At 43.8% G+C, this 141,846-nt stretch overlaps 6 protein-coding genes and 1 long non-coding RNA gene across 15 annotated transcripts; 5 read left to right on the top strand and 2 right to left on the bottom strand.

Annotated features, from left to right (window-relative positions):
- The first annotated feature begins 37,851 nt into the window (after positions 1 to 37,851).
- DUXB (double homeobox B) lies at positions 37,852 to 47,461 on the top strand. Of its 3 annotated transcripts, none has more exons than XM_037516182.2 (5): positions 37,852 to 37,964; positions 40,901 to 41,055; positions 44,015 to 44,120; positions 44,492 to 44,646; positions 45,478 to 47,461. In XM_037516182.2, the coding sequence occupies exons 2-5, from the start codon at positions 40,903 to 40,905 to the stop codon at positions 46,045 to 46,047; spliced, it is 984 nt and encodes a 327-aa protein (XP_037372079.1). In that variant the 5' UTR covers positions 37,852 to 37,964; positions 40,901 to 40,902; the 3' UTR covers positions 46,048 to 47,461. The 3 variants fall into 3 exon arrangements, with proteins under 3 accessions (XP_037372079.1, XP_037372077.1, XP_037372078.1); XM_037516180.2 differs by lacking the exon at positions 37,852 to 37,964 and adding an exon at positions 38,006 to 38,118; XM_037516181.2 differs by lacking the exon at positions 37,852 to 37,964 and adding an exon at positions 38,125 to 38,202 and having other exon boundaries at positions 45,478 to 47,460.
- Positions 47,462 to 52,269: 4,808 nt separating this feature from the next.
- Positions 52,270 to 60,390, bottom strand: TERF2IP (TERF2 interacting protein). The gene is made up of 3 exons (XM_037516179.2): positions 59,575 to 60,390; positions 54,809 to 54,939; positions 52,270 to 53,600 (listed from the first exon to the last, which is right to left on the bottom strand). The coding sequence occupies exons 1-3, from the start codon at positions 60,251 to 60,253 to the stop codon at positions 53,202 to 53,204; spliced, it is 1,209 nt and encodes a 402-aa protein (XP_037372076.1). The 5' UTR covers positions 60,254 to 60,390; the 3' UTR covers positions 52,270 to 53,201.
- A 73-nt stretch (positions 60,391 to 60,463) lies between these two features.
- Positions 60,464 to 74,706, top strand: KARS1 (lysyl-tRNA synthetase 1). Of its 2 annotated transcripts, XM_037516176.2 has the most exons (15): positions 60,543 to 60,581; positions 63,218 to 63,397; positions 64,978 to 65,137; positions 66,043 to 66,208; positions 67,939 to 68,032; positions 68,388 to 68,574; positions 68,661 to 68,786; positions 69,905 to 70,024; positions 71,034 to 71,196; positions 71,305 to 71,478; positions 71,634 to 71,719; positions 72,015 to 72,100; positions 72,980 to 73,106; positions 73,734 to 73,877; positions 74,435 to 74,706. In XM_037516176.2, the coding sequence occupies exons 2-15, from the start codon at positions 63,252 to 63,254 to the stop codon at positions 74,531 to 74,533; spliced, it is 1,878 nt and encodes a 625-aa protein (XP_037372073.1). In that variant the 5' UTR covers positions 60,543 to 60,581; positions 63,218 to 63,251; the 3' UTR covers positions 74,534 to 74,706. The 2 variants fall into 2 exon arrangements, with proteins under 2 accessions (XP_037372074.1, XP_037372073.1); XM_037516177.2 differs by lacking the exon at positions 63,218 to 63,397 and having other exon boundaries at positions 60,464 to 60,581.
- Positions 74,707 to 77,664: 2,958 nt separating this feature from the next.
- ADAT1 (adenosine deaminase tRNA specific 1) lies at positions 77,665 to 97,026 on the top strand. Of its 5 annotated transcripts, none has more exons than XM_037516171.2 (11): positions 77,665 to 77,698; positions 77,829 to 77,906; positions 80,350 to 80,540; positions 81,189 to 81,257; positions 82,370 to 82,424; positions 82,800 to 82,930; positions 85,333 to 85,954; positions 87,093 to 87,238; positions 88,019 to 88,118; positions 93,108 to 93,194; positions 95,169 to 97,025. In XM_037516171.2, exons 1-11 carry the CDS (start codon positions 77,682 to 77,684, stop codon positions 95,299 to 95,301), a joined length of 1,629 nt encoding a protein of 542 aa, XP_037372068.1. In that variant the 5' UTR covers positions 77,665 to 77,681; the 3' UTR covers positions 95,302 to 97,025. The 5 variants fall into 5 exon arrangements, with proteins under 5 accessions (XP_037372068.1, XP_037372070.1, XP_037372069.2 ...); XM_037516172.2 differs by having other exon boundaries at positions 77,683 to 77,698; positions 77,832 to 77,906; XM_037516173.2 differs by lacking the exon at positions 77,829 to 77,906.
- A 4,800-nt stretch (positions 97,027 to 101,826) lies between these two features.
- Positions 101,827 to 110,747, top strand: LOC119249090 (uncharacterized). Its single transcript, XR_005126059.2, has 3 exons — positions 101,827 to 101,911; positions 102,499 to 102,645; positions 110,592 to 110,747. It is a non-coding gene; the product is annotated as an uncharacterized LOC119249090 (long non-coding RNA).
- On the bottom strand, positions 106,233 to 116,834 carry GABARAPL2 (GABA type A receptor associated protein like 2). The gene is made up of 4 exons (XM_037516169.2): positions 116,675 to 116,834; positions 116,293 to 116,348; positions 114,960 to 115,132; positions 106,233 to 106,839 (listed from the first exon to the last, which is right to left on the bottom strand). The coding sequence occupies exons 1-4, from the start codon at positions 116,706 to 116,708 to the stop codon at positions 106,749 to 106,751; spliced, it is 354 nt and encodes a 117-aa protein (XP_037372066.1). The 5' UTR covers positions 116,709 to 116,834; the 3' UTR covers positions 106,233 to 106,748.
- Positions 116,835 to 117,628: 794 nt separating this feature from the next.
- On the top strand, positions 117,629 to 138,993 carry TMEM231 (transmembrane protein 231). Of its 2 annotated transcripts, none has more exons than XM_054697003.1 (7): positions 117,629 to 118,154; positions 121,632 to 121,801; positions 130,106 to 130,234; positions 130,532 to 130,675; positions 133,921 to 134,002; positions 136,188 to 136,293; positions 136,606 to 138,986. In XM_054697003.1, the coding sequence occupies exons 1-7, from the start codon at positions 118,148 to 118,150 to the stop codon at positions 136,784 to 136,786; spliced, it is 819 nt and encodes a 272-aa protein (XP_054552978.1). In that variant the 5' UTR covers positions 117,629 to 118,147; the 3' UTR covers positions 136,787 to 138,986. The 2 variants fall into 2 exon arrangements, with proteins under 2 accessions (XP_054552978.1, XP_037372064.1); XM_037516167.2 differs by lacking the exon at positions 117,629 to 118,154 and adding an exon at positions 121,397 to 121,539 and having other exon boundaries at positions 136,606 to 138,993.
- Positions 138,994 to 141,846: the final 2,853 nt, after the last annotated feature.

The following is a 141,846-nucleotide window of genomic DNA, read 5'->3' as shown; positions in this document are numbered from 1 at the left end:
TTGACCTGATCTCATGGTTGTCTTCATGGTGGTCTCAGGATAACTCTGCCTGTGATACCATCAACACATACAGTTTGCTGATGCAAATGTCTCTTGGCTTCTAATCACAATGTCCCTTTTCTGTTCTTCATAAACTGTCTTCCTTGGCCCTAGACCTTCGTCCTCATACCATTGTGGCATGATCAGCTTTTACTACCCTGTGTGCTTTCAATAATTTGCCTTGCAAACCTGCTCCACCACTGGTGTCCTTCATTCACTGCATTTCCCGCCGCAACAGATACAAAGAAATGATTTAAGAAATAAATATACAGGGAGGGGAGAAAGAGACAAATCTCCCATGCAGCAAAAAAAGAAATAAATACATAAATGTGTACATCTCGATGAGTTTGGCCATATGCATATCCCTGGGATACCATCACAATGACCATGGTATTAAATATATCCATCACCTCCAAAAATGGCTTTGTATTCTTTTGTGAGATTTTGTTTGTTATAAGTATTTTGGGCTAGAACACTTAATACGAGATCAATAATATTTTTGTAAGTACGTTCATAAATAGGTTAGTCTTGCTTTTTCTGACCCTTCTTAATATTTTAAATTGAGCCATACCAGATGGTTTCTGTAGGCACTGTGTTGAATAAAGTCTTGGTGACATTGAGGATGATGTGTCGCCTCGCAGAGTGGCAGCTGTGGGAGCGGTGCAAGACAGAAGAAATATAACTCGAAGTCCAAGTAGTGAGAAAGAGAGCAACATAGAGGGGCTTACATCTCTGAAGATGCAGCGTCCTCCCCTGCAGCCATTCTCGCATTTACTTGGTAGCAGATTCAGGGAAGATGGGCAAGTGTGTGGAGGAATGTGTGGAGGAACATGCGTGGTGGGGATGTGCTCTGAGGATGCATAATAGTCTGGCACAAGCTAGGGGAGAGTGAATAGGGGCTGTTGCTTGGGGGTCTCCATTGTTGCTGCTCATCAAAACATCCTATCTCTAGTCCCTGTTTACATTTGACTTCCTGTCAAGGTGGTCTAGGTGGTTATGCTAACATGGCATAATGTCTGCCTGCTGTTTTCAGCAGATATGCTCATACTAAGACTTTTGTCCTGGTGAGAGGCCCCCTGCCTGACTCTATATTTTAGCTTGACCGGCAGCAACTTTGGAAGCCAAGACTACATCCCAAGAACAAGGGGGGCTGGGGAATCCACAATGATGACCATGAACATGACATCAGGTGCTGTTATGCACGTTCATTCATTCACATTATCAACGATTCTGTGCCAGGTCCTGTCTTGGCACTCAGTGGCAGGAAGATGAACAGGAAAAACAAAGCCCCTGACCTCATGCAGGCTTAAATTTTAGAGAGAGGGGATGAAAGAAAATAAACCTAGCACAAGCAAATAAGTCATTTCAAGTACTGCTAAGTGCTACACTGGAAACAGAGTTGAATAATGAGGTAGGACGTGACAGGCAGGACAATGTACAAAGGTTCACTGAAATGCAGAGGGAGAGTGGGCACTTCTACAAAAACAGTGGAACAGCTCCTGTGTGGAGAATACTGTGAGAACAAGAAATATTCCGGTTGCAGACATAGGAAGGCTGTGTAAGGAATCTAGGTACTCCCACCCCTCAAAAAATATCACATGAAACTCAAAGCAAGTACACTGGGGTCGGCTCTCAAAGGCTTCCTGCTAGATGTGTTAGGTTCCTTTATGCACATGGTGGCTCTATCCTGTTTCACCTTTTCAAGGATACTGACCTAAAGACTGGCCACATTCTGGCATTTTGCAAGAGGGGTTGGGGAGAGCACACTTTCGACTTTGGAAGACAGAACTCAAGAAGTGTGAAGCCTTAAATATTCCACTGAACTGTTAATATCACCATCACACTCAGAAGTCAGAAAAAAGGGAGGCAACTTTCCAATCAACAAATTAACAAGGGCAAAATGTAATCCAGGAGGGAAAAATTCACTGCAAATTAGTCCAGGTATACATTATTTATAACCATACTTGAAAAACCTATTTTAATACTACAAGTGATACTAATTAAGAGATAAACCTTTGGGGCCCCCTGGTAGCACAAGGGGTTAAGACGCAACCTATGAAGCTACCTACAGCCTCTGCAGCACAAGCTCAACTCCCCAGCCAGCCAGGGAGCAACCCACATGGTGCAGTAGACCTCTCCTGACTCACCTGCTGCTCCCCTCAGCAGTGTCAATCTGCCTGTTCTGTTCCCCATTCTGTCTCTGGTGAATCCTCTCCCCCAACCCCATCCCTGCCCACACCTCTGGCCTGCACCCCAGCTCTTGTATGCATAAATAAATACATCTTTTTTAAAAAGAGAGATAAACCTTTGGAGTTAAGGAATATCTTCCAAATAGTCAACACAATTTACAAATTCCTACAAAAAAAGATGCCTGAAAAGTGAGTGAGAAAGTGAGAGACTTCTTGCTACCTCTGAGTGAAGTAAGCATATTCACTTGAAGGACTAGTGACAGGGCAAAGAAATGGAGAGGTGGATTCCAACGCAGTCTTCTCAGCATCTTCCACACCACTGTGCCAAAAAAAGGACAAATACTAAAAATACTTTGTTCCTTTTCTTAGTCCATTTGAGCTGCTATAACAAAATGGCACCCACTAGGCAGTTTAGTTTGTTTTTTTAGTTTTACATAGAAGAACTGGGATGTAGGCCAGAGATACGGGGATGAGCGGATTCACCAGAGACAGAGTAGGGAACAAAACAGGTGGATCTACTGAAATACACTGCTGAGGGGAGCAGCAGGCGAGACAGGAGAGGTCTGCTGCACCATGTGGGTCAGCTACCTGGCCGGGGATCAAACTCAGGATGTCGCAAAGGGACTTCACAGTTGTAGCACTGAGACTTAGTCCCTAGGCCACCAGGGAGGCCCAAAGGCAGTCTAGAAATAACACAAATTTATTCCTCACAGCTCTGACCGCTGGAAGTCTATGACCAGGTGCCAGCAGGACTGGGTTTTGGAGAAGGCAATTTTGCAGGTTGTAGACTGCTGAGTTCTCTCTGCGTCCTCACCTGGTGAAAGGGCTCTCTTTGATAAGGGCACTTATTTCTCCCAAAGTCCAGTGCCTGCTGTCATCACTAGGACATGAAGTTTTCAACACCTGAATTTGAGAACACACTCACTCCCCCCAAAGCATTCCTCATGTATCATTTATTTTTTTAATCTCAGATGTTCCTCGAATTGCATGACTGGCACCTGAATGTGTCTTGTTACCAATATCAGCTAGACATGCCCTTCCTGGAGGCCAGCTCTTCTCTTCCCCTCTTGTTCCTCTCTTGCCTCTGCTCTCCTCTTATCTCACAGGAGGCAGTTTCCTGCCACCCTCATTCACACTGTCCTCTGCAGCCTCCTGTTCACATTCTCTCTCCGATCCATCCCCTTCCTTGTACTCCACCTTCAGGACTCGGGAGATGTCAAGACTCAGGAACTGTCTTTTCGAATGGGATTCCCCTGATGTGCCCTGTTGAGCTCTGCCCCTGCAGTGTAAGACCCCCAGCTTATCTGGCTCTCCTACCAGACCTGCTTTCTAGAAGCCATGGGCCCACTGCATGACTCAAGGCACACAATAGGCTCCCATGAAAGTTAAAGGACTTAGTCATCTATAGAACACTCCCACAGACGGTCAAGTCACAAGTACCTGAAGCTACCAAAACAGAGGTCAACTTAAAGAGATGTGCACTTCCAGCATTTACACTTGAATGTGGCATGTCTTGTGTTCCAGATACTCGCTGCCACCCTTGCTGCCCTGATGCGGTATCTCTGTCTCACACCTTCATGTACCTCTCTTTTTATCAATTCTAAAGTATGTCCAAAAACGCCCTCGGGGCTTCCCTGGTAGTGTAGGGGTTAAGTCTCAAAGCAACGGCCGTCCTGCAGCAAAGCGGCCTGAGTTCGATCCCCAGCCAGGATGCTGACCCACATGGTACAGCAAACCTCTCCCATCTCACCCACTTCTCCCCTCAGCAGTGTGTTTCAGTGGAGCTGCCTGTTCTGCTCCCCACTCTGTCTCTGATGAGTCCTCTCACCCCCCGCACCTCTGACCTACACCCCAGTTCTCCTATGCAAAAAATAAATAAAATATAAATCTCACAATAAAGGAATAATTCTTTAAAAAAAAAAAACCCTAGATTCTGTAGCCCCTTAAGCCCCTCCAATTCTTCCTTTTTTTAGAGCCTTCAAGAAGAAGTAGGTTAGTCTTGCTTTTTCTGACCCAGGAGGTAAAATTCTTCCATGAGAAGACACAGTTTAAGCCAGTCCTGAGAGCATGAGAACCAAATCTGGCATGGCTTCAGGATGTGGGGTAAGGAGAGTGGCATTATCTTACATGGTTGATAATCTCATTAATGTCTGGCTTGAATGAAAGCAGCCGGATTCTCTATCATCTTCTGCATTCTGTGGTCATAATATCACAGTGTGTGGTTTCTGGAAAACTCCATTGTACACTCATGGTAGGATGCAAATCAAAAGGACAAGTATTAGCTAACTGTTCACAAGACAAAAGTGTTGACTGGATGGAGTCCCTGAAAGGATTGTGAGGCCCTTCAGGGGTCCCTAACCACTCTTGGAGGACCCTAATCTGGATGATCAGACACCATGCAGGTATCATGCATGTCCCTAACACTCACCTGGGCTCCTCCCAGTTAAAGGATCTTGTCCTCTGTGAGGTACTGATCTGAGAATAAGATGCACAGTTTCCTTTCTGAGATCATTCTTATCCGTGTTCACATAAATACCAGAACTGTTTAGAACGTAATTGATATTTTGAATGTCTATGCTTTGTTGATTTATAGGAGGTTGAAGTGAAATACATTATCTTTTTGAACTGGACTATAATTATTTATCTTAGTCTTCAGGGACCTCATTATAATTCTTTATCAGCTGACAAGAAGCTCATGATTAGTGTTTGTGAGTTGGGCTCCCCCATCCCCTCTGCAGTCTCTGTGCTGACAGCCATCTAGCCTGGAGGTGTGCAAGGGGACACGTGACCCAGGGTGCACAGAATGCTCCACAGTGGACAAAATCTCTGATTTGCTTCTGCTTTTTTAATTAATAAATAAGATATTAGACCTCCAGGATTCCCTTGGGAGAGCAATCTCAGCCTATATGGCAAATGCAGCAATAGGCCAGGTATCTAGAGGAATTAGTGGATGTTCACCAAGGTTTGCATTGCTTGACCTGAGCAAGAGAACACAAGACTAAATTTGTCCAGTTCCACTTAAATTAGTTCCATGATGACACTAAACAATGACCTGATCAGACCTGACATATAAATACAAAAATTTCAATATTATCCACACTATTTCATTATTGCCTGTTGCCTCACAGAGTGGCGTGGGACAAAGGAAAGACAACTCAAAGTCCAAGTAGGGAGGCCAGGAGCCACCTAAAAAAGTGTAGCCCCAATCAATGGGCAGCCACATTTATCTAGAAACAGGTTTAGAAAAGATGGGCAAGTACTTGGAGGAATGTACATGTGGGGAGGGGGGTACTTTATCAAGGATGCATCATCCTCTGGAGCAAGCTAGGGTACAGTGACCAGGAGCTATTGCTTGGGGGGCTCCCTAGTTCCCACTAATCAAAGCATCCTGTCTGTAGTCCCTATTCTTACCTAACTTTTTGCTAATCTTTACAAGTAAGGTATTCTAGCTAATCTGGCCATAATGTCTGCCTACTATTTTCTGCAGATACTGGTTTCCCAGCATGTTCCTCATACCAAGACTTATGTCTTGGTGAGAGGCCCCCTTGTTGACAACACTTTAGCTTGACCAGCAGGAACTCTGGGCACCAAAATAATAACCCTGATAACAAGGAGGGCCAGGGATCCCAAAATTTGCCAAGGATTACAGTTTTTGTATATTTTCTAATTTACATCATCTGTTTATATAGTGCAACATATGTATAATTTATACATAGCTAGATATAAATCTATTGGATGTTTGCTGAAACAGTGTTTTATTACACGGCTGTTTAGTCAAAATAGTTTGGAGATGCCAGCCTAAAATACCATTTTTTGGTCTTTTTTTTAATTAATCAACTTTTCTTTTTACAGTGTTTGCTTTCTTTTCTCAGGTGTAGTCCCCATAGAATTTCTACCACCAATTCACTCATGCACCATCACCACAGATCCTTGTGTTCTTCCTGCCCTCTTTTTGGTCTTTTTTTTTTTTTTTAATTGAAGTGACAATGGATTCTAACATGTTTCATGTGCTCATCATTGAGAATCAGCATGTGTAAATACTATGTTAATTTCACCATTGGAAATGCAAATACATGCTTGTCGTGCTATTGTCCCTTGTCCTGATTCACACCCCCCCACACACACTTCCTCCTTCTCTCCTGGTAAACACTGGTTGGGCCCAGAGTCCCAAAGTTCGTTCTTATTTTTATTTAATTCATTTGATTAATTTGTTTTCTTTCTATACCACACATGTAAAACTCCATTTTATAATCCTATGTTATTTCAATTTAAAAAAATGTTAAGTGGGCCTCCCCGGTGGCTCAGCGGTTTGAGTGCCATGCTGTGAAGCTGTCCGCGGCCTCTGCGGCGTGGGTTCGATTCCCAGCCTGCAAGGGAGCAACCCACATGGCACAGCAGAACTCTTCTGCCTCGCCTGCTGCTCCCCTCAGCAGTGTATTTCAGTCCGTCTGCCTGTTCTGTTCCCCACTCTGTCTCTGGCGAATCCTCTCACCTTCTCACGCCTTTGGCCTGTACCCCAGCACTGTATAAATAAATAAAAATCTTTAAAAAAAATGTTAAGTAATAATAAAATAAAGCAGCATTTTAAGCATATCAATCCCTAAGTTGGAGACTATTATATAGTGCACTCTTCTTGGGGCAAATTTGGCCCTTCACCATGTGGCCCCAAACCCTCTCTTAGATTTAGTCTCTGCCTCTCTTGTTCTGTTAACTGCATGGCCATTCTCAGCCTCCCCTGATCTGGTTATGATACTTTACACATCTATCGCCTTTTCTGGGACATTTGCACTGTTTGGCACAGATTGTTATTTGCCCCCTTTCGAAAGTGGAAAATGTCTACATATCTTTTGAAACTTGACTGACATTCACCTACTCTGTGAAGCTTGCCAGACTCCCCCAATGGAGCTAGAAAGCCTCCTTATGTGGTTATTGGTGACCCACATGGGCATCTCCTACAAGGACAGGAGTCTGCTGAGGCAGGGGACACAGCTTTTGGTTCTCTGAGCTGGCATAGACACCAGATACAAATGAATGTTAATAAATGCCTTCATAAATATATTTAAATCCACTTAGAGATGGAAAATTGATTGAATAATAACTGAATTATTTCTGCTACTGGGTACTAGGGAGAAAGAAGTATGTCACAAGTCACCTCACCTATAGCGTGTATTATTGGGTACCAAATAGCTTAATAAATTTTACACTGGAGTCAAAATTCTGTGATAACAGGTAGAGGAATAAAGCAGAGCTCAACAAACACAGTGATGTTCCCAAACTAATACCAAATAAATCACTACATGTGTCTCTTAAAAGTACCCATGCTTTGTGCTGCTCTTTTTCTAGAAAGCATCTCAGCTGTAGAACCCTGCCACCTCGTGGTAGGCTGCAAAATAGTCACTCAAAATAATTCTGTTTTCACCATTTCAAAGATATGCAAAAAAAATAAATAAATAAAATCTGTTTAAAAATTAAAAAAAACAAAAATATGCAATAGGAGTTCAGTTTTGAGCTAAATTGGAACAACAGGGAATGAATTTTCCCTTCAAAAAAAAATCCAACAGACAAAATATATCACACAAGACTCTGGACAACAGTCATAAAGGACAGTGGTTCTGTGAAGTAGGAACAAGGCAAAACCTGCAATTTTCCCCAATCTGCTGCCTTGAAAGAGACCCCAGTCATGGTGAGTCCCAGGGCAAGTTAGGGTTAAGTCAGCAACTTCAGGGACACTGCAGGCAGGGACTTCACGACATTTATGGGAGGCCTCTGAGATAAGGGCAGAGAAATTCAGAAGGGGTACCATGAGGGCAGTAAATTTTTTTTTTAAGATTTATTTTATTTGTGCACACAAGAGCTGGGGTACAGACCATAGGTGTGGGGGGGGTGAGAGGATTCACCAGAGACAGAGTGGGGTGCAGAACAGGCAGACTGACTGAAATACACTGTTGAGGGAGAAGCGGGTGAGACAGGAGAGGTCTGCTGCACCATGTGGGTAGCTCCCTGACAGGCCGGGGATCGAACTCGTGCTGCAGAGGCTGCGATTGCTTCATAGTGCGGTGCTTAATCCCTTGCACCACCAGGGAGCCCCTCATAGGGGGCAGTAAATTTTAAGGTGAAAATTTGAGACTAATTGGGACAGTAAATTTTAGGACACCTTGGACAGGGGCAGTAAAAAGAGAAACTCTAGGGTAAGAGCTGGGAAAATGAGCACATCTGCCCAGAGGAGTAGAGCCACCAAGAGGAAGAGCCAATCACAAAATAGGATGATGGGATTTTAGAATAGAGGGGAATGAAAGGTTTAAATACCCTAGACACAGGCCCACAATGGCCTCCTTGCCACTCCCAAGTACAGCACACTTGCTTTCTTCCTTTAAATGAACTTTACTTTCTTAAACAAAGTTTGTTTCTCTCTACTCACTAAAATGTCTGCGAATCCCTTTTTACACCTTCGTGGGACAAGAAACTGCGGGGGTTCAGGGCTAAATTAACAGCGCACACCAGAGTCAGAGTGGGAGACTCCTGGAGACTCCTCATTAATCCCAGGAGACTCCTCATCAGTCATGTATCAATATCTGTTCACCAGTTATAACAAATGCACCACATTAATGCAAGACATTCATTACAGGGACACCTGTTACATACATAGTTGTGTGCTTATGCGAAATCTTCATGCTTATGCAGAAAAAGTTATTCAGTTTTTCTGTAAACCTAGAACTGGTCTACATGGTGTGAGGCGAGGAGGTATGCAGCACCCTGGGGGTGACCTGGGTCAGTTGAGGGGATCTGCAGGTAAGATGTTCCCAGCAGCTCAGGGTAGACTTCTTGATGGAGTCTGTGACCAGTTAGATCCATGTCCCTTTAGTGCCTCTGAGAGTCCACTCTGCTGGCCACCCAGCCTCTTCCCACGCCCGGTCACGCAGCTCAGGATTCTAGATGGGGCATGTAATGAGACCTCATGGCAGCATTCCACAGAGTTGGGGGAGCCAGGTGCTCACATACACACTCATCCTTTTTCCAGTCAGAGAACTCTCTCTTGGCCCTAAGTCGAGCCACCTTGGGAAAGCAGTGATGCAGGTAAACTCAAGCTATTCCACGATGCTTGCTAGAGTGTCCGAACTTGTCACTTTTCCCTCCATCGCTATGCTGGAACTTCTCCCCTGGACACTGGAACTTCAACAAAGTCTCTCTCATCTATGATCGTCCAAGACGGTGCTTTCCAGGGACTCCTGGATGGAGGGGGAAAGGAGCAGAAGCAATCCACAGGTCTCTGCAAGGTTCAGAGTCAGGAAGGCAGTGTGTGTGCCTATAATCCAAGGCTCAGGGCGGGGGCCCCTTGGCACATAGAGCTGGATCCACAGAGGCATTTTTGATCATGGATAGATGCCAAATTTCTGTTGGGGGAGACAAAAACAAGGGACCTCTTCTGCTGCCAGGATGGTGCAGGGAAGGATGCCACTGGCACCTGGTGGCCAGAGAGAAGGGCGCTGCTAAATATCCAACACTGTCTAGAACGGCTCCCACAAGAATTATCCTGCCCAAATAGTTGATAGCGCCACCGATGAGAAACACTGATGAACAGTCTTCAAACCATTTTATTCTGCACACTCCCGAGATTGGAGACCTGCTGGCCCAGGCCCTGGCCCTTACCTTGCCCTTTGTCAGGCTCCAGATGTTTTATTTATTTTTTTTTGGATTTATTTATTTATTTATACAAGCACTGGGTACAGTCAGAAGCGCGGGAGGGTGAGAGAATTCACCAGAGCCAGAGCAGGGAGCAGAGCAGGCAGAAGGACAGAAGTACACTGCTGAGGGGAACAGCGGGCGGCGGCAGGAGAGGTCTGTGCGCCATGTGGGACCCTCACCGGTGGCCGGGGATTGAACCGGCGCTGCAGAGGCTGTGGGCAGCTTCACAGCGTGGCGCTCAACCACTGTGCCACCAGGGAAGGCCCTCCAGATATTTTAGAGAGGCTAAGGGGGCAGCTCCAGAGAAGGGAACTCTGTGGTCTTCCCCTTTCTAGAAATTTAGGAAAAAATGGCCCAGGAATTTTCTCCATCTAGGGGCTTCTCTGGCCCTGCCCCTCCTCCCCATCATCCAGGGGTCCACAGAGTCAGAAAATAGAAGTGAGTTGCCTCCAGGTTGGCCCCACCTATAGAATCACAACTGAGTGAGATGCTCTGTCCCTCTACTACAATACTTTTTATTTGTTCTATTTCAATTTTATTGCTATTAAGTAATTCTATAATGTCTAAATGAGAATCACCTAGAGATTAGACTCCCTAATGTTCTATACCTGCAGATTATTGCAGTATAACTAAATTGCTTCCATTTTATTCAATTTGCAAGAAGCATAATGCCAGGGTTTTTTGTTGTTGTTGTTGCTGTTATTTTTAACCAATCTTCTAATATAACCCAGGAAACTAATAAATACGTTATTTTCACTTTCTTTGAAAATTAGCTTGGTGTTTTTCTCCATCAGGTTTATTACCATTACTTAACGTGATTACACATCTCAGGAGTCCCGATAGGATTAGGACAATTGAGACTGTGGATGATTTTGTTCCCAAAGTGAATGTGACTCCATTTGAACCTGAGGCCATAGCTGCCTTGCCCTCCTCAACCTAAACTCCCAGGGGCATTGACTGTGAGGCAATTTAACCCTGACTCTGAAAGGAATCCTGCAGGGCCTCACTCGTGAAATCCAGCCACTGTTCACCCAGAGCCTGCCCCAGACAAAATTATGAAGGTGACAGTTTTTTTAAGATGCCATCCTGTGTCCTGTGCCACTCTAGCTCCATGGCGAGCGTGGATTTGGAGTTGGAAAGGAAGTCAGGGTCCAGCACTTAATCCCCTCCCCACCCTCTTCCCTGAATGCTCATCTCTACAACCCCAAGGTCAAGGGAAACAGTTAAAAACACTAAATGACACTCGCCCCAAGTTAACCACCATGCTTTTTATTTTTTTTTTTTTTAAGATTTATTTATTTATTCATACAAGCACTGGGTACAGTCAGAAGCGCGGGAGGGTGAGAGAATTCACCAGAGCCAGAGTGGGAAGCAGAACACTCAGACTGACTAAGTACACTGCTGAGGGGAGTAGCGGGCGCGGCAGGAGAGGTCTGTCGCACCATGTGGGACCCTCACCGGCAGCCGGGGATCGAACTGGTGCTGCAGAGGCTGCGGGCAGCCTCGCAGCCCAGCACTCAACCGCTGCGCCACCAGGGGAGGCCCCACCATGCTTTTTAACTCTTGTTATTCTTGAAAATGATTTTGCTTTATCTCTGTATACCCCATAATACATATATATGTGTGTGTGTGTATATACAGAGAGAGAGAGAGAAAGAAAGAGAAAAAGAGAGGGATACATTATGGGCTTGTAGGAGTACAAAATCATTTAATATAACATTGTATAGTTGTCGTTACATATAGAATTTTTGATAATGATAATACATGTATATATCATTCTGCGACTTGCTTTTTTTTTTTTTTTTTTTTAAAAGAAAATACAATGAGGGCCTCCCTGGTGGCGCAAGGGGTTAAGCACTGCACTATGAAGCAATACGCAGCCTCTGCAGTATGAGTTCAATCCCCAGCCAGCCAGGGAGAAACCCATAGGGTGCAGCAGACCCCTCTCCTGACTCGCCCACTGCTTGCTCCCCTCAGCAGTGTATTTCGTCAGTCTGCCTGTTCTGTTCCCCACTCTGTCTCTGGTGAATCCTCTCACCCCTTGCATCTCTGACCTGTACCCCAGCTCTTGTATGCATAAATAATTAAATCTTTTTTTAAATGCAATAATAAAAGCAGTCTTACAGTCCAAAATAAATAAATAAACAAAAGCCCTAAATGACACCATGAGGCCATGTTACTCTAAGCCCTCCAAAACCTCCAAATTGCAGTGAGACTCAAATCCATGCTGCTGTGTGACCCCCAAGGTAGCCCATGTCCTGTCCCAGCATGGATATACCCAAGCCCCCTACACAGCCCTGACCAGCCCACTATCCAGTGGGCATCTCAAGCTCACACATGTCACCTGCCAGGGTGCTGCCTCCTTCATGTCTGCTTAAGATGCCCATTCCTGACCTCTGAAATTTACAGCTGGCATCGCCTCTATTCCTCTTCCCCATTTACTGCCTCACCACAGTGTCATTTCTGAAATCATTCACTTCTGCTTATTCCCGTGTATTTTCTGCCTGTGTTAGAGCTGAGAGGGGAGACAGATTATTTTATTGCCATTCTTTCTCTCTCTCTTTCCAATCTAGCTCATGACAGACACTCACCAAGGATTTGGGGAACTGAGCAAGAAGAGAACAAATTTATCTGGTAGGAAGACCTCCCAAGACCTCAGGCCCACAGGGGAAGGCCACTATGGGCATCCCAGCACAGGGGTCTCCTTGGGGCCCGATCATCGCCACTACTCAGGCTGCAAGGCCTAGAAATTACTCGCCTCTCTCAAGCTTCAGGCCAGAGGCTCTACATTCATGGGACTGACAAAGAGTGCAGGGAAAGCCTGTTCCTGACTCACTCCCGGCCACGGGTGACCTGCGGGGCTCTGCACAGATCGCCCACTGCTCAGTGTGGGGATGTGATAGGATGGTAATTCCTTTTTTTTTTTTAATCGAAGTAACATCAATTTACAAGCTTGTATGTGATTCAGAGGCATAGGATCACAAGAATGGTGATTCTTACATAACACTCTATGACCATAGATTTCAATGTCACTTTTCCATATGCTTCCAGGTCTTTCTATTTGTAGGTGGTATAAGGACAGTATTTTGTAGCTATTAACAAACGCACTAAAGTAACCAGAAATAGAACTTTCTGCTTTCTAAAATGATTCATTTTCTCTTCTGCTTTCACTGCTAGTATTTAAGTCAGGATAGTATTTCAGTTGGTTCTGTTTATCAAGGCTCCATAGACTCCACAGAGGATTTTACAGGAGCAGACTCACACAGCTAGAAAGATTTGGAATGCAAAGTTTCCTCCTGGGTAAGAAGAGCTGATAATACTAATAATGTTTAATGAGATCAATTTTTGATTTAAGAAAAAGGTGTGAAACATTTGGTATGGCCAAGTATCCCTTTCTTCAGAATTCCTCATTACAGTTTTGTATTCATGGTGTCAAAGAGACCCGCCCCTGTGAATTCTGCTACCTTTATCCAGCAGCTTCAGAACAGAGCTCCAGGCACGGATTAGCAGCTCAGAAGGGGAGTTTTACTCCCCAGGCAACCAATTTCACACACTGATAAGAATGTTCTCTGCCCACCTTCCACCACCACCATAACCCTGATCAGCACCTCCCAGAATACCTTTTGAAGGAATGCATTTCAACTGAGTTTAGTACAGAAGAAATGGAGTCTTCCAGGAGCAGTGAACTCAGACTTAACCCTAAGGCTACAAGTTTCCAGTCCTCCTCAAGATAAAGTCCCTGGGATGATCCTTAAAATACAACCTTAATCTTAACTCCGAAAGGTGCCACAAGAGGGATCTGAGGCCACATGTCAAACCAGCACTCTTCCATCAGGCCAGCTCACAATCAGAATGTGACTATAAGCAAGATTTTTCTGAGTGACAATGTTCCAAAGACACACCGGTGGCCAACAGACACATGAAAAGATGCTCATTGTCATTAATCACCAAGGAAATGCAAATCAAATCCACAAGGAGACATCACCTCATACCTCTTAGAAAGGGTACTATCAAAAAGATAACAAGTGTTAGGGAGGAGAACATGGAGAGAAGAACCCTAGTGCACTGCTGGTGGGAATGTAAATTGGTACAGCCACAGTGGAAAACAGTATGGAGGGTCCTCAAAAATTAAAAATAGAACTACCATATGATCCAGCGGTTCCATTTCTCAGATCCATATATAATAAAAATACTAATTCAAAAAGATACATGTACCCCCAGTTTATTTCAGCATTATTTACAATAGCCAAGATATGGAAACAACCTAAGTGTTCCCCATTGCACAAATGGAAAAAGATATGTGTGTATGTGTATATACACATGCATACAATGAAATGCTCCTCAGCTATTTTTTAAAAATGAAACCTTGGGGCCTCCCTGGTGGCGCAAGAGGTTAAGCACCGCGCTACGAAGCAATCCGCAGCCTCTGCAGCACGAGTTCAATCCCCAGCCGGCCAGGGAGCAACCCACGTGGCGCAGCAGACCCCTCCTGTCTTGCCTGCTGCTCCCCTCAGCAGTTTATTTCAGTCAGTCTACCTGTTCTGCTCCCCACTCTGTCTCTGGTGGATCCTCTCACCACTCCACAACTCTGGCCTGTGCCCCAGCTCTTGTATGCATAAATAAATCAATCTTTAAAAAAAAATGAAATCCTGCCATTTGCAGAACACTGGTAAAGCTTGAGGGCATCATGCTAAGTGAAATAAAGACAGAAAACGATAAATACTGTATGATCTCACACGTGGACTCTAAAAAAAAAGTTCATAGATACAGACAACAAACTGGTGGTTGCCAAAGGTGGGGTGGGGGAGGATGAGCTAAATGGGTGAAGGAGGTCAAAAGAAATGTATTTTCAGTTATAGAATAAGTCATGGGGGTGATATATAGGCATGAATAGTCATGCCTACTATTAATAATTCTGTATTACATATTTGAAAAATTGTGAAAAAGTAGATCTTAAAAGTTCTAATCACAAGAAATAAAAAACATTTCTAACTATGTGGGGACAGATGTTAACTAACTTATTGTGATGATCACTTCGCACTATAGAGATGTCAAATCATTCGGTTGCCGACCTGAAATTAATGCAATGTCATATGTCAATTACAGCATTAAAAAATAGTTAGGACTTTTCAGAACACTGATCTCCTTGCCTGTTTCATGTTCTTCACCTTCTGTCTCCATCCCAAATCTGGACTTAGGCCTGGAAAGGGACCTCAGAGGCCAAGCTGCCAGCCCCTTGCCTCTTCTTGAGTTTTCCCCTCCCTCTCCCTCCTCAGCCATGGCCTGGTGTGTAAGGATTGTACAAGATTCTGCCTCCCACCAGGGTTCCCCAATGTTCTGTTAGTATTTGACGGGGTATTTCCAAGACAGGTGGGTGCTGCCTCCATTTAGGTGCCAATCTGCCCCCGACTTCTTATAGGGTCCTTGCTGAGCCCTGCCAGCTAGTGGCTAAGCTTACTGCCTCCCTCTCCATTTCTTCACCCCACTGACAGCCTCATGTCACTCACTCCCTCATTTCATTCCTCTGTGTGTCCTGTGTGTGCTGTCTGCACTTCCCTCTGAATTACACACATGAAGACAAGAGTCTAGCATGTTCGCACTGAGCCCTCTCTCCTGCCTAGCACATGACACTCACTGGTTAAGGGTTTGGGGAATTGAGCAAGAAATGAACCAGTGAATCCAGTGGCAAGACCTGTGACCCCAGACCTGTCTGAAAGTAGAGTAAAGCTATTCAACCTCTGGGTCTCCCCAGTGGCGCAGCAGTTGAGCGCTGGGCTGCGAAGTTGCCTGCAGCCTCTGCAGTGCCAGTTCGATCCCCGGCCACCGGCGAGGGTCCCACATGGCCCGCAGATCTCTCCTGCCGCCCGCTGCTCCCCTCAGCAGTGTACTTCATCAGTCTGCCTGTTCTGATCCCTGCTCTGGCTCTGGTGAATTCTTTCACCCTCCTGTGCTTCTGACTATACCCAGTGCTTGTATAAATTAATTAATTAATTAATTAATTAATTAATTAAAAAAAAAACCTATTCAACCTCCCAGTGCAGGAGTCACACAGCTTGGGGAGCTTCCTAAGGACTTCCCTGGTACTCTACTGCTCCCTGTAGCTTTGTTTTAAAGACTGCTCCATCCCTGCATATGGGAGATGGGCCAGCCCCTTGGACTGCAGGGTTTTAATTCTCTGAAACCCTAGATTATTCAATGCACTTGTGAAATTAAGTGATTCCATGTTATTCTATTTGTAAATAGCGCAAGGACAGTATCTTTCGTCTTATTAATAAGTCCACTCAAATGATCAGAAGCCCAAGAGAGACTTGTCTTTCCCCTGAAATCATTTTGATTTCTTTCTCTCTGTTTCCATGCTGTTATTTAAGTGAAGGCACATGTCTCAAATGGAGAAGTAATAGGATTATAATGTTTAGAATAGTGTTTTGTAAGTGTACATTATGTAAATATGAATTGTATTAGTAATTCATTTCCACATTTTCTGATTTCCTAATAGTGCACAGAGACTATTTTTGTCATTACTAGTTAATCCAGGAACAGAGCTATTTTTTTCTCTTATGATGTAATTTTGAATTTTCTTGCAATTGTTTTCACTACTGTGGCTAAGTAATTATATATTTGCTCCAATTTTGCTCCATTTGAAGCTGATAGGATTATAATTTCTGAGACAATGTTTCATAAATGGATCTCATTTGGAAGCAAAGTTGGTGTGTAACCTGTCTACTATATCAAAACTGTATAAAGACAGTATTTCGGTGATGGCTGTTTATGAAGATCCCATAAACACTGAGAGTTTATGGTAAGCAATTTCAAAATGAGAGATTTGAAATGCAAAGTTTACTTCTGTGTGCCAATAGCTGAATTGACTCTAGTTTTGTTTGTTTGTTTTAAAGATTTATTTATTTATGCCAACAAGAGCTGGGGTGCAGGCCAGAGATGCAGGGAGTAAGAGGATTCACCAGAGACAGAGTGGGGAGCAGAACAGGCAGACTGACTGAAATACACTGCTGAGGGGACCAGCAGGCGAGACAGGAGAGGTCTGCCTTGCCATGTGGGTTTCTCCCTGGCTGGCTGGGAATCGAACCCGCGCTGCAGAGGCCGTGGACAGCTTCACAGGCCGTGGACAGCTTCACAGCAGTATGCTCAACCCGCTGAGCCACTGGGGAGGTCCCCACCCCCTCACTCTTCAATGAATGACAAGATAGGGGAAATGCAGTATTTGGTTACATAAGAGGGAATCTGAAGTCAGATTTAATCCTGATTAAGTATGTAAATTGATCAGATTTAATCTGTAAAGGTGATGTTTTACCGGCCTCAGACTAAAACTCCACACCCAACACTCCTACCAGGGTCAGCCCCAAGCAAAATTAAGATGATGAAAATAATTTTTTGTTGCTGTTGTTGTGCAAATAGTTTATTTTTTTAGTTTATATAATTCTTACATCATTTTTCATTTTTGCACAATGTATGCATTATCATTTTGGTTATATTCCCCATAAAATTACACCCCCCCCCTTATTTTGACCCTAGTCTTTCCTCTCCCCACCCCTCCCCACCATAGTGTGTCTCTGGTTTATAGTTGCTTGTTGATTTTGATTTTTACTTTGTATTAATTAGTCTTTTTCCTGGTCCCTTATTTAGGTTTTCTAGATTCCTGCTATGAGTGAGACCATCCAGTATTTTTTTCTTTCTGACTTATTTCGCTGAGCATGATCCCTTCCAGCTCCATCCATGTTGCTGCAAACTGCATGTGTTTCTCTTTTTTGAATGCTGAGTAATATTCCATGGTGTATATGTACCACATCTTCTTGATCCAGTCATCTAATTTTGGGCTTTTGGGTTGTTTCCATATCTTAGCTATTGTAAACAGTGCTGCTATAAACATAGGGGTGCAGGTGCCCTTTGGAATTGATGTTTCTGTGTCCTTTGGGTAGATACCTAGGAGTGGAATTGCTGGATCATATGGAAGCTCTATGTTTAGTAGGTCCAGAAATCTCCACACAGCTCTCCATAGTGGTTGGACCAGTTTGCACTCCCATCAGCAGTGCAGGAGAGTTCCTTTTTCTCCACAACCTCGCCAACATTTGATGAAAATAATTTTTAGGAGAGCTGATTCACTTCTCTGTTCTGATGTCCCTGGATTCTTGCATTGAGAAACAACTTCACTAAGATGACAAACCAACGCACCACCACACCTCCAGCCCAGACCAACCCCAGGTAGACATCTCTACTCCCTGTCTCTGATTGACAAATCCAGCGACACTGGAGCTGATACCCATAGGCAGTTTATAATTTTCTACTGGACTGAGATTGGTCCCATTAAGCAGCAGCCTGCCACTGCAGGACCTTGGGAAGCCCTAGCTCTCCTGGAATTGTGTTCCTCTCTCCTGCTGCAGGGCTACCAGGAGAATTAGACAAAGTTGTGGGTGTACATCTGTCCTGCAATCCTCATGGCCTTGTGGGCACTCAGGTCCTGGTGACTCACAGGCAGAGACATGAATTTGCACTAGCCAGGCGACAGCAGGCCCCTTCCCAATGACCATGAGATCCTTGAGAATGGTTGCCTATGAATGAGGTAGGGTACAGGAGTCACCCTGTATTCTGTTGCTCATATTAATGGGTCACAGACTAATTCCCATTCTTGTGGGCTGGGCACAGAGCATGCTGTAGGTCATTCCTCTGACCTTGGCCATGGATAAATGAGACTGTTATGGGTTCTACAAGAAAAATTCCCATAGTGTCTCTTACTTGACTACTTTGTTTCTGAAGACAAATTAAATGATTATTATTTGGAGGCAAACAGGAGTCCAGAGAAAACACCCTGCTCCCACAGCAGAAGATTTGTGAGTTTTTAGTTCTATCATTACATTTTACCTGATATTACTGATGGTTTTCTTTGATCACACTGAACATTAAATACTTTGGAGCTTGGCAGGTATGTCCTCAGCTTACCCAAGTATACGGGTTTCCATTGGTTGCTATATTTTCATCCTAACTGATGTTCTAGAACTGTCTCAGCCTGGAGGCTTCCTGACAGCCTGCACAAGATGGACCTGACTTGACCCCAAGATCAGAGCTGACCCCTGAACACATTGCTGAGTATTGATTTACCTTAAGTGTCCCTCTATCTCAAATGTGCCTGAGTGACCTTGTGGAGCAAGACAAGCCCAACACAGGTCAAGGCAAATTTCCTCCCAGCAGAGATCTGGTTCTCAGCCCACTGTGTCACTGGGCACTGTCTCTCCCCACCCCATCTCTATCTTTTAATCTTATTTGCAATTACGTCTTTATAACTACTTTTTATTCCTCTTGATGCAAGAGGAATTTGTGAGTTTATGAATTTTGATTGATGTTGAGTCCAACTTAGAGATGTCTCAGAATTGGATGTGAGGGGTAGGAGAGGGAAAGTCATATAGCAAATATATTCCATGGTGAATTGAAAGCTACTCAGCATGACTTCATGGTTTGTTTTTGTAAACAAAAATGTCTTTTCCCTATAAATTAAATAGTTGCATCAATCAAGGAGTCTTAAAACAAAGTGGAATCTGAGTTTTAGCATCAAAGCTTTCTTTTTAAGGGCCTCCCTGGTGGCGTAGAGGTTAAAGTGTCAGAGTTATCAAGCTATCACCATGAAGCAATCACCAGCAACTGGGCCTGAGTTCGATCCCCAGCCAAGGAACTAATCCATATGGCGCAGGAGACCTCTCCTGTATGGCCTGCTGCTCCCCTCAGCAGTGTATTTCAGTAGATCCACCTGTTCTGCTCCCCACTCTCTCTGGTGAATCATCTCACCCCTCTCACCCCCCACATCTCTGGTTTACACCCCAGATCTTATATGCATAAATAAATAAAATAAATCTTTTTTAAAAATAAAGCATTCTCTTTAGTAACACTTTTGTATTTCCTTAGTGGAGTGAGAGAGATGGGTGAATAAGTAAAACAAAAACAAAATTAGAAGACAGGAGCAGTTAGAATTAAGACCTGCTTATTTGGATAGAAGATTCATTTTTATATTCCTTCCAACTTGTAGAATATTTAGAACACCTAGGCTTCTGAAAGGCAAGTGGTGTTTTTTAGATAAAAATAACAGAATCATATTATCAGGATATATAAGTGTAGAAATGTTTCATAAATAAATAAATATGCATCTATATATTCATATATATAGATATATATAGATATATATACAGTGTATAATATTCTAAGGAATATGAAGAAAGTGCCACACTAGATTTTTTTTCTCAGAGTGGACAATGAAGTGTCTGCTCAGGTAGATGCAAGGTTAGAAGTTAGAAGATATGATATGACATAAAAGTTGGTAAGAGGGGCCTCCCTCGTGGTGCAAGAAGTTAAGATGCAACATATGAGGCTGTCCACAGCCACTGCAGTACGAGTTCGATCCCCGGCCAGGGATCTACCCACATGGTGCAGCAGACCTCTTCTGACTCACCTGCTGCTCCCCTCAGCAATGTATTTCAGTCAATCTGCCTGTTCTGCTCTCTACTCTGTCTCTCACCCCCCACACCTCTGGCCTATACCCCAGTTCTGTATGCATAAATAAATAAATCTTTTTTAAAAAATGTTGGTAAGAAAGGAAATCTGAAGGTGTGAATACTATTATGAAGATTCTGACCACATAAGTCAGGTCTTCTGGTTTTTAGCCTAAAGTAATAGTCACCCCAGGGTCTCACACTGTCTGCCAGGACACTTGTATCTCAACCACTGTGGCTTACCCAATGTATGCATGGAGAACTACTGCTGGGGCATTATGATCATATGCAAATGAAACAGTTCCACAAAGAATCCCAGGTCTGAATAAGAAGAAATACATTTCATATGTACCTATTTTCATCGTATTTACAAATTTATTTTCTTGGGAATTTCACATTTTCTTTTGACTTCATGTCAATATTAGAAATAAAATATAATAGATTTTAAAACTTACATGCATTTCTTCCTACAGCTCCCAGGCAGTGACAGGCCTCAAACTTTAGGACAGCATGATTCAGTGATAGGTTGATTTTTGGTCAAGTCTGGAAATCAAGAGGAAAACATTATGAAAGACATAACTAGGAGGCAAACTATAAATAGGAGACATTCAGCAAGGGAAGTGGAGGGAGAGGGATCAAAACAGGGGCGGGAAGAGCACAAGAAACTCTGGTGATTGTTCACGGGTGACTTGGTGGTGGGACTTTTATGAGGACGACACTTGAGAGGAGAAAGCAAACATTGTACAAAAATATACAATGATGTAAATATATATATATATTTTAAAAAAGAAAAGAAGTATGATGATCTTGGAAAAACAGAAAGACATTAAAGTATCTTAAGTAGAATGGAACGTTAAATGATATAATTACAATTTTAATGATAGAATGATTAATGAAAATCTTAAATTATAATTGCATGCCTTATTAGTAAACACACTGTAAATTCCAATTTTATTAATATATTAGCTAGACTTTGTTACTGATATTAGGTTGTGAAATAATTAATATAATCCTATTTATTAATAATCATGTAATATGATAAAATAGAAATTTCGTTTTTAATAAAAACATTTTATTATTGCCAATATTATGTTAATGATTGATAAAATATTATATTTTCATGATCTTTAGAGTAATGCTTTCCAAATTATTAATACTAATACAGAATCATCTGCAATATCTCTTGGTCAATAAATAGAGTGATGTTTCTTATACTGATGTCATTTTCTGTTTAACTAAAGGAAGTGACTACTTGGAAATGAATGGATACTTTTGACTTATGTTTTTATGTCTTTTTATTTTCAATACCACATTATTCTTTCGATACTTTTGAAATTTCCAATATTTGTTAATATTCTCATTTTAAAAATTGAAGTTATTAAATTTTTTTCAATGTGATTAGAAATAATCACATTATTGGGCCTCCCCTTGCGGCGCAGGGGGTTGAGCGCTGCGCTATGAAGCTGTCCACAATCTCTGCAGTGCTGTTTCAATCCCTGCCAGCTGGCAAGGGTCCCACATGGCGCAGCAGACCTCTCCTGTCTCGCCTGCTGTTCCCCTCAGCAGTGTATTTTGTTAGTCTGCCTGTTCTGTTCCCCGCTCTGTCTCTGGTGAATCCTCTCACCCTCCCACGCATCTGGCCTGTACCCTGGTTCTTGTATAAATAAATAAATAAATCTTTTTAAAAAATCACATTATTGTCAGCTAGACCATTTTAACCTAAAATAAGTGTTCTGTCGATCTCACATACTAGTAAGTGTTAACACTAATGGTTAAATTTCACCTTAGAGGGTAACTATTTTTTTTAAAGATTTATTTATTTATACACACAAGAGCTGGGGTACAGGACAGAGGTGTGGGGGGTGAGAGGATTCACCAGAGATAGCGTGGGGAACAGAACAGGCAGATTGACCAAAGTACACTGCTGAGGGGAGCAGGGGGCGAGTCAGGAGAGGTCTGCTGCACCATGTGGGTTGCTCCCTGGCTGGGGACCGAATTTGTGCTGCAGAAGCTGCAGACTGCTTCATAGTGCTGTTCTTAAACCCTTGTGCCACCAGGGAGGCCCAGAGGGTTACTCTTTAACTTACTCTTTCATAGCAAACAGTCTTGAGATGTTAACTGTCTTTATAAAGTTTCCTGGGTGCATTTAATTATCCAGGTGGTGGAACATTTCATAACCCTTTCTGTACTATCTTCCTCTTTTTCTTTTTTTTTTTAAATAACAGTTTCATTTGCCTGTAATTCAATAATCATAGTATTTATCCTTCTAGGTGTTCCAGTCAGTCCTTCTTCATATATTCAAAGAGTTGTACATTCATTAATTTTTGTAACATATGAAACATATGAAATTCATTTAATTTTATATCATACAGTCTATGGCCTTTTATATCTGGCTTCTTTCACTTAGCATCGTGTTTTCAAGTTTTATCCATGTGGTAGCATGTATTTCATTCCCTATGCCTCAATAATAGCCTCTTGTATAGGCTACTTTTTATGTTTGGATTTGTCAGTGGAAGGAGGTCATGGAACTAATATTCAGTAACTGCCCACATCTCTCCTTATCATTCTTCTCCTGAAGAACTTGGACAGAAAACCCGGGAAATAGAAAGGTGTGCAGAAAAACCCTTAGGACACCCAAAGGAAGGAGCAAGATTTGTTTTAGGAAGATGAAGACCCACTGTAAGCCCATACTCAGAATGTGGGTGGGCCCTCAAGAGAGCTCTTGCCCCGGAGGGCCACTTCCATCTCAACCCACAGGGAGGCACGGATCTCCCTCTCTTATATCCCTGGAACATGGGCGCCCACACATAAAAAGTCAAAAATGGAAGAAAGAATTATTTCAGGCCCGGTCCCCCTCCCTTGAGATAAAGGAGTCTTACTTCTGTTAAGTAGATTACTTCACTTGAATGCAGACCAGATGATTCCAGATTGCTGGGAATTACATTCCTGGGGGAAGTTCTTGTCTTTTTGGAATTAGGTATTAAACTTTGGTCATTGATGTGGGTTTAGTAGAAATGACTAGATCTGGTATCTACTTTCTACATCTTGGATTTCTAAATTCTGGCCATCTCCTAAATTAAATGATACAATATGTGGCCTTTTGTGTCTGGCTTCTTACACTTAGTATAATGTTTTCAAGATCCATCCATGTTATGGCATATATTGATGCATCGTTACTGTTTATAGCTGTATAACGCTCCATCATATGGACATACCACATTTTTTTGAGATACAAGTGGCAGTATAATTATACTGTGTAAGTTTAAGGGATACAACAGATTGATCTGACACATTTATACTGCAAGATGATTACCATTGTTTACCTAACACCTCTGTTTCATCATCCCTATCATTCCTTCTTCTGATAGAAACAATTAAGAATTACTCTCCTAGATTTCTTGACCTACTAAACATAGAGCTTCCATATGATCCAGCAATTCCACTCCTAGGTATTTACCCAAATGACACAGAAACAGTAATTCCAAAGGACACCTGCACCCCTATGTTTATAGCAGCACTACTTACAATAGCTAAGCTATGGAAACAACCCAAATGCCCAAAAATAGATGACTGGATCAAGAAGATGTGGTATATATACACCATGGAATATTACTCAGCAATCAAAAAAGAGAAACACATGCAGTTTGCAGCAACATGGATGGAGCTGGAAGGGATCATGCTCAGCAAAATAAGTCAGAAAGAAAAAGAAAAATACTGGATGGTCTCACTCATAGCAGAAATGTAGAAAACCTAAATAAGGGACCAGGAAAAAGACTAATCGATACAAAGTAATAATCAAAATCAACAAGCAGCTATAAACCAGAGACACACTGGGGTGGGGGGAGGAGGAGGGAGGGGCAGGGAGAGGAGAACTAGAGTCAAAATAAAGCGAAGGGTGCAATTGTATGGGGAATATAACCAAAATGAAAATGCATACTTTGTGCAAAGATGAAAAATGATGTAAGAATTATATAAAATAAAATATTAAAATAAAATAAAATTTACACTTCAAAAAAAAATAAGAATTACTCTCCTAGGGCCTCGCCTGGCAGCGCAGGGGGTTGAGCACAGCACTGTGAAGCTATCCGCAGCCTCTGCAGTGCCTGTTCGATCCTGGCCGACCAGAGAGGGTCCCACATGGCACGGCAGACCTCTCCTGTCTTGCCCGCTGCTCCCCTCAGCAGTGTATTTCCTCAGTCTGCCTGTTCTGTTCCCCGCTCTGTCTCTGGTCAATCCCTCTCACCCTCCCGTGCACATAGCCTGTACCCCGGTTCTTGTGTAAATGAATAAATAAATCTTTAAAAAAAAAAAAAAAAGAATTACTCTCCTAGCAAGGTTAATGTTTATGATACAGTTTTATGGTCTATAATCCGCATTCTGTGAATCAGAATGCCAGGATTTACTTATCTACTAACTGCCAAGTATATACCCTTAAGCAACCCATCGCCCATTCTCCCACTTGCCACCCCCAATTGCTGGTAACCTCCACTCTGCTTTTTCAAGTTCAATTCTTTTAAGGTTCCACAGATAATAAATGTCATACAGAATTTGTCTTTTCTGTTTTATTTCACTAAGCACAATGCCCTCAAGTTCCATCCATGTTACAAAGGGTGAGATTTCCTTCTTTTGTATGACCGAACAATATCACATTGTATTTAGAGACACCACATTTTCTTTTTTAAAGATTTATTTATTTATTTATTTATTTATATAAGCACTGGGTACAGTCAGAAGTGCGGGAGGGTGAGAGAATTCACCAGAGCCAGAGCGGGGAGCAGAGCAGGCAGAAGGACCGAAGTACACTGCTGAGGGGAGCAGCAGGCGGCAGGAGAGGTCTGCGCGCCATGTGGGACCCTCCTCTGGTGGCCGGGGAGCAGCCGGGGATCGAACCGGTGCTGCAGAGGCTGTGGGCAGCTTCGCAACCCAGCGCTCAACCGCTGCGCCACTGGGGAGGCCCGAGACACCACATTTTCTATACCCATTCACTCATTGATGGACACTTGGTTTGCTTCCATGTCTTGGCTATTGTGATGAATGCTGCAGTAGATATGGTGATGCAGATCACTCTTCAAGGTAGTGATTTTATTTCCTTTGGAAATATACCCAGATTTTATTTCCTTTGGATTGCTGGATCATCTGCTGGTTTAATTTTTTGTGTTGTTTTTTTTTTTTTGAGGAAATACCATATAGTTTACTACAGTGATTGTACCATTTACATGCTTACCAATAAACTTGTCATCTCTTTGTGGTAATAGCTGTTTCCCTGATAATTTTTGAGTATCTTTTCGTGTACCTATAGGTCATTTGTATATCTTCTGTGGAAAATACTTATTCAGGTCCTTTGCCCATTTCTTAACAGATTGCAGCTTGGTTTTTTGTTGTTGTTGTTGTTGTTGTTGTTGTTCTTTGCTATTGAGTTCCTTATATATTTTGAATATTAATCCCCTAGCATATATATGGTTTGCAAATATTTTCTCCTAAATCCATAGGTAGCCATTTCATTTTGTTGATTGTTTCTTTTGCTCTGCACAGTTTTTTAGTTTTTCTAAGTAATCCACATGTTATATTGAACAAGACATTCTTGACATTCCTATATTTTAGATATAAAGGAATAAATGCATATTGATAATATGAAGCTATTCAAAAGGTCAGAGGGATGCAATGCATAGAGGGTTCTATGATAAACTGTGAGAGTTAGGGAGGAGGCAGTTTTCCAGATAAATGCTGGTGCCATGACAATGGGTAAGCAAACTGTAGAAACAGTGAGATCAGGAGAAAGGTCATAAGATCTGATGTGGAAAACCAATGAGATTTTACTGTGCAGAGCACAGTATTCTAAGAGTGCAATCTTCCAGGAATCTGGTGGCAAAGAAGTGACTGGTCATGCATGGTCTTCACTGTATTTTTTACATTCTTCTCTGATTATTTTCTCTTTCTCCTCGGCTCTCAGAACCTGTGGGTAGTCATGTTTTAATGTTTTGCAGATACTGCAGTTTATGGGGCCTCCCTGGTGGCACAAGGGGTTAAGTCTCAGCACTATGAAAAAATACGCAGCCACTATAGCACAAGTTCGATCCCCTGCCAGGGAGCTACCCACATGGTGCAGCAGACCTCTCCTGTCTTGCCTACTGCTCCCCTCAGCAGTGTATTTCAATGGATCTGCCTGTTCTGTTCCCCACTCTGTCTCTGGTGAATCCTCTCACATACACACACACACCTATACTTCTGGCCTACACCCAGTTCTTGAATAAATAAATAAACCTTTATACCTCAATAAGGGTGGGAAGAAATTTTGCACATTGTATGATTCCATAATGACAACATTCTTAAAATGAAAAACTTAGAAAAATGGAGAGTTTAGTGGCAGGGAGAAATGTGGGGGGAAGGGCAGGGAAGTGAGTGTGGCTACAAAAGGGCGGGATTTGAGATGCTTGGGTGATGAACACATTATCCTGACTCTATCAGTGTCAATGCCTTGTTTGTGATATTGTACAAGATGCTACCAATGGCTGAAAGTGGGTAGGCAGCATAAAGGATGTCTCTGCACTATTTCTTTTTTTTTTTTATTTTATATATTTTTTACATCATTTTTCATTTTTGCACAATGTATGCATTTTCATCTTGGTTCTAGTCCCCATACAATTCCCATCCCCCCTTGTTTTGATCCTACTCCCTCCTCCCCCTCCCCCCCATAGTGTGTCTTTGGTTTATAGTTGCTTGTTGATTTTGCTGCATGTGAATCTATATCACCCCCTCAGATTGAAGTGTGTGGTGATGAACATGAGATCAGCTGTCCCATTGCCCGGGTTTAACTCTCGGCTCTGAATCGCTCTTCCTCAAAGTTCCTCAGCTCTAAGATGGGCATAAAATATGGTACTAGAGGATTAAAGAAAGAAACTAATCTTTAAAGATGCTCAGTAAATGGAAAATAGGATTTGAATAGGAGGGTTCTGTGAGTCAAAGGGGAATTTTAGGGTGGAGTCACAATTAGGGTGGGGGCCTCTGAACATTTAAATGATTCTGCTCCAAAGCTCTCCATTGTGTCATTTTGGAAGACCCCAGTCTGGCGATTCTACATGGCTTCCACAGGTAAGTGCCTTTGATGGAGAATGAAGCTTTTGAGGTGTTTTTGTGGGGTTTTTTTTGGTTTTTTTGTTTGTTTGTTTTTTGGGGACACTATTTTCTATGAATACCAGACTTTTTCTAGGGTTTCATCACTTGCCTTTTTTTTTTTTTTTTAAGAAATTTAACTTTTTTTTTTAAGATTTATTTATTTATTTGTTTGTTTATTTATTTATTTGTACAAGCACTGGGTACAGTCAGAAGCGCGGGAGGGTGAGAGAATTCACCCGAGCCAGAGCGGGGAGCAGAGCAGGCAGAAGGACCGAAGTACACTGCTGAGGGGAGCAGCGGGCGGCAGGAGAGGTCTGCGCGCCATGTGGGACCCTCCTCCGGTGGCCGGGGAGCAGCCCGGGATCGAACCGGCGCCGCAGAGGCCGCGGGCAGCTTCGCAACCCAGCGCTCAACCGCTGCGCCACCGGGGAGGCCCTCATCACTTGCCTTTTGACAGGAGGGTTGTGGCCAGCCAGTTACACTGGTATTGTTCACCAAGTGCAGAATTGGGCATTGAAGTTTTCCAAAAGGAGTAGGCACTTAAAAATTAAATAAAATCATGGCTGACTTTTATCTTTTAGATGGACATAAAGAAATGCCTACTGATTAGTTACGTAAAAAGATATGAGATTTGGAGGGACGTTAGAATAGACATGGTTAGGATCAACGGAACTGGGCATGCATTGACAATTATAAAAGCTGAGCAACTGATATTTGGTTTCATTTTATAATGCTATTTTGTATATGGATAAAATTTTACATAATACAATTTTAAAAAAGAACTGCAACCCATCTTAAAGGTTTACTACAGGTGTAAATGTCCCAGGTATATTTTCCTGCCTCACAAATAACGACAGTTTGATATACCGTGACTTTGTTCAGAAATCTTGTGTAAAGTTTCACATGTGACAATTAGAATTGCTTGTCTCTTTTTTCTTTGAAAAGTCAGTCTTGGGCCTCCCCTGGTGGCACAGGCGGTTGAGCGCTGTGCTGTGAAGCTGTCCGCAGCCTCCGCAGCACCGGTTCGATTCCTGGCTGGCCTGTGAGGGTCCCACATGGCACGGCAGACCTCTTCTGTCTTACCCACTGCTCCCCTCAGCAGTGTATTTCATCAGTCTGCCTGTTCTGTTCCCCTCTCTGTCTCTGGTGAATCCTCTCACCCTTCCGGGCATCTGGCCTGTACGTGGATTTTTTTTTTTTTTTTTTGCTAATGTTTTTTTTTTTTTAAGATTTATGTTTATTTATTTATTTATACAAGCACTGGGTACAGTCAGAAGCGCGGGAGGGTGAGAGAATTCACCAGAGCCAGAGCGGGGAGCAGAGCAGGCAGAAGGACCGAAGTACACTGCTGAGGGGAGCAGCGGGCGGCAGGAGAGGTCTGCGCGCCATGTGGGACCCTCCTCTGGTGGCCGGGGAGCAGCCGGGGATCGAACCGGCTCTACAGAAGCTGCGGGCAGCTTTGCAACCCGGCGCTCAACCGCTGCACCACTGGGGAGGCCCTATATGAATAAATTAATAAATCTTTAAAAAAAAAAAAGTCAGTCTTGAAGTATGCCGGCTCACACTTAGATTTGTTGTGATTGATTAGTCCTGGATGAGGTGAGAAGGGTTATATTGTATGATCAGCTCATTCTGTCTTGTATTTTTCACATCTTGTTCCACTGAGTGATATTTCCATCATCTAATAGCTGCTCCCATGTTATAGTCGATCAAGGAAGTCATTAGCCCCACCACTGTCAATTGTATTAAATACAAAACCTGCAGCAGAGAGCTCCTGGTGAAAGTAATAATGGCACAGTCATGACTGGATTGTGAGGATTATCAGAAAGTTTCATTTTGTTTCTTCCCCTGTAAACTTTTGTTGTTTTCTCTTTCTCAAAATACCAGCACCATTTTTTTTTAAAGAATGCTCTTTGCCACGTTGATATGTCTTCACACATTGCTGAAAATCAATTGACTGGAAATGTGAGGAATTACTTCTTTTTTTGGATTTTAAATTATATTCCAATGCTTTGTAGTTTTGAAATCAGAAAATATGTTTCACTCAAGGTTTTTTTTTTTTTTTGTCTGTCTCAAGGTTGTTTTAGCTATTCTGGGCCCATTGGGTTTTCAAATCAATTCTAGGACCAGCTTGTTCATTTCTGCAGAGTTTTTTGTTTTGTTTTGTTTTTTTTAAGATTTGTTATTTATATAAGAACTGGGGTACAGGCCAGAGGCACAGGAGGGTGAGAGAATTCACCAGAGACAGCAGGGAGCAGAACAGGCAGACGGACCAAAAATACTGCTGAGGGGAGCAGTGGGCGAGACAGGAAAGGTCTGCTGCCCCAAGTGGGTACACTGCTTTCAATCCGCTGCACCAATGGGGAGGCCCCATTTCTGCAGAGTTTTTAACTGGGACTTTGATAAAGACTACATGGAATTTGGGGATCAAGTTGACCCGAGTATTGTCATCTAAACAAAATTAAGTCTTCTGATTCCTGTACATGGGATAGCTTTCCATTTATTTAGGTGTACTTTAATTTCCTTCAACAGTGTTCTGTCATTTTTTTTTAATAATTTTTTTTTATAGAGGCATGTTTTATTTATTTATTTATTTATTTTATTTGCTTGTTTGTTTTGTTTATACATGCACTGGGTACAGTCAGAAGCGTGGGAGGGTGAAAGAATTCACCAGAGCCAAGCAGGACCGAAGTACACTGCTGAGGGGAGCAGCAGGCGGCAGGAGATGTCTGCATGCCATGTGGGACCCTCCTCCAGTGGTCGGAGAGCAGCCGGGGATCGAACCGGCGCTGCAGAGGCTACGGGCAGCTTCGCAACCCAGCGCTCAACTGCTGCGCCACTGGGGAGGCCCTGTTCTGTCATTTTTTTTAGTGTGAGCTTTGATGTTCTTTCATCTAATTTTTTTCCCAAGTATTTTCTTTTTATGCTATTATAAATGGAATTATTGCTTTAATTTCTCTTCCACATTGTTCATTCCAAGCAAAGAGAGATTTCTGTACTTGATCTTATATCCTGCAACTTTCTGAATTCATTTATTAACTCTCATATGTTTTTAGTGGATTCCTTAGGATTTTCTATACACAAAAGAAGGCATCGGCAGGTAGACAGATTTTCGTTTTTTTCTTTCCCGATCTAAATCTGTTTATTTCATTCTCTTGCTTACGTAAGCCCATACACATTGTCTCTTTGAGTAGAGTTTATCTTCTGTAGTTAACTTCTTTGCTTTATTGATGTTGTCTTACACTAACTAGCCCAGGCCTGGAGCCAGCCATTTACTTAAGAAGATGCTGGTTTTAATTAGTAGGAATTGGCATTTCCATGTAGTTAAGGACCTAGGTGTGGTCATTCCTAGTGAGATTTAATGGCTTCTAGGCCTTTTAAGTAAACAAAGTCAGGAATTTATTTTTTAATAATGAAATTATACTTTTCTCTCCAATTCAGACTTAACCAAACAGGAGTCTTTCTCACCTTTCTATATTTGTGATTTCTTTCTCCAGCAGATACCCTGGTTTCTAATAAGACCAATTTATTTATTCATTAGCTCTAACTTATATGTGCAGAATCATTTCAAAGTTATAAAACACTGTCAATCAAGATATTTTCATGCAATATTTAAAAATAAAAATGTATGCACAAAATCCATGATGAGCAACTATCAAAGTTTTAAGTAAAAGCAGAATGCAGCCCTGAACATGAACAAACCTACCTTGTTCTCCCCACTCTCTAAGCTAGTCACAGTTCCAAGAACATTTCCTTTTCAAAAAGTAGTTTGCCCACTTTGGATTTTTTTTAAATATGGCATTAAAATATTATACTGGATTAGTGAGTGTCTTGACACATCCAAGTTGATTCTGTCACTTATTTCTCCCTAGTCACAACCCTTCCCCCATACCATTCCATTTCACACGAAAGCCATGCCCATCATGGCAGCAAAACTCCATGATTTGGCTTCCAATTATTGTTTAAACTGCTTCCTCCTCCTCTTCAACTCACCCTCACACACACCCCATTCATATTCTCTGCCTTGCTGTTCCTAAAATATTCCAGGCTTGCCCCTGGGCTTCTGCATCCATGTTGGATACAAGGTACTTACTTTGCCCATAAACATTTATTGTTTCAATTCATTCCTTCAGGAAGTATCTATTTGCAGCTACTTTTATATGGTACTCTTTTAGGCTTTCATAAAATATCAGTAAAGGAGAGCCACAAACACCTACGCTCTCAGGAGTTTCCAACCTAATGTGTTTATAAGCAAGAGAAGAAAAGATAGAAGAGTCAGTCATGATCTATAAATAAGTCATCTGATAATTTAGAGCATGGCAGTGTTATGGAAAATGGGAAGAGAATTCTGGGAAGGTATTCCAAGGTATTTAATTAGGGTGGTTAGGGTAGGATAACCTGAGAAGGGTTTTAAGTAAAGCTGAGGAGGGAGTGGTGGGGTCCTTCCCAAGAGCAGGGCGAGGACATAAAGGCCCTGAGGGGGGTGTTGCCTGGGATGTTCAAGGGGAAAACTTATCGCAGGAGGGTGCTGAGAGAGGGTGAAAATAATAGGGAAGTAAAGAGTACAGGCTTTAATAAGGCTATTAAAAATAAAACTTTTTAGGCCTCCCTGGTGGCACAGGGGTTAAAGACAGCGCTATCAAGCTATCACTAGCCACTGTAGCACAAATTCAATCCTCGGCTGGCCAGGGAGCTGACCCACATGGCCAGCAGACCTCTCCTGTCTCTCCCACTGCTCCCCTCAGCAGTGTATTTCAATAGATCTGCCTGTTCTGCTCCCCATTCTCTTTGGTGAAGCCACTCACCTACCACGCAAGTCTGGCCTGTACCCCAGTTCTTGTATGCATAAATAAATCTTAAAAAAAAAAAAAAACTTTTTACTAAAATGCATGCAACCCAAGAAGCAGATATCAATACATATGTTCATTTCAATGATTTCCACAGGCCACCACACTCCTGGGATTAGTATTCAGATAAATGTGTTATCAGCACCCAGAAGCCCACATTATGTTCCCTTTCAGTCTTGAATTTTATTCTCTCATAAGCTACACTGTCTACTAACAGTAGTTTATGTGTTTTACATATTATAATAATTGTAAAATATTTCCCTGTAATTAAAGATAAGTTCTCTGATCCAGATAGTAAATACTTTAGACTTTGTTGGCCATAGGCCAATGCAATGGTAGTTTGAGAGCAATCATAGACAGTACATAAATGACTGGTGTCTCAAAAAACCCATATTTATAAAAACCACTATTGATTAGACATACATGACCTACTGGTGTGGTTTGCCAGTCCCCCCCTTGCATTTGTTATCTTATTGTTGTGAGTGACTACAAGGTCAGTCCACGAATTTATTTTATGAACGGGTATGTCAGTTGTGCTGACAATTGTTTAGAAATCTTTCTTTGGTGTGGTTATTACCAGTACTCTCCAATGTTCTCTTCACTTAATGTTTGACAGGTCACCCAAATAAAGACGATGATAACGACAGAGTAAGAGAGACACAGAAATGCAAAGGAAAAACGAAACACCGACATAAATTTACTCCAGAAGAATCGAATAGGCTGAATGAGATGTTTCAACAAAATCCTTACCCGGATTTTTCAACAAGAGAAAAACTTGCGAAACAATTCAAATGTGAATCATTTGTAATATATGTAAGTTCCAGACCTCATGTATTTCCTAGAAATTAAAGTGCAATAAGTATAGGTACATAGGAGACAGAGGATACTATAGGGAGACATCAAATTCTTATAGTGAGATGGGAGTGATCACTCATATAATGCATCTACACACACACAAACACAATATGAGAAATGTGAAGGATTACATGTGAAGAAATGGGAAGAAAACAGCGTGCTAGCATTTTATCACAGAGAAAAAGTGTTTCATTATATAACTGCATTATACGAGTATTATATGAGGATAGATATATGTTGTGAAAATTAGATTGCAGTCAGGCAAATCTGGATGTCCTTGTAACTGGTCGTAGTGGTGGTGGTTGGGACAACTTGCTGGTTGTAGAAGTGGACAGGACTACATTTTCTAGTGCATTTTGGAAGTAGGACAGACAGTATTTACTGCTATATCAAATGTGATGAAAGACAAGTGAAGGACAAGATAAGTTCAAAGTTTTGACTTTAGTATATGGAAAACTGCTTTTTTATTTTTCCTGTGGTTTATTAGTTCAGCTTAGGGGAAAAATTTTCCCTCATATCTGCCACTCTCAAATCCCTGGAGTTTTAGTATTATCCTCTTTTGTGAGTACTAGAGCAGTTAAGTAAAATAATTAGGGCCATACAACAAATATGTGTCCAAGTAGTGACAAAGAATTGTTCGTTTTACTTGTGGAGTTGGAAAGCTTGTAAGAATTATGTGCATATAAGATATGGAGTCTAGGATATCAGGAAGTACTTCATTAATTCATCCTTGTGGGGGGCAGCTTGAGTGAGTTAACAGTTGTGGGAGCAATGTGTAGTGTTAGGGTAGCTAGAAGACTCTAAGAGAGCCTCTCTTAGAGAACAAGGGTAGAAAGATAAGTAGGTCTCAGATTCTGAAAGACACTGATTTACACATTAACCATAGGTCATATCTTCAGCTGATTAGTTTGTGGGTCTGGAGAAATGATGCACAACCTCTGTAACTACAGGTGCGACCCTGGGAAAGAGCTTTTCTCACACTCCTAACCTACTCTTAGAAACCCCAGCTGCAAAAAAAAAAAAAAAAAAAAGCTTAAGTAAAAACTCCTCCTACAGTATAGAAACGCATTAAAGAAAAGACCTCCATAAGTAGGTTTGATAAAACAATTTTATCTTCTCTTTAGACCTGGTTCCAGAACAAGAGAGCCCGACTTCCATGTCAAGAGAGACAAAGACTATTTATTATGTGGAAACAAGAAAATGGCCAAATAGCAGCCAAGCAGCCTTTAAACCTCCAGGACACCCAGGCTGCATGTTCCAGCACCACCAATGAGCAGGGCTCCTATACCCAGGAGAATCTGGTGGGTGGAGCTGCTCTCTACCCTCTAGAGAGACCTATGCCTGTGGCCCCAGGCAATACAAATGAATCAAGTAGTGCTTTTAGGTGTCATTGTTACACAGAAAGGGGACCTTCTCCTGCCTGTTCTTTTCCCAGCCACAGTTCACCAACCTGCATTTGTGCTACATGGTCCATGCAGTGTTTTGACAGGAATTGGGCAGGGGAAGGAGAAAGCCAGAATACAGGCCCCAGCTCTTTGTTTTGTGCTTGCTGTATGCAGCACGGAGGAGCAACACGCCCAGGAACGCAATGACTGGCTTTATGACTCTTAAGCCGTCTCCCAGCCTCAGCTATATCAAGAACAGATAGAAAAACAGCTCCAGGAGCAGCTGTCAAAGCACCTGACTAATGAAAATCTAAGGCAAGTGCTGCTCTCCTTTCAAGGCAGCAGCAGGGAATTGTTCTCAAGCCAATGGACAGTGACCCAGCTGACCACAGCAGGCACCTTCCGAGACAGCCATGGGGTCATGACCACTGCCAAGGTCTTCAGCAAGGAGACCCAGAGGAACCGAGTGCCCAAACAAATTAACCCCATGGATAAAGGCGTCTGTGTCTTGGTCTTTGGAGAAAAACCTGGAACTTTTATGTTTAAAAGTACTAAAAATGGAGTGCTGTGTTTTTTCCCATTTTTATTTGAGAAATTCTAACAGCTTATTTGTAAAGTAATTCATGTTGTTTATGAAATTTCAGAAATACAATTAGAAGGTAAAAGTTTAGACTTTTAATTCTTGGACTCCAAATTCGTACTCCTGATGTAATCACTGTAAAGAGTTTGATATACCATTTCTGATATGGTGTAATTCTTTGTCTTCGTTTCTTTTATATTTTGATCCAAATTCACCACACTACACGTTAACTTGCATAATCACTCGTGTCCTGTACAACTTTCCAATGCAATGCTGATATTTACTTCATTTAGTAAGTCATTTTCTGAGTCGTAGCCTTTTATAACAAAACAGCAATCTAGTAAGAAAACCGTTCTTAGATCTGTAAGTTATTCTATCATGAACCCCAGGAGGGAGTAAATGGGAACCCCCAAATTATAGCCATTTGGTCAGCTATATAGGTGCCAACTTGAGACTTGCTGTGGATGTCTAAAGTGCACGAACATAAGAGAGCAATCCCAAGGACTGTGCCCTTAATTTGTGAGATCTGCTGCTAACTCCATGTAGATAGTATCAGAATTTACCTGGGTGTAGGAAATTCAGCTAATGTCAGAATTGTTGAAGGGGAGGGGGAACCACACACTTGGTTTCAGAAGCACAGAGAGAGAAAGCAAAGATTTTTTTTTTCCTTATAAACATTTAAGTTGAAAATATTCAGCAGTTCTGCTGCTAAATGTGACCCACAGAGAAACTCTTCCAAGTACTCAAGAGAACCCTCAAATTCAAGTAAGAAATAATGTAAAGGGGCCTCCCCGGTGGCGCAGCGGTTAAGCGCTGGGTTGCGAAGCTGCCCGCGGCCTCTGTGGCGCCGGTTCGATCCCTGGCTGCTCCCCGGCCACCGGAGGAGGGTCCCACATGGCGTGCAGACCTCTCCTGCCGCCCGCTGCTCCCCTCAGCAGTGTACTTCGGTCCTTCTACCTGCTCTGCTCCCCGCTCTGGCTCTGGTGAATTCTCTCACCCTCCCGCGCTTCTGACTGTACCCAGTGCATGTATAAACAAAACAAACAAACAAACCAGCAAACAAATAAATAAAGCATGCCTCTATAAAAAAAAATTAAAAAAAAAAAATTATAAAAAAAAGAAATAATGTAAAAAGTAAGACACAAGGGCAAAGACTGGACTACTTCTTAGGTATTATGGAAGGCTGATACATACTGTAGTCCTATAAAAAGCAAGTAACCTATTAGGGAGTGCCCTTTATTTTATTGTGTTCAGGTTCTTGGTATTTCTTTTTTAAGTTTTCCATTTATTCATCTATTACAGTGATCAAATGAGTTTTCTCCTACAATCTGTTCCATGTGGTGATTTGAATTTCTTATTAGAGAACTTCGTGATTAGAGAAAAATCCCAGTGGAGGTCATGGCATTCTTTTCACATTTTGCTGGGTTACAGCTGCCAGTAGTTTAAGATTTTGAAAAGATTTGTTCATGAGTAAAGGCTGGCATCATTTACTCCTTCCCTAAAAGTTGAGTTGAATTTTGAAATAAAATTCTTCGATATGGTTCAGATGCCTTATGGGAAGTTTGGTAACTACGGGCTTCAGATCTTCAATGACTGCTAGCCAACCAATATGGGGGTGAGCTTTGGGACGCTTAGTTGTTCTAAATACGGGTCTGTTTCCTATACATTTTCAAATTTATTTCCAAAAAATCGTTTCCAACATCCCCTTAACTTTTCCACTCCTCGAGCACACAGAGGACCGTGCTAGTTTTCATTTTTATACTTTTACTTCCTATTTTGGTCTTGATTTGCCCAAGATTCTTATTTGGGTTTTTTTATTAATATTTTATTTTATATAATTCTTACATCATTTTTCATCTTTGCACAATGTATGCATTTTTTTTTTCAGAGACCAATCTGAGTATAACTATAATTAGTACCATGCTAGTTAGCCTAAAACAACAAAATACCTTTTTATACCCTTTCCCTCGTGTTACATTAGACCACTTACAGATTATGTTTCCCAGGCTCTCTTAAACCTAGGAGTGGCTAGATGACTAAGTTCTTTTTTTTTTTTTTTAATTTTATTTTTATATTCCCCCATACAATTGCAACCCCCCCATTCTGACCCCAATCCCTCTCCTCCCGCCCCCAGCCCCCATAGAGTGTCTCTGGTTCATAGTTTTTTGTTGATTTTGGTTTTCACTTTCTTATAGTTATTCATTTTCCTGGCCCCTTATTTAAGTTTTCTAGATTCCTGCTATGAGGGAGACCAGCCGGTATTTTTCTTTTTCTTTCTGGCTTATTTCGCTGAGCATGATCCCTTCCAGCGCCATCCATGTTGCTGCAAACTTACTTGTTCCCCCCAAAGAACCAGGACGGCTGTCACCGAGTCCGGCAGCCCGGAGGCCTCAGCGCTCCTCGAGGGCGGGACTTCCTCTGACAGTGGGAGGTGCCGAGAGTCGGGGTCCCGCTGGCTAGGGGTCCCCCGCCCGTGCAGAGGCGGCGCAGGCACCAGGCCCCCCGCCCGCGGCGGGCCCCGCGGACACGGCCTGCGCGCGCCCCGGGAGGCTCGGCTGCCGCGCTCCGGCGCCCGCGGGCGAGGACCCGGCGGGGGGGCGCGCGGGGGGGGGCAGCGCCCGGGGCTGGCAGCGCGGCCGAGGCGGGCGCGTCTCCCCGAGACCGCCGCCCCCGCCGGAAGTTCCGGGCACCCCAACAGGCGGATTCCGGTTCCGTTGCGCTCAGACCTCCGGCGCCCGGGACCGTGGACCAGCGGAGCGAGGACGAGGCCGAGGGTCCCACAGGCCAGTTCCGGCCCCGCCCGGGGCCGCCGCGGGTCCAGCCGGCCCGGAGCCGCGGGGATCCGCCTCTGCAGTCGGCCGCGGGATCTCGCCCCGGAGGGGGGTTGGGGCTTGGGGGCGAGCGTCCCAGGTCGGGATCCCAGCTCCGGAGAGAAAGGTCGGGTGTTGTTTCTGGCAGGATGGTGGAGTCATTCTTTGGCAGGGGAAGTTGAGACTTGGTTTCCCAGGCGACGAAGGAGGTGTAAGTGCCAGACCCGAGGGCTGCGGGCGTGCGCCTGGCCCCGAACCGTGTCCTTTGAACACTCTCCAGAGTCTGTCGAAACGTCGCGGTGCCCTCACATCGCTCCCCAGCCAGCCTCGGCTGACCGCCCGGGTCCCAGAGAAGTAGGGTGGGGGCAGCCAGGTCGCCGGCTGAACAAAAGAGTTGGACACTTTTCTGCCTGCCAGGTTTTCAAAGCTGACATATTTACCCCCAAAATGCACCGTGGCAAAACAGGAGTTGCCATCATTCTAGGTTTCGGTCAAGTTTTCCAGCGCCAATAGCGCCTCTGCTTGCAAACCCACATACATACTTTTTGTCCTGTTAATGTCATCAATTCAAAAGGAACAATTTGGGAACTGTATCAGCGTTCCTGGAAAGCAGAGGCAGCAGTTAGCATGAGGAACTTGCTTATGTGACAGTGAAGGCTGATTTGGGCAAGTCTGAAATGCATAGTAAGGCTGGACTCGTAACAGGCAGCATTTCCTCTTCTCAGGGAAGCCTCCTCTGGCCTTTTGGCCTTTCAGTTAATTGACTCAGGCCCACCCAGATTATCGAGGGTAATTTCCCATAGTTATACGCAAGTGATAATGAACTTGAACCACGGCTATAAAATACCGTCACAGAAATAGGGAGAGCGGTGTTTTAATAACTAGGGTTTATAGCCTAGCAATATTGACACATAAAACTATTTCTGTCCACACTTTGTCAACCTGGAAACTATACACCTCTCCTGACACCGTAGATAATTCCCAAATATAACGACAAAGTGATATTTCTGCCTACAATAGAAACTTGCGAGCCCTTTCTCCAAAGGCAGATGTAACATCCTTGGGTAATGTGCATCCTTCTCTTTGGAGAACCCTTAAATACAACGATTTAGGTTAACTATTATATATTACATTAGATCATTAAGGGATAACAGGAAAAATATTTTGTCCATATATATATACAAACGTAACAATTCTCAGAGCTAGTATGCTATTTCTGCAAATGGTCACATGTAGTAGCCCGCCTGTTTAACTATTTCCTTCACCAAAATGCCTATTTCCCTTGACCTCAGCAACTACCTCATATGGTGTTGGTTCTTTTGATCAGATCACCAAAGTACACACACACATACATATTGTCTGTTCTCACAGACCCATCTGCAGTGTAACATTTATATCAATCAACAAGAGAATCAACAGTGTTCTGAATCCAGTCAATAAGGAACTAGTGAGATCATATAAATGTATACATGTATCACATGGAATATACAATTGTGGGGGCTGAACAGACAAGAATGGGAATTCCAGGGCAGGCCTTTAGAAGGGCACACTGAAACTCTGGTAGGAATGAAGCTGTCCAGAGGGGTGATTTCTTTTGGAATGTTGAAGCTTTGCTCTTATAACTTTCCAATGATTCTATGAGTCCCACCCAGATTACACAGGATAATCTCTTTAATTTAAATCCAGGTGATACATATTCCAGTCAACTAGAAAAAGCCTTTTATTTACACCTAGATTAATGGTTTTTTGAATAACTATGGAATATGTAAACTAGCCACGATGATGACATCTAAACTCCACTATCGATGATGAGAATAAGTTCAGAAAGGAAAACAGAAAAAGTACAAAGAATAACCATATATTATCTCAAACCAAAATAAGAAACAAGAGTACTAAAATGTTACACAGGACAACACATTTATATATATGTAAACTAGAGAGCACAAATATTGGAAAGCTATAATAGAAATCGGATTTGGAAAGAGATTTGGAAAGATATAATAGGTATTTGGAAAGAGATAATATATAAGTAAAAATAGCTGACTCTATACTTCCTCTGAATCTGACTACTTCAAGTTTCTAAAGGTGTTAAATATTTAAAGAAGGGATTAAGTAAAAGGGTATCTAAGAAATGGGTGGGTCACTGTAGGTGTTAAATCCTGTGTCTTGGGAACTGCTTAGTTGCTCACTCCCTATGGAATCCAAGTATTTCTTCCAAGATATATTCGAACAGCACAGCAAGTGTTAAGTTCCCATCTGCTTTTTACTGTCTTCTTTGATAATGCCATGGTTCATTTTTCCAAGTTAAAATTAGTTACTATTAGAGGGCTAGATTGTTGGAGTAGGAGTTGTTTTGCAGTGGTAAGTTGTTTCAGAGGATTGGTGGATGCTTTGGTGACTGGAATTTCAAATTTAAGATGACACCATGAGTTCCATATGCATGGGTTATTGAAAGTTTTAAAGTTAACACTTTAAAATATATTCCACATGTTTGTTCTGTTTTTACATTTAATCTTGTTAAAATGTTTTCATCACAAAGTATCAGTTTTATTTATACTGTTAATTTTTTCGTGTTTTATTTCCATTAATATTTACCTAGCTCCTATGCTTCCTGTTTTTCTAACATGTAATTTGTGGACTTTCAGTAACTTCCTTTGGTAACTCAGATCGCAGATTCTCTTTTTTCTAATTCTATGTGTGTATAAATGTGTGTATGTGTATATAAATGTTATGTATGTATGTATTCAACCTCTGTCTCCAAATTTAGCACAACTTTAGGTGTATCCCTAAAATAAAAACATCAAACCTACAGGCTTTCAACCTGAAACAAACATGACATATGCTCACTTAAGAATTTTTAATCCAGAAATATATCCTTCATACTCCTCGCCCCATTTTCTCTTCATCAGGCATGCTACAAAAAGAAGCCTGGCAAGGCAGGATTGTTTACAACCAGAGCCAAAAGGATATCCTCCAGAAATGGTTTGAACACAACCCTTACCCTGATAAAGCTTCCAGGCAACAAATGGCCAAGGAAATTGGTATTCCAGAGCCTAAAATTCAGGTATGCATTAGGTTTCTATTTCATTATCTGTAAGTCAAGGTGAAGAGAAGAGCTGGGCTCAGCACTTTGACAATTCTCTTATGTCAGGTATGTTGCTTCCCAAGTATTTTCTGTTTATAATAGTAGAAACAAAATAAGAACTCTCTATATTTTTTTTTACCAATGGTGGAGATAGTGGTTAAATGTATGTACTGATGAAGAAAGAGTAAGGTCCAGCCTTTCCCAACAGATGATAATTAAATCATATTTTGAGATTTAGAGAATATAGAAAATTGGATCACTATAATGATATGATACCCTTACGTATTGATATACTGCACAGTGATTAATATGTAATTATGAGGGGAAATGTACTTAGAAGGGAATGGGGGGAGAAGGAATCATGTATGATTCCCAGTTCTCAGCTTTTTTTTCCGCTTAGTGAAACATCTGGTATGATTCATACCAGAAGTGTATGAAGTAAAATCACGTGTTGTATTATTTTGAATAACTACTAATGGAAATTAAAACTAAGTTGGTTTCAATTAGCAAAGAGATAGCTATAAACAATATAACAACACAAACAGTTTTTCAAAATAAAATTTTGTTGATTTACCATTTATTTACAATACCATATAATCTTCAGGGGTACATGTTCACCTCTACAGGTGCATAAACCTCACCTCACCCAACACTTAAGTTCTAGTGTCTGTTGCACTATCAGGTTGACACCCTCTACCCTTCCTTCCTGACCCCGTTACTCCTCTTGCCTCTGGTAACCATTACATTTTTTCACAGATATGAGTCATTTTGTTGTGATGTGTTATTTCATTTGCTTTTTCTATATTCCACATATAAGAGAAACCATCCAATAATTGTCTTTCACTTTGAGTTATTTCACTTAGCTTAATCACCTTAAGTTTGGGTACATGTTGTCGCAAAAGGCAAGATTTCATCTTTTTTAGTAGCTGAGTATTATTCCTTTGAGTATATGTACCACACTTTCTTTATCCAATCAGCTACTGATGGGCATTTAAGCTGTTTCCATGTCTTAGCTATTGTGAATAATACTGCTGTGAACACACAAGTGCACAAATCTTCAAATTAGTGTTCTCGCATTTTTTGGAAAAATATGTGTGTGAGATATTTCTGGGTCATACCGTAATTCCATTTTTAGGTTTTTAAGGAATCTCCATACCATTTTACATAGACTATACCAGTTTACATTCCTACCACAGTGAACAAGAGTTCATTTTTCACTGTACCCTCACCAACACAGCTTTTTGATAGAGGTCATTCTTACAGATATGAGGTGTACCCCGTTGCAGTTTTGATTTGCATTTCCCTAATAATAAGTGGAGCATTTGTTCAGATGCCTGTTAGCCATTTGTACATCTTCTTTGGAGAAGTTTCTGTTCAAGTCCTTTGCCCATTTACTTATTGTGTTGTTTTGTTGTTAACTTGCATGAGATCTTTATATATATTGGGTATTCAATTTTTGTCCAGTGTATGATGAACAAGTATCTTCTCCAAGTCAGTAGGTTGAAATAGTATTTAATGCAATGAAGATCAATATGAAAATGAGTTCAGATTTTTTATCAAATATAGAGTCTTCAAGAAGCCAGTGGCTTTAAGGTCCTCAGTCTGAGGAGATGCTGGGGAGAAATTTTCCTTTTTTCTTTATGCATTTGTTCTGGATATAGGAGTCAGTGGTCATATAGTTCCAGCAAGAAAGTAAATTCTATGGTAGTGTCTGATAATAAGCTGCAAAGAAGCAGCTATTTGAACTGAAGTGGAGGATGACAAGTCCAGAAAACAATGTAGGATATGTTTGACTCTGTCTAATGTTCATTAATTTATTCATTAGTTTTCACCTGTGCTTAAGACTTCTTACCTGAAAATACTGATTAAAGGATATAACCTTTTAGCACTATGCCTTGGATATAAGAGTAGTTTGTCAAATACTAGTTGTCACTAACATCCTAAAACTTAAGAATTATCAAATTATCAAAATAAAACACTCGAAGTTAGAAATCACAATTCTGAGGAAGCAAGCAGAGTTCTATTGGTTATGTTATTGACATGTTTTACAGCATAGGATACTACACAGTCCCTTGGAGTCTCCCAATCTATAGCTAACTATGGTCTGAAGAAAGAAAATGTGATGCAGTTTCCAGTGAAAACTTAAAAAAAAAAAAAAAAGAGGAAAAAGAAAGAGGAAATGTGGATGCCAGCCTAGCTCTTAATTGTAACTAATTCTAATAATTTAAAAAATTGTTTTCCAAGATCAATTCCATGTGTATTGTATATTACAAAATAGTTTTTTTTTTTAAGATTTATTTTTTATTTATACAATAGCTGGGGTACAGGCCAGAGGCGCTAGAGGGTGAGAGGATTCATCAGAGACAGAGTGGGGAGCAGAACAGGCAGACCAACCGAAAGCACTGCTGAGGGGCACAGCAGGCGCGACAGGTGAGGTCTGCTGTGCCATGTGGGGATCTCCCTGGCCAGCCGGGAATGGAACCCGCGCTGCAGAGGCTGTGGACAGCTCCACAGCGCTGCCCTCAACCCACTGCACCACCGGGGAGGCCCCCGAAACAGTATTTCTTCTGAAAAGATAATGAGAGCAAAAGAAGACATTCAGACACAGAAGATCAGCTTAGAGAGAGGAGGAGGGAGAAAGAGACGAAGAAAGAAATACTCATTTCCTTTGAGAGAACTAAAAGTGCCTCCTAAATTAGGGAAATTTACTTGGGATACCATGAAGATAACCTTATGAGAAATGCTAATTTGAGCTGAGACCAGATTGTGTGTTCTGAATTATATGCTAATGGAAATATCATTCCTAGGAATATATCACCTTTCTCTTATGGATATTATCCCAATGGCAGTTGATAAAATCAGTCTTGTTTAACTGGACTGGTATTTGGAATGACATAGACTGAGTTACAGGACTTTCATGTCTTGTTCTCCCACGTAGATTTGGTTTAAAAACCACAGAACAAAACAGAGACAGTTGGAATCTGAATGTTACTTAGGAAAAGACCAAATCCAGGCACAGGACGAGCCTCAGACTTGGACTCAAGGTAAGAACCCACCAGTCCAGATGCATTTCCTTAGTGGGTTTCTTTGAGAGGGGCTATGATTCTACAATGTTGTGCCCAAATTCTCCACGAAGAATCCTGTGTTTAGGAGCCAGTTACAGCTTGTTCTGGGCACCCTGATGTCAGAAATATAAGCATGGGCACACAGTTGGCTGGGACAGGTAGGTTCTTAGCAAGCAAATCTTTGGACCTTATGGTCCTGCTGCTCTAAACAGGGCAGGGTGCTCTCCTTCTGTCACCAAGGGGAATTAGGAGGGAGTAAGTGAGTTCAGCATTATCTTCACAAGTTTGAATTTCTAGTTCAAATATGAAAAATGTCCTAAAAGCTATCTTTTTGTTCCCGTGTTCTCCAGAATACTTACCAAAAGAAACCAGACAAGACCAGATATTTGTCACAAGATCTCAATCAAACATCCTAATTCAAGCCTTTGAAAGGAACCAATTCCCTGGTATTGCAACCAGAAAAAAGGGGGCTAAACAAACAGGCATTCCAGAATCAAGAATTCAAGTAAGTTCTTTGTCTGTGGACCAAATATGTCTTCTCTGTACTGCCAGTGGTATAGTCAGTTAGAATCACCAGCAGGAAAATAGTTTATACATATTTTGAGAGCACTGTCAGGTTTTCTACAGCTTGGCACTGTTCTCACTTTGGGCCAAACATTTCTTTCTTGTGAGGAGTTACTCTGTGCCACATAGGTTATTTTTCATCATTCCTAGCCTAGAAAAACTGCCTACAAAAATGGGAACCCCCCCCCCCATTTTTGACACCTCCCAAAAATCTAGATATCTAACCAAATGTCCTCCAACTGGGGAAAAAGTTGTTTATATTGAGCTCCTTTTTCTACATAATGGGGATACTGACTTAGTAAATGATAAATGCTTATGACTAGGAACCACATTCATAGGTTTCAACACATAAACCCTCAAAAACACCTATTTGTTTTTATAACACTGGATCAGATTTATACACAAATTTATATGTATTCTTATGCACATACTTGCAATGAGGGGGAAAATATCAACCTAGTAGAGAGCTTGTTTTCCGAATTATTGTTATAATTAGAGGATTCTAGAACATGTCTTTTCAGCCAGTTTTAATTCATCAATAGTTGATTGCTGAGTGTGTTGACCTCTATTTGTGTATTATCCATTTATGTTATCTATATACACATTTATGTACATTACACCAACACAAGAGTATTTAATTTCATACTCATAGCCATCCTTCTAGTAAGGCCTATATTAATAGCTCCTTTGCTTTACACAGCATGAGAACACAGCCAAAGCCATGTCTTATGATGTCCATGTCTCCCTTTTTCTCACATATCTGTGGCTTCAGAACAGAAGATCTCTGTACCCTGGGCAGAGCAGAAGTGAGCCCATGACTTCCTTGGTAGATGACCCAAGTGGGAGACCTGATCTAATAGTTCAGCAGCATGAATTTGACCTTTCCACTCTTAAAGGCAGGTCTCATCATTTTCCTTCCTCCAAATCTTTCAGCCAGAAACAAACATTTCTACCTGCTCATCTCCCATCCCATGTGTCCTTTGTTCCGTGTGTGATCCAAGGACCAAATGTCAGGATGGTGCAGCCCATACAGGCTGCAAAGGGAGGAGACAGCTCTCCTACTCTGACACTTGGGAGTTACGTGCCAATACCACCAACTCTAGGAGGAGACCTCTCAGATACTGAGACTGCCTTCCTATTGCCCCCAAACCAAGAAAAGTGCCAGAATCACAAAGAACAGACTGGCACAAGAGTAGTGCAGGTGAAGGACTGTTCTCAGCCTCATCCTGAGCACAAAAAGCACCAGTCACAGGATCTGGACATATCTTACATTATGCAGTGGTGGGATGAGGGCTGCCAGGCTCTGATTGCAGAATGGGATCCTGGAGAAGGAACACAGTAAGACTGGCGGCCACAGCAATCAATGGAGAACCATCTCATCCAACTGCACCAGCAATATGTAGAAATCCCAAGCCTGTTTAGTCAATTCCTACCACACACAGGTTTTTAGAAAAGATATAACCCACAGAAAGAGGTCCAGCCTGGACCCCAGTTGTGCCTCAGTGAAGAAGACTGTCAGGCTCAGCTCCACATGCTGCAAGCTCACCAAGGCCTGAACTTCAGGAGGTAGAAATATCATTCTCAGAACAAGGTCAAGACCTCCTTTCTTTTGATACAGAATCAGTACAATTTACAGGATAATGAAAATGAAGTCATCCTATTTGGGACAAGAATAATGCAGGTAGAAGGAGAAACCACTTGAAACCCCAAATGGAGGTTTTTACTGTCTTGGAGGCAGTGGTTATTGTCCCTATTCACTTCTCTAAGGGATAGTTTCCAAGCTCCATACTGCCTCCGGAAGCACTTTGGGCACTACCTATCTGCTGAATCCTTCTGAACAAAAGCATTTTACTGGCAAATAAAACCTCCCTATGAGCACCACTTCCTCCAGAGTCTGGAAAATCTACAGACTATAATCACACCCAGATGAGAATAGGTCTATGGTATTCCGGAAAAGCTAAGAAGGCAAACTGAAAGTTAATTTGTCATATAGAAAATGAAAGGATGCTGTATTCCTGATGATGTGAGTTCATGAAAGTGAGCTTTTTCCCTGAGCTCTGAGGGTTTGAATTGGGAACTAGAAACTACCTCAGCATCTATCATAAGGGAATGGTTAAATTAGGATAAATCCACAATTGTGAGAATTCACTGATAATTTTTTCCCTTTTTGTTGATTTTCTTTTGATTTCCTTTTATTACTTTTTTTACTTACATACATTTAATTATAAGGAAAATATAGTGGCAACACCATACAGTCACTAAACATAGTCCCATGTTAATAATTCCACGTTTTTAGGCTTTTCATATATGTATTTACATGTGTATATCTACACACATATATTCACAAAATAAATATTTTTTGTCATTACAAATTATATGTTAATCTAAAATCTGGGATAGCTAGTCTTAGTATTCTCCCTTCTTTGGAAATGGTAACTTTTAAAATAGATTTTAGTGTATTAAGGTGTATATGGTGTATATGGGTCTTCCTAGTACAATAAAAATCTTTGAAAAAAATACTCCCTTGTTCACTTTATCAGTTTACATTGTTTAGTCATATTTGTTTACTTGCCCCATGAAGGGACTGGCACAAGGTCAGTACACATACATCCAGTTCCACCGAGATACCAGTTTATACTAATAGAGCTGTGGGGTGGACATATACACTGATGTCTGGGTGCATTAGGTCCAAGAGTTTCTCTATGTATTTATACACAATAGCACAAGTGCCAGAATATTCTACCATCACAATTTATGGTTAAATTACAATGAGAAGTTATTTTTCCTAATATGAACTAGACTTTCATTAATTACCTAAAAAAATTAAAACTGATATGCATGTGTATACACACAATTAGTGTTAGAAGTCTCTAAGACTCTTACCTAATTATTTGACAGTGTTGCTACCATGCACATGTTGTAAGTGACTTAAACAACAGAAATTAATATTGTCTCACAATTCTGGAGGTTGGAAGTCCAAGATCGAAGTGTCTTCAGGTTTGGTATCTTTTGGAGATTCTCTTGCTAAGCTGATGGCTTCCTTTCTTCTGTGTATGTGACCCCAGCATGCCTCTCTGTATGTCCAAATTTCCTCTTCATAAATTTCATTTTCTTAGATCCAACTGCACTATCTTTGGCTTTGGTTCTGGTATATATACATAGTCTACCAAAGGCACTAGAAGCCACCCCAATCTAATGGCCTCCTTGTTTAACTACTGTAACACCTGTAAAAGAATGCTTTGTAAAAAGCTTCCACTGTCTGCTTGTAAAAATGTTAGAAAATAATTTGGTTTACTTAAGTCCATATTGTGGACAACAGCTATCAATTAAATAAACAAACTACAGGACGGAAGTCTTCAGCAAGCTTCTCTGCAAAACCCAAATAAGATCTCCATATCTTTGACCTGATATATCTGTGGCAGTCCATGGTGCCAAGTGATGATCCCAGAAACAACCTGATATATTTTCCAGAAAGATCCCAGGACAAGTAAACTATCAAAACTGAAAGCTGCAGATTGAAAATCTAAAGAGCAACTGGGGAAACCCTCCTTATTGACAGGCACAAGTAGGAGGCTGTAGAACCCAAGAGGAAAAGACCAGAAAATATGCAGAGTGAGTGCCAAGGTCATAATTTTTACTAATAAAGAAACATCAATAGCATTTGTTTTAAGAAAATACACTCAAGAAGCACATTAAAAACGCCAAGTAAATTTATTGGGAAGATGAGACAAGAAAGAACACATAACGTCAAGTCCACATTAATGATAAGGAGACACCTCCTGAGTGAGATATTCTTGCTCCTGGAGAAAATGACTAGACCTGACTTTACAGTGGAGGTTTGCAGCAGACCCTGACTTTTTATTTGGTTATTTACCCTGCCCTTTCAGGCCACATTCCCTGGGAAAGTTCACAGACTATAGCCCAAGGAGACTAGATCTTGATTACTCTAAGTCAACTGATTCCATTTCACTTACCCTTCTAGAGATGGACTTGGGAAGAGGTATGTGCTGTAATTCTGACAAGGATAAGTCTATGAGGGGTTTCTGAAAAAGGCTGCCCATTAATAAAGGCAACACCTGGGCCTCCCCTGTGGCGCAGCGGTTGAGCGCTGGGTTGCGAACCTGCCCGCAGCCTCTGCGACGCCGGTTCGATCCCCGGCTGCTCCCCGGCCACCAGAGGAGGGTCCCACATGGCGCGCAGACCTCTCCTGCCGCCCGCTGCTCCCCTCAGCAGTGTGCTTCGGTCCTTCTGCCTGCTCTGCTCCCCGCTCTGGCTCTGGTGAATTCTCTCACCCTCCCGCACTTCTGACTGTACCCAGTGCATGTATAAACAAAACAAACAAACAAATAAATAAATAAAACATGCCTCTATTAAAAAAAATAAATAAAATTTAAAAAATAAATAAATAAATAAAGGCAACACCTAACAAGAAATCCTCCCTCTTCTGTTGAAACCGTTAACAGGCCCCCTTCAGCCACAAGGGGAGCAGCCTACAGGACAGGCTAAGGATGGCAGAGCAGAAAATCAAAAGAACCCTGAAGCTATCCTACATACATGAGATTGGAATCTTCCTATTATTTAAAGTCTTTAGTTAGGTTTTCAGTTACACATAACTAACTACACCTTACTGACACAGACAGGTGGCATTGATCCAGCAAACACCTTTAGGCCAAAAGCAAGAGAGGATCAAATAAGTTAAGCAGCCCTGTTTGAAGTTCAACAGTACCTTCTCTAGAGAAATAGGAAATAGAAAAACTAAATACCAGGAGCATAGCCCTCTACTACAAGGAAAGAAAAGACAGAATGTTTCTACCGCAAATGAAGTTATACAAGTTATTCAAGACCTAGAAAATTTCAAAGGCTGCATGCAGCTCAGGGTTGGAAGAGGCAGAGAAAGTACGTGGAAAGGTAAGGAAGGTCCAGAATTCAAGAGCTAAATAGAACAAGAAATGATGTCTCCCAGAACACAAGCAAAAAAGCAGAGCCAGAATTATAAAGTTGAGGGGGGGAAAAACCCTAAAGAACAAGAATCTGGCAATTCAAGGAAGAGGGACCCCAACTTTAGGACTTCAATAGCTGGTCTTAGCAGCAGATGAAGCTAAAGCTCAAAGCCATTAATCATTAAGATTGAACTCATTGTCTTTGCTTACAATTTTTGCTTCAAAAATACTTGTGATAGTTTGTATCCCCACTGTTATCTCCCAGCAGGAGGTAAAATTACTGTAAACATTAAAAAAGCAGGTATTTGAAAGTTACTGGTTCATAATGACCACTAAAAATTGGTGTATGCTTTGGTTTTATCATATCTTTTGAGAGTTAAAACCCTTTTGCATATGACTGGACAAAACCAAAACTTTTAGCACGGTAAAGTCAAGAGGCTGTGGTAACTTTACTACAGTACAGATATGCTAGATGACATCTCCCATATTTAAAGCAATCATTTTCAGCCACCCTACAGTCAGATCAGAATGAGAAGACGTTTTCAACAAATGCCCACCATCCAACCCTTCCCAATACTCATTTAAAAATTACTACTGTAGGGGCCTCCCCGGTGGCGCAGCGGTTGAGTGCTGGGTTGCGAAGTTGCCCACAGCCTCCACAGCACCAGTTCAATCCCCAGCCGCTGGGTGAAGGTCCCACATGGTGCGCAGACCTCTCCTGCCGCCCACTGCTCCCCTTAGCAGTGTACTTTGGTCCTTCTGCCTGTTCTGCTTCCTGCTCTGGCTCTGGTGAATTCTCTCACCCTCCCGCACTTCTGACTGTACCCAGTGCTTGTATAAATAAATAAATAAATAAATCTAAAATAAATAATCAATCAATCAATAAAAATATAAGTAAATAAGTAAATAAATAAAAATTACTACTGTAGTGAGCATTACTGCCAGAGTGTGTGGCATCCCACCAAGACACTAAAGCAGGGGGAAAAGTTAAACAGTTTGACTTACGGTGCGTTCCCATAACAGCAGACATTTAAGAAAGCATTTGAATGTGAGTGGTGATTCCAGGATGCACTAGTAGGGAAGTGGGAATGTAAGACAAGAAAAGGAAGTTTATGCAGGGAACATTTACAAACAGATTCCCGTGCAGACCACAACACTTATTTCTGGTGGGACCTCTAAAAGATGACATGCAGGTGGAAAAAGCACAGTTTAACTACAAGTTGGACCAGATCTTCAAGGGTAATTAATATAAGCCCCCACTTTATTATGAATGATCCAGTAGGAAATAGCTACTTGCAGAACACCTGTGCACCTAAAGATGATCCCGAGATGAAGGTGGAGCATTTGAAGCATACATTGAATCAAAACAAGGAGCTAGGGATCAATGACATGAAGACAGAGGGCTATGAGACAGCCGTAGCAGTACAGTTTCCGAGGCCAGGCTCCAGCACTGCTCAGAGCACAGCGTTCTTTAGTGCTACTGGAAAAGGCTAGGCGTGTCCTCCCTACTTGGCCTTGTCCATGTGGGGAGGATGCCTAAATGAGTCAAATCTCAGCACACTTTCTAACCTTTCAAGCCCGTCAGGTTATTGGAACTGACTCTAGAGGTAGTGAATGGGTCTGGAAGAAATCCAGAAATGAACCATGGTGTGTGCCATTATTACTTTTTTTTCCTATCAAGTCTTTACCTTCTCTCCACATAATGCTTTCTCCTCTGGGGATGGAACTGGAATACAGATGTAGCTGGAGTTCGGGAGTTCATTTGGGGCATATAAAATACTGAATTTCAGTTGGAAAAGAGTCTTCTGAGGGGAAGGAGTCCAGTACAGGTGAAGACATTCTTACTACAAAAATGATTTTTGATTAAGAAAAATAAATAATGGATGGCATGGAAACCACCATCACGTTCAAGGGGTAACTTAAATATTCGGATGTTTCATTTCTCTTGTCAGCAAGAAAGCTGATATAAATCCTCTAATTCCCACCGGCCCTAATGAAAGTCACTCCAAGGGTATTAGCTGCATAGCACTACTAGCAGGTGCTGGCAGCGGGATTCCTACTGGTGGCATATGCTAGACTAATGAGTTCCTAGGGGATACTGGTGGGTACTGACACCTTCTGTTACACACCTGACAGTTCCTGATTGGCTCCTCTCCGTATGGTTCTCAGCAGTTCACCCTTTTTGCCATCTTTCATAGTCCTTGATACAAATCTTCTCTTTGTTCCTTCAAGAAGAACCAGCATCTTTCTCATGGCCTATTCATTCTAAAATGGAACCATTTTGTTGGTTCTACTTAATCAAAGCCAAAGACGTCAGTTCCTTTATAGTTTTTATTTTTTTTTTTTTTTTTTTTTAATAGAGGCATGTTTTATTTATTTATTTATTTGTTTGTTTGTTTTGTTTATACATGCACTGGGTACAGTCAGAAGCGCGGGAGGGTGAGAGAATTCACCAGAGCCAGAGCGGGGAGCAGAGCAGGCAGAAGGACCGAAGTACACTGCTGAGGGGAGCAGCGGGCGGCAGGAGAGGTCTGCGCGCCATGTGGGACCCTCCTCTGGTGGCCGGGGAGCAGCCGGGGATCGAACCGGCACCGCAGAGGCCGCGGGCAGCTTCGCAACCCAGCGCTCAACCGCTGCGCCACCGGGGAGGCCCAGTTCCTTTATAGTTTTTAATACCAAAAAGGCTTTGTGAACACAAAGAAAACACCTATTAAAGACTCACACACAAAGTTCTATTTATTTTCAATAACAGAAGCAACACAACAAAGAGGAATTAATCCACTAATTTTTAAATCTAACACAGTCCTTAGCACAAAACTATTCTCAATAAATAAAGATACATTACCACTAACCAAGTTAAGACTATTCTTGAGACTCTAGGATTCAATGTGTGTTTTCAACAAAACTGACTGATAGGTCAAGAAACACATGCTAGAGACTTGACTGACAAGGACTCAAGGAAAAGAAGAGACAAGAAGCATGGTCCCAAATATCAAGTTGGCAAAGGGAACTTTGGAGTATTCAAAGTAGTATAGAAATCAGAGCTCACTGGGGGATACCCACCTGGTTAGGAATAGTCCATGTTCAAGGCCTTGTAATTAAATCTTTCCATAATCTTTATAGATTCTTGATTTACAATATATCACAATCTAAAGGAGCGTCTGCCAAAGGGTAAGAGGGTCTTTATTCATGTTGCCTAAAAAGGCTATGTATGTTTATTTTCCTCCTTTGACTTTGTCACTAGCTTCTCTCACTATAGAGCAGGGGTTGCATTCTGAAGCAGGTTACTACTAAACAGACCAGCCTCTCTCTGGCTTAGAGTTTCCCTTCGTAAACACACTGACACTGCCAGGGACAGCTCTAAATATACCAAATTTCTTTTGTTTTTATACTGCTACACAACTCTGCATGGCTACAAAATCTAGAACTCACAGGGCAATGGTAGCATTAGTCTGAAGAAAAGTATCAGCTCCTAAGACTCTATAGTTCAATGGTCACAAATCTTTCTGACCACCTAATCTGTCACATCTTTTTTCTTTACTCATCATCTTGCCAATTATTTCTTTCGGAATTCAATTCTCCGAGCTACATTCTGAGCACCAAATTTTTTGACCAATGCATTTCGGGTATGTTCATCATCTTTCTGCAAATCTAAGTCATCCTGCCTGGACCAAATAGGATACCCATCAGCCCTTTGACCAGACTCTAAAAAGGAGGCAGTAGCCTCCAGCTCACCACTATTTTTTAGGAAGGCCTGTGTAACTGTTGACAGATCCAAGTTAAACTTTTCCATTAACTGCCGGATGATCTTAATGGCAGCTCCCACCTCTGGTGGAGAAACTTTTTCTTCTTCTTCTTCTTCTTCTTCCTCCTCAGGTTGGGTTTCTGAGTCTTCCTCGGGTGGATCGTCATCACACATTGTTATGTGTATTTCAAAATCAGGGCTCTCATCCACCTAGAGAAAGTAATGAATATGATGAGTTCCTAATTATCAAGTCCCACACTCCAACGATATACTTGGCCTCTCTCAACTACCACCTCCTTGCCCTTCGCACCTCAATCATACTGAACTTTCTTCAATTCCTCTAATATGCTCTTCTTTCTTAGCTTGTTTTGGATGTGTGTATGTACATATATGTATTTCTGTGACAGGGTAAGTGGGAATGTGTGTGCAGGTGGGGGGGTACAAATGTGCATATATGCAGATATATGTATAATTAATGGTATTCCAGTAGAACAACAGAAAGTACACTAAATATGAAAAAATGTCTGTGTACATGTGTGCATTACTATGTTAAGTTTGACCTCATTCTCAGACTGTAAGCTCCATAAGGACAGGAATTTTATCAGTTTTTTCACCACAACCTTACCAGTGCCTACCAACATATTATGCCTTGAAGCTATACTCTATTTAGCATATCACAAGACACCTATGAAGACCATGTTTGAGAGTTAAGATTTAAAAGTCTATGGAAAAATGAAACAAATATCAAATAATATAACAAAACTCAGACTAGAAAGGGAAACCACCCCTAAATACTGTCAATTCCTCTGCATTCTTTAACTCACCAATTCTAGAAACTACATTGTTTTCCTATTTGAGAATGGGACTAACCATATATCTCAGTGTAAGGAAAATTAATTTACAAGAATATATGCATAGGTAGGTTGGTTTTGTTTTTATTACTATTATTTTATGGTTTCTGCCTTTCTCTATAACTGTTATTAAATATGGGATGCCAACAGTATATTAGGAGCTATACTGAATATGGAATATAGAAGAGCAAAAGGGTTCCACCCAAATCCTAAGTACATAAAAAGCTAAACTTGTTTGACAAAACTTAGTCTTAAAAAAAAAAAAAATTATTTTTCCAAAAAATTAATCCAATCTTAACTTTGAAAAATTTAAGCTGAGATCAAAAGTACTCAAAACAGAAGCTTTATATTGTGTGAAAATATTTCTCCCCCTCCTTAAGTTGTCCTGCCCCAAAACTAAAAGCTATAAGCCTGGACCCTAAATAAGCACTATTTCCCATTTTTCTTCACTGTCTTAAACTTACACCTTTGAGGCCTAACATGTATGGAAAGGGCACAGAGTAAAAGGGTTTCAATGTAAAAGAATGGGGATAAGGGGGGAAAATGAGTTAAATCTAATTAACATACCACAATCTCCTCAAACTCCCGGGTAGCTTCAACAAGCATCTTTTTGACAGCTTCTTCATTCTCTTTGATCTCTTCCTTCACAACAAACTCCTCTTCTTCAGGCAAGTCTGGAGTTCTCTTATTTTGCGGCTCTATTTAAAGAGAAGAGCAGCACCAGATTGAAATTAGCCTCTCTTAGAAACACCAAAAATATACAGCATACTCTGTGAACTCAGGGCCAGAAGTAAGCCTGCACATTTTTTTCCTCTTAGAAGACATCTGTTTTTGATCACAAGGATAAGAAAAATGTAAGACATGAACATTCAATAATTTTTTCTCTTGCTTCTGAAAATTTGTACTATCCAAATGGTGATTTTCCTAGGCTCTGATATGTAAAATAAAAATACTTAAGTTTAATTCATTTCTTGCCTTTTAATTCATTTTCTATTTATAGACTTCTCAAATTAACAAAACTGCCATAAGTAGTAGACCTCTCTGGAAAGCAGATTCTGAGATAGAGATTAACATGTATTTATCAGGGAGAGCTCCTGGGTAAATACCTGCTGAAAAGACAAAAGCAGGAGTGGGCAAAGAAAGGACCTAAGCTCTGAAAGAATCCAACAAGGCCTCAGTTAAAGACATGGGAGGAGGAATGCCTTCAGAGTTGACCATGTTGGGGTGAGAGAGCCAAGACTTTGCATAATCCAGACTGCACTGACTTAGCCAACCTACTATGATTAGAATTTGAGCAAGGCCTGTCTCACAGGCACCCCACAATCCACCACATACCACTACACAAAGGAGGGTCTCTGAAAGCGAAACATCCCATTTCCCTTTTACTCTTTGTTCTCTAAAAACTTTTACTCTTTCCCTTAATAAAAACTGACTACCAAGGACCAGCACAACAGAGTTTCTTGAGAAGGAACTGCGCTATATCCTGATTTTGGTGATGGCTGCATAAATCTTTATGTGTTAAAACATGTAACTGGAAAATAGTGTGACTGTTTTTCAGAATGCTGAACATAAAATTATCATATAATCCAGCAATTCCACCTTTGGGTATATGTCCCTATTCAACGAAGCATTATTCACAATAGTGAAGAGATAGCTGAATGGGTTAACAAAATGTCTAGACATGCAATGAAATATCCAGCCTTAAAAAGAAATGAAATTCTGACACATGTGACAACATAGATGAACCCTGAAGATACCATGCTAAAAGTGAAATAAGCCAGGCACAAAAGAAATAATACTGTATGATTTCACTTATATGAGGTACCTACAGAGATCAAATTCATAAAGAAAGGAGAATGGTGTTTGCCAAGAGGCTAGGAGCAGGGAGGCCTGGATAGCATTTAATGGATACAGTTTCAGTTCTGGAAAAGCAAAAGGTTTGGAGATGTATGGTGGTAATGGCTTCATGACAGTGTGAATGTACTTAAATGTCATTGACCTGAACACTAAAAAATACTTTAAAAATAAAATAGTATATTTTACATATATTTTAATACATTTTTAAATGCATAAAATGTACACAAAATTAATTTTATGTAAATGTTTTAAATATTAATTTAAAAAAGGAAGCCTTATCTATTAGCAATACATGCTGAGATAGATAAAATGATATGATGGCTGGCATTTGCTCCAAAATGACCTCAGAAGTGGACATTAAAGGTATAGATGAAAAAAATTGGCCATGAACTATAATCAGATGAAGTTGGGTGATGGGATACATGCAATATAATCCAGTGTCTCTACTTTCAGAAATGTTTGAAATTTTCTATAATAAAAAGTAAATTATGGTTGGTTCATATAATGGAATACAAAGCAATCAATGCCAAAAGAATAAAGCAAAGCAAAATGCATAAAGATTTCAAGATTAATTTAAAAAAAAAAACAAGCAGGGCCTCCCATGGTGGCGCAGGCAGTTGAGCACCGCGCTGGGAAGCTGTCCGCAGCCTCTACAGTGCAGGTTCTATCCTGGCCAGCCAGGAGATACCCACATGGCGCAGCAGACCTCTCCTGACTCACCCACTGCTCCCCTCAGCAGTGTATTTCGTCAGTCTGCCTGCTCTGTTCCCCACTCTGTCTCTGGTGAATCCTCTCACCCTCCCGCACATCTGGCCTGTACCCAGGTTCTTGTATAAAATAAATAAATCTTTAAAAAAAATTTTCACTTTAAAAAAATAAAAATAAAAAAAACAAGCAAACGGTACCTACTATGCTAGTATTATGAATCAAGAGGACACATAACAAGGATGGTAACTTTTGCCACTGGAGAAGCAGGGAATAGGAAGGAGACTTACTTTCCACTGACTCCTTTGTACCCTGTGAATATTTGCAGGTTAAATTCCTAGAAGCAATATTGCCACCTTAGAGGTTCTCAAAATGTCCATCTTGTACCAATATCCTTTGATTAACAATATAGGCATGTACTTGTCATATACATCACCAATTTGGATATCACCCACCCCATCTGACAGGTAAGACATTCCTTGTTGTGATTTGTTTCTAGAAAAACAACAGCATGCACATTTATTATTTCAGCATCCATGGGTCAGAAGTTCAGGGGTGGTCTCATTTGGTCAGGGTCCAATTCACTTTTATTTATTAACAATATCCCTCCATTTATTCTTTGGCCACTTATTTCCTTTTCTGGATATTTATTCCATTTCCTTTGCTCATTTTTTTCTGCTTTTTCTTTTACATATTAATTTCTGCAAATTCTTTGGACATTAAGGAAATTAACTCTGTTGCAATGTATTAGTATTTTTCCAGTTGGACCTCTATCAGGAGAAGCTTTTAATCTTTTTATTTAAAGATTTATGCATACAAGAACTGGGGTACAGGCAGAGGTGTGGGGGGTGATTCACCAAAGACAGAGTGGGGAACAGAACAGGCAGACTGACTGAAACACACTGCTGAGGGGAGCAGCGGGTGAGTCAGGAGAGGTCTGCTGCACCATGTGGGTAGGATTGAACTCATGCTGCAGTGGCTGTGGACAGCTTCGTCTTAACCCCTTGTGCCACCAGGGAGGCCCAAAGTTAATCTTAAGTAACCAAATTCATAAAGCTTTTTCTTAGTTTCTTGATTTCAAAACTATCACCATGCTAATATTAAACAGTATGTTCATCCATATTTGCTATTAGTCAATTTAGGATTTTAATTTTTTTTAAAGATTTATTTATTTATGCATACAAGATCTGGGGTACAGGCCAGAAGTGTGAGGGGTGAGAGGATTCATCAGAGACAGAGTGGGGAACAGAACAGGCTGATTGACTGAAATCGCTGCTGAAAGGAACAGTGGGCGAGTCAGGAGAAGACTGCTGCGCCATGTGGGTAGCTCCCTGGCTGGGGATAGAACTCATGCTACAGTAGCTGCAGATAGCTTCACAGGTTGTGTCTTAACCACTTGTGTCACCAGGGAGGCCCTAGGATTTTAATTTCTATATTTAAATATCTGATCACTGAATTATTATTTTGAGTAGGGTGAATCCAGTTTAATTTTGTGCCAAGTTCCAAATGGCTTGCCAGTTGTCCCAACACGACTGATTGAAAAGCAAGGCCTCACAAGATCTATATGACTCATACATACATTTGTCATCTAGCCTAGACTCCCCTCTCACTTCAGTCTAACCTCACTAGTCTCTGTGCCTCCAAGAACACACCAGCCAATTTCCCATGTCAGGGTCACCTCTGCACTTCTTCACATAACCACCTGGCTTGCTCTTTCATTTCCTTTGGTCTCTGCTCAAATATCAGACTTTCTAGTGACCTAACCTCATCACCCTATAGGAAACAGGGTGAAACCTCCTCCCCACCCTTTCTCTGAATTACTTTTCTCTATAGCACTTATCCGTGCCTAGCTATTGTCATGTTCCAGCACTATAACAAAGTCTGGCACTCAAGTATCTGTTGAATGAATGTGAAATATCATTTTTATCACACACAAAAATCCTATTAAGCATACTCAACAGAAGCAGCTTCACCTCCCCAGACTTCCACTGTTACTGGAAAAGCCAGATGATGTAAAAAATATATAAAATTTGGAAAACAATAATTTTAAAAAATAAAAAAAGAAAAGGGAAGGGAAGTGGGCAGAGGAAGTTGCCTCCTTTAAACAAATGTCTGTCAGTTTAAACTAACACCCGTTATGTAGAAAACAGTGAAGCATCCTAGCAGCTTTGCACGAAGTGCTAACCACGCCTAAACACCAACATCCAAGTCATCTGCGTTTAAAACTCACTTCAACTGAAAGAGACCGGGAAGAAGTACAGTTGGTGAGAACCTTCTTGTGTGAAAGCGCCCAAGCCCTGTCACCACACCATCAGGGAACAGAGAACCTTCTCAGGTGACTTTGCAGTCAATGAAGCAAAACTACGAAAACAAACTGGTCCACCCTGCCTTTAAAACAGTTTGCACTCAATCTACCTGAACAGACTGCAAACTTTTTTGAACGCGTCCCTGAAATGTATCTAAAAAGAGACACAAGAAGATGGTTACCCCGTTGGGAAAGAAAACTAGGTGGCTGATGGGAGGGTGGGCGTGAATTCCCAATGGACCCTTTTTGCACCCTGTGAATCGACCCATGCCAAAGCCCTGAGTTAAGGTAAAAGCAAATGCTTTTACCAGAAGAAAATGGTGCAATTTTACCCGGATGTCGGGGAGGGTGGGGGGATGGCTGAGAGAAGCCCCCAAAACCAATGCCTGACAGAAAGGGGGAGAGGACGCCCCGCCCCCAAAGGTGTCAGCAACAGGACCCGCGCGTTCGTAGGGGCTGGGCTCACCCCCGCTATCCGCAGCCTCGGGGTCCTGTTCTGCTTTGCGCTTGAGTTTCTGGGAGGAGGGGCTCACTGGGGCGTCCCCCAACAGGTACTTGTGCTCCTGGCCCCGCAGGTGCTTGAGGTAGCGGTCCTTCATGGACTGCCAGGAGTGCGGAGTGAGCGAGCTTTTCTCCAGCGCTTTCCACAAGGCGTTGCCGGTGACGGAGGAGGGCGAGCGGGCGTTTTCCTTCACGTAGGTCAAGATGGCCACGTCGTCCGCATCCGTGAAGGCCACTCGCCCCGTGAGCGGCGGCGGCTCGGACTCCGCGGCGGGAGCGGCGCCCTGGGCCTGGGTCCCGGGCTTCGGCTCTGGGGCCTGCTCGGCCGCCCGGGCGGGGCCCAGACGATAGGCCTGCAGGTCGAGCCTCTCGTTGCGCTCCACGCAGTCCAGGATGTACTGCGTGGAGATGAAGTCGCCCGACGCCTCGGCCAGGGCCTCCCCGGGCTGGGCCAGCAGCACGGCCCCGGGCTCCTGCACCCGGCACAGGGTGCCGCCGCCGTGCAGGATGAGCGTCGAGAGCCGGCGCTTGGCCGGGCTGGGGCGCACGTAGAAGGACATGGAGCTGCCATCCTCACTCACGAAAAGAGTGGGGGAGTGGGTGGGCCCGTTGGGGTCTTTGCCTAAATCCAGAGCCTCCGCCATCGCCACCACAACAGCCGCCCCCTAACCAAGGACCGGAGCACCGAGCGCCCGCGACGCGCCGGGATTCCGACGCCTCAGCCTCAGCGACGCGCGGAAATTCCGACGCCTCAGCCGCGACACCTCAGCCGCGACGCCCCGCTCTGCGCCTGCGCGGTAGTAGCGCGCGGAAGTGCCCGCCCCCTCTCCCCGGAAGGGGCGGGGCCTCCGGCGGTGACCTACAATTCGCGCGGCGAGCCTCGTCCCTTTCAGGTCTGGCCGTCGGGAAGATGGCTGCGGTGCACGGGGCCGAGGTGAAAGTGGATGGCGGCGAGGCGAAACTGAGCAAAAAGTAAGTGTCGCGGCGGGTAACTAAGAAATGTGTAGTCGGAGAGTCCGAATTAGGAAGTGCCTCGGGGCTCAGGCCCAGGCGGCTGTCCCGGGACATGCTGGCCGGTGCTTGTGCGTATGGACACGCCGGGATGGTGCCGCTGCGCCCCGAAACTACATCCCCCAGGGTGCCCAGGAGCCGCCTGCCCGGCGCTGGCACCGAGCCCCGTGTGCTGCTCCTGGAGTAAGAAGACGGAGAACAGAGGAGACGACAGAAAGCGAAACCCCTGCGCTTACGTCCCCTGAGAAAGGGTTGCTCTTGTTATACAGCCACGCCCCGAAAAGGAAGTTGGAGAAATATTAAATGCCCTGGCTTTCCCGAAAGTTTTCTTTGGCCTCATCAAGGCTGTTCTGAAACTTGGGCATTGAGGGTGTGAGTCCTGAAGCTGTATTGTGTCCCAGTTCGTACGGGTTATTCAAAGGATGTGTGAGCATGGAGTGAGTGACCAATGTCTAGCACTCTGGCCTGCCTTTTTCAGCTGAATACACCAGACTGCACTTAGCCCTGCTGGTTAGCTCTTTAGTAACCACAGTGTGCAGGTAAATGTAAATAAATCATGCATAGCCTCCCTTTAACTGGTTGTTATCGTGTGTTTTCTAAATACCACAGTCCCTCTCGGACAGCGCTCTTCAGTTGAAGCATAGGACACTGGCAATGATTTGAGTGACTTTTCTCAGTACTACCACAGATGGTACATAACTGCTCTCTAGAACTATTCTTGGGGCATAGAAGTTCATTCTTTACATATAATGGTGGTCTTAGTGCATTAGGACTCAGTTATCTTGCTGAACCCTGATGGAGTTGCTCTAGACTAAACCGTTAAAAAATGTTACCTTACAGTGTATTTCTTGCATAAAGGAAAACGAGAGCAGAACATCCAAATCCTATAGATTCATAGCACCCTAATGTAGCACTCCGCTTATGAGAGTATCTGATTGATCTCTTTCAGTGTTTGGAATCTGGTCTGGACTTCTGCTTTCTGGAAGGCAGACTGGACTTTGGCACATCAGTAATTGAGTTTTAGGGCTGTAAATAATAGATACCTCATCAGCAGGGTCTCCTGTTGAGAGTGCTGTTTCAAGGTAAACTGAGGAAACTGGCCAGTTCCTATCTACTTACTTTTCTTATCTAAATGACAAGCTACCACTTTTTAAAGTAGCTTTTATGGGTCAGGAACGGTGCTAGAACTATGCAAACTTTCTGCCTAATCTCATTAAAAGTCCCACAAAGGAAGTGTTAATGTCCATTTTTACAAATTAAACCCAGGCTCTGGGTGATTACATTTCTGAAATGTGGGCTATCATGGATCCAGGGCTCAAGAGCAGAGATCTAAATTTTTTTTTTTAATAAATTTTATTATTATATTCCCCATACAATTGCAACCCCCTTATTTTGACCCCAATCCCTCCCCTCCCCCACCCCCCATAGAGTGCAGAGATCTAAAATTAAATATGCAAACAATACAGCCCATATATTGCAAACAATCTATTCCTCTACTGAGGAATGTACATATGAAAATAATTTTCATATATTAACTTTTACTTCTTTTTTTTTTTTTTTTTTTTTTTAAGAGGCATTTTTATTTATTTATTTATTTGTTTGTTTGTTTTTGTTTATACATGCACTGGGTACAGTCAGAAGTGCGGGAGGGTGAGAGAATTCACCAGAGCCAGAGCGGGGAGCAGAACAGGCAGAAGGACTGAAGTACACTGCTGAGGGGAGCAGCGGGCGGCAGGAGAGGTCTGCTTGCTATGTGGGACCCTCCTCCGGTGGCCGGGGAGCAGCTGGGGATTGAACCGGCGCCTCCGAGGCCGCGGGCAGCTTCGCAACCCAGCGCTCAACCGCTGCGCCAACTTTTACTTCTTAATTGTTTCTGGGACTTCCATGATCTGAATCATTAGTGAGCACTATTTTATGTCGAATGTTTTCTCCAAGTTTAAAAAACAAGTGATCCACCTGCTGAGTAACTCATTTCGAGATGAAAGATCAAATTTATTTGAATTAAGAACTTGATCCCTGTAATTCTGTTGCCTTTCCGTGTTAATGTCTCAAAATGAACTTTGAGACTTTTTGAAAAATTCTCCTTTCCTTCTTCCTAGAGTTCCAGACAGGTCTTACTTTTGACACAGAGACGCTTGCTTCTGGCTTTCTCTAGATTTTGCAATTTGTGTAGCCTGCTTATAGTTTTCTCTAGAGTTTGCTGTTGATGTTGACATTTTATTTGCTTCCCATTGCCATCTTTGTGGCCACTTATTTCATCTCTAAGAAAGCAACTACATGTCGGGGGCCTCAGAAAACACTGCCTTACTCCTGTCTCCTATTTTCTAGAATGTTCTGGTCATTTTTACCTGTATACCATTGATGAATTTGCTATTCACTTTTGGCCCCTGGTATGCATCTTTTTTGTCATAGTCAGGACTGAAAGCAATGTCAGTTATATTTGCAGCACAGTGAGTGTTCTAGGGTTAAGAGGGTCTTAAGTGAGACACTATAAGATTATGTAACTCCCACCCCCAACGTAAGTGAGTAGAAGTGTTGGTTGGGTATATGTATACTGTCTGTCCCGTCTGACACCACATCTCTGTGTTTCCCGTTAGGTGGTGATAATCATTAGTTCCAGGGTGTTCTGCCATGTTGACGCAAGCTGCTATAAGGCTTTTTAGGGGTTCCTTGCGCCAAACCTCCTGGGCACAGTGGGGGCAGAGGGAGCTGCGACAGTGTCAACTTGCTCCTTTCACAACGATTCACAAGGACAAGCCACTTTCTGATAAAGGAAGGTTGGTGCCTGTTACCTTTATCGCTCTGGGAGCAAAATTCTTTCCCTTACTTAGTTCCTTGTCTGTTTAGCTGCTGGCTGTCTCTTTGGACTTGTTGCTAAAGAAACAACCCTACTACCAAACCCATTTTAATAAATTCAAATTCCCACTTCATCGATTCTTGAGATGACTTGTGGATCTTTTTGTAGACCAGTGCTTAGAACAAGAGCCTTGTATACATGAAGGATTTACTGCGGATTAGTTTCTCTTGCCCTCTTTCTAGAATTTGTTTGCTCCTGAACTTGATTTGGTTTCTAGTATTAGTTTACTCCTGATGCTTTGGTTTATCTAGTGATTAATATGACTTCAAGCGCAACACCTAGTTAAATAATGTTAATGTTTAATAGCTAGTTAGATTATGTTAATGCTGGGAAGAACCACATAGGCTTAGATGGCTGATTTACAGCATTTAGCCTGGAAACATTTGGAAGGTTATTCTCACAATTTTTACAGATTATATTTAGAAAGAGTTGCCTACCTTTAAACTCTTCAGTTTTCTGTCTAAGGATGTGTCTTGAAGAAATACAGTATCCACACATAACCAGAGATCATTTGCCATGGTTCATTATTATATTTGGTTAAACTCAATGGTTTGAAAGAATGATCAATTCTATTTGAATAATGAGGGTAATTCTCTAACCAAATCTATTTGATTTCTGGGTTTAAATAGCAATATTTCAGATGATAAGATACCAAGTTGTCCAAAACCCCATAGTTTTTGAGTCTTAGGTAACAAGTTACAAGAGTTTGGCACAGTTACTCTATAAAGGAAGCTCACCATAGAAAAAGCCACACCAATAAATTTCATCTGGGAAGGGAAAAAAACAGCTTGAGCAGTGAGGGATTTACTGGAAATTTATCCAAATGGGTGAGCTTTCTGTCCTGAGGGTTTAAGATAGTGAGGGATATGTAGAATAACTCAATGTTTGCATTCCTACTAAATACTAGGGACAGGGTAGTCACTATATGTAGTCTCAGTCCTCACAACAGTGTCTGGGAAGAAGAGAGTATAAAATTTCCATTTTCGGGGAGAAGTTAAGTCAGTTACCCAAGGCTGCATAATTGATAGGTGACTGTGTCAGGATTTAGTCCCAGGCGGTCTGGTACATTATCCCCTGTGCTGCAGCTGCTTTGCACACTGTTCTGCCCAGTTTCTTGTCAAAGCCAGGCTCCAGTGGGCAAAGTGAGACCTGTGCTAGAGGAAAGACTGTCTTTTGCACCCCAACACCCCACTCCTGAGGAGGGGCAGAGAGGCCACAGAGGGCCATGTTGCCTTGTAAACAAATCGGTAGGGTTTATTTACTCTTCTATCTTGATTTTAGTTGGGATCTAATGCCAAGGACCTCAGCATCGAAAGCAGAGACTGGGGAAGATCTTGCTTATTTTCCTTTGTCTCCTTGACATGTGGAATTTACTGGCTAAGATACTAGAAGTGGGGGTGTCCCCCAGGCTAATCATGTTTTGAAAAGTGGTATGGGACAGAAGACAGTAGAGGACTCTTCAGGAAAGTCTCACCTGGAACATTTTCATCTCCCCAACAGTGAGCTAAAGAGACGCTTGAAAGCTGAGAAGAAAGTAGCAGAGAAAGAAGCCAAGCAGAAGGAGCTCAGTGAGAAGCAACTAAGTCAGGCTGTAAACGCTGCTGCCAACCACACCTCTGACAATGGAGTGGCTGCTGAGGAAGAGAGCCTGGACCCAAATGTGAGTGCCCTGGACCAGCACCCCCGACCCCAGACTTCTGGGGCACATTCTTCAGGACCATTGACTAATAGACAAACAGGAACTGGAACTGGCTTTGGGTCTTGGGTCACAACAAAAGGATGAGGGTGGGCCTACCACTCCCTGGTTAAAAACATGCACTGAGCTTTTTTTCTAATAAACTCCCAAAAGGCACCTGGGAGCATTCAATATTTCAAGTGAGTGATTAATCTTCCGGGGCCTTGAAGCAGCCCCAGCGGAAGTATCTTCCTAAAGGTGAGCTAAGGTTTATTTACTTTAGGCCAGAATTTGGCAAGCTGTGGTCTGTGGGCCACATGTCCCCGTGGTCCCTACCTCATCCTGTGTGAAAGAAAAGTTGTATTGGAACATAGCCATGCCCATTTGTGTACATATGTCCAGGGCTTCTTTCCAAAGACAACAGAGTTGAGTAGTAGTTGCATCAGAAAAACTCTGCTGACCCCTGCTGTAGAATATTCCTTTTTCATATCCTCCAGCCCCCCCCCACCCTGCCCCCCAATATGCCTGCCATGGGGGAAAGTCTGATGTGTGACCAGGGGTAGGAAAGAAGATAGGTGAATCATCTTGCAAGTGCCACCACAAAAGCGATGACGTTACTATTTTAGGCAGAACCCCAGTTTTTGTTGTTGAACCATGCATTTTAGAAATTTTGACCTGCATTTCTTACTACGGATCTGGTGCCCCTACGTACTTTAATTGCACATCTCACTCTGTATCCAGTCCCATGATTTCAGGGGTGTAGAGGACTCCGCTAAAGAAACTTAAGTGTTTTGGGCCCCTCTGAAACAGAATGCAGCGCTCTGTTAGGTGGGCCACTGGTCAGCTCAGGTTCAACGTCTCAAAACCTTTTTGTTCTCTTTTTTGATTAGCAATACTTTAAGATCCGCAGTCAAGCAGTCCACCAACTGAAAGTCAGTGGGGAAGACCCGTACCCACACAAATTCCATGTAGATATCTCGCTCACTCAGTTCCTACAGGAATACAATCACCTGCAACCTGGAGATCACCTGACTAACATCACCTTAAAAGTGGCAGGTAGGAAGTCTCCTTAGCTATCTATCTTCTGTGGCACAGAGGGAGGACTGGGTTGTCTTGCTCTAAACTAGCCTGCATTGAACATTGCCTGTAGATCTATTCAGAGACTGGAGCGGCCCTTCATGTTTCAGGTGAAGTCATGATGCAGAGAAGGGTCTGATACTGCTGTTCTTAGTTCCTTCATCTTTGGGAGCCATGGCTCCCAAAATTCCAGTCTGACCTAAGAATGTTTTATATAATTGTTTCTAGAACATTGTCGTTCTAGAGTTTATTATCTTATGTGAGATCTTTTCCTTAGTTAAAAAAAATTAAACCCTGTCTTGTCCCTTCCAAATAGTAAGCTATTATTGTAAATTTTGAATATTTAAAGAAGCCATAAAGTTTAATGAGTGATAATCCCCACCAATCAGAGAGATCTGAAGATGCCAGTACCTGAATGGTATTTTAAAGATTCTTCAAATTCCAGTAATTTTACTAAAATGTCTTGATGTCGGTCATTCCTGCTCAGAGTTCTCAGGCATACAATGTGTGCTTTGGATACGTATTTTCAAATCTTCTGTATCTGTTTTGGATCTTCACTTCATCTCAAATCCTTTTTCATCTCTTTTTCGTACTTTAATTTTTAAGCTTTATTCCTTTTACTTTCTGTTTCTCTTAAGACATTCACTCAGTCTTTTCAAGTGTCACCTGATTTCTTAGTCTTTCTAATTACCATTTGTATTCTTCATGTTTTGAGTCATTTTCTTAATATCTCAGCTCATTGTGAAATAGAACTTATTGTTCTTCTGAGCAATCTTGAGTGCTTTCATTGTTCATAAGAATGTTATTCTCCCTTGTAACAAAAATTTAATAACTTTATATTGTATTTGAACTCAGTACTGTTAGTTAGGTTGCTTTTATTGTGAAATTACTTTTCTGAATGTTAAAGAAAACTTGGTCCAGGTAGCTTTTTTTCAACTTCTTTACGCTCCTTCTCATTGTTTTTGTGATTTCTAAACCCTTTCCTTTCCTCACTTAGTTGGGCCTTTTCTTACTTGTGCCTGTTTTCCTGGTCTCGTTCAAATTTGTGAGATCTTGTCATAGAAGAGAATCCTGGCTGTTAAATTCAGAGAGTTCCTGGGGGTTGAACTCAAGGTCTTTCCCCCAGACTGTCTCAGTGCTCTTACTGTATTCATTCATGTGGCAGCTGGCACCTTCCCCTCCTGGTTTCGGCCATCCTCCTCCAAGCTAGCCTGTTACATTTTCTAGCAAATACCTGTAGCTATTGAGGAGGTTTCCGGTTCTCAAGTTCATCAGACACCCCACTGTTCCCCACAGCTGCTCCTGTGTGAAGGTCCTGGGGTTCTAGGCCTCTAAGTGGTTTGCCCCACTGCTTATATTTGGGGGTTCTTGGGAATAGCTTCCCACCTAATTTTGTTGTGAGTTTTGTCTGTGGCTTATTGCCCTTGCCTGTGTAGTTGTGCTTTCTGTTTTTTGTGAGGATTCAGAAAGAATGCTGCCACCCACACTTTTCAGGAATCCAGGGACTAATCCAGTTCAATCTTCCTGCTCTTCCTAACTGGTTTGAATGGGAGTCATTGTCACAAACAAATGAGCAGGACATTGGCCTCAAGCTAAATTCAGATTGTCCTGCTTTATGTTTTGCCCTGATATAAAAAATACAGAGGCAGATTTTGGGGCACTGACTTCTGATTCTGTCTCAGTCAGTATTTTTGCTGTGCTTTTTCTAGGTAGAATCCATGCCAAAAGGGCTTCTGGAGGAAAGCTCATCTTCTATGACCTTCGAGGAGAGGGGGTCAAGTTGCAAGTCATGGCCAATTCCAGGTATATGGAAAGAGCCAGGTATAGGCCTTTCTAGGCTGACCCCAGAGCAACCTGGTTTGGGTCAGAGGCCCATGTGGCCTTTTCTGTTTGTATCTGTTGTTTAAGGAGAAGAAGAATATTGTTGGGTAACCAGAAAAGAGAGTAAAATACCATTGGTCACCAATAGCATAATGAACAACTCCCCTCAAGTTGTGCCGCATTTAAAAATAAAAGATAACGCTTTGAACAGTTGCCCTTAAATCTGAGATTTCTTCTTGGCTAGTCATTAATAGTTTTAGTGAGAGTTCTAGAGTAAACCAGTAATCAGTTTCAATTTAGAATTTTGTATGCTGAATGACATTATCCTTTCACTCAGGAATTATAAATCAGAGGAAGAATTTGTTCGTATCAATAACAAACTGCGGCGGGGAGACATAATTGGAGTTCAGGGGAATCCTGGGAAAACCAAGAAGGGTGAGCTGAGCATCATTCCCTATGAGATCACGCTGCTGTCTCCTTGCTTGCATATGTTGCCTCATCTTCACTTTGGCCTCAAAGATAAGGTAAGCTCTTGGATCCTGCTGACTGTAGCTTATCATCCCACTGAATCCGACTTATCAGTGACTTCTCTGTGCTGCTTTTGGTTTAGGAGACACGGTATCGCCAGAGATACTTGGATCTGATCCTGAATGACTTTGTGAGGCAGAAATTTATCATCCGCTCTAAGATCATCACATTTATAAGAAGTTTCTTGGATGAGTTGGGCTTCCTAGAGGTGATGGAGCATTCCTTCCCTGACATGACACCTGGCTGTGCTTGCCTCCTGCTATTCCCTCCCTTTTCCAAAGTGTATCCTGTGTCAGTAACATTTATCCCCAGTGAAAGGCCCCTGTTCTTGCATCTTTTTTCCCATTTGTTTATTTATTGCCCTCATTAGAAAAGTGAGACCCGACTTACAGGTTAATAGACAAGATGTAGGGCCATTCACATGCTTGTATTGTCACCTTCAATTGTCAAATCATTTTGCTTCTTGGCAGCATTAAAGTTTTTATATTTGATAAATTTTTAATAAAAATTTTATATATAATTTAAACAATCATAAAAATATATAAATTATATCTATAATTATATTTTATAAAATTTGTAGATTTATAATATGTTACTATAACACAAATTCAAACAAATTAGAGGCAAAACTGAAAGTCCTCTTTCAGTTTTTTCCAACTAACTTCCTTCGCAAACTTGAGTTTTATGTGCGTCATTCCATGCCACATACTGTATATGTAGTCATATATATGCTTACACATGTTGCGGATAGGGTGCATTTGGAGAGGTTTCATTTTTTTTGGAGAGGTTTCATTTTTTTTGCTGTAAACTAAATAATGTCACTGTTATGACAGTGACATAGATTCTGGAATCCTTTATATGTTTGTGTTCCCTTCACACTGCATAATCTGCTGACAATTTAGGTTTCTGATTTCCTTCCTGTCGTCTGTGTTCATATGTTAGCGGTTCCTTAGGATGAATTCTTAGAAGTAGAATAAGTCAAAGAATATGAACAGTTAAAATTTTAATGTACTGCAAATTGAACTCAAGAAGACTACCCACTTACAGCTTATGAAAGTTTTTTTTTTTTTAATTTTTTTTTTTTACATCATTTTTCATTTTTAAACCGTATTTGCTTCCCCCAACCCCCTCAGGAGCTTATAAAAGTTTACAATAGTGTGTGTGTTAGTGGTGTTTGTATGAATAGAAACTGAGACACTATTCTAGAAGATTAAGCCTTTCACATTTTTTGTCACCCAGGGATATAACAGGTATAGGCTATACCCCATGCAACACATGGATTAAGGACTTCAGTCTGAAAACTAAATGTTTCTCCCCGTCTTTTAGATTGAAACTCCCATGATGAACGTCATCCCAGGAGGAGCTGTGGCCAAGCCTTTCATCACCTACCACAATGAGCTGGATATGAATTTGTACATGAGAATTGCCCCAGAACTCTACCATAAGGTAATCAATAAGATGAGGCCCTTGGCCTTTAGATAACCAAAGAGCTGGAAAACCATTGGCTGAAAGAGCAGTCAGAAAGAAGAGGGAGAGTTGCCAACGAGGGCTAGTCAGCCAGGAGAGTATTCTAGTTTGTCAGATTTATAAGTTTAACCTCTAAATTTCTCTACAAGATCAGTAGAATATTGCAGGTCAGGGAGCAAAGGGATTGTCTTTTCCACATGTGCAGATCCTCCTAACCTACTTTGGTTCCCATAATATTTTTAAGTTTATTAGTCTTTGGATCAGATCTGTTTTTACTCTTTTGTAGAAGAAAGAGCTTAATGCCTTTCTAGAAGTTGGAAATAAATATCTTCAAATCACCAGAGTAAATACCGAAAATGGTGTCATTTAAGATTATTAGTTGCAGACCATATAACTTAGTCAGGCTAGTTGAAGCAAAAGAAAAATATTCATATGTTAAGGACGCCTACATTGTCTAGGAGGATCAGAGGGTCAGGATTGGAGACCACACAGCTAGGAAGGATTCTGAATCATATTGCTCACTGTTCCCATGAGAACCCAGAATCTCTTCCACGCACCACAGTTACACATCCTGTACCTCTGGACTAGACACAGGTCACAGCTATTAAGACCTCTGTCTGCAGTTACTGTTTCTAAAGACTAGATATGCAGGCCCCTTTGCCAGAATGAATGCAATGCAGTACCTACAGATAGTCTTTGAGTAGCTTCATGTATATGCCTGCATCCTTACCCAGAGTGGCAGCTTTCATAGGGAGATTCACACAGATGGGCTGAGGAAGACTATTCAGAGGTCCTGGGCAGCCAACAAGAATGATGACTGTCCACTGCAAAGGCCTAAAGAGAGCAAGCCAAGCAGCAAGACAATGTGGGTAGAGACCTGAAATCCTGCCTCAGCTGTGAAAACCAAAGTGCAGCATTTGTTAGACAGAAACTTTCCAGAGCCATTCAGACAGGTGTAGCTGCCATGAGCGTGTGTTGTTGTTGCTAGATGCTGGTGGTTGGTGGCATCGACCGGGTTTATGAAATTGGACGCCAGTTCCGGAATGAAGGAATTGATTTGACTCACAATCCTGAGTTCACCACCTGTGAATTCTACATGGCCTATGCAGACTATCACGACGTCATGGAAATCACAGAGAAGATGATCTCAGGTGACTCTCTGCTCCCTTCCTTTCCCAGGCATCTAAAGGGCTTGTGTGCTGCTTTTATAAAGAGGGACTTTCTGCTGGTCCCCTTTAAATGGCAGATTTCTTTCTCAGGTATGGTGAAGCACATTACAGGTTGTTACAAGGTCACCTACCACCCAGATGGCCCAGAAGGCCCAGCCACTGAGATTGACTTCACCCCACCCTTCCAGAGAATCAGCATGGTAAAAGAGCTTGAGAAAGCCCTGGGTGTGAAACTGCCGGAAACACGCCTTTTTGAAACTGAAGGTAAGAGTGCCGATTCCTTCATGCATGTCCTCCTTCCTGTTCAGCTCTGGGGTGAGTTGGGTCCAGGGCTAGAATTCCCCACACTGTTCTCTTCATATACTTTTACTGGGTTAGTATGACGTCTTCTGTCCTGACTTCCTATATTTGCTTTACAGAAACTCGAAAAATTCTTGATGATATCTGTGTCGCAAAAGCTGTTGAATGCCCACCACCTCGCACCACAGCCAGACTCCTTGATAAGGTGAAAGGCCAATGGTGACCTGCCCCTATGAGGATGAACTCTACAAAACTAATTTCTACAGCTTCCTAGGAAAACCCTAGAGAGAAATGAGACAATTACAGGTTTTGAACTATTGTACTCTGTGTCAAATAGTTTTGTATGATCGCTCATTCGTCCTTACTCACCATTGAGAAGCTCAGGTTCAGTCCCTATAGCATCAGGTGTGAGTGAGAGCTGAGTCTCCTTCCACCTAGACTTGGATGATCAAAATGCCATGCAGAAGAGAGTTCTAGCTCTGTTTTGCTTTCTCCTTCAGCTCGTCGGGGAGTTCCTGGAAGTGAATTGCATCAATCCTACTTTTATCTGTGATCACCCGCAGATAATGAGCCCGTTGGCCAAATGGTAAGAAAGCACCGTGTTTCTGTTCCCTGTTGCTGCATAACAACTGTGGAATGTAGTGGCATAAAGTATCAATTTATTCCTAGATTTGTGGGTTCCTTGGGTATTCTGCCCTCCATGGTATTAGCTAGGGTCACTCAAGTGACATTTTTCAGCTGGCATCTTTGCCAGGATACTGACTTCCGCATGGGATCTGGACTTCCTTCAAGGATGGCAGCCAGGTCCCAAGAGGAAACATTCCAAAAGAATAAATACCAGGGCCTCCCCTGGTGGCGCAGCAGTTGAGCCCTGGGCTGCGAAGCTGCCCACAGCCTCTGCAGCGCCAGTTTGATCCCCAGCCACCGGCAAGGGTCCCACATGGCACACAGACCTCTCCTGCCGCGCCTGCTGCTCCCCTCAGCAGTATATTTTGTCACTCTGCCTGTTCTGTTCCCCGCCCTGGCTCTGGTGAATTCTGTCATCCTCCCGTGCTTCTGACTGTACTCAGTGCGTGTATAAATAAATAAATAAATCTTTAAAAAAAAAAAAAAAAAATAAATACCAGTTTGCAAACTCAGGCCTCTACTCATATCCCATTGGCTGTGGCTCAGTATTGAGAGAGACCCAGAAGGGCACAAACATAGGAAGTGGATTCTGTCCCAGTCTGCCACACAGGGCTGTTGTGAAGATGATTAAATGCTCCCTGGTGCTCTCATCCTCTTCAATATTGAGCCAAATGGTTTGGTGGCGAGGATTCAGGCAGGCTTCAGATTGCAATCAGGAACACTTGCATTCACTACAGTTCTCAAGTGTGCGTTTCCCCCAGCTCTCTGTTCAGCCTCCTCTTGGGTTAGATGTTCAGTGAAACTCTGTTCAGCCTCCTCTTGGGTCTCCTATCCTCAGGCACCGTTCTAAAGAGGGTTTGACCGAGAGGTTTGAGCTGTTTGTCATGAAGAAGGAAATATGCAATGCCTACACTGAATTGAATGACCCAGTGCGGCAGCGCCAGCTTTTTGAAGAACAAGCCAAGGTAGGAAAGGAGAATGAGCAGACGCGTTTTAGCAGTGCACCCACTCCCCGGGACAGGAGCCTTAACCCTAGTCTCTGTCATTGCATCTCCTCGTGATTTCAGAAAAGAGAACAAAGCTTCACCAGAGGAATCATTTCAGATAGCAAACCTGACTAGTTTAGCCCTAGTATCCCTACTTGAAAGTAGCTTGGACCTGATACTTATGATGAAAATACATTTGCCTAACAAGAAAATAGTTCTTAGATGTACGTTTAGTGAGGTGCTTGAGGATGAGAGGGAGATAAGGAATAAGAGCTCCACAGTCCACTTGGCACTGGCACTGCCCCTGAAGGGTGGCTTCAGGAATGGGAGAAAGACTTGGGAACCATCAGAGTCTCTGAAAACCAGTCTCAGGCAATAGGGGTGTTCTCAGAGTAATTTCTGTATATTTGGAGGTAGATTTCATCAATCCTGACCTCCAAATCTTTGAAAGAAACGACTCCATCCTGCAGTTAGTGGGAACCCAACTCCCAGGAAGTGCTGAGTGTCCAGTCTCCCCGAGATGAGTGGTGATCCTGCTGCATAGTATAGCAGCATGGAGACACGGTGCAGCCCAGAATGATGGTGCCTTTTGATTCTCTCTTCTAGGCCAAGGCCGCTGGCGATGATGAGGCCATGTTCATAGATGAAACCTTCTGCACTGCCCTGGAATACGGACTGCCCCCCACAGCTGGCTGGGGCATGGGCATCGACCGCCTCACCATGTTTCTCACAGACTCCAATAACATAAAGGTACGGCACCCCGCAATGTGTGTGCTGCCCTGGGAGCCAGGATCCCTGCTGTCTGAGGCCAGGTCCAGGGGGCATTGAGAAAAAGGGAAAAGGTTTGGGCAGGAGGCACCTCAGGCACAGAAGTGCAGCTCCACAGGAGGATCAGTGCATCTGTCCTGATGGAATCTAGGGTTTTTTCTGATGCAACAGGAATACTAATTGCAGTTCTTGAGGATTTAAGGGACATGCTAAGCCCTTAACTGCTTTATCTCATTTAATTAAAGTCAACCCTCTGAGTTGTATAAACTGTTGTCATCTTATTTCTGTGGTGAGCTATTCAGGTTTTAAGAGAACCTCTATTCATTTCTAACATGGTCCCCAAAGCAGTGCATACATTTCTTCTCTCCCTCCTCTAACACTGAAAGGGACCAGTTGAAATAAAAGGTCACGTTTGTCTTTTTAGCCGGGGTATACAGATCCCTGGATTTTTGAGGTAACACTAACCAAAGGCCAAAAGGATGGGTAGCTGTGAAAAGATGGTTTCTAGCTTCAAGGTGCCTTTTTTTAATCACTTGTAGGAAGTACTTCTGTTTCCTGCCATGAAACCGGAAGACAAGAAGGAGAATGTAGCAGCTCCCGGGTCATCTGAAAGTCCCAGCGCAGGCACGTCTGTCTAGAAAAATCACAGTTGCAAGTTGTAAAACTCAGGCACCTCTGCATTTCTTTGGACGCTCAAGGACTGCAAGGGATTCTTGTGAGTTGCTCTCCCTTTGCTGTGGTGGTTCACTTCCATTCACCCACCAGAGAGGGAAGAGGAATAAAGGGTTCCTTTTTATGCCTTGTTCCCAAATAAACCAACAGTCTCTCGTCTCATCACTCTTCATTCTACCTTTGAATATCTACCTTTGTCTCAAGCTGCTGGCCAGGAAAATATTTTGGACCACACACTTTATTCATGCAACAATTTATATTAATGCCAGTTCATGCCAGGCACTGTTAAAAGGGATGAGGGGTGAGTAGACTAACAAATAACAAGTATGTACATATTATTGATGGTGATGGGGTCTACAAAGAAGAAAAATAGAGTAGAGTAAGGAGACAGGTGCTATTTTGGGAAGAGCTGTCTGGGAGCAGTATTAGGTGATGGGGGAGAGCCTTTCTTGTGGGTGACATTTAAGTAAAGAGATGAGGGGAAAAGGTAATCCAGACCAGAGGCATTTTTAAGAACAGTGAAGGATCTGGTATGGGCAGGAGAAGTAAGTGGGGGACTGAATCATAAAGCCCTCTGTAAGGCATACAGAGCACTGTGTATTTTACTAGAGTATGATAGGAAGCCATGGGAAACTTTGGAGCAGGGTGGTTTTAAGAGATTGTTCTAGTGAGCAGGGGGAGGGCAAGAGTGAAAGTAATGGGGAACAGTTAGGCTCTTGCAGGGAACTGGAGAGAAAACTGCTGGTGGGATGTTATTGATAGTTGTCCGGAAAAGAGGTCAAGATGACTTCAAGATTTAGGGTAATGCACGTAGAGGGCTTTAATTGACGTGACTGTTAGATGTCAAGTGGAAATAGAATATTGAACAATGATTCGGGAGTTTTCTCCTTTTCAGGTACTTCAGCTAGACTAAGAATATGACATGGGTGTGGCTAAGCACCTCTTAATATGGAACCCCTGGTCCCTAGCAGGAAGACAGTTGGGAGGAGCTCTTTTCAGTTGAATCATACAACAAAGGATTTGTCATTTGCACTCATCAAAACCTCTGCAAGCACCCTAGTTTGGGAATTGCCAATCTGCTTTCTTAGAGTAGGCTTCCACGTGCTTAGCTGAGCAAACCGATTGCTTAACTGAAAATCACTGCAGGAAATGTTGAGCATCTCCTCCCCCATTACAGTTCAAACACAGGTTCCAGGAGCACTTGGCAGTGCTGGTGGTGTCCACGTGCTATTTCAGACTTCATATGGCACATCCTCAGCAAGGTGATGGTAACTAAAAAGTCATCTCACCAACAGAGGATCCAGGTCCAGGATCAGATGGGGGACTGGACTTAGGCAATACTTTTGTGGGATGAACAGGAACGCAAGGTCCCTAGTTGCTTCTATATTGAACAATTATTTGTATTAATTCACTTTCCAAACTGTATATTCCAGTTCAGGGGCAAGAGTAACCAAAGCCTTTCTTGGCAGGTCAGGGTGAAAGGCAGAACCAACCGTGGTCAGGTCTTATCAAAGTTTTAATTAAATGATGCTTAACAAAATGGCATTCGAAGGCCTGCTGTACAAAAGCCCAAAGAAATAGCGCCAGGAGATTTGTTTGTGGTCACTCTTGAGTGTGTACTATCTCCATCAATGAAGTTTAATTTTTAACTCACCTTAAAAAAGACAACAGCACCAGATGAGGTAGGAGAGTGCTGGCCTTGCAGAGTAGTGAGATTTTGTATTTACAAGTGCTGGGAAGACTAAATTATTTAATGGGGTGACATCATATTTGCATTTTGAAGACATCTGACTGCTCTGAAAAAATACAAGTTGGGCAAGAAAGTATGAAGTCCAGAGGTTAGTGGAACAGCAGTCTAAGTTGGAAGAGGTAGTGGTGGCCTGGACCAGTGTGTCGCCATGGAAGTGAAGATAGGTGGATTCAAGGGATGAGAAGTGAGTCAACAGCTCTTGGCAATGGTTTATGTTGTGGGGATTAAAGGAAAATGACAGGGCCATTACCTTTTTAGTTTATGCAGTAGGTTGATGGCAGTACCAGTACTTGAGGTTAAGAAATCTGGATGATGATTTCCCTGTCAGGATCAGTGTGTCTTTAAGACAGGAGGTTCAGAAACATTACATGATGTGGGAGAAACATGGAGCAGCATCCTTGGCCTCGGGGGAAACCTGTGGCCCTTATACTCTGAACTAAAGAGAGGGATGGAGACAAGTAAATTGCACTTCTGGGGTAATAAGAAAAATAAATCATATTGAGCAATACAGTTAGACCCCTCCTGTCCAGCACAGTAGCTACTAGCTACACGGTTATTGACCATATGAAATGTGACTGGTCCAAGTTAAGATGTATTCTCAAGTGATGAGAATACCAGACTCCTTGAACTTAGTATATACTGACAAAAGGAATGTAAAATGTGTTTTCTTAATTATTGATTACATGTGGAAATGTTAATATTTTGGAAATACTGGACTAATTAAGATTCATAATGTAAATTTTTTTAAAGATTTATTTATGCATATAAGAACTGGGGTAGAGGCCAGAGATGTGGGGGTTGAGAGGATTTACCAGAGACAGTGGGGAACAGAACAGGCAGACTGACTGAAATAACACTGCCGAGGGGAGCAGCAGGTGAGACAGGAGAGCTCTGCTTTACCATGTGGGTTGCTCCCTGGCCGGTCGGGGATCGAACTGTGCTGCAGAGGCCGCGGATTGCTTCATGGTGCGGTGTTTAACCCCTTGCGCCACCAGGGAGGCCCCATAATGTAAATTTTATCTATTTTTTACTTTTTAAGATGTAGCTACTAGAAATTTCTGTATGATATATATAGCTCAAATCATGTTTGGACATGTATTTTGGACAGGGCTGTTTTAGAAGTTCAGACTAGTGTTCCAAAATACGCCACCACACTACTCTTTGAAGACATATCTTCTGCAGTCGGTTTGCTTGAGCCCATTCCTCCCGGAACCAAACCAATGCACCCAGACCATCGGCCAGGCGCCGCTCCCTGAAGGACTACAAGGGCCAGCATGCACTGCGCGCCTCTGGGGCGGGGCCGGGAGGGGTGATCTCTGTAACGTCACGTCTGCGACGCGCCGGCTGTCGGCTTACTCGCGCGGATGCTGGGGTTCTGCAGGTGGGAGGGGAGCGTGTGCGAGGCAATGGGGTTAAGGGGCCAAGGCAGCGCAAATGTGGGGGCGGGGGTCTGTGGGGGCTCCTGCGTGAGGTGTTTTCAGCCTGACCTTCCTCATCTCGTTCTGTGTTAGAAGAGGTGGAGACCGCGCCGCCCCGACGAGTGTCCCGCGGGAAGTGCCCCTCCTTTCCTGGACGGACGAGCACGAGGCGTGAGTCCTCACTGCAGCCGCCCGGGTACCCCGAGAATGCAGACGCCGCGTTTTTCTGGCCTCATAGACTTAGGGGTCTCTCCTGTGGAACCTACCGGGAAGGGCTCTGCTTGCCGGGGTATGGAGGAAGGGAGCCTGAGGGAGTTTGGCTTCCCACTGCTAACGCAGGTTTTCCCTGGCCGGCACCTGCCCTTCCTTCTGTTTCTTGTTTTTGTTTTTGTTTTTTTACATCATTTTTCATTTTTGCACAATGTATGCATTTTCACCTTGGTTACAGTCCCCATACAATTCCCACCCCCCTTATTTTGACCCTTAACCCTCCTCTTCCCTCCCCTCACCGTAGTGTCTCTGGTTTATAGTTGCTTGTTGATTTTGATTTTTACTTTATTATTATTATTGAAAAGGAAGTGGATTCTTCAGTTTATTGGCGCTGTTACAATATGCGGTCTTGTGGGCAACTGAGCTGTTGTTTCATATGAAGAAGTTATTGAAGATCTAGGAAAGGGGGGAGCATTATAATATGCAAAACACTGGTTTATTTCAACCAGTGAGAATCAGCTGCGACCTCTCATCCAGACTCAACTCCTTGGAGGAGGAGGAGATGATATTTCTGGGCTGCTGATTCTTAGACTATCAGCGTTTCTACTGGCTCTGTCTTCTTGCCTATTGTGATACCAACCTCTAGTTTACTTTCATGTTGGGCCCAAAATAATCTGTTTCAGAAGACATACTGCTTTAAATCCCTTCCACTCAAAGGATCCTGGGATCTCCTATGCTTTTCTTTTGCTCCAAGGAGTAGTGAGTCTGACATTAAAGGCACCATTTATGTCAGTTCCTGCGAGAATTTTGTTTAAATCTGTGTGGTCTGATTTACTATGGTCATTTACTGCAGTAACAGACCTGTGCATCGGAACTGTTAAAAGATAAACGTGGAGTGGGAAAGAGCAAAAAAAGATAAACTGAGGCACATAAAATTTTTTAAGATTACATATATGCAAAACTCAGTTGGAATCAGGCAACACCAAATCAGAAGTGGTTAGAAATGCTCTGAAGACAGGAGCCAAGGGGAAAAGTGCAGAAGCAAGAAAGGGAATTATTGACTATAGGTTAATGCCTAGTTGGCTGTTTGTGACTGGTTGTCCTTAGTAATTAGTTTTGATTTTATTACCTTGACCCTTTTCCAGGCTTAGACATTGGTTTACTTACATAAGCCCAATAGCATTTGAGGGGTCTAATGACCCCTCTCCTCAGTCTTATAACCTCCTTGCTTAATTTAACACAATACAGGAGATTCATTTGTAGAAATATTAACTTTCAGAAGCTACATGCATTGGGGCTCAGTAAAGCCCTTTTTAAATTAATGCTTGGCTCTCTCTCACTCTGACAGCTCTGTCTGTCAGATGTTTGAGTCTAAGTGAGGTCTTGCTTACATTTAGTAAGCATTTACTCAAGAATAAACAGGTGAGAGTTTCTAGGAATGTATCTAGGTCTCCTTCAAGTCAGGTCATCTTAATATATTTTTTTCAGTCATGGCTTTATGTGCTCATCACATGCCTTCTACATCCCAAGAAGCTCAGGAAATTCAAGGGTTTTTTGTGATGTTAATCACAGTGGACATTGTGCTCAATATTGTAGCAGCAATATTGTATTTATAAATATTTCGTCTTCACAATATCCCCCAATAGGTTCTATACTACTGTTATTCCTACTTTAGCAGATAAGGAAACAGAAGTTAAGTAATCGGCCCAATGTCGCACAGTTAATTTTAGCAGAACCAGGGTTAGAACCCAGGAAGGGCATCTCCAGAGCCCACACTCCAGCACAACTCTTATAAGGAGCACCCCTGACTAATGAGAAGCCTCTGATGAGAAACTCTCCCCTCTGCCTCACAAAACTTAATAGAAGTTGTTACTTTCCTGACTGGTGCACCCATGCAATTTATGACATTATGTGATGGAGGAAGCGAACTGTACTGCTATGGGGAAAGAGGGAAGTAAAATGCCTGAAAGGAGGACAAGGAGAACATCTTCCAGGAAGGTTGAACCTTGTATGAGGAGGAAGTGCCCAGAGCAGGCTGAGGTCTGCAGCACTGTACACACTGTATCCAAATGGAAATTGGAGTAGCAAGGAGATGTTCCTTGTAGGTGCTTTTATTTCAAGTAGATTCTGGAGTTGCTGGCCCTTGGGATTGCTCTGAGTTTTCCTTATAAATGGGGGGCAGGTGTGGGGGGGGAGTAGGCAGGTAATAGGAGAAAATGACCCAAAGCTCCACATAGAGAACCATCAGTACAAAATGTGGGGCTGGGGGTAAGGAGGAGGGGATTTTTGGTGTGGGGATTGGAGGGTTCCACATCTGAAAGCCTGCTGAAGTACTAGTGTGAGATGGTAACATCTTGCATTGGTTCTCCTTGCTGCATTTCTGATAGTTGTGGGTTTTGACCAGGGTCTCGGCACCAACTCAGACCATGTGGACGGCGGACGAGATTGCACATTTGTGTTATGAGCACTATGGAACCCGGCTACCTAAGCAGGGGAAACCTGGGCCCAACAGAGAGTGGACATTACTAGCAGCAGTGGTGAAGATCCAACCTGCAGCCGACCAGGCCTGTGACTACCCCGACCAACAGGTGCAAGGTGAGACCTTTCCTCCTTAGAGAGCTCCCTCTCTGTCAGGTAATAGAATTATACCATCACTCTGCAGGGAACAGACATCACCCCCTATAAACTTTAATGTTGGGCATATTCCCCAGCTCTCCACTAGGTAATATGCTACTTCCGGTGACCAGAGATAGCCATGATGGAACCATAGTCCCCAGTTGGGTTGGCCTGTGGAAATCTTTAGAGGATTGTGCAGACTTATTAAACCTGAGAACTGGGTACCGATTCAAGGTTCTTTTTTTTTTTTTTTAAACTGAAACTATTTTTTTTTTTTAATAGAGGCATGTTTTTATTTATTTATTTATTATATTTGTTTGTTTGTTTTGTTTATACATGCACTGGGTACAGTCAGAAGCGCGGGAGGGTAGAATTCACCAGAGCCAGAGCGGGGAGCAGAGCAGGCAGAAGGACCGAAGTACACTGCTGAGGGGAGCAGCGGGCGGCAGGAGAGGTCTGCGCACCATGTGGGATCCTCCTCCGGTGGCCGGGGAGCAGCCGGGGATCGAACCGGCGCCGCAGAGGCCGCGGGCAGCTTCGCAACCCAGTGCTCAACCGCTGCGCCACCGGGGAGGCCCCGATTCAAGGTTCTGAGAGCTCACTTAAGGCTGTTTCTTTTCCCCACAGTGACAAAGGAAGTCATCGCTATGGGAACAGGGACGAAGTGCATAGGCCAGTCCAAAATGAGGAAGAGTGGTAAGCCCACGAGGGAGTCTAAGCAAAGCCCTTCTATGGAGCTTTGGGAATCGGTTTCCATGTTACCCTTTTTGTTCCTTCTCAGGGAAAAGGGACCCTGTCACTGAAGTGGCTGACCTTCCAGTTCCCACTAACTCTCACCCGAGTTAGGGCAGAATTCATTTAAAAAATGAAAATCTGAAGGATAGAGTTGGGCTGTCAGCTGTGAACTTAATATAGTTTATGCACTTGTTGATTCTCAAGAGTGAACACCCAAAACATAATGTTATAAAGCAGTGTTACTTCCATTAAAAGAAAAAAAAAATTGGAAATAGACTCTGGAAGCCAAGGCCACTTTCTGAGTGAAGTGAAAGCTGGTCATGGTTTTCATTCTCAGACCAGCAGTTCCCTGGGCCTACCTATTTTAAATTATGTCAGGAAACCTTTGAGCTCAGTTTTGGGTAAAGGATGCAGACTGCATGACTTTTAAAGCCCCAAAGCAATCTTGAATTAAGTGGAAAATTTGGACATCAAAAAGTATGGAAATCCCTTAAAGATCCAACATCTTCACCTTCCCCTTCCAGGTAGCAGGTTCCTCCTGAGTTTGTTCCCGCATTCCCTCCTCTTGCCTTCTGCACTTGAGGCTGTTCCAGAACCATTGTGGATTGAATTCAGTGTAATTGTATTGCAATGAGCACAAGTATAAGACCAGGATAGAAAAAAATCTGAACGCTTCTCCTCTAGATAAAGCTTCCCTATAAATCAGTAGCTCTCAGCTGGGAGTGATTTTGTCCTCCACACCCCATCCCCACCCCAAGGAACACTGTGAATGTCTGGAGGCATTTTTGATTCTCAGAACCATGGGACAGGAGCATGCTGCTGGCCTCTAGTAAGTGGAGGCTGGGAATGCTGCTAACATCATGCAATGCAAGGACAGACGCCCACAACAAGGAATTTTTTTTTAATTCTTTGTGCTGAGTTGAGAAACCCTACTGTAAATGCATTGCCATGAATGGTTGTGACACTTCCATGGCCATCTCAGGTGCTGGGGGAAATTGCTGCTTTCTGCTACTAGGAACCAGGGCCTCTCCAGGCTCCATATGTCCTCACCCAGTGTCCTGTCTTTGCCACAGGAGACATCCTCAATGATAGCCATGCTGAGGTCATAGCCAGGAGGAGTTTCCAAAGGTAAATCTACCTCCCCAGAGAGTATGATTCTGCAGGTCTAGGGTAGGGGTCGGAGATTCTGCATTTCTAATCAACTTGAAAGTAGTGCTGGTTACTTCAGCCTGTGTACTACACTGAATAGCACCACTCTGGACAGTGATTCTGCTGCTTGAGTGTGCATCAGAACACTGGGAGGGGTTGATAACACCCAGATTGCCGGTCCTACCCTGAGAAGGTGCGTTTCTAACAAATTCCCAGATAATGCTGGTGCTGCTGGTTCAAGAGCCACACTTTGAGAATCACTTATCTAGACTATTCTCATAATTCCTAATCCCCCTGCCAATCTCCCTTTTCCACAGAGATTGTTCATCCTGATAATTTTTTGTAACCCACTAGGTACCTTCTCCATCAGCTCCACTTGGCAGCTGCCCTGAAAGAGAATAGCATCTTTGTCCCAGGAACTCAGAGAGGACTGTGGAGACTCAAACCCGACCTCTCCTTTGTGTTTTTCTCCAGCCATACACCCTGTACGTAAGCCTTTGGATTAGTGTCATATTATTTCCCCCCTTTTGCTTATATTTTTCATAGCTATGTTTTTTAAAAAAAAAAAAAAAAGAACACTTCTGCCTGGAGTGTAGCTATAACCAGTCACAGGGCCTTTTAGTGTGGCTCAGCCTGTTTGCATAACCACTTCTCTACCAAGGAGAAGGGTGGCTGGAGGAGGGGGGGAAGCCTCATTCATGCTTTTATTCAGTGCCCAAGCAGAACTGGGAATCTTTAAAGCTGTAACCCCTCAAAGTCTTGAAACCAACAATGCGGTTTAGAAGTACTAAGCCCTGAGTTCTATAGTTCATTCAGATGAAAAGCCATTTCATTCATTCAGGTATTTTCTGCTGTTGTCAAGTATAGTAGGACATGTTGGGTACATTGCTATGAATAAGACTAGCTCCTTTCTTACCCTCATAGAACCTTTCAGGGAAAGTATATAGTCGTGGTAGGGTTAATTTTGATGAGTTATAAGGGGATTTTTCAGGTGCTATGCTTGCAGGAAGGCCAGCCCTAACCTAGGTGGGCATTTCTATCCTCTGGTTTTCTCCAACCATATACCCTATACGTGAGCCTTTGGATTAGTGTCATATTATTTCCTCCCTTTTGCTTATATTTTTCATAGATATGTTTCTTGAAAAAAAAAAAAGAACACTTCTGCCTGGTTCCATATGTCCTCACCCAGTGTCCTGTCTTTGCCACAGGAGACATCCTCAATGATAGCCATGCTGAGGTTATTCTTATCACAGGAAAATTGAGACTAATTCCTGCCTTTGTAGACTGCTCAGTAAATGATAGTAAACTGTCCTTCTCAAAACTCTGAAATAAGGATAAAACGACTAAAATTAACCCATGCAGTTAGAGCAGAGATAGGTAATCATACTGTAGAATCAACAGCTTTCAAAGCGCGATTGTAACTCAAATTGAAAGTATTAATATAGCATAAAAAGGATGAGTCTATCAGGAAAGAGATGGTTAATCATTAAGGGCCAGAGAGATGACATAGAAAGGCAGGCAGGGCTCTCCCTGTCTGGAAACTTTACTAGTCTGTGAAATCAAAATGTGGAACCCCTAATTTAACTCCCCTACCTCTTAGGTAATCTTTTAAGATGTGATAGCTCTGCACAGTTTGTCTGCAGAAAGAATGAATGCTCCATAGAGGATGGGACTGTCTGGCCCTCTGACATTTATTCCTCATTTGGTGCCTGGGTTAGCTCCTTCAGACTCTTCTTGTGAGTTTTGTTGCTGTGAATCAGACTCTCAAGTTCAGGCATCTGTCAAGATCAAATCTCCCATTCCCTGGTGGGCCCCAGAGAATTCTCCAAAGTCACTGTCACCTTGTGAGGTCTCTGCAAGCCCACCAGCCGGCCTTTCTGGCATCACTCCCGGTTCTACATCTCTTGCCTTTCCCACGCTTAGGTTATAAAGGCTACAGATGTATTATTTATGCCCTTCAGAAAAATAGCACACTGTAGGTGAGTGACTGAAGATGTGACCCCTTCTCAGGGGAAAGCTGTGCGTTTTCCTGTCCTGGCTTTCTTTGAGATCCTGTGAGCAGAGTGGGCCACAACTCTAAACCAACATGGGAAATGCCAGTTGTGATATTTACTGCCTCTCTTTCCTGTGAGGAGATGCACATAAATCTCCAAGATGGGGACATTGTAAGCAATGTTTGCCAAACCTATTTAGCCATGAAGTAAACCATCCACTTCTGTTTTCCAAGGCACCTCTCCAAAATGCGCTTGGGGAAACTGCTCATTCTAAACCAGCACTTCTCAAGTCAAGGCAGTTTCATTCCCCAGGGGACATTTAGATGTTCAGACTGGGGTGCTAGTGGAAACTAGTAGATAGAGACCAGGAATGCCGCTGAGCATCATATAATGTACAGGAGGGCCCCACAGCAAATTCTTTGCCCGAAATGTCAGTAATGTGGAGGTTGAGTAACCCTGGCCTAAATCAGTATTTCCCAAACTTCCTGTGATAAGAATGACCTGGGATCTTTGTTAACTTGTTCAGTTTTCCCAACCCCGACCCCCAGTTCCACCCTGAGATTTAACTCCCTGGATCTAGGGTAGAGTCTTCAGTGAAAGCCCCAGAGGATTCTTACTAGGAAAGTTCGAGCAAGTGTTCTTAATTCATCTCGGTTCACTTGAGATTAGAACTCATGTTTGTTTAAGGCAGTGGCCCTCAAACTTGAGCTTGCACCAGAATAATCTAGAGAGCTTGTTAAACTGATGGCTACCAACTCCAGAGCTTCTGATTAGCAGGTCTTCTGAGGGTCCCAAGAATTTGCATTTCTAATGATTTAACAAGGGATGAGGTTGTGACTGCTCTGGGACCTCACTTTGAGAACCACTGGTTTAAAAGGTTCCTTCTCCTGCAGGTGGGGATGCCTCCATCATTCCAATGCTTGAGTTTGAAGATCAGCCTTGCTGTCCAGTCAGCAGAGATGGGGCCAGTAACCCAGCAGTAGATATTAGTGGTAACCTGGAAACTCCTGGAGATAAAAGGAAATATGAAGACCCAGAGTGTAGCCTGAACAAAAAGATAAGGCCTGAGCCTGGGACTCCTGCCAGGGAAATCACCAATGGGGCAGCTCACTATCAGAATTCCAGCAATCAGGAAAGTGACCCTGTCCCGCCAAGTGTCAGCAGTTCTGCTGTGCTCACCGCGGAGGGACTGGCTGATGTCACCACAGAGGCCCCTGGTTGTGCCAAGGTGGTGGATGTTTATAGAACTGGAGCCAAGTGTGTTCCTGGAGAAGCAGGAGACTCGGGGCAACCTGGTGCTTTGTATCACCAGGTGGGGCTGCTCCGAGTGAAGCCAGGCCGGGGAGACAGGACCTGCTCCATGTCCTGCAGTGACAAGTTGGCACGGTGGAATGTTCTTGGATGCCAAGGGGCACTATTGATGCACTTCCTGGAAGAGCCCATCTACCTGTCAGCTGTGGTCATCGGGAAGTGCCCATATAGCCAGGAAGCCATGCAGAGGGCACTGATCACGAGGTAAAGGGGCCGGGAGGGAGGGCCCAATTAGAGCAACCTTTCTGAGGAGCAGTCTTGAGAGTAGGTCCAAAGCGCCTAAAAAACACCCATACAGGGCCTTCCTGGTGGTGTAGGCGGTTGAGCGCAGCACTGTGGAGATGTCTGCAGCCTCTGCGGTGCTGGTTTGATCCCAGCCGGCTTCGGAGCAGCCCGCATGACACCGCAGACCTCTCCTGTCTATGCCTGCTGCTCCCCTCAGCAGTGTATTTCGTCAGTCTGCCTGCTCTGCTCCCCGCTTTGGCTCTGGTGAATTCTTTTACCCTCCCGTGCTTCTGACTGTACCCAGTGCTTGTATAAATAAATAAATAAATCTTAAAAAAAAAAAAAAGATAGAAAAAGGGTAATCCTACAATAATGTGTGCTTTCCCCTGTTCTGGAAGTAATTGCTTTGTGCTCAGTTCTGGACGAGACTAACATCAGCATCTAGTTTGTGTGAAATTAAGAAATGAAGCTTATTTTAATATGGGATAATTTTGGTTTATGGTATTTTTTTAAAGATTTATTTATGCATATAAGAACTAGGGTACAAGCTAGAGTTGTAGGGGAGGTGAGAGGATTTACCAGAGACAGAGTGGGGAGCAGAACAGGCAGACTGACGAAATACACTGCTGAGGAGAGCAGCAGGTGAGTCGGGAGAGGTCTGATGCACCTGTGGGTAGCTCCCTAGCCGGGTATCGAACTCATGCTGCAGTGGCTGCGGACAGCTTCATAGGTTGTGTCTTAATCCCTTGCACCACCAGGGAGGCCCGGTTTATGGTATGTTTAAAGAAACACCTAGAAACAGGTACCAGCAAGTTAATATCTCTGTTGAAGGTTTTCAGATCTTTCAAAGCCAATACCAGGAATGGTGCTGCACTGAGAGCTAGTGACTCAATTCGTAGTTATCCCTTTAGAGGGATGAAAAGGACCTCCCTTCATCCACAAGGGTCCTATCATCTAGATTCTATTCTGTCACTCCCCTCCTAAACAAACAAATAAATCCACATATATCCTAAGGCTTCAGCCTCCCACCCAGACTCAGGGTGCTGATTGCTGCGTCCTAGATACACTTTTTCTCTAGGGGTATACCTAAACTGAATGTGTTTTCCCTCACATTTAGGTGTCAGAATGTCTTGGATTTACCCAAAGGTTTTGGAGTTCAAGAAGTGAAAATACAGCAGTCGGATTTACTATTTGAACAAAGCCGCCGCGCAGTGCAGGCGAAAAGGACTGACAGCGAATGCCGACTGGTTCCTTGTGGGGCAGGTAGGAGATCCAGGTTCCACTTGTCCCCATACCCCATTGTGGCCTGGGAGGAGCTGCATCCTCCCATCCTGAGGAGGTGGTTTCCCACGCTAGTGATCACTGGTGTGGTTTGGGGAGACACGCCCACTGAGTCAAGTTACTGCCTTCTTTAGCCTGAGCTGCTTCGTCTTCACATAGCATCATTTATTTGTGAGGGTTGTTTGAGGATTAAATGAGAAATTATTTCATGCGTTTACTGTGTGTCCAGCACATAATTAATGCTCAATGATTTCAATGTCTGTTAGCTGTTACAATGTCAGTCATGAACCACCTTATACTGCTGTACCCAGAGACCAAGCCTCAAGAGTCTCAGTCATTCTCTCTGACATTGTGTTCCATTCTCACGGGTCTGGCTGCAGAAGCAGAGATACATTTTCATTGAAATCCATCTGGCAGGGCCTCCCCAGTGGCGCAGCAGTTGAGCGCTGGGTTGCGAAGCTGCCTGCAGCCTCTGCAGCGCCGGTTTGATCCCTGGCTGCTCCCCGACCACCGGAGGAGGGTCCCACATGGCGCGCAGACCTCTCCTGCCGCCCGCTGCTCCCCTCAGCAGTGTACTTTGGTCCTTCTGCCTGCTCTGCTCCCCGCTCTGGCTCTGGTGAATTCTCTCGCCTTCCTGCGCTTCTGACTGTACCCAGTGCTTCTATAAATAAATAAATAAATCTTAAAAAAGAAAAAAAGAAATACATCTGGCATTTTCAGAAAATGGAACAGTTTTAACCCCAGAATCTTATCTTGTCATAGCCATCAGCTGGAGCGCAGTACCTGAGCAGCCACTGGATGTCACTGCCAATGGCTTTCCACAAGGAACAACGAAGAAAGGAATTGGAAGCCTCCAGGCCAGGTACAGCATATTGGGGCAGGAGGAGATCGTGGCTGTGCCTCATGCCTCTAATTTCAGCACACTGTCAGAATCCCAAAAGGAAAACCCTGTATCCGTCATCAGTCACTCCCTACTCCCTGTTCTTACCACCCCTGACAACTGCTAATTTACTTTCTATCTACATGGATTTATCTATTCTGAACATTTTTCATGTAATGAGATTTCATAACGTGATCTTTTGTGTCCAACTTCTTTCACTTAGCATAATGTTTTCAAGGTTCATCCACGTCACAGCATATATCAGGTCTTCGTTCCTTTTCATGGCACAGTAGTATTCCATTGTGTGGACAGTACCACTTTATGTTTACCCATCAGTGGACATTTGAGTTGTATCACTTTTTTGGCTATTATGAATAATATAGCTTTTGGATGGACATGATGTTTTCCGTTTTCTTGGTGTGCCTGCGAGTAGAGTTGAGGGTCATATGATAACCTTAATGTTAAACTTGTTGAGGAATTGCTAAATGGTTTTCATTAGCAGGTGTGCCATTTTAAACTCCCACCAGCAACATAGGAAGGTTTCAGTTACCTACATCCTTTGCAACACTTATTACTTTCTGTCTTTTTATTATGACAGTTCTGATAGATATGAAGTGCTATTATTGTGGTTTGGGTTTACTTTTCTCCAAAAACTAATGATGTTAGACCTTTGTGTATTTCCTTTGGAGAAATACCTATTCAGATCCTTTGGCCATTTTTTAAATTGGCTTATCTTTTTATTATCGAGTTGCAAGATTTCTTTATATATTCCAAATACTAGTCCTTATCAGATATATATAGGCAAATATCGCCTCCAATTTTGTGGGTTGTCTTTTTTTTTTTGATAGTGCCCTTTGAGGAACAAAACTTTTATATTTTGATGAAGTCAATTTTATCTTTTTCCTTTAGTGATTTGTGCTTATGGTACTTAAGAAACCATTGCCTAATTCAAGTTCACAAAGATATAATTTCTTCTATTTAGGACTCAGATAACCACTTGGAGTTAATTTGTTCTGTAGCATGTGAGATAGAGATGCAACTTCATTCTTTTGCATATGGGTCCAGTAGTCTAGCACCAATTTTTGGAAAGATTATTCTTTGTTTTTGGAGATTTTGAAAAGCGCATGTTCCTTGGGCTCTCTCACCAAGGGATTCTGGTTGATTAGATTAAGGTTGAAGCCCAGAAATCATTTATGAATTCCCACAGTGATTGGACTGGCAAAAAGGGCACTTTGGATATAGGACTTTTCATCTTCAACTGGCTTTTGTTGAAATGTAGTGTGTGTATTCTGCTGAACATCCTTGCGTGTCTAGAGGTTCACATATCTGCCTTAGTGGTTCTTCACTGCTAAATGCTCAGCCCAACTCCCCTCCCCTCCCAGTGAGCCACAGGAGGGCCTGTTGCAAGGAGGGTGCTCCTGATAAATGATTATTGTAGACTTCCCACAATTTATGGAGAGTCTTTTGTGCTCTAAGTTGCTCTTCCATTTCTTTATCATGCCCTTCTTAAAAGTTGTAATTAAATTTCACATATTTGTTTTCTTTTTGGCATGTTTATTTGTCTGCCTCAACCTAATAATAACAATTTCTATATTTTTAGACTTAAAACCAGGATTCAAATGCCTCCATGGCAGACCCAGCCTGAATTCTGGTGGACTAAGTTGTTGAATTAAGTAATATTTACGAAATTGGGTGAGGCAGTGTCGGGGGCGTAGAGATTTTGGACTCCATTTTCCCCCCAAAGGCTTTCCTGGCTTCAGGCTGCTGTTTCAACCTCTCATGGGACTAACTCATAGCCACAGACCAGGATGTGTGAGCTAAGCAGGCCACCAGGGAGGGGACCACGTGTTTCCTGCTGAACTGTGTCAGCTATCAGTGACCCAGTAGCAATAACTCATACCCCCTCCCCCCACCTGACAATGACTGCAGCTTGCTGCTTTGCTTAGGTCTGAAATGCTCTTCCTCAGCCCTCTTTCACTTTGAAAGTTCATCTCCACTTCCACTAACCCCAGCTCAAAATTACCATCTTTTCTCCAAATTCCAATAGTGCTCTTCTCAGCTTGTCTCGGTATATCAAGCTTTCTGTGTGACTAGAGGCACATCATGTTCTCACTCTGGCTCTTTCTCCAGTTATCCAGGTGACTTTGGACAAGTCCAGCTGCTCGCTGGACCTCAGTGTGTTCATGTCTGTGAAACGAGAATATCAGAGTATCGCTAAGGCCCCTGACACACTGGCTGTCAGAGAAGGCAGTCTCCGGGGTGTGGTGGAAAGAGCAGAAGGTTTGCAATTCAGGAGACCAGTGTTTTCATTACTGGCCCCTTTTCTCCCCAGTTGTATGAACTTAGGCAGATACTTTACCTCTCTGAACCTCCCTTCCCCCAACAACTAAGCAATCGTAAATAAGAGTATCTATCACCCAGGTAACGTGAGAATTGAATGAGAGAGTTCCTCCAAGATAGCACAGGGCTGGCACAAGCATCTTGCTAATTTGGTTTCCCCTTCCATCATCAAAGGGAGCTTCCTATGTGTGAAAGAGAGTAACTGTTGTTCAGTTTCTTTTAGCTGCTGGGGCTGAAGCAGGTTTTCTCACTACTTATTCCTGAGTCCGTGCATCCTGGGACCAACCTCTTTAGAACTGTAGGGAATATGAAATTAGATTGGGATAGTAAAGACATTTATTATACTTTCTTACATGTATTCCAGTTAAGTTTTATCCCTTTAACATCTTAGATTTATTCCTTGCCTGTTGTATTGGTTATCTATTGCTGTGTAACAAATTAACTCCCAAAACTTAGTGCTTTAAAATGACAATCTACATTTATTATTATTTCACACAATTTTTATGAGTCAGGAATTTGGGGATCAAGTGGGTGATTCTGGCTCAGGGCCTCATGATGTTGTGGTTCATATGTCAACCAGGCTGTGATCATCTGAAGGCTTGGTTGGGGCTGGCAGATCCAGTTGACCAATTCCAGAATGCCTCATGGCCCACACGTCAGTGCCAGCTTTGGCAGGAAGTCTCAGTTCCTCACAACCTGAATCTTTTCATAAGGCTAAGAGTATTCACATCACAACGTGGTTGCAGGCTTCCCCTGGCACAAATGATCCAAGACAGCAAGGCAGGACCTCCCCGGTGGCACAGCGGGTTGAACGCAGTGCTGTGAGGCTGTCCGAAGCCTTTGGGTGCCGGTTTGATTCCCGGCCAGCCAGGGAGATTCCCACATGGCACAGCAGACCTCTCCTGTCTCACCCGCTGCTCCCCTCAGCAGTGTCTTTGGTCCGTCTGCCTGTTCTGCTCCCTGCTCTGTCTGTGGTGAATGCTCTGACCCTCCCACACCACTGGCCTGTACCCCAGCTCTTGTATAAAAATAAATAAATCTTTAAAAAAAAAAAAAAAACAAATAAGACAGCAAGGCAGAAGCCGCGGTGTCTTTATCACCTAGCCTCAGAAGTCCTACTCCATTTGCACCTTCCTATTGGCTACACAGGTCAGCCCCACTCATTGTGGGAGGGCCTTACACAGGAACATGAATTCCAGGAGGCAAGAATCACCACCTTGGAGTTTGGCTGCCACAAGAGACTATTTTGCTTAAAACTTTTTATTTCTTTTTCTGATCGATGCTATTAGAATCAATTTTTTATTTCTGTTGCAATGAATATTTATATCCAGCAACCTTGCTAACTCTTAGTATTCTTATAATTTATCTGGGAATGTGTAGAATTTTCTAATTAGGTTATTTTTTGCAAACAGTATTTCTTTTCTAATCCTCCACTTCTTATATTTATTTTTCTTACAGTGCTGGCTAGAATTGAATATATCACAGATCTCTAAATAATGACTTTGGTGTTTGCTTTTCAATCTTTACTCATTTTATTTCATATCTTACTGGCCAGAACCTTCTATATAACTTGGATAAAAGCAGTGATAGCCAGCCTTGTCTTATTCCTGATTTTCAGGAGACAATATTTGCTGTAAAGATTGAAATCCTGTCTTTCCTAGACCTGGTTTGCTAAAAGGTTTTAAATCATTCAGTGGTTGTTCAATTCTAATAAATACCTTTTCTGCATCTATCTCCCTCAGATTACCTTTCTCCTTGTAATTTGTGAATAACTTCTGTTTATTTTGATATTAAAGTGGCCTTCTCTTTCTCAGTGCTAATAGCCCCTCTAGCACTGTTAAGGCCCTATGAGAGAGGCAGGTGAGAGCTCAGGGTTCCTCTTTAAGCACTAACTCCTGGAGTAAGCCGGGACCAGGCCAGGTAAGGGGGCTTTCGGGCAGACTGTACTACATAGTGTCTATAACTGCTGGGTCCAAGCCGAGGGATATTTACGAAGACAGTGAAGGGGATGGCACGTAACAATGAGGCTACACATTGTTGGCACAATTTTCTGGGCAGCCGCAGCCACAGCCTGAATGGGGAAAACCAAGAAGGCCCAGGTGGCTGCTGAGGAATCCACACTCACTGTCTTCACTGTTCAAACTGTGATCTCCCTGAAGCTTGACATTAGCAGCAAAGGATTGTTCTCAAAACATCCATCAGACCCATAGTCTGGAAATCCTGCTCTGGGTGCATGTCCTATTGCCTATATAACCGCAGTTCACACAGGAAATAGCACTCAGGCTTCTGGAGAAACCTCAATTTCCTGATTAGCAGTTTTACCCATAGGGACTTGAAAGGCAGTAAGCAGCACTGTGATTGGTATCCTTGGGGGTGATTTAGCAATTCCACCTGTCTTTACTCCATTTGAGCCTGGTGCCTTGATGATTTCACTGTGAATGGCAAGGTGAGGTTCGTCTTAATGCTTTGCCCTCTTCAGATGCTCGGGTGTAGATTTTCTCCTTGCCAAACGCAAGAGAAGATGGGGGCTCTGGGACATTCAAAACTGAGCCCCATGTGACGCCTGGTATCTCTGATAGCAGCCTGGTGCTTAGTAACCACTTAATAAAGCCTCTGTATTTTTCTGAACAGATCTCGAATCAGCAAAGTGGAATTCTTTCGGTCATTCCAGAGCCTGCTAAGGAGTATTTCAGAGGACAGATGGCCAGATTCCCTCAGGTGATGCTGTTGATCCTGGTTTTTTCACGTTTAGGAAGAATTGCAGTTTAGTTCTGGCTTAGGAGTGGCAGGAAGCCTTGGCAGGAGTGGTAACTGAGAGGGCCAGTGGGCTTTACTACCACATGCTCGGCCTCCTCACAGCTACACTTGCAGGTACGGCATGACCTGAGGTATGGAAGATGGGGCATTTGGTGGTACAGTCACGAGAGACCAAGGGTAGAGTTGGGGCCTCACCTAGTCCAGATCCTCCTTCTGTGCCATCTCCAATGGAGCACACAATGGAAATGCATGTGCTGGGAGAGTTATACATTCTATTCTCTTTTTCTGTCATTCACATCACTGGTTGTGAACTGCAGCTTCACGATTTCAGTTGCACTCCACACAGGAATGTCTCGGAACCACTCTGGGGGCAGGTGGGTGGGTACAGTTCAGACATTAACACACAGTGTTAGGCCAGATGGACAGTTGAGCACCCAGCCCCCCACACACTACCCTCCCATCAGACTCCACACGACTCCGTCCCTTCCAAGTCATCATACTTCTGAACAAGTAACTATAAGTTCGGGGTTCCCACTACACCCTCAGGTTTGATAATTCATTAGAAAAACTTACAGAATTCAAGAAAACCCTGTATTTTCAATGACCTTTTATTGTAAAGGTTACAAATCAGGACCAGCTGAGAAACAGTCAAATAGAGTGAGGTCTGAAGGGTCTCAGCCACAGTGATGCTTGTGTGTCCTCAGGCTACCCCCCCCCCAATCACTGTGTATCACCAACCAGAAAGCTGATCTGAGCTTCGGGGTCGGGGGGTTTTATTAGGATTTACTGATAGGTGTGATTGATTTAAGTATTTGCCATGTGATGTGATTAAACTCAGTCTCCCTCATTCCCAGGAGATCAAACTGATGTCAGAGGGCTCAAAACCCCAACTCTCTCATTGTATGGTCATTCTGACATGACCAGCCCCTGCCCAGAGCTGCTCAGTCACCTCATTAAACATCAACCCAGGTGTGATTTGAGGCATTTCTCTCTCTCAAGGTATTCTGAGGTTTAGGGGTTTCCTCCCATGAACTGGCAAAACCCTTTCAAATTCTGCATTCAAAATGGAACGGGATGGGTTTCCATAGATTCTGTGCAGCAATAAAAGTAAATCTGGACTTAGGTCAGGAGAGAATGACCTAAGTTTAAGGGATTCTCATCCCTTAACTAACAAAAAGCTATAAGAAATTTATCAAAGCCTGAAATCAGCATTGCTATCTTTAGCAGATTTTCTCTGCTGAAGTGAGCTAAGAAACAACTTGGGTCTCCTCAGATCTTGGCAAAGAACAAAAAGGTAGAAGCTGGATAAAATCACATGAATCAGTTTGACGTATCTTGCAGTTTCTTTTACTAGAAGATAACAAGGTCAGCTTCACAGGTCCGGGCTAAGCCAAGAAGAGGGCTCTGGGGTACCTGACTCAAGCTTAGTCAAAGGAGAGTCTTTGTCAGAAGAAAAGTTTTCAACTGGGTTTAAGTCTCACAAATATGACTCAGCGTGTCAGCCATTCTTCAGGAGTGAGAGATGGCTGAGGGGCTTGGGAAGGGGTATTGGCTGGCAGAACACAGGAGAACATGGATACGATGGGAAATGCTTTGGCTTCTTAGGAAAAAATGAAGCCATGAAGCTTCTAATGGCTAGGTCCACTGTGAAATTATAGGCACGTAGAAAACTTGAAACCAAAAAGTATAAACATTTACTCTTATTTTTCTGATTGCACCCAGACTGGGTAAAACTAGCATTCTGTTTATTCTTACCTGTTTTAATCTGTGCTGCTTTATAGTGAATTCCTTGGAAAGGGACAGAGCATGTCCAAAGTCTTCTGTTCCCAAGTCTCTCGTAGTGTGTCCAGTTAGCAGATTGCTCTGATGTCTTGTCAGCCACAAAGGCGAGCAGCTCAGTGAGAAGCTGTGTGTTTGGTGCTATGTGTGTATTAGGGTGCAGCAGCCTGAGACCTACCAAGAGTACAAGGAGGCCGCGTCTGCGTACCAGGATGCCTGGAGCATGCTCCGGAAGCAGGCCTTCGGATCCTGGATCAGAAACCCCCCGGATTATCACCAGTTCAAATGAGAAGGGAACAGCTGCAGACCTTCCTGGCAGCAGGCTGGTTTCCAGTTGTTCCTCCTGGACAGTCATCTTCTCCTGTGCTGAACAAGACTTAACTTTTCTTGTGGCTGAGTCGGGAGAAAAAAAAGTCTGCCAATACCAGAGCAGCATACCTCTTTTTGTGTAAGATGATGAAATCCAAGACATGGAACAATCTATGCCTAATTGAAGAGCTCTTAGCTAAAATGGCATCTTGCTCATGACCTTAGTATCTGCCCTAACTTGTGTTGTATTGCATCTCTAAAAATGTGGAACAAGATTTGGAGTGCGATGTTTTCAAAGTTCTCAGCAGTACTTCCATTTTGTGTGCCCCTGCATTGATTCTGTATTTATCAGGCTGAGATGCAAGTTTGAGAGCTTCCGCTGGCGTCCTGGTCTATCTTTTGTCTGCCCAACCTTTCTTCCTTTGGAGAATCACCCTTCCCTGCTCTGTCCAGAGGTCTTGGTTAAATCAAACCTTCCTCCTGGCCAGCCCTGGACTGTCTGGGAACTAATGCCAAAGCCATCCGGAAAGATTCTCTCTCCTCTTGAATCCAGAGCCAGAGGGCCACTTAAACCTGGGACTGCCCATTGCTGTGCCAGAGACAGCCAGCTTGACAGTGAAGGCAGCAAGAAGGAAACAGCCAAGAGACCCAAAGCTCCACGAACCATGTTTGGGTGCCAGGAGCTGGACTTCTGTTATGAAAGATAAATTCCCGTTGTGGTTTTGAGCGAGCCTATTTGAGTCCTTCTCTGTGTCTTTCAGCTGCAAGAATTCTGTCTAAAAGGCCAAGATTTCCTATGGCGAATCAACCATCCGGTCTTAACTAGCATCTACCATTTAACTCTTAACCTCTTCACCCTTGAATTAGTGCCTGAAAATGGAAAGTCTCCACATTGGGGGACTACTCAGTGTTCTTGTCAGTTCTTGAGCATTTTTTTAATAGCTGTAAATATTTTTCAGTAACTGCATTATTGGTATGTAATTCATGTACCATAAAATTTACCCACTTAGAGTGTACAATTCAGTGGTTTTTGTTATAAATTTTTGTTATAAATTGGGGGCCAGTGGGCAGGACAGTACCCACTAGTAGTCACTACCCACTTCCCCCCACCCTCCCTAGCTCCAGGGACAGCATCTGCGTTCCCTCTCCAGACTCACCTGTTCTGATCATTCATGTCTATGGAATTCCACCATATGTGCTCTTTTGTGACTGGCTTCTTGGACTTAATAATGTTTCTTAAGATTCATGTTGTTGAATGAACTAGTACTTTATTTCTTTTGGGGGAATAAAAATAACATTCAGTCATATGGCTACATCGTGTTTTGGTTTTGCAGTTTTCAGTTGTTGGACAATGGAGGTGGCTTCCACTTTCAGCGCTTACGAAAAGCACTGGCTGTGCACATTCACGGCCAAGTCTGTGTGTGAACATAGGCGCATACATTTTCTTAATTACAGAAGCAATACATCTTTGTCTTAACAAGTTACCCTTGAACTTTTTTCTGTAATAAATCCTTTTGTCTTTCACCTCACACCATGGATTCAAGTACTTCACCATCTTAATGGTTGTTCCCTGCATGTGCCCAACTTAATTTTCAACTTTTAAAAATAAAATTAAAATAAACTTTATAAATGAAAAAAAAAGCAAAAAGTTTTCTGTGAACTGTAGAAACATAAGAAAATCCTCAGAAGTGACATTGTATAAAGAGGAGGGAATCTCACAACATGCTTTAGGCAATTGTTTATAATTCCATTCTTTTTACTAACAAAATGTCTTCCGGAATTTAGCCTTTCCAGGGAAGTTTATGTTTTCATTATTGCTTCTTTGTGTTCAAAGGGGTTCTGATGTTATGATTACATGTGCATAACTTTTATTCTCTTTAGAATTTTTTTTAAAGATTTATTTATGCATACAAGAATGGGGTACAGGCCAGAGGTTTGGGGGATAAGAGGATTCACCAAAGACATGGTGGGGAACAGAACAGGTGGACTGATTGAAATACACTGCTGAGGGGAGCAGCGAGCCAGTCAGAAGAGGTCTGCTCCGCCATGTGGGTAAATCCCTGGCTGGGGATCGAACTTGTGTTGGAGAGGCTGCAGACAGCTTCATAGGTTGCGTCTTAACCCCTTGCACCACCAAGGAGGCCCTCTTTTTAGAATTTTTAAAACTTGGTTTGGCTTAAGTAATTTTGTGTGTGTGTATGTATTTATATATATAAATTTATATATGTTTGTATAAACATCTATATCATGCAGTCACTTCTGGGGTTAAATGCCTTGTTTTATGGAGCTGACCAATGCCAAGCATTAGCTCACTGTCTGGAGAAATGAAGCTGCTGTGGAGAAAATGACCCACCCTGGCTGCCTGCGCTCCTGCAGGAAGAGAAGCCGGCCTTGTCTGACTTGGTCGTGTCTGTGGCTGGTGGAAAACTGCTCCATCTGGACCTTGGCAGTATTTTTTGGCCTTTAGATGATGTTCTGAGCAAGTCTTAGGCAAAGTTTTCCAGTTTCTAAAGCCCAGTTTCCTGGCTCATTAAATGGCTGAATAAGACAATGTTACCTTTTCAGCTGCCACTGTCCTGTGACGGTGTCTGGGGCATCTAAGGAACTGTGATCAGGTTAGTCTCTACAGAAGGCAGGTTATCAAAACTAGGAAAGGCGTCCAGTAGAAAGATAGTGTCTTTGCCATCACTTTTGCGGGCTCAAGCATTTCTTTCCACAGAAACAAAGGCAGCTATCCTGAAGAACACTTGGATCCAGAAAGAGCCAACAAGGCAGATATTTTGGAGAAAGCAACTTTATGTTCCAGAAAGAAGAGCTCTTTTTACTACCTCGTATTAAGGGATCATAGTTGGCATTCAAATCCTATAAATGCAAATCCTTAAATGTGTCTGTACTGTGGCTAAGACTGACTTCCTGGAAGGCTGCCCAGATGGATCCAAAACAAATCTGTAGTAATACTGGCTTTCCCGAAGAGGGAGGAACATTCCACAGAGACCCTTCAAGGCTGCAGGCAAAGTTGCCTGAGTCAGTTTTATTTCTTTAAACTTTTAAATTTGATTTCTTAATCTAAGAGGGTAGAAATCAGAGCAGTGGTTGTTGCCTGGTGGGAGGAGATTAGAAAAGGTGTTGAGTGGAAAATGCCCTGGGGAACTTTCTAGGATAATGGCAATACTCTTTGTTTTGATTGGAGTGTTGACTGTGTGGGCTTAAGCTTTTGTCAAAATTTATGCATTATGTTGTATGTAATTATAGCTCCATTTCAAAATATACAAAAAGTGACCTAGTCCTTATTACTACTTGGACTAGTAGAAAACTTTGGTCCAGATATTTAATTAATTGTGTTGTAATACCAACTCTGCCATTACTTTGTGAGGATTTGGGCAAAGTATTTCATCTCTGACTTCTAACCTGTCACCTACTCTATAAAATGGGGTCCAACAAGTAGGGCACTTGTGTTTTTCAACAGTGAGGTAGGGCTTATCATAAAAATTAATTGGGTAGATAATGGAAAGAGAGATATTCTCCAGGAAACTGAGCCCACTGGCGCTTTGCAACTACATACAGCCTCAGTCACGCTGGTAGCAAGGGAGGGGTAGACATAATATTTGTCTTAGTCTGGTAACCTAGATTCTGAATTTTGGTGTGAATATTTTGTTCCTCATGCCAGTGAGCCAACAGAGTTAGGAACCAGCTTTTCCCAAATAAGCACGTCCTCTTTACTGCTTTCCAATCTCCAAATGCAGGGAAACGCCTTGATGAGAAAATGCAAAAGCAGAAAGTCACTCTGAGGAGGTATCTCGGCTGCCAAATGTTTATCTCAAGCACATGTTCCCTGAACCTGGGCTTGGCTCCAGAGCAGAAGAGCTCACAATGGAAACAGTGATGGCTGTTTGCTCAGGCAGCCAAGAGAATGCAAAGCACATTGAAACTCGGCAGTGTCTCCTCAGGAGGGATACGGTGGGCTTCTGGGTGGCGAGACAAGCCTGACAACAGAGCAGGGCCACAGAGTTGTTCTAGCATCTGTCTGCAGCTCAACAACCAGACCTTTCTGTACAACCTCAGAAAATCATACTGCGGGCAACCCGGGCTTTGGCCAACAATAGACGCACCCTCAATCTAGTTTGCTCCGGTTGTCATTGAATAAGATTCTGTTCATTGAGAGAAAGAGAAGGGCTTTTCTCAAAGTACATTCCACCCCCACCCCAAAGAGTTCATCAACTTTTTATTACCGCCACGTGTGGACTCTGTTGACCTCCAGTGAGAGCCTTTCCAGCATTTCCAGGTTGCGCAGGCTCCTCATTCATCCAGTTCCACATGAACGTCCCTTCAACCTCCCATCTGCACCTGCCGGCCTCACGGGGATGGAGTGTTAGGACAATGCAGCCCGGCTCCTGACCACAGTGCTCACTGGCCTGTGCTGACTGGCAGAGGGCACAGGCATGCTCTTTTCCTCTTTTCTCTTGTGAAAGGTGAGGGCCAACCTGGGCCTGTGTTTCACTGGTACACTGTGGAGGATTTCTGTCCTCACAAGGATGACACACAACTGTGGTGAAAACCCGAATATTTTCAGGAGTTGGAAACTTCATGCAAGCAGAGTGAACTGAAGTATATTCCTTACCCAGTGAGGAGCCATTATTTTGTTTCAGCTGATTGTTGTCAGATCTTCAGAATTTTTTCAGAAGCAGCAAGAAAATTGGATCTCTACATATACGTCTAAAGGCCACATACATACAGACACTCATCTTCCATTGGAAACCTCTGGTCTAGCAGAAAAAAGGATGGATTTTGGCTTTAGACCTGAGCCTGAATCACAGCTCCAGCATGTACTGGTTGTGTGGCCTTGGCTAGGTAAATACATTCCCATCCTCACCTTTGCAGTGAGGCAGCACCACCCCCTTCATCATGAGGTTGTGGGGATGAGTAAGATAATATGCCACATGGGGGTAGTCAGGGGCTACCTGCTCCATGTACGGTACCTGGCACATAGGAAACACCAGCCTTGCTCTGCCCCTGCAGCCCAGGAGTGACTTTCCAATTTCCTGGTCCCAGTCTCCACAGCTTTGGCTCATAAGCCTAACAGATCATCCTCAGGAGAAGCCCGCTAGGCAAACATTTGTGGAGCCTCTCGTAGGCATTTGAACGTTTGCCTGCCACCCCCTCGCACATCTGGAAGCAACAGCCTGTCTCTAACAGCTAAGAAGGCGAGGAAGCAAAGCTGTTGATCTGGGTGTATATATAGATCCTCCTACTTAACTCTGGCTTTTCCTCAGTTATACCAACCACCAGAATTGTTTTGTTTTCCTTGAGGAAATAAAGATGAAAAGGGGACCCAATGATGCTTTTTAAAGAGTTTCAACAGTTTAACGGAGCAGATCTTTGAGAGTAAGAATATTTATATTACCTCCTTCCAAATTCTCCTGGAAGGAGATCCTCAGGCCATCTTTGAAACAGGTGCCCTGGTGCCTCATGCGCTCCTCATGGGCCCTGTGTGTTGGGGTCACTGCTGCAAAATGAAGAGGTGTCACCACTCAACAAGCAGGCTCTCATCTCCAGGTTAACCGGTCCCATGCCAGGCAATGTGCTGTGCACCGGAGGTGCAAGGGTAGGGGTTTTTTTCTGATGGATAGGGCGGTGAGATGGCACAGTGTGAGGATGGCTAGGAGATAGGTGTAAGCACAGGAAGATTTCACAGGCCCAGGTACATCTGAGCAGGGAGGGTGCCGGGAAGGAAGAAGAGTTTAGCAAGGCGAGAGATATGGTGATGCCTGTGAGAAAAGCTTAAAAAGAGAAGGGTATTTGAGATAGAGAAATACCCCATGCAAAGGCTGTTGGTAAGAGCACTGTGTTGCTGGGCCTGCAGAGTATAGGAGGGGCAGAGAAACACCAGGGCATGTGGAGGAGGACATTGCATGTCCTTAGGAGAAAATGGTTTTGCAGTGCTATTCACAATAGCTGGGGGATGGAAGCAGCCCTAAGTGCCTGCCAGTGGGTGGTTAGATCAAGAAGATGTGGTCTGCCTCTTCTGTTCCCCGCTCTGTCTGTGGTGAACTTCTCACTCCCCGCACCTCTGGCCTGCACCCCAGCTCTTGTATGCATAAGTAAATAAATCTTAAAAGAAAAAAGAAAGAAAGAAACTCAGGAGTGAGCATGACTGATCAGCCAAAGAAAAACCTCTTAGGAGCTTGAAGGAGGGAGTGAAGTGCAGGCTATATTAAGAGAAAGAGGAGCAGGGAAAGTAAGAACTAAAAACCTTGTCCTTCCCATTAGGAGACAAGTGTCTTTCTGGTAACTGAGCAAACAGGGTCTGAAGTAGAAGCTGGCCTCTCCCGGGCCAAAGAGGGAAGGGGAAGTCAGAAATGGAGACAACCCATGTGGTCTTCTTTGAGAAGGACCCCATCTCTGCTCTCACTGAATTAACTTAAAAATTGATGAAGTATTTAAAAAGTAACAGTAAAAGGAATAAACATACAATTAACTGTAAACATTTTGCTATATTTGCCTCAGGTTTTTATTTCCTGGAGAAATAAGACACAGTTGTGTTTGAAACCCACACTGACGAGCCCCTGGTCACATCCCCCACCCTCCACTAGGTAAACCACCATCCTAATTTGATGTGTCATTCCCTGGCATGGTTTCTACATTATTACATTAGGTTGTGTCTGTAAGCGATATATAGACTTGCTCTACATTTTTTAAACTTTAATAGGAATGATACCTTGCTGAATCTATTTTGGCATCTGGCACTGTTTTGGAGATTCATTTATGTTGACACATACTCTAGTGTGTGCATTTTAACTACTGTATAGTATTCTTTTGTGTGCTATACAACGTATTATCTCTCCATTCTCTGTTAATGGACCCTTAGTTGATTTCTAATTTTCATTTACACAAACACAACTGCAGAAATTATTCTATATATGTTTCTTGTACAGGGGTGGGGATACTTCTGAAATAGATTATTACCAACAGGTAGAATTCGCTAGGTCATGGAAAATATGCATCCTCAACATCACTAGATATTGTCAGATTGATTTATACTGCAGCAGTACCAGTTTACATTCACAGCAACAGTTTATGAGAATTATAGATGCTTTGTATCCTACCATTTTTTATGTTGAAACTTTGTGATCAGTGTGAAAAGATGTCCCATAGTTAACCTCCCTTTGCATTTTCACAGGTCCACCAACCACACAGTGTAGACTGTACACTGCACAACCCTAGGGCCACTGTTAATACTGTAGGCTTTGTGAAAATCTCTGTCGTGTCTGTGAAGGCACACTCTGGAGCTGGTGCAGTGTAAAACATATAGTGGTCTTCAGAGAAGGTAAGGAGTTTTTTGTTATCTTGTTTTTTCCTGTGTTGTCTTGAACTGGGTGTATATATAGATCCTCCTACTTAACTCTGGCTTTTCCTCAGTTATACCAACCACCAGAATTGTTTTGTTTTCCTTGAGGAAATAAAGGTGAAAAGGGGACCCAATGATGCTTTTTAAAGAGTTTCAACAGCTTAACGGAGCAGATCTTTGAGAGTAAGAATATTTATATTACCTCCTTCCAAATTCTCCTGGAAGGAGATCCTCAGGCCATCTTTGAAACAGGAAGAGTTCATTAGTCTAAATATTCTTTTTTTGTGTCTAGAAGAACAGGGGTGTAAGCTAGAGGTGTGGGGGGTGAGCGGACTCACCAGAGACAGAGTGGGGTGCAGATCAGGCAGATTGACTGAAATACACTGCTGAGGGGAGCAGGAGAGGTCTGCTGTGAGGGCGAGTCAGGAGAGGTCTGCTGTGCCATGTGGGTAGCTCCCTGGCCAGGGATTGAATTCAAGCCATAGTGGTAACAGCACTGAGTCTTAACCCCTAGGCCACCAAGGAAGCCCAGTCTAAATATTCTTGATTTATATTCTTGATTTGTTGCGAGGTCTGTCTTCTAAGAACTTCCTCCCTGACCACAAAGTCACAGATTACAGAATCATGGATTAACTAGTTTGTCATTTCCCCTTTCATTTCCGTGACATCACTATCATATGTTAAACGTGTGGTTATTTCTCAGTTTCTGTTGTGTTCTCTGGCCCGTCTGTCTCTATGCCCTCTGACACAGACTTAATTACTGCTAGAACAAGTCTCCCCAGCTAGTTTTTCTCAATACTTCTTGGTTATTCTTGGCCTTTTGCTCTTTTTGATGACTTTTAGCATTGACTATCAGATTTCACAAAAACGAAAAAACCTGATTGGGATTTTTATTAGAATTGCAATGCCCTCAATAATCTGGGGACAGTATGCATCTTCATACTACTAGGTTTCTCATCCTTGACTGGTATATTATCTTTTTTCTAGGTTTTTTATGCCTTTCAGTCATCTTGTATCATTTTCTCCATGAAGGTCTTACATATCTTGTAGTATATTATTGTACACACTTGTGGATTTTGCACCTTTTAAATTTTTTTTTAAGATTTTGCTATTGAGGGGAGCTTTTTTCCTGTGATAGTCTCTAACTGCTTACAACTGCTACATAGAAACATTGTCACTATTTGTTACTGATTGGGCATGGCATCCAGCAACCCTGAGGAACTTTCTTATTCTCATGTTTATAGATCTCTTGGATATTTCTGTGTAAACTGTCGTTATCTACGTAACTGTACATTAAGCCTTCCATTCACATTTTCTTTTAAAGATTTATTTATTTATGCATACAAGAACTGGGGTACAGGCCAGAGGCGTGGGGGGTGGGAGGATCCACCAGAGACAGAGTGGGGAACAGAACAGGCAGATTGACTGAAATACACTGCTGAGGGGAGCAGAGGGAGAGTCAGAAGAAGTCTGCTGTGCCATGTGGGTAGCTCCCTGGCCAGGGATCAAACTCATGCTGCAGTGGCTGCGGTCAGCTTCATAGGTTGCATCTTAACCCCTTGCGCCACCAGGGAGGCCCCCATTCACATTTTATGCTCCTCATGTTCTTCTCTTCTTGTGTTGGTTTTATGACATAATGGTGAGCAGTGACACCAGACTTTTATTCAGCCTTGTTGCAATATAATTCATATACCCTGAAGTCTATGCTTCATACTTCCCTTTTTAGTTCGTTTTTAATAGAATTGCCACTATCAAAATTTTTCACAGTACCATTTACATCTGTTAACGGGTTCATCATCTTCCTGCTGATGGGTCATGCCACTTCTGACATAGTCTACACACAGACTGTTTTGGGGTTCAGTGCATTAATTTATTTGTCCCAATGTCAGTACCACCATGCCCTATTTTCTGTGGCATTATATAATAATGCACATATTTGCTGTACAATTCTTATGAATTCCCTTTATCAAATTAAGGAGGGGACCTTCTCTAATTTAAGAGGTTTTTTAAAAATCATGAATGGGCTTTGAGTTGTTTCAGTTTTTACTTCACCTGTGTCTATAATTTTTTGAGACTCCCAAAGTCTCAAAATGAATGGGTAATTTTTCCCTTTTCTGGTCTCTGTAAGTTTAAGAGTTAAGGGTGCTTTATAAAGGATGGGAGTAGGGGGTGACGAGGTGCTGACTTTTGAAATCTTCACTCAGATGCTCCATTTTAAAGGCAAGATTGACAAATCTTGTATTGATTGCTATTACAAATAAAGCTGCTTTCTTAAGGTTTTTATAGATAACATCTCTTCTCCTCTGTCCCATACTTTCTACTATAGCACTGACATTTTGGTATTATTTGCTTATGTGGTAGTTTACCGGCAGACCATAAACTTCTGAAGGATGGGGTACTGCTTTTTTCACCTCTGTGCCCTGGTGTCCAGCAGGGTGCGAGGCCTGCTGGGAAACACATGGAATGACACTGCCAACTGTGTCTGTCTTCTGATATCGCAAGTTTGGTGTCTCGGTGCTGCAGTCGTTAGCAGTATGGGTGTGGGGAATACACAATTTTATGAGGATTTTTTGGAGATTAATTGTAACAACACACATATATATGTATCATCTGATATTCAGCGAGTGCTCAACGTTCACTATAAATTACTTTCAAAAAACAAGGTGGCTTTACTAACACTTGCCTTCAGATTTTCTTTCCTCATTCTCTGGTGCATTTTCAGGTTTGTAGTGGTGAAAGAGTAACAGCTCAGATTGCCTTTGGAAATCTATCTCCCTTCCATGCCTGTATAATCCTGTTTTATTCATGTTGTTAAAGGGGGTTCACCACATTCATTTCCACCAGTCGCTGTCCCCAACCAGTGTTGTTTGGTAATTCATGAGAGGCCAGAGCCCTTTGAGGAACTTCTGAAGTTGGTGTCAGGAAAAATGCTTTCTTCAAATTGAGTTGCTGAGCTAACAGGGCCATATTTGGCATCAGCAGCACCCCGAAGGGTGCAGGTACACAGGGAAGGCTGATGTACACAGCAATTGTTACAGCAGTGTACAATGTACGTAAGAGTGAAAGATTGCAAGCCACCGAGATGCTTTTAATAGGGGACTTGGAAAGTAATAACACTGTAACTGCACGGTGCAATACTATTTGCCATAAAAATGAATAAAAAGGGACTATGAACTAATAGAAAAAAGGTCACCAGGATACAGTGCTAAATGAAGCAATATACATAGGTATACATTTTCTTTTGTATAAGAAAAAGAAAAGGATATATATTCATATTTAATTATTCTTCCAAAGTATGAAAAAGAAATATGTCAGTAGGAGTCATTTTCCATAAAGAAGAAGGTTAGGGTGGTCAGAAAAGAGTGGTGGGAGCAGGATTTCTCCATGTAAACCTTGTTATATGTCTTAATACCCACACCATGTGAATCTGTTAATCATTAAAATAAAATCCCTCCTTATGACACAGAGAGCAGCTTCCTGTCCTGAGCTGTGCTGCCATGGGCTCCTCAGGCCTTCTCTGCAGCCCATTTAAATGCAGGTGAATAAAGGACATGGTCACACGGCAATGCCTTTATAAGAGGAAGTTTTATTGTTAATTATTTACCTTAATAGTTTCAGAAAGAACAGATTAGCTCAGTCCAACATGATTGGCAGTTGGCAAAATCTAGTGAAGCAAGTATTCTGATTGCTAAGGATTTAATTTGGATGCTTTTAATACTTAGCCATCTAACACTTCAAACATAATCCAGGTTAAATGTATCATCTCCCTCCCTTTCACTTTTATAACCCACCTACCTCACTTCAATATGGAAATATCTTCATTAAATATGATTCCCAGAGGAACAAGTTCCCTGGAGAGTGTAGCCATGAGGACAGTGCACAAAAAGAAAAACTCAAAATAAAACTCTGTATGATAATTTACTAGTCTAAGGAAACAAAACCTTCCAATATATTAAGAAATAAATCCAGTTACAAATGCACTAAAAGGTCTATGTGAAGAGGTTCTGGTATAATAACTGAAAACGGCCGGCTATTTACAAGATACACAAGCAGGAACGGTGCACCTAGCCCAGCACTGGCCCTCAGAAGCCAAAAGTGTTCTCTCCACTGTAGGCCACATACAAGAATCCATCTTCATCTTTTTCCTTCTCGTAAAGCTGTCCCATGGTTAGGCTTGAAAGAGAAAAACAAAAAACAATGAGTTGGGGTTCGGTGACTGAACCCAGGTGTCGGGAGAAAGGTGACTTGAGAATAAGGACTGTGACTCTACCACAGGTTTGGTGGCAGGGAGTGGAAATGATACAGCTCCCAGGAGCAGCTGTGTGCCCACCATCCTGCTTTAAATAAGGGAGACGGAGTCATGAAAATATTAAGATAAATTAGTCCCTGGGAATCAGCAGACGAGACTAGAACCAAGTCTCCATCCCCGTGCCCCAAGACAAGGTCTGGTCACCTCCAAAGGAAGCACTTCTTCAGCCCAGCTCCCGCTCCTCGAGTGGGCCGGTCAGTGCTTGGCTGCTTTCTGAATGCCTGGGCACCAGATCAAAAACGAAACAAAACAAAGAGCCTGAGAAATCCATCCCGGTGTGGGTGGAGTACTCAGTACTAAGGAAGCGTAAATGAGGCTCCTCTTATCTGAAGAATTAGAATTTGCACCTCTCAGTAGGTTAAGTACAAGCGAGTTCACCATTGTGGAAGCCCCTGTGACCCAGGAGTGCGTCCACATCATCAGAAAGAAGGTATTTTCCTCACACGTAATGCAAAAGCAGACTGTATCCGGGATGCAAAGGAGTCCTGCCCAACCTTCCTAAGAACCCTCCCAAAATAGCTACTGCTCAAACTAGTGTGTGGGCAGGAAGCTGGCTTTCCTGAGCTGGGAAACATATGGCCGTGGGGGAGACCTAATGGAGCTGTCTGCCATGGACCTGAGCTGTTTGTGTCAGCTCCTTACTGTGAGAGTAAGACTAGCAGCACCTCGACGCCCAGGCGCACCCTGGCCACGTGGCTGTATTCCTCTTCAGAGGGGAGCAGGAGACACAGGCGTGTGCTCAACATCAGTGACTGTTAGAGCTGGGGCCAGCCAGAGCCAGCAGTGATGGGCTGAGAGCCGTCTCGGACATCGGAGGTCACTAGTCCCAACAGGTGACAACACATGCTGAAAAGCAGGACTCGGTAACACAAGGATGGATGGGTAAAGAGGGGTCCAGGGCCTCAGGCTGGTGGAACAATGAGTGCCTTTGCTCCCGGCAGGTTGTGTGGGACTGCCACATACACAGGATACAGACCACATCGCTAAGGGGAGATTTTTCCTTCCTCTTTTTCCTACCTCATGTCTGAGCTTAGCCTGATTGGCTGTGTGGGTAGATAAGAATTACTATGCCACAACGTGGGGGTGGATGGGAATGAACAACAAACGGCCTGCCATCAGCATCTGACACAATAAACGGTGCTCTCGGTGACGATCTCTTAACTGGGAATTTGAAACTTAAGGACTCCCTGGATCTGCACTGTCCACAAGAAGTTTCTGCTATGTCCGAAAAATCCTGTGTTTCTCCTGCCCAGTACGGTAGCTGCAAGCTACATTCTGCACATAAATTGTGGTTCATCTGGGTTGGGATGAGCTATAAAACGAACACAGTATTTCCAATACCATATAAAAACAAACCTCAATTCTGATTTTATGTTGAAATGACATTTTGCATATATTGGATAACATATTATTAAAATCAATTCTACCTGGTTTCTGCTACTAGAAAATTTAAAATTACTGGTATGGCTCACATGCCACTACACTGACAGCAATGCCCCAGAACATGTGAGAGGACTTCGGGGCCAGTCCTCTACTGGCCTACTCATTAGACCCCCTAAGAGATGAGTCCCAACCCTAGCTGCACATCAGAAATGATGGAGAACTTTAGAAACATCTCCATGCCCAAGTCCTACTACCTCAGACCAATTAGAGTCTTTGGAGGTAAGACCAGGCCTTAGTATGTTTAAAAATGTTCAAGATGATGCCGTGTGCAGCCAGCATGAGAAACAGCCCCAGTGCCAGAAGGAGAGTCATCTTTTTGGGAAGAGATGCTCATTAAGAGGCATGTGATGACAAAGTAGTAAGACGGAACCAGGAAGTACAGTGAGGAGGCAGCAAGGAGGAAGCGCTGAGTCTATATGAAGACTTTTGTCTTGGTGGCTGGGAAATACCCTAGGAAATCTCTAAGGTTACAAGGTTAAATGAAGCCATGAAAAGGTTAAGATAAATTAGGCCTCGGGGCATCAGCAAAGAAGACTAGAATGGACTCTTCATCCTCATCTTACAGGGAAATTAACAACAGCTACTGCCACAGGCTGCCGAATGGAGCTTTTAGCGCCCAGCAATGAGCACTGTAGGGTTTCTGTTTCCTTGCCCAAGAGTTAGCCTGAGTCTAAGGACACAGTGCTGCTGCCAGTTAAACAGTTTCCATACAAGGTTGTGTGACAGAAAAGGAGTAGAGTAACAGGACCCTAAGTCATTAGGCCCCATTTGTTGTCAAATTCCAGGATCTGAAGGAGAGAGAGCTCAAAGAGCTGGTGACCCAAGAAGCTGGCAGCGATGGCTGCACTTGGGAACTTCTTAGAATGTCCAGCCCCACCTTGACCTACTGAATCCAAACAGGCGCTTTATGGAGGTGTAGGTGTCCTCTACGCATGTTTGAATGTGTGCGAGGGAAGCCCCTCAGCGGAAGGCACAAGGATGCTGACCTTGGGTCATTAGAACACAACTTGCTGTGTGTTCACTAGGAGGCGGCACAGTTAAATGGTGAGAATGCCTCCTGGCTTTGTGACTTCTGACAAATTACTTAACCTCTTTGGACTTCACTCTTATCATCAACTATGGATTACGATGGTAGCTGCCTCAAAATTGTTAGGATAAAAAGAATTGACAGGTAATGCACTTAGAACAGTGTTAGACACCGTTTGCTTTTATAATTAAGATTTTTATGATCAGCCACTGTAACTTCTATGGCACTGGTTCAACGAATTGATTCAACTTTTAAAAGACAATAGAAAGTAAAGGCAGAAAGGCAGGAAAGCCACTACTTATGGATCCTCACTCTGAGTCTCAGAATCTGCCTGAGCAGTGGTTCCTGTGGTCGTTATTCATCGCAGGTGGTGTACAGAGTCTCGGGTGCACCACTGGTGTCTACAGACCTCCTCACGTATTTCTAACTCAGCAGCCAGGTTTAGAATTGTTGCACTCGGGCTTCTAACTGGCAAGCAACAGAGCAGAACTTAGTCTGACGGAACCAAACCTAACATAGGGGCTGAGGGCAGCTGCCTCTGATTCTAAGAAGTTCCTAGGTGCAGCCATTGGATAACGTATTATTAAAATCAATTCTACCTGTTTTCTGCTACTAGAAAATTTAAAATTACTTGTATGGCTCACATGCCACTACACTGACAGCAATGCCCCGGAACATGTGAGAGGACTTGGGGGCCAGTCCTGTACGGGTCTACTCCTTAGACCAGTAGTGCAGCTCTTAGAGTTCACTCTCCTTCAGATCCTGGAATTTGACAACAAATGGGGCCTAATGACTTAGGGTCCTGTCACTCTACTCCTTTTCTGTCACACAACCTTGTGTGGAAACTATTTAACTGGCAGCAGCGCTGTGTCCTTACACTCAGGCTAACTCTTGAGCAAGGAAACAGAAACCTGACAATGCTCATTGGCTGGGCTCTAAAAGCTCCATTCAGCAGCCTGTGAGCAAACACCTGATTTCAAGCTTCCCTGGACATAGGACTGAACACTGGCACATCAACTCGATATGATTAGAAAACAGCATTTTTTCTAGAAGGATCATCCAACTATACACATAGAACCAGAATAGTTGGCCTGGAGTCAGAAGATCTGGACCATAAATGCTAACAAGTATTTTTTCTTAATTCAGATTCAAACAAGAGGCAAGAGGAAGTGCAGAGATGCGAAGTGTGACCCAAGTCAGCCAGCAGCTATGGCTGTGGGCTGCTCAGTTTAGGACACATCCCATAAGCCTGAGAAAATGAGCTTTCCTCTTAGTATTCCCAGAGGCCCAAGCCACTCAGCACCGGTAAGCCACTGCTGGCACACCTGATGCAGCTCTAGCAAGAGCATCACGTGAAGCTGCACAGGCTTGCGGGATGGCCTGAGACAAAGCCAAAGCCCCTACCGAAGTCAGTGTCTGCAGAAGACACCAGGAGTGGCCTCCTGTCCTAACAGTGACAGCACTGCTGTGACTCAAGCACTGCACGCCTCCAAGAACCAGGCTGCTGAACGCGGGGCCATGGCACTTCCCAGTGCTTCTGCTGACGAGGAAAGACATTGGAAAAACCGGTAGGAGACTTAATTGGAGTGAAATGACTTAAACTGCCCCTAAAAACCTGTCTCGCACTCCTCCATTCAGAGCCAGACAAAACCACTTCTCCAGCAAAGAGGATATCCAAAAATAAAAGCAGCTTTCAGAAGGAGCCACGTGCCGGGATGGCCATGCTGCTGAACACAACGTTAGTTTTAAGCTACTCAACAGCCTGTGAATCTGGGGAGGCTGGCCTAGAAGTGTGTGGGTGCCCAATCCATGGAGAACCTCCCCTTGACCAACCACTGAGGTCAGGTCACCGAGGCTGTGGCATCCCGCTGACTCATGAATTAGCTGGTCGAATGAGCACACCTGGCCACCCATCTGCTGGGCATCGCGTGCTTCAGGGGATCTTTAGGTCCCCAGGACCTGGACTGATCTCTTTTCCAGCAGGCGGGGGGGGGGCCCACTGAGGGGGGTGCCTGGTGTTGTTGAGGTGGAGGGCAATGGCCAGTGCTGTGGATCCTGGAAAGGCTCAAAATGCAAGTTAAGATGAATTTAAAGTCTCCCCAAGACTCTAAAAAATAGAAATGTCTGCTTGTTCCTTTTATCATTTTTTTTCCTGCTCTAAATACTACTGCACAGCTGAAATAAAACCCTGTTCTTAAAGAGGTATTACCCAGAAATAATAAGGTATTACCCAGAAATAAAAGTGCTTAATTTAAGCATGTTTCTAAATAATGGATGAGTGGGCCTTAAGACACCACAGCTTTCTTTAACTTAAGTACCTCTTTTAAGATTCAGAAGCAACTAAACACCATCTGAAACAGCACAGGCTTCCTAGTGCAACACACCCAAATTATAATCTCTTGCATACATGTCATTTAATAACATACTCATATACGTCTATAGTAATAGGGGATTAACAAGATTTGTGTGTTTCTGAACAAAGGCCAAAAGGCAGGCACCATGGCAGGTCTCTGATGCCATAAACAGGAAGCTTGTACACTGATGTTCTTTCTCAGGTTCTGTCTGCACCAGTTTCCCTTTCCATTTTGGGCTATTTCTTGATGCAGGAATCCAGGCAGAGAATTCAGCTTCCCAGTGCTAAATGGGAAAGGCCAGCTGAGCTACATGTGCCCTGTTTTTAAAAAAAACAGACTCAGCAAGAATTTAGGAAGTAAAACTCTTAGGGACTTGCCTTTGTCTCTGTTTCTAGAATAATCAAATATTTAAAACTGAATAATGGTGACATGTCACAGGTTTTGGACACCCTCCTGAACACACCTCCGAGGCGGGAACACTGAAATTACTTCTGTTCCGTCTCAGCCTGCAGATCTGTCTCGGGAGGGACAGGGCTCCTGCACACAGAGGCTAATTCTTTCTCAATTCTGACATTCCTTCCACTGTGAAGGCTACAAGCACTGGCTAAAGTGCTAACGGGCATCCCATACTTTCCGAGGATGCTGGAAAGACTGAGGGAGAAAAAAACAAAAAGAAAAACAAAAGACTGAGGAAGAGGCTGCAAGACTGCCTTGGGTTAGAGATGGTGAAGCTGAGACTCTCATAGCTTGAGGAAGGAAACCTTGTGGTTATTTTGTTTGTGCTGCTGTGGGGCGATCAGCATTTGCATAAATCTGACATCTCGTGCCTCTTTTATTTATAAACAAATGTGCTTTTAAGATTAAACCCCCAAAACTAACAAAGGACTACTTCACTGAGAGTGCGGCAAGATGTCATTAACTGAGGCCAACAACACTGAGGGCCTGGGCAGAGAAGCCCTGGTTAGTGACTTTTTAAAATCCTGACTTGCCTCACTGGTGTAATCTGCTTTCAGGGACATTCTCACCAGGATGAAAAGATAAACAGGTCTTGGAAAGTAAATGACCCTGAAGCAGCCTCTGCTGCCCTAAGAATCACTTTTCAATTTCTATCTCAGGGATAACGGGGGGAGGGGGAAGTTGCTGAAATCTGCAACCACTGTAATTGCTAGATAATGTGTGGCCATGAGAATAATCTTTTTTTTAAAGTTATATTTAAAAGAGCAGGTTTATTAGAAAAGGGACAGAAGAGTAAAAGACACTTGGGTAGACACAAGCAGGCAGAAAGAGCTGCCCCAAAAGGGACAGGTTTGCTGAGAGAGGCCTGCATGGTTGTAGGTGGGTGACCTTGAGGAGAGCTGCCTCTGCTGAGGGGGGTCAGTGAAGAGAAGCCCTGGCATGGTACAGCTTATGGGCAGGCAGGAAGGCTGCTGCCCTACAGAGGGAGAGACCTAGTGAAAAGAAGCACCTACATAGTCACAGGTGGGCAGAAGGACTGCTTCAGAATTAACCTGATGTCTCCAGAAGTCTTCCTCATTTCCTTCAAGCATCAATGATTAGAATAAACTCAATGCCATAGGTCCTAATCATCTTAGTCATCTACTTCCCCCCATTAATAAGCGACTTCCAGGGGTCTCCCTGGTGGCGCAAGGGGTTAAGCACAGCATTGTAACGAGTTTGATACCTGTGGCACAACAGACCTCTCCTGTCTCGCCCAGTGTTCCCCTCAGCAGTGTCTTTCAGTCACTCTGCCTGTTCTGTTTCCCACTGTCTCTGGTGAATCCTCTCACCCCCCCCCCACATCTCTGGCCTGTACCCCCATTCTTATATGCATAAATAAATAGTTTAAAAAAAAAAAAAAAAAAGAATGGACTTCCAGGAAGGAGGCCACACAACAGCTCAACTCCACAGAAGAGGCAGGGGTGTGAATGATTTACTTCTCCCAATGTCTTAAGGGAAGGGGATTTTGCCCTGGGCTTTCTCCCCTGGTGAAGAGTGCCAACAGCCAACACACTGCCCAGAGGACTGAAAGGCAGCCTGGAAGAGCCCAACAGGGTGACAAACTCACCTCTGGCAAAACCAATGCTTAAAGAATTGGTGTAGCACATCAATGATGCCAGGTGGGCAGGCAGAGCCTGTCTGCTCAGGTAGGACATTGGCTTTAGGGAACAACCTGTCTTTTCTCCCCTATCTCGCTTCTCTGCCAACCATCACAAATGGAAATGGTGGACACCGGGAAAGAGGAAATTAGATTAAAAAAACAGCCAGCGCAGCCTACCTTTTGTAGGCATAACACTAGAATCTGGCTTAGGCCTCTTGTGGAGAGGTCAAGGAATTTTCAAAAGGAATATATTTTTGGCCACATTGAGCCAGTTCCCAGGGCTTCTCCCAGTTACTTTTGGAATTAACAAATGAAATTTAGTTTGGGTCACCAAGATGAGATGCAGCCAGGAACTCATACTCAGGGGATGCAGGGCCAGTTTTGGCCCAGGGCCTAGAAGTACTCAATCAATAACGGGAAAGGACTGACCAAGGATTTAGACTGAGTCAGTCCATTTTCCTCTTCCCACAGGGAACTAAAGCTAAACTGTCAACTACACAGAAGAAGGCAATTTTAGTATCCCCGCCAAGATTCAGGCCCTACGTTATCCCAAAGATTGCATCCGGGCAGCACAACTAGACAAGAGGGGCAACTACTCTGACATTCAGATCAGCTAGCATCCAGGGAGGTAAAGCCTGTAAAGAGACCTTGGCTCCCTTCATTGGACAGCAGCCATTTTAGTGTACTTGAGGATCAGGCAGCTACAGACTCTCCCAGTGGCACAGAGCTAAGTTTGGAGAGTGAGCAAGAGGATGATTAACTGAAGCTAAGCCTCAGCAGGGTCCACAAGCTCCTCACAGAGAATGACAGCCTTATTTCACGGATCATTTGGAAAAAAATCTCATTTCAGGCTTCAATTCTACTCATGGATTTGAAAGGATTCTTGGGGATCTGAGACTAGATTTTTATATATTTTTTAAGTCCAGGCCTTGTTCTATTTTCATAACCCAAAGTATACTTTCTTATTTCCCGGAGCTCCTGATGGGAGGGAGCATATAACCCAGACTTCTAGTCAGAACCTCTAAGAATTTCAGATGGCCAATACTAGTAAACACCTCTCACCTGGACTGTGGGACTGTCTTATCCACAAACAGGAAGATTGCCTTTTCAGAAGGAAGCTGGATCCTTTTCCTGATGATCCACATGAACTGAGCCACAGTGATGTCAGATGGAACCAGATACTTCCGTTTGTCAATGTCGACAATCTGACTGCCTGAGACTTTTTCCACAATCACCTGGCAAAGCAAAGAGAGTTCAAGACTGGATTTCTCAGGTGAGGCTCTGGCCTGGCATTGTCAGGGAGCTGATATACAGTGTGTGGGCAAGGAAGTGGGTGGGAAACTGCATAACGGGAAAAAATGTACACCACGTTTAATAAATCACAAACTCTGGAGATTAAGAATTGATATTAACGTGTTATAGAGAAATGGTACTTTCCTATGGTTGGTCACTAGGTTTCTTATTCCCAATGTCAGCATGCATAAGAGAAACACAGCCAGCCAGTACTACAAAGCTTTTCAACATTTTGTCTGGGCAGACCCAAGAATATTCAGGTGAGGATTTCAACTACAGCCTGTTACTCTGGGGCTCAGAATGGCTCTGCCTTCACACTACGGGAGTATGAAGATCCACAGGAACACAGGAGACAAGAATTATGGCCAAATGGGAACGACCGGCAATTCCAGTCAAGAATGAAGCTCTTCATTTGGCCTGTTGCTTCTCTCTGAAATAGTTTTCAAATTTATCCTTCCTGCTCCTTCCCTAAAGGAATTGTTCACAAGCAAAGAGCTACATTAACAGGACCAGCTGTTCTTTAAAAATGAATAAGGATTTCAGAAACTATCTTCCCTACTTAGGAAGAAATACTAATTATTGTAATTATTATAGATTAAGGGGAAAACAACGAAGAAGGGGTTTTTAGCAGTTTCTGGTTTTCTTCTGGTCAGGAAACGACAGGGTAAGTGTGAGGAAAGGGAGTGAGTTAGAAGTCAGGCAGCGATGGAGGCTCCCAAGTTAAAGATTAATGACCACAACTAAAGTGCCACTTGCAAGACCACGGTGACAGTCTCCCTCCAGTACTGTTCCCTAAAGTGGCAGTGACCTGTTGCCCTGTCCTAGAACATCGTTCCTTACATAATTGGCGAGGGAGCCCAGAGGCTGCAGACAGCTCGCTGGCCTAGATCAGATTCAGCACTGAGGCACCCTGAACAGCACCAGCTCCAGGAGCCTCCCACCGCCGGGCCCCTGGCGGGCCCCCACCCAGTCTGGCCCGTCTGCTACTATAACTGGGTCTGGAGCCTCAACCTGTCAACTGTTGAATGGCCTGGGCCCTATCACGGGTCCTTGAAGACTGGGGTGACAGGGAGGTGAGGGGGCGGGGAGTCCGAACACTTACCGGAACCCGGTCAGGATACTTGGCCCGAATCTTGGCGGATTCCACGCATCTGTGTTCTGCGGGAGAAGCGCCCCGGGATGACGGCAGCCCCAGCCCCAGCCCCCGGCAGGGCCCCGGCCCCGGCCCTCCTCCCCCCGCGACCTGCGCACGACCCGGGCCCTCGCTCGGGCGTCCCGCCGGCCGCGGCCCTGCGTCCCCCCGCTCCCGGCAAGGCCCGCGGAGGGCGGCGCAGGGTCCCGGGGCGGCCGCCCGGGTGCCGGGGCCTCGGTGACCCGAGCCCAGAACGGCCTCCGCCCCGCCCGGCCCGGCCCAGGGCGGCCCGAGTGGGGGAGGGGCCCCCCGCGCCCGGCTCCCCCGGCCCGGCCCGAAGCCGAGCGCCTACCCAGCGAGTGGTCCTCCTTGAACATCCACTTCATGGCGGCGGCGGGGAAGGGAGGCAGCCGGCTCTCGGAGCCGCGAGTTCAGCTCACCAACCACAACAACAACGACGGCAGCGGCGGCAGCGACGGAGACTACACGGCAGGCGGGACTTCCGGCTGCCGGAGCCTAGCAACCGGCGGGGCGGGGCTTCCGGTGCTCTGGCCCGACGCCGTGCGAAGGGGCGGGGCCGTACGCTCGGGGGCGGGGTCGCGGAAAGCGTCGCGAGGGGCTGCCGGGCGAGGGGAGATGACGGCGTGGGCGTCTGGGGCCTCTGGGAGGGACTTTGGTGGTCGCGGCGGAGAAGTCGCGGAGGTGGTGACGCTGCGAGGTCTAGCTGGACGGGAAGGGAGCCGGAGGGGCCTGGCTAGGGCTCGCAGAGGTGTTCTGGGGCGTTGGTGACGGGAGTTGGGGAAGTTTGAGGAAGGGAAGACGGGGCTCTGCGGTTGATGATGGCAGAGGGTTTGTTTAGGGCACGGATAGCTGGAGAGTACTGGGGTGGTAACAGATCGGGGGCTCAGTACGTGGGTGGGGTGCAACGAGTGTGGGGGAACTGAGGTAAGAGGAAAAAGATTAATTATAACAAAGAAAAAAATCAAAATCAACAAGCAACTATAATAATGTAAGAAATATATAAAATATTTTTTTTTAAAAAAAAGATACTGATAACCACCTGGAAACTCATCATTGGGAAGAGCAATATAAGGTTGCCTTGGACCTAGAAATTGAATTTAAGTAAGTCCCATTTCCTTTATTCACAAATAAATGTTGAATCAACATTTAAGGAAAAGCATCAGAGATATGCACTTGAAGAGTGTAACATCACACTGATCACAAAGAGACCCCACACACCTTAGCTAGCATAGGAGTTAGAAGGGATTGTCAGACTCAGAGAATTCCCCTGGGAGTTGGTCATGAGATAGTCTTCTGTCAGTGTGGGGCTGCGTTCACAGCCTGGGCTCTGTGTATGTCACCTGCTTGAGCACATGCCTTGAGGTTCTCCAGTGATGTCATTGCTTTCTTCCTAGTAGAGTCATCAGAGCAGTGTATTCTGGATCAGATGTTTATAAGCTGGTGAACAGGTAACAAGACTATTCACTTAATTAGGCACGTGGATCCCTGCCACATGCTTCTGATTCTGATACATCTCAAAAGACTGTATATTTGAACACTGTCTTTAATCACTTCCTACCGTTGAAATTCCTGATTGATGCTTCATTCTAAAAGTATTCTTGTTATTTTAAGATTGTGTGTCAGCAACCAGAACAACTTCTTGTTTGTTTGTTTGCAATGAAGTAAAAAGTCCTTTGAATTTCATCCCTACAAATTATTGTTGCTTATAGGAGCACTGTTCTAGGTGTTGGGGAAGAGGAGTGAGTAGAACAGACAACAGCTCTGCTCTCATGGAGTTCGCAGTCTAGTGGAACGGGACAAAAATATGTCAGGTAATTATAGGTGCTGGGTAGAAAAATAAAAGAGGGTTGGGGACTAGAGAGTGATGGTGGGATAGGATGCTAGTTAGATAAAGTGTTTGGTGTATTTCAGAAACAGCTCCAGTGGCTGGATCTGAATAAACAAGGAGGAATGTGTTAGGAGATGAGATCAAAATATCTAGAACAAAACTGTGTTGAGCTTTGAATTCCATGTGAATAACCTTGGATTTTATTTATAATAACTCACTGGGGGGTTTTAAGCACAGATGTGACATGATCTGGCTTTACTATTTAATGATTAGGTTAGTTTCTGTGTAGACAGAAGAGAGGATGGAAGCAATGGAAACACTTGTCATTATTGTCATAATCCACACGAAAGATCATTTTGGCTTAAACCAAGATGGTATCTATGGAGGTGGTAGGAAGCAGTTGTATTCTGGATAGGTTTTGAAGGTAGAGCCAACAAAATTTGCTGAGAGATTGGATACAAGGTATGAGGGACAAGTCATCTCTCACTCATATGGGAAGTAATGGAACTGTCATTTGCTAAATTAGGGTGGATCTAGCTTGGTGGGTGAGAATCAAGTGTTTGGTCTTGGATATATCAGGTATGAGATGCCCAGGAGACACATTCAAATGAAGATGTAGAATGGGTGAATGAATCCATGATTCTCAAATTCAGGAGAGAACTGTTTAAAGCTCTTGAGGCATATGAGATCAGGAGTATGAGTGGAAAAAAATGAAAATACCTCTTTTGCGAATAGAACTAAGCACTGAGGAATGAAGATGGTTGTTCACCATCTGATAGTTATTAAACAAATGAAAGGAGACTGAAGAAGACCCTTTACACAGTTGGTTGCTTGAGAGCATGGTTAGCTGAAGAGGTGAGTCAGGAGAAATAGGGTAATGAATATATGCAATCACACATTAACAGACCTATAAAATTTGCAGAATAAATTTCAAATGTTGGAGAGATATGTGAATATAGATACTCAGAAATAGCTAGGAGAGTGGGGGAATAAAGCCTAGTGTGGCTTATCAAGAGAGACCTCACAGAGAATATGAATCTTGTGTTTCAGATAGAAAGGTACATTTTCCAGTGGGTAAGTAACTTCCATTTCCAGTTAGAAACAAAGGCTGAAGTTGGAAAAAGGCACTGGGAAGTCAGAGGTTTGGCAATATAGAACAATGCCGAGTTGAAAGATCCATTGAAAGCCTTGAAGCAAACTATTCTAAACTCATCCAAGAGACCCTGAATGGGAGCTGCTAGAAAGGAATAGAATATGATCAAAATCAGTGGTTTTAAAAGAAAAATTCTCTTTGTCCTTGGAGATAAATTATACAAAACATGAAGTAGAAACTGAGAAGTCAATTCTCAGTCATGAATGTAAACGTTAGTATTCATAATTATTAAATACATTTGTAAAGCTCACTGCACCTCAGGGGAGGCTGAAGCACTTCATACCCCTAAATTCTTAGTAGTCCCTTCCCTCTGTTTCAGCGCTAACTAAACTGACACTAGCCTACTATGTTTTCCCTTCTCCTGAAATAAGGAGATTTGGAAGCAAACACCTTGGAGCAGAGCCATCCTCAGGAGGCAAAGCTAGAGCCATTTATTCTAGAAGATCCTTTGTTAAATGATTGTTTAAATAAATGAAAGTAATCCACTTGAGGTGTTGGTACAATATGTCAGAATCTTAACTCAGATTTAAGCCTAACAATTGCTATATTTAAGAGCTGTGGGCCACCTTCCTCACCCAAATTCCCCCAGCCCCTCCCCCCAAATAAAAGCTTTAAAACAAGAATGAGTGATATGGGACTGGATATGTGCAAAGCATATTATGACAGATGACACTGTCATCTTGGGCTGTGGTAATGACTCTGGGAGGATTTTCCCAAATAGGCAGGTCTCGATCTCTCGCTGCATGAATAGCATCTCAGCCGTTCTCTATCTGAAAGTCACTAAGAGTTTGTCAACTATGAACCAGAGACACTCTACGGGGGTTGGGGGGTGGGGAAAGGAGGGCTTGGGGTCAAAATAAGGGGGTTGTAATTGTATGGGGAATATAAAAAATAAAATTTAAATTAAAAAAATAAAAGTCACTGAGAGTTTGTCTTCCAAATAATGGCAAAAACTACTGAACTCCACTCAGCATGAACCTCACACCCTCTCTTGGCACTGCAATGAGATCCTTCCTTGAGTTCTGCTGAATAATTTGCCACCTGTGCTGGATAGATGGATCCTTTTGCCTATGTTCGAAATAGGGGTTTGGGGTCGGGAAGGGTTAACTTTCAACTAAGTGATAAGCCAATGTCTTCTTTCTTTGGAGGGTACCATGGCCTCTCCTAAAAGCCAAAGTAAAGCTTGTACTCAATAGGAGGTTGCAAAGTGCGGCAGAGAGGTTTTCTCCACCTGGTAAAGGACAGAATGATTTTTGTCCTGTTTCCATGCCTGTCCTGTTATAGAGTAATAGAAGCACCAGAAAGTTTGGAGACAAAACAGGGTTTGGTCTTGGTCCAGCACCGGGTCTGCAGCCACATTTATGACACACGTTTTCCTGCAGTGGAGGTGTGCTGTGACTGGACTGTAAACATGAACCCCATTGGGAAGTTAACCTATAACACACGGGAAGGTATATACTTTAAGAAGATTTTTGTGAGAATTTTATTTTATTTTAATTTTTTAAACAGATTTATTTTTGCATACAAGAGCTGGGGTACAGGCCAGAGATGCGGTGGGGCAGGGGTGAGAAGATTCACCAGAGACAGAGTGGGGAACAGAACAGGCAGAACGACTGAAACACACTGCTGAGGGGAGCAGCGGGTGAGACAGGAGAGGTCTGCCGCCCCATATGGGTAGCCCCCTGGCCGGGGCTCGAACTTGTGCTGCTGTAGCTGTTGATTGCTTCACAGTGCAGTGCTTCACCCCTTGCGCCACCAGGGAGGCCCGGAGAATTTCATTTTTACATAAATAGTCGGCAATAGCTACGCCTTCGGGGCAGGGAAGCACCCCAAACCCACCCAGACTTTGGGAAAAAAACGCGCGTAACGCGTAACGCGAGGCCCACAGCCCCCCAGCAGGCGCAGCCCCGCGCGCCCCGCCCCTACCGAAGTCCCGCATCCGGGTTATTGGTCCCCTTCCCGCGCCGTCGGTTGCCAGGGAGACCAAGGCTATGGCAACCAGAAGAAGCCAAACTTGGTCACCCGCCTCCAACCGCGGCGCGGCACCGGCCGCACGGCGGGCTCCGGGCGCGGCTCATGGCGCTCTACGAGCTCTACTCCCACCCGGCCGAGCGCGGCTACCGCGCGGGGCTCTGCTCCAAGGCCGCGCTGTTCCTGCTGCTGGCCGCCGCGCTCACCTACATCCCGCCGCTGCTCGTGGCCTTCCGGAGCCACGGTGAGCCCGCGCCCCGCCGGCCCGCGACGGCCCCCGCGGCCCGCGCCGCCCGCGCCCGCGCCCCTGACCTCCCCCTGCGCTCTTCACCCCAGGGTTCTGGCTGAAGCGGAGCAGCTACGAGGAGCAGCCGACCGTGCGCTTCCAGCACCAGGTGCTGCTGGTGGCCCTGCTGGCACCCGAGGACCGCGGCTACCTGGCCTGGAGCACGTTCCCCGCTTTCAACCGGCTGCAGGGGCGTCGCCTGCGCATCCCTCTCATTTCGGTGCGTGCTTCCCGCCGCGGCCAGGCAGGTGGGACGGGAGGGAGAGGCGAGCGGCCAGGCCCCGGGGAGCCCAGCTTGGGTCTGGAGGGGACGTGGAGTCCTTTACGCGGGCTGCTGGGCTAGGGCGCACGCTTCATTGACTGGGGAGTGAGTCGCTCGTGGCATTGGACTTCTCCAAGCTGCCCACAGCTCCAAGAAAGTCAGCCACTGGCAGCATAGGAACTCTGGAAGAGTCCAGAAGGATGGGGGCAGGCTGTCTCTGGGGCGGGTCATGGCAGCGGGCCTGGCTTGATGAAGGCCCAGTGTCGCTGCAGGAGTGCTTCGCAACGCCTTAGGGCAGGTATTTTTTACAGAGTTGATCTGCGAAAAGCATGGCGCTAATGGGTTAATCGCCCTCCAGAAAGTGCTGTTAGCCCAGGCCCGCCTCCTTGGACTAGCCTCAGCAGAGGATGCGCCATCCTGCTGCTGTCCAGGGTGCAAATGAAGCATTCTGCTGACTGTAATTGAATATTTATAGGTCTCGGATAAGGGAGTACTTCCTCTACAATCACCCCTGTTCACGCATTTTCTGAAAACTTTTCCCTTCAGAAGTGTGAACAATCTGCTTTTCCTTCTTTCAGAGTTGCATCTCAGGAGGTATCTCTGAGATGACTGGCCAACAAGACAAAGTTGTACGGCAGAAAAAAATTTCAGACTTTTCCCTAACAACTAAGTAAAATGAAAAAGTATTAATCTGATTGGTTGATGAATAACTTTAAACAAAATATAGTTCAGATTTATTTTCTCTGATTACTTAAAAATTGTAAATATATATTTTTTAATGATTTATTTATTTATACAAGCACTGGGGTACAGGCCAGTGGCATGGGAGGGTGAGAGAATTCACCAGAGACAGAGCAGGGAGAAGAACAGGCAGAAGGACCAAAATGCACTGCTGAGGGGAGCAGCTGGGGAGGCAGGAGAGGTCTGCTGGGCCATGTGGGAATCTCCCTGGCCGGCCAGGAATCGAACCAGCACTGCAGAGGCTGCGGACAGCTTCACAGCGCTGCACTCAACCTGCTGCACCACCAGGGAGGCCCAAATTTTAAATATTTTAAAAAATACTTATTTTGTAGGCGAACTGGTGTATAGGCCAACTGGGGTGAGAGGATTCACCAGAGACTGGGGAGAAGAACAGGCAGATCTACTGAAATACACTGCTGGAGGAACAGAGACTGGGGAGGTCTGCTGTGACATGTGGGTCAGCTCCCTGACAGGGGATCAGCTCCCTGGCAGGGGATCAGCTCCCTGGCAGGGGATCAGCTCCCTGGCAGGGGATCGAACTTATGCTGCAGTGATTGGTTAGCTAGAGAGCTAAATAGTGTTGTGTCTTTAATCCTTGTGCCACCAGGGGGCCCCCCAAAATGAGTCTTTCACTTTGTTGGAGGGATAGGGAGTGTGTAAGGGGTGGGGGATTTTTGGAAGGTGTTAGGGAGAAGAACCCTACATCTTTATCTTTCCTTATGGGAAGCCAGTTTGGGAGTGAGAATGCCTGAAACTAAGAAATTAAGAAGTGCCAATTCAGACATTTAGATACATGGAGATAACATTTTTATTTTTATTTTTTTTAAAGATTTATTTATTTATTTATACAAGAACCAGGGTATAGGCCAGATGTGCTGGAGGGTGAAAGGTTTCACCAGAGACAGAGCAGGGAACAGAACAGGCAGACTGGCGAAGTACACTGTTGAGGGGAATAGCAGGCGAGACAGGAAAGGTCTGCCACGCCATGTGGGACCCTCACTGGCTGGCAAGTATCGAACCGGTGCTGCAGAGGCTATGGACAGCTTCACCATGCAGCGTTCAGCCGCCTGCACCACCAGGGGAGGCCCAACATTTTTAAATAATCAGATGTGAGATGAAAATATTTGTACTGGGAATGGAAGTCTGTTTTTCTAATACTTTAATTGAACACTTTGCTCTTTAAATGCTCAGGCCTTTTGAATTGAATTTTAAAATAAAATTGGAGGAGAAAACTTTGTTTCTACACCTCCTCACTGATCCTGACATCTGCACGAGTTTATTCTTACTTGAGATTATAATGCCTGTGGGGAAGAGGGTGATTACATAAGAGGCGAGTGTCCAGGTTACCTGGTGCACTTGCTTTCCACTGTACTAAATTTCATTCTTTCGACTTTTCACTTGTTCATCTGCCAAGCTGGTTGACTCCCCAGTTAGCCTGCTCGTTAGTCTCTTATCTCTATAACCAGAAGCTCCTCCCTTGGGAGCCCTGCCTATCTTCTCCCTGCTTCTGGTATGTGTAGATTCCAATTGTGTGTTCATTCTGGGCCTGTGTGTATAATTTATAGCTTTGTCACCTACTGTCCTTCTCAGCAATTGATTTTCTTCTTGACTGATCTCTTGGTTTGGGCATGCTTTGAAATCATGAGATACAAAAAAATCAAAAATCAAAACTTCCAAAAGTGGAAGTTCAGAACTCAACAAGCCAAAAGGTAAACTGAAGTTAGGAATAAACTTAACAGGAAATAGGCAAAAACTATATGAATAAAGCTTTAAAAGAGATAAGAAAAAAATTATGTTATGTCATTTTCTTGGACAGGAAGGTTCACCATCATAAAGATGTGTTCTTCCTAAGTTAATTTGTAATCTACTCAACTGTTTATTTTAAAAGGGTGAATTTTGTGATATTTCTTAAAAAAGCGAGGTGGTGATACCCTGGTGATAGGTTTGTAAGCCGTATTAATTTATGATTTACTATGCCTCAGGCATATGCTAAGCATATTTATCATTAGATAATACATTTAAAATCCTGACATACCTACTTGGCCTGTAATAATCACTTAGTGTTAGGTATTCACTTTTTTTTTTTTTTTAAAGATTTATTTATTTATTTATACAAGCACTGGGTATAGTCAGAAGCACAGGAGGGTGAGAGAATTCACCAGAGCCAGAGCAGGGAACAGAACAGGCAGACTGACGAAATACACTGCTGAGGAGAGCAGTGGGCATGGCAGGAGAGGTCTGCACGCCATGTGGGACCCTCGCTGGGGGCCGGGGATCAAACCGACGCTTCAGAGGTTGCGGGCAGCTTTGCAGCCCAGCACTCAACCGCTGCGTCATCAGGAGAGGCCCAGGTATTCACTTTTTCACAGATCTCTCTCATCTTCACAGTGACCTTAGGAGGTAGGAATTAACAGATTTCTTCATTCCACAGAGGAAGAAACAGACTCAGAGAAGTGACTTCATTTGCTCTAGGTCACAAGTAAACAGTCAGGACTACAGCTCAAGGATTTCTAATTCCTCATAACCTTCATTGCAGCAAAATTTTTTCCAACTGTGTACATGAAGCTAGACCCATTACATCCTATCTGAGCAATTGCCCAGGAAATCAAGGAAGCAGCGGTTTTCGGACAAGATTTGAGCAACTGCTGGGAGGTGGTTTGTGGTTGCTAATTTGAGAAAATGTGCCAGAAGTCAGGTGTGGCCTTGCTTTTGCTTTGGTCGGCTCACCTTGGAAAACATCTTTAAAGTCCCTGTGTTTTTAATGCTTTAAAACTGGAGTTTCTTGTTTCCAATGAAGTAAAAAGCCAGTACAGATTGACCTTTACCTCCCAAGAGCCAGACTTGACTCTAAGGCATCTGTGAACCCAGAGAATGTGGAGGCTGAAGGCCAGAGGAGGACCCAGCAAGTGAAATGGAGAGCACCGTGTGTCTGAGACAATTGGGTTTTGTCACCTCTCTGAAATCAGAATGTGTCTTGGTGCCTGTGTTATCTTATACCCATTGACCAGGAGAAAGGCTTGACATAGTCCTCATTGCCTACCTGTACGCAAACATCACAAGTGCTAGCACCCAAACTTGCAGAAGGGAGAGCAGCTACTTGAAAGAAAACCCCAGAAACAGGAGGAAAAGATTCTTGTTCTTGTTGTTTTTTCAGCTTTATTGAAGAGTAATTGACAGGTAAAACAGGAAAGCGAGTAAAACATTGTAATGCCTCAGAACCAAATGAAGAACAGGTAAGGGATGGTTCAAGAAGCCTTTAAAAATAGGCTAGCTCTACATAATTTTAAGCCTGTTTAAGATCCCAAATCAGTGGATTTTCCTTTTATGAATTTATGTAATGCTTCACCGCCAAGTTACTTGATGGCACAAAGGACAGATATGCTTAGAAGAGTATAAGTATCATCGAGTTGAAAAGTGATTCAAAAAAATCATCATGTAAAGTTTTCAGATTCACTGGATCAGTTTGTTTTGCTTAATTCTGTGTGTGTGTGCAAAAATGTGCCTAAACCTAAAAGTTCTTACAGTTGAGTATAAAATACTCTAAGTGACTAGGATGTGTTGTATCATAATTTAACTGAAAGTAGTTTTCCTTTCTTTGTGGTATGTAAAATTATGGTACATTTTTTAAAATTACAATTTGATTAAAGTAACATTGGGGGGCCTCCCTGGTGGTGCAGAGGGTTAAGGCACAGCAGCTCTATGAGGCTGTCCATAGCCACTGCAGCACGAGTTCTATCCCCAGCCAGGCAGGTGACCCACATGGCGCCACACATCTCTCCTGACTCACCTGCTGCTCCCCTCAGCAGTGTATTTCAGTCAATCCACCTGTTTTGGTCTCCACTCTGTCTCTGGTGGATCCTCTCAACCCCCCACACCTCTGTCCTGTACCGTAGTTCTTGTATGCATAAATAAAATAAATCTTTAAAAAATTAAAGTAACATTGGTTTACAATATTATATAAGTTTCAGGTGTACAGCTTTGTAATTCAGTATCTTCATACACTACCTCATGATCACCACCAAGAGTCTAATTTCCATTCATCACTATACCATTGACCCTTACTTTACCCAACCCTCAGACCCCTTCCATCTGGTAGCTGCCAGTCTGTTTTCTGGGTCTAAGCATTTTATCTGTTTCTTTATAATGCACATATGAATGAAATCATGTGGTATTTGTTTTCTCACTCTAACTTCACTTAGCTTGATTTGAACTCAGTGGACGTAGATCATAGATTTCAGCAGTGGTCCAGCTGCTGAAGTGTGGCCACCTTGGAGCACAAAGGAGTGAAGTCACCTGGGGACAGGTCATCATTGGAGGGGCACCGTTTACCTGGGCACCGACCCTCTTGCCTCTTCCTTGGCCCTCTGTCTCCTGCCACCACTTCACCCACTGTGCTCAGCTGCCCTGGTCTCTCTCACTGTGTCAGCCACTTGCCCACTGCCTCAGAGCATGTCCTGACCACTCTTCCCAGGACATTAGCCTGCCTTATCAGTCACTTCCTTCAGCTCTCTGGCGATCAGGCCTTCCTGAAAATTCTCTGTAAGCATTTCTGTTAAATTCTGCCCTCATCATTCTCTAATTTTAGCCAGCTTCACTTTTCTTTGCGGCACTTACCACCCCTGGATATTGATACACATATATTTGTGTATGATTTACTTTCTGCCTCCTTGCTGGGAATGTAAGCTCCATTAGGGTGAGGACTTTGTTTTGTTTGCCTTTATATTCCCAATACTTCAAATAGTGCCTGGCACATAGAACCCTCAAATAACACTTGACAGATGCAGGAGAGTAAACATAATGATGGCACTCTGCCCTCTATGTCACCTCTGTGGTCTTGGAATTAAGGTATGCACACAAGCAGTCTACAAACTTTACACTCATGCCTTTGATGCTGACTTCTTGCAAAATGATTTGTCCTACCCAACGTCTTCTTAAGTTTTTTTTTTTTTTTTAGGTCTGGACATTTTAAAATACAATTTGGAAAAAGGATCAGATTTGAAGTCAAAGACATGGTTTTAAATCTTTTTTTTTTTTAAGATTTATTTATTTATGCATACAAGAGCTGGGGTACAGGCCAGAGATGCAGGGGGTGAGAGGATTCACCAGAGAGAGAGTGGGGAACAGAACAGGCAGACTGACTGAAATACACTGCTGAGGGGAGCAGGTGGTGAGACAGGAGAGGTCTGCGGTGCCATGTGGGTTTCTCTTTGGCCGGCCAGAGATCAAACTCCTGCTGCAGAAGCTGTGGATTGCTTCATAGTGCAGTGCTTATCCCCTTGTGCCACCAGGGAGGCCCCAAGGTGTTAAATCTTGTCTTTCCCATTACTAGTTGGATTCAGTTAATCCCTTACCCTCCCTGAGCCTCAATTTTCTTATCCATACAGTGGGGATGATGCTTGCTCTTCTAACCTTAGATATACTGTAAAGGTCAAATGAAATTTGGTCCCCTCCCTCCTGCACTATGATTGAGTCTGGATTCTTCTGGCATTTCCCTTCTGGCCACTGTCCTCTCTTGCAAGTTGAGATATTTGATCTTTGTCTTCCTGTCTAACCCTAAAGAAGGCATGAGAGTTAACCAACTTTGTCTTCCAAGTCTTCCCAGACACCAACTGAAGAAATTCCACAGCAAGACAAGGCAGCCTCTTTTTGCTCCTACTCCTAATAGCTAAGACACAATTGCCTTAGTAAGTTGATCGTCAGCACTGGTAACAGATACCCCTTTCTGTACCTGCAAAGCTGATGGGACAGGACAGAGAAAATAGTGTCCAGCAGAAGAGAGAGGGTAAGTTTCTCTACCACAAGGCCTAGGATAAGGACATTATTGTCTAGTAGGAAATAACTGATTGAAAGGTTCTGAAAACAGCTCTCCATCTCAGCCTTGTAACCCTGAGAAAGAACAAAGAATCTCTTCCTCCTACAACAACCTTGGTGGAAAACAAAATGAATCAGTAGATGGAGAATTCCCATGGCAATGTTGGGACACAAAATTAGAATCCTTCTGGGAATCTACAGTGGGAGAGGGTCCCTTGTCACAGCAAGATCCAGAATCCTGTCAAGGAATCACATCAGCAGTGATCACATCCCAGTGACTGTCCCTCCTGTTCATGCTACAGTCATCACAGGGCAAGATTATGGATGACAAGACTGGATGCTCGTGATTTTGTTTTTATAAAGATTTTAAAGTTTATGTATTTGGACTGTTAGAATGCCATTGTTTTTTAATGAGCTGTAATTTGTCTTTTTCCCACCTCAGAACTCTGTTTTTCCTACTTTAATGTCCATAATTTAGAAAGTTTCTGTGTCTTTTCAATGCTTTACCGATTTTACTTAGCTTCCATTTTCACTTTATTGATTGCTACTAAGAGATGCTGTGGGCTTTAAAGTCCTCACATTAATGCTGAGATGAGGTCCAATATCAAGAATCTGAAGCAATGATGTTTGTGGTGAAAGTAAAAATAGAACCTGGTGTTTTTCTGCTGAGTCTGTTTGGGGAATGCATGATTACTATTAGTTTCTTTTCTATTTAAAAGAATGAGCTTATGGATAAATAGAAGGTAATTTGGAAGTGCGTTATTTAAAATTTTCATGCAAACACAGGTATGTTCATTAAAAGGAAAAAAGAAAAAGGAAAGGTCAGGGACTAAACAAAGATCAAATAAGACAAATGAAAAAGAAAATGCCATCGGATGTTTATTATTGTTGCCACTTCTTCAAGTTCCCCGTTCAGTGGCCCTTGAATATTTGAGAAGCACAAGTATAAAGTTGGGGAGCCATACATATGGTTTCTCTCTCCCCACTATTTTTTTTAAGATTTATTTGTGCATCCAAGAACTGGGGTACAGGCCAGAGGTTGGGGCAGGGGGTGAGAGGATTCACCAGAAACAGTGGGGAGCAGAACAGGCAGATCGACTGAAATATACTGATGAGGGGAGCAGCGGGTGAGAGAAGAGAGGTCTGTTGTGCCATGTGGGTCACCTCCCTGGCTGGGGATCAGGGATTGGGGATCGAACGCTGCTGCGGTGGCTGTCAACAGCTTCATTGTGCTGAGACTTAACCCCTTGCGCCACCAGGGAGGCCTTCTCCCCACAATTGATACTTGTATATCTATTGCTTTTTCTTCTTTTTTTAAAGATTTACTTATTTATGCATATAAGAGCGGGGGTACAGGCCAGAGGTGTGTGTGTGGGTGGTGGGGAGAGGATTCACCAGAGACGGAGTGGGGAACAGAACAGGCAGATTGACTGAAATACACTGCTGAGGGGAGCAGTGAGCTAGTCAGGAGAGGTCCGCTGCACCATGTGGGTAGCTCCCTGGCTGGGGATCAAACTCTTGCTGCAGTGGCTGTGGACAGCTTCATAGGTTATGTCTTAACTCCTTGTGCCACCAGGGAGGCCCTTTTTCTTCTTTTTCTTTCCATGAGGGAGAGAACACTTGCGTGGTCATGGTGTGTGGGCAGCGGTGATAAGGACCCTTCAGAGCTTATTAAGCACCACGGTCCCTGGCCCTCTTTGGGTTTCCTAGACCAGAGAAGAAGACAAGAACCAGGATGGTAAAATGGACCTGTTACATTTTCACCTGGAGCTTCCCCTGCAGTCCAGAGAGCACGTGGTTGGTGTACAGCTCATCCTGACCTTCTCCTACCAGCTGCACGTGAGTTGCTTCCCCAGTGAAGCTTGGCTTCTCCTTCACCCTGATTTCTAGGAAGACATACACTTTGACAGCCTCTTTCCTGAGGTGCAGTTGGGGATGTCACTCGGGCAAAAGCAGTGTTCTTCTTCTGTGGGGTCCTGTTAAGTCAGCTGAGCTACTAATGGCTCAGCCTTCCGGGCAGAGTTCGCCCTGCATGACCGGATAGATCTGCAAAGGACCATTAGGCTTCGACCAGCTGAGGCTGAGAAGCCAGAACCCTTCAGATAGGAACAAAATCGGTCCCTCTAATGATTTCAGAGGATGTCGACGTTCGTGATGCAGACCATGGCGTTCCTGCAGTCTTCCTTTGCTGTCCCCGGCTCCCAGTTATATGTGAACGGAGACCTGCGGCTGCAGCAGAAGCAGCCCCTGAGCTACCGTGGCCTAGACGTCCGATACAACGTAAGGATGCTGCTTCTTGTCCCTCTGCTTTGTTTCTGTATGTTACTATTTATCGAGTTCTTTGAAGAGGGAGAAATGGAAAGTTGGAAATAGCATTTCTCTGTGGGTAGCCCAGAAGAGGAATTCTTACCATGAATTCTTTCAAAATATGGAGACTGATATAGCTGGAGTGACATCTAGCCTGGGGCAGGGGGGATCTTTATTTAAGAATCAAGTTGTTTGTTTTCAGATATGCACAAGGGTGTGCACACACACAATATGTGTGTGTGTGTGTGTGTGAATGTGTGTGAATATATATATATATATATATATATATTCCAAGTGATCTTTTTCAGTTCCTGTAAAATATTTCAGAATTAATACTAACCACTGATTACTGAGTGTAGGATATGTACAGCCCTGAATGGAGAGGTTGAGTATATCATCTTCAGTCATCTCTGCAACCTCAGGAGGTGCCTAGATTTGTCATTTCTCTACAGCTGTAGTCCTACTTCTTTTTTTTTTTTTTTGAATAAATGAACTGTATTTTATTTTTTTTTAAAGATTTATTTATTTATGCATACAAGAACTGGGGTACAAGCCAGAGGTGTGGGGGAGTGAGAGGATTCACCAGAGACAGAGTGGGGAACAGAACAGGCAGACTGACTGAAATACACTGCTGAGGGGAGCAGCAGGGGAGTCAGGAGAGGTCTGCTATGCCATGTGGGTTGCTCCCTGACCGGGGATTGAACTGTGTTGCAGTGGCTTCGGTTATCTTCATAGGTTTCGTCTTAACCCCTTGCACTGCCTGGGAGGCCCTACAGTCCTATTTCTGTCCCCTTGCTTCTTTCTGGATTTCCTGACTTTTGCTGTTCATACCCATGAGAAGACACTGCCTCAGGACCATTGCACCTGCCTTTCCCTCTGCCAAGTATCCCTGTACTTATTCGCTACTCCAGAGGGCCCCTGTTGAAACATCCCTGAGCACAGCCCCTCCTGACCCTCTTCTCTTAAATTCCCTTTTCTCTCCATCATCCCACGGACAAATTCACTTTTCTTACTTCCACCTGAAATATTAAAGGTATGATTTTGATTTATTTATTGACTGTCTGCCCCAGCAATAAAAGTGTTGGCATCTCTGCTCTGACCCCAGGGCCTAAAACAGTGCTCAGCACTTTGTAAGGACTCAGATGGATTTGATGAAAGAATAAACTCTTGTTTTACACATGAGGAAACTGGGGCTTACGGGGATTAATTTTCCCAAAGTCCCGCAGTTTGAAAGTAACAGGGCCACACATTGTCTGAGGCAAGAACTCAGATGTCTGATCACGACTACTAACCTTTCTTTTATTACAAGGGAGTCCATATGAACTGACCTGGGTTACTTATGAAAATGAACCAGGCATATTGTCAGTTCCTATAGGCTTAAGCAAGGACTGTTCCAGATACACTGGAATTATGGTCACCCTAGCTGTCAGCAACATAAATGAAAACAAGGAGATGGACCATAAGATATAAACTTAACATGACCCTTTTTCTTTGTGGATTTTTTTCTTTGTTTTTATTTTGGAGAGTCTTTGATGGGTTGGTTGGTTTTTTCAGTTTTATTGAGGTTTAATTGACAAAATTGTGAGCTACTCAAAGTGCACATTGTGATGATTTGTGTGTGGATTATGAAAGGTCCATCCCATCTAGTTGATTAACACCTCCATCACACCCATGTTCATCTTTTGTTCTGAGTGACTCCCAGCAGTTAAGGGATTGCCAAGACCCATTTTGATGTATTTTCTTATTTGCATGACTTACAGCAGTCACTCAGCTAGTTTACGGATTTTTTTTTTAAGATTTACTTTATTTATACAAGAGCTAGGGTACCGGCCAGAGGGGTGGGAGGGTGGGAGAATTCACCACAGACAGAATAGGGAGCAGAACAGGCAGAAGGACCGAAAACACTGCTGAGGGGAGCAGCCGGCGAGACAGGAGAGGTCTGTCATGTGGGAATCTCCCTGGCCAGCCGGGAATCGAACCCACACTGCAGAGGCTGTGGACAGCTTCACAGCGCTGTGCTCAACCCACTGCGTCACCTGGGAGGCCCTAGTTTGAGGATAACTTTCAGAGGGACTTGCTCCATGTGTAGATGTAGATTCACTGTGTTGGTGGGAGGAGGTGAGTTCAGGAGGCTCCTATGTCACCATCTTGGAATGGAACCTCTTTTTCTCCCAAATCCTCAACATTCTTCGTCAGTCTTCACCTGGAAACCCATAGCGCTTTTTATTTGAAGGTTTCCAACAATAGGAATATAATGTTAGAGGACAAAAAGTAATTTTCAATGGATTATATTTGTACTTCATCCTATTTCCATCCCTACACTTAAAAGAGAGAAATTAGTGATCGTCTAAAGAAGAACAAGAAAAAGACAAAGGAGTTGAAAATGTGGTCTATTAAGAGAAGCTGAGGGGGCCTCCCTGGTGGCACAAGGACTTAAGCACTGCAGTATGAAGCATTCCGCAGCCTCTGCAGCCCCCGGGGCCAGGGAGAATCCCACATGGCCTAGCAGACCTCTCCTGTCTCGCCCGCTGCTCCCCTCAGCAGTGTATTTCAGTCCGTCTGCCTGTTCTGCTCCCCACTCTATCTCTGGTGAATCCTCTCACCCCCACTGTATATCTGGCCTGTACCCCAGCTCTTGTATGCATAAATAAATTAATCTTAAATTAAAAAAAAAGAGCCTGAGGGAATGAGTTCTCCCATCAAATTAGAGAAGGGTGTTTTATAAATAACTTAAAAACTGTAAAAGGTAGAGATTCACCTTTTTATTTTTTTAATTTTTTAAAATATTTTACTTGTTTTTGTGTAGAAAAAGTGGGGTGCAGGCCTGAGGGGTGGGGGGCAGGGGCAAGCAGAATCACCAGAGACAGAGTAGGTAGCAGAATAGGCGGATCTACTGAAATAAACTGCTGAGGGGAGCAGTGGGCAAAACAGGTGGTTCAGCTCCCTGGCAGGGATCAAACTCAGGTCTTCAGGGTGGGCCTTTGTGGTGGTAGCATTGAGATTTAACCCCTAGGCCACCAGGGAGACCCTCACCTTGTTTCTATTACTGAGAGTAAATGACTTAAGAGTAAGTGAAAGTCCATTCATCCTTGAAGGAAATATATTGATACTAGCCTAGGCCACCAAGAACAGGAGGGTGATCTCAGGTAGGTGGGCAAGAGGGTGCAAAAAGAAGAAGCTGTGGGGGTGCTTACACCACATGCCCTGCTGTACCCCAGGTGTCTGTAATCAATGGAACCAGCCCCTTTGCCTCTGACTACGACCTCACCCGCATCGTGGCTGCCTACCAGGAAAGGAACGGTGAGTTGTGAGGATCTTCCAGGTTAGTGGGGGCATAGAGAGTGTAGTGGAAGGCACAGCACGGGTTCTCTATGGATCTGGGCAGACAGGTAAAGGAGAGTTCTGGAGCCCTCAGTGGCTTTGTCAGGCTTTTAATGATCTTTCTACACCATTCACAGTGAGGCAACCAGGTGCAGGGTTGGCACCTGGGGGCCTGGGGGGCCGGGAGGCTGGCAGGCCTCCTAGCCCCTGGTGAATCTTCACACTCTCTGGGCTCGCTCTTACGTTCTCTGGTGGCCTCTTCTTCTCCAAGCAGTTCTCTGCCACACCGTCCTCTGCTGTCCCCTTGTATGCTCAGTCTCTCGGCTCAGGTGTGCCCACCTACGCGTGCCCACACCATACTCCAGGTATCCACAATCAGGCATGCGTACCCCAAGCCCATGCCTCCAAGCGCCTCCTGCACTCAAGGCCACAGGTGACAGCCACAGAGGCCTATGGTGCCAAAGCCTGAGCAATTTTCTTCAGAGAGAAACAGAATTGGGGACATTATTATGATGACAGTGCCAAAACCAGGGATTGCTCAGTGCTGGACGGTGAACAGACTTCATCAGGATTACTCCTTTTTTTTTTTTTTTTAAAGATTTATTATTTATTTATTTGTTTGTTTGTTTATACATGCAAGCACTGGGTACAGTCAGAAGTGCGGGAAGGTGAGAGAATTCAACAGAGCGGGGAGCAGAGCAGGCAGAAGGACCGAAGCACACTGCTGAGGGGAGCAGTGGGCGGCAGGAGAGGTCTGCGTGCCATGTGGGACCCTCCTTTGGTGGCCGGGGAGCAGCCGGGGATTGAACTGGTGCTGCAGGGGCTGCGGGCAGCTTCGCAACCCAGCGCTCAACCGCTTCGCCACCGGGGAGGCCCAGGATTACTCCTTTTTCTTCTGATCTAAACACCCATGTCCGCTCCCTAGGAACCACCAACAGGCCAGTAGGTTAGGGCCAATTCATTGCCTTATTTATTCCACCACTGGCTTAAGGCATCCATTTCATTTCATTTCATTATTTATTTATTTATTTATTTATTTATTTATTTATTTTAAAGATTTATTTATTTATTTATTTATTTATACAAGCATTGGGCACAGCCAGAAGCGTGGGATCGTGAGAGAATTCACCAGAACCAGAGCAGGGAACAGAACAGGCAGTTGGACCGAAATACACTGCTGAGGGGAGCAGCGGGGGAGACAGGAGAGGTCTGCACGCCATGTAGGACTCCCGCCTGGCGGCCAGGGATGGAACTGGCGCTGCAGAGGTTGCGGGCAGCTTCACAACCCAGCGTTCAACTGCTGCACCACCGGGGAGGCCCTCATTTCATTTTTTAAAGCCTAGTTGAGTTGCACCTTTTACCACCTCATGAAAGAAATCGAAACCAAATTACTACCCATAGTTGGTAGATGGGAGTCAGGAATGTGAGTGACTCGCTCCATGTTAGCAATCAGAGTGGGAAAATAGACGTACCCAGGGTTGTGGCTGGAAGGCAAGTGTGTCCATCCCTTACAAAGGCGAGGCTCTTCCGTCACCCCATGAGCTGGACTAAGCATCTTTGCTGCTGGTGGTCTGAGGTTTCTCTAAAGGCATCTGAAGTTCTACTTGGCAACCACATACCACACATAGACATTTAACAAGTGCAGAGTCTGCAATTCCAGTGTGTCTTCCTGATTTTATGTAATATACTGGCAGCGTTAGTCCAGAAATAAAAGAATTTTAAAACTAAACTGTAAAATCAACTGTATTTTTTTTCCTTTACCTGTTCTTTATTCCTTTCAGTCTTTGTGCAAATACACTTTATATCACAGTTAAGAGACACTTTAGGATCCAATTTATTTTTATTTGCTCTGTGATGTAAATATTTCCCCACTCTGCTACAAAGTTTTAATTGGTATTATTTTTAGTGGTAGCTTAATTGACCTTTGCTTAGCCATGCAGCACTTACAAAAGAGTACATAGACTATTTCCATATTTTAAACACAAGTATTTTAACAAATAATGTATGAGAAACTTTGTGATTCAATTTCTTTTTCCTTTTGAATTGTTTCTGTGGAATGAGTTCAAAGTTCAGAGTTAACCTGAGGGGCCAGTGAGTATTTTCATAGCTCTCAATATTTTATTGCCAAAAAGTATTCATGATTTAACTTCTTACTGTGTTGCAGTGACCACCATTCTGACTGACCCCAACCCCATCTGGCTGGTTGGAAGGGCAGCCGAAGCTCCATTTGTGATTAATGCTGTTATTCGATACCCTGTGGAAGTCATTTCATATCCTTTCTGTTAAAGAGCCAACAGCAGCTCAGCTTTGAAAAAGAAAAAAAGGACTCCTCAGTTGTCCCAAGAAGACATAGATGTGGAAAGCCTTAGATTGGAAATTGCAGGAAAAAGATACTCATTTCCTCTTCTTGGTTCTCTCTAAGCAATTCTTCTAGATCAGAATCATCCATATTTATGTCTCAATGATCTCTTATTATCCCTTTTTTCTTAAGGGTATTTGAAACATTTTGGCCATTTCCTGTCTAAACTTTGGTTCAACTTTTTCTTAGAAGATGTCTTCTGTAATTCCTTAACCAAGTGTACTTATCGACCAGGGTTCTGGGAAATGATAAAGTTTGCCTGGATCCAGTACATCAGTATCCTGCTTATCTTCCTCTGGCTGTTTGAAAGAATCAAAAGATTTGTGTTTCAAAATCAGGTGGTGACCACAATCCCTGTACCAGCAGCGCCCCGTGGACAACTGTATAAGGAGCACTATTCATGAAAAAGCCATTTCTGAAAGGCTTCAGCTGGACCTGGACCCTGGCTACCTCATTGCTGTCTTCTGAGAACTGCCATCTTAGGACATTTTGGAAAAGAGCCCACAGACATGTGGGTGGCTGTGCTTTTCCTATGAGAGACAAAGAACAAGTTTTTCTAATTTTTTCTCTACACAAATTCTGTATCTTCTAAGCATGTACCAAATCATCAGGGACCGGTTGGTGGAAAGGTCTGCGGGTTCCTGAAGGCTATAATTTGCTTTTTTTTCTTTTGCCTTAGACTTGAATTTCTGGAGAAAACTACAGCAGTCAGTTCCGACATCTTGGATAAGGTTCCTTTCTCTGGTCAAGCAAAGTCCTTTCCTCTCTTGAATTAAGAAGCATGCTTTATATTTCTTCCACCTAATGTGAAACCCTTTTGCGCTTTTCAGCGCTCTGTAGGATAGATAAACAGCTAGCACTTTCCACCCCTGGGCATTTAACTTTTCTAAACAGAACTTTGATTTCCAGAACGGAGAGGCCTTTGCCTGAAGAACTGGAGAGAGAGTGTGCTCACGAGCACATGCTTGTTTCGCTAGTGTAGTGGTTATCACGTTCGCCTCACAAGAGCGCGTGCACGCAGTACGTGAGGCTGGGCAACCTGAGGACACCAGGACCATCCACCTGCCCTCAGTCTAACAGACAGTCATCTGTCACCCGCTCCGCTGAACAGCCCTTTATCCCTGCCCGGCTGTGGCTGGCTCCTTGCCCTGCCTTTTGCCCTCTGTCTGTGCCCCTGGAATCGCGGGCTGAAGTCAGAGTGCTGTTTCATTCACAGTCCCCTCCGCAACAGTGGGGGGAGTGAGGCTTACAACAACAGGTTCTTTCTCTCTGGCCCTTGCCCAACAGCCTGGACACTTGCCACTCCTCCTCCTTGACAGCCCTTCCCCTTCCTGGAAAGGATGTGGGTGACAGAGGAGCTGTTGTTGGTATTGGCACCCATAGCCCGACAACCACAGGGTTGATCAGGAGTGCTCGCAGGAAGCCCAGCTACTGTATGTCCCCTGACTGAGGACAGGGCACCTATCAGCGGGCAGCTTTGGGGGGGACACAAAGGGAGCAGGGAAGAGGACACCACTCCGACCTGCCCACTCCAAGCTGGCCATTAGCAGAATGACCAGAATTCCACCAGATTACCCTTGAGGCTAGTATGTATCTGCAGGAGAAGAGACTTCTGGAAACAGGTCTATTGCATGAGGAAGACAGACCCTCCCTTCTTATCCTGAGCACATACCTTGGATTCGCTCTGTGATCTTAAGATGTCATTGAAACTGGAAGGACATGTCTGCTGTGATCCGTGCTTCGTGCCCACCCACAAACACATTCCTCAGCGTGCACCTCAGTTTACCTTGGACAATCAGTTCTTATTTCCAACTTTTTCTGGTTGAACAAAAGAGTTTTGGAATCCAAGCTATTTTGAAATATTTCGGCACAAACATTCCCCAACACTGGCCTATCGGCCTTTTCTTTTAACATTTAGAGCTGCTTATATGCCTAATCTTTTTTCCTGCGATTTAAATGAAAAACGGTTTCTGGTTTTAGTTACAAAAAAGTATGATGTATATAGACATCACATTTTGTTACATTATCTCCATGCAGAATTTGTGTAAAGAACCATGGTGTTTTGTAACTTTCTAATTAAAATGTTCAAAATGGAAGGTTCCATAAGGTTTTCTAGAGGGAAAGGGTTTAGCACCAGGAAGAATGGCAATGGCAGGGGTTGTATTCCGACTTACTCACCAGCAGGCTTGCTTTGCCAGGCTCTACCCGGAGACCGTGGAGCTTTTGTTAGCTCCTTGGCCAAAGTCCCTGGTCTAACCCCAAGTAAATGTGAGTTTGCAGTGGAATCCACATGGCATGTGGAAATCACAGGCTGGAAAATTACAACTGCGTCTGGTAAATATCAAATTATTTGCAGGTCAGATGTTGGTAACTGCTGAATCTGAACCTCACCGTATAGTTGCAGGAGAATAAAAAGGTAAGCTCTGTGTAAGAGTTGGTCAACAGAGCTGTAAACTATAGCTAAGGCAGGGTTTAAGACAAATACTCTTATTTGTCTTTGATATTTTGGCTGGGGTGGGGAGAATCCCTCATTTTGCTAGTTGATTATCCAGTCCTATTTGGGTCAGGTGAGACTGCTAAACCTGTACTTATCTTTCTCTTTTGTTTTTTTTTTTTTAAAGATTTATTTATTTATACAAGCACTGGGTACAGTCAGAAGGGCAGGAGGGTGAGAGAATTCACCGGAGCCAGAGTGGGGAACAGAACAGGTAGAAGGACCAAAGTACAGTGCTGAGGGGAGCAGCGGACACAGCAGGAGAGGCCTGCGTGCCATGTGGGACCCTTGCCAGAGGCCGGGGATCGAACCGGTGCTGCAGAGGCTGTGGACAGCTTCGGAGTAACCCAGCGCTCAACCACTGCGCCACCGGGGAGGCCCTTATCTTTCTCTTTACAAAGATGCCTCTTTGACTAGATGAATTCGAAATGCCTATTGGGGAGGTGTAAGTACAGAAGCTTAAAGAAAATCAGTTGTCTGTAAATCCACTACCCAAAAGTTCTCGTTGGCATTTTGGTACATATCTTTCTCATATCTTACTAATCTTTTTGTTGCTTTTTTTTTTCTATTGTAAACAACAGTTATATGAACCGTGTGCATAAATCTTTGTTGCTGGTTTATATCATTAAGAGAGGTCCTAGAAAGGAATTACTAATTTTAAAAAAGCCTATTTTTTAAAAAAGATTTATTTATTTATATAAGAACTGGGGTACAGGCCAGAGGCGTGGGAGGGTGAGAGGATTCACCAGAGACAGAGTGGGGAACAGAACAGGCAGAAGGACCGAAGTACACTGCTGAGGGGAGCAGCAGGTGAGACAGGAGAGGTCTGCCATGCCATGTGGGACTCTCCCTGGCCGTCCGGGAATCGAACCCACACTGAAGAGGCTGCAGACAGCTTCATGGCGCAGTGCTCAACCCTCCGCACCACCGGGGAGGCCCCTAACTATTCTCAAGGGTTTGTATTCATCCTGCCAAACCGCATTCTGTAAGAATGCACTAATTTATACTCCAGGCTGCAGGCCCTTCCTTCAGGTCCCACGACGGATTACAAAGATCAGAATTCTCTGTCTCTTTCCAGTGCCTGGACTCTGTTCTGGTTTTTTTGTAGGAGGAAAAATCTGCTCCATTTCTTGACACGTCGCACTCTGCATTTATCCCGACTGCCATCAAGCCTGCATCTCCGGAGGGGGCAGCCCGCTGCGGGCCATACCTGCGTCCAGGCGGCTCCTAGCTCGGTTTCCGCGCGGGATGCAGCGCGGTCGCTCGCATTAAGGTGGTTCGGGTCTACCCGGGGGCTTGAGAAGAGGTCTGGATTCCCTGTCAGTCGGCTGCCAGGATGCCACCGAAAGCGAGACGGGGCAAGATTAAGATTCGATTTCTTTCACAAGGGCCTTTTGTGCGCCCAGGAGCCTCCCCTCCGGGGATTGGAGAGAGCGACCTCTTTTTTGGTTACTCTGCGAGCGCCCTGTGACCCCCTCGGGCCAAGAGCGCGCCGCCCGCAGCCCTCTGGACCACCTGCGCCCCCCCAACCCGGGGCCCTCCGGGGCCCGCCCAGGGGCATCTGTCCCTCCCCCGAGGCGTGGCCCCTGGGCGCGGGGTGGGAGGTAGCTGGAGCCGGGGGCCAACCGGCTCCTTCCTTCGCTCACCCCCGCCCCGGCGCCCGCCCGCCGGCCCCCATCGCAGGCACGTCTGAAAGCGCCTCATTGTGCGCGCTGCGCTCTGGGCCCGCGGCGTGGAGCTGCGCGCAGGGAGCTCCCGGCTTCCCGGCTCTGGGGCGCAGGGCACGAGTTGTTCCTGTAGCCTCGAGACTATCCCCACTGCACCCTCCCCCCCCCAACATCTGATTCTTACCACCCCCTTTCTTTTCTCCCCGGGAATCCCAATCCTGTTTCCAGATTCCCTCTGCTGGGGCCCCAGGTGCCGCCAATACTTGGCTACCCCGTGACCCTCGTCCATTCCTTTTAAAGCCCCCTCCGGAGTGTGACTGATGCCTCCCCGATAGCCTGGAAACCCTGAGGAACAAATCATCCCCATGCGGACTCTCTCAGTGAAGAGGCAGCCAGCTGTGAAGGGGGGCTTGGAGGAGACCTCATCCAGGAGCCTGTTGAGCCTCAGGAGAGGCGCCTGCTTCCCGCTGCGCCAGGTAGGGCAGGGACGCCAGACTTTGGGGTAGGTTAGTACGTCCTCTCGCCAAGCGAGCTGCCCCTTCCCTGGACGGGCTGGGCAAAGTTGGGGTGGGGGCATTGATTTCGGGGTGGGGGGTTCTGAAGGTGGCGGTTCTGTGGGCATCGCTGCCTCAGGCGATGCTTTGAGTGTCTTCCTGTCGCTCCAGCTGGACAGGAGATCCCTGTTAGGAGATCCTTAGTTCCTGAAAGCTGAGTTTCAAAGGGTTATGGCTTCGGTCTAGAAGGTTCTCCAGGTGTGGTTTCCACTGAACTGTTGAGGAAAAGCAACTTGAGGAATAAATCTAGAACCAGATGCTGCTGAATTAGAATCTGGCTACCCCTCTTCTTGCTGCTGCATCTTGGGTAAGGAAAGAGACCTCTCCTGGCCTCAGCAAGGTGCCTGGCCAATGCCAACTGTCTTTTATCTTTCCCATAATGTCAGAGGCACGAGGATGGGAAAAAAGAGAGCTGAGAGCATCAGGGACTTGGCTGAATTGAAGCCAGTGTGAGTGAGCCAAGTGCGGGAGCTAATAGGAATAGCAGGCTCCTTGTTGGCTATGCTAAGGGTTCCATGGCCCCACTGACTTCTCTCCCACAGGTGTGGTAGGTATGTTAGACCCTCCTTTACAGAGCAGTCAACTGAAGCACAGAGAGGTTAGGCATGAACTACTCAAAGCACACACCTCTGGTTGTAGAGGCAGGATTTGAAATCAGTTTCGCTTCTCTGCCTTTAGTCACCATTTTGTTTTGTACACATGTTCTGCCCTGCCTGGGCTGACCATGTTTTGTTGCTAGACTGTTAGGG

This window comes from Talpa occidentalis, unplaced genomic scaffold (genome assembly GCF_014898055.3).
Source record: "Talpa occidentalis isolate TD23 unplaced genomic scaffold, MPIMG_talOcc4v2.1 talOcc4.17, whole genome shotgun sequence".
NCBI lineage: Eukaryota > Metazoa > Chordata > Mammalia > Eulipotyphla > Talpidae > Talpa > Talpa occidentalis.
This window is presented reverse-complemented; position numbering and strand designations above follow the sequence as displayed.

Coding starts and splice junctions, on each gene's coding strand:
- ADAT1 (XM_037516171.2), top strand. Junction 80,541..81,188: donor CCCCGACCAACAGGTGCAAG/GTGAGACCTTTC, acceptor TTTTCCCCACAG/TGACAAAGGAAGTCATCGCT. Junction 82,425..82,799: donor GCCAGGAGGAGTTTCCAAAG/GTAAATCTACCT, acceptor GTAACCCACTAG/GTACCTTCTCCATCAGCTCC.
- DUXB (XM_037516182.2), top strand. CDS start 40,903: ATGCTACAAAAAGAAGCCTGGCAAGGCAGGATTGTTTACAACCAGAGC. Junction 41,056..44,014: donor TTCCAGAGCCTAAAATTCAG/GTATGCATTAGG, acceptor TCTCCCACGTAG/ATTTGGTTTAAAAACCACAG. Junction 44,647..45,477: donor TTCCAGAATCAAGAATTCAA/GTAAGTTCTTTG, acceptor CTGTGGCTTCAG/AACAGAAGATCTCTGTACCC.
- TMEM231 (XM_037516167.2), top strand. CDS start 121,401: ATGGCGCTCTACGAGCTCTACTCCCACCCGGCCGAGCGCGGCTACCGC. Junction 130,235..130,531: donor CCTTCTCCTACCAGCTGCAC/GTGAGTTGCTTC, acceptor TAATGATTTCAG/AGGATGTCGACGTTCGTGAT. Junction 136,294..136,605: donor TACCCTGTGGAAGTCATTTC/ATATCCTTTCTG, acceptor AACCAAGTGTAC/TTATCGACCAGGGTTCTGGG.
- TERF2IP (XM_037516179.2), bottom strand. CDS start 60,253: ATGGCGGAGGCTCTGGATTTAGGCAAAGACCCCAACGGGCCCACCCAC. Junction 54,940..59,574: donor CGAGGCTGCGGATAGCGGGG/GTGAGCCCAGCC, acceptor CTCTTTAAATAG/AGCCGCAAAATAAGAGAACT. Junction 53,601..54,808: donor GGGAGTTTGAGGAGATTGTG/GTATGTTAATTA, acceptor TACTTTCTCTAG/GTGGATGAGAGCCCTGATTT.
- KARS1 (XM_037516176.2), top strand. CDS start 63,252: ATGTTGACGCAAGCTGCTATAAGGCTTTTTAGGGGTTCCTTGCGCCAA. Junction 71,197..71,304: donor CACAGAGAAGATGATCTCAG/GTGACTCTCTGC, acceptor TTTCTTTCTCAG/GTATGGTGAAGCACATTACA. Junction 73,107..73,733: donor TTTTTGAAGAACAAGCCAAG/GTAGGAAAGGAG, acceptor TCTCTCTTCTAG/GCCAAGGCCGCTGGCGATGA.
- GABARAPL2 (XM_037516169.2), bottom strand. CDS start 116,708: ATGAAGTGGATGTTCAAGGAGGACCACTCGCTGG. Junction 115,133..116,292: donor AGTATCCTGACCGGGTTCCG/GTAAGTGTTCGG, acceptor TTGCTTTGCCAG/GTGATTGTGGAAAAAGTCTC. Junction 106,840..114,959: donor AAGACAGTCCCACAGTCCAG/GTGAGAGGTGTT, acceptor TTCTCTTTCAAG/CCTAACCATGGGACAGCTTT.